At 50.5% G+C, this 140,868-nt stretch overlaps 5 protein-coding genes across 5 annotated transcripts; 1 reads left to right on the top strand and 4 right to left on the bottom strand.

The window, feature by feature from the left end:
• Nucleotides 1-34,365: 34,365 nt before the first annotated feature.
• CDK5R2 (cyclin dependent kinase 5 regulatory subunit 2) lies at nucleotides 34,366-36,887 on the top strand. The gene has a single exon (XM_043910610.1). It carries the CDS (start codon nucleotides 34,559-34,561, stop codon nucleotides 35,678-35,680), a length of 1,122 nt encoding a protein of 373 aa, XP_043766545.1. The 5' UTR covers nucleotides 34,366-34,558; the 3' UTR covers nucleotides 35,681-36,887.
• An 18,462-nt stretch (nucleotides 36,888-55,349) lies between these two features.
• On the bottom strand, nucleotides 55,350-59,125 carry FEV (FEV transcription factor, ETS family member). Its single transcript, XM_043910609.1, has 3 exons — nucleotides 59,059-59,125; nucleotides 58,242-58,316; nucleotides 55,350-55,936 (listed from the first exon to the last, which is right to left on the bottom strand). The coding sequence occupies exons 1-3, from the start codon at nucleotides 59,108-59,110 to the stop codon at nucleotides 55,350-55,352; spliced, it is 714 nt and encodes a 237-aa protein (XP_043766544.1). The 5' UTR covers nucleotides 59,111-59,125.
• A 4,848-nt stretch (nucleotides 59,126-63,973) lies between these two features.
• On the bottom strand, nucleotides 63,974-67,213 carry CRYBA2 (crystallin beta A2). The gene is made up of 5 exons (XM_043910608.1): nucleotides 67,179-67,213; nucleotides 66,839-67,003; nucleotides 65,896-66,037; nucleotides 64,658-64,800; nucleotides 63,974-64,178 (listed from the first exon to the last, which is right to left on the bottom strand). The coding sequence occupies exons 2-5, from the start codon at nucleotides 66,997-66,999 to the stop codon at nucleotides 64,031-64,033; spliced, it is 594 nt and encodes a 197-aa protein (XP_043766543.1). The 5' UTR covers nucleotides 67,000-67,003; nucleotides 67,179-67,213; the 3' UTR covers nucleotides 63,974-64,030.
• Nucleotides 67,214-77,525: 10,312 nt separating this feature from the next.
• On the bottom strand, nucleotides 77,526-113,893 carry CFAP65 (cilia and flagella associated protein 65). Its single transcript, XM_043910607.1, has 32 exons — nucleotides 113,701-113,893; nucleotides 111,301-111,485; nucleotides 105,519-105,621; nucleotides 104,847-105,013; nucleotides 104,445-104,644; nucleotides 104,010-104,155; nucleotides 103,327-103,549; nucleotides 102,625-102,890; nucleotides 102,019-102,219; nucleotides 101,427-101,786; nucleotides 99,090-99,227; nucleotides 97,185-97,430; nucleotides 96,378-96,602; nucleotides 95,322-95,480; nucleotides 94,941-95,091; nucleotides 94,370-94,498; nucleotides 92,743-92,956; nucleotides 92,321-92,449; nucleotides 87,822-87,998; nucleotides 87,465-87,531; nucleotides 87,207-87,317; nucleotides 84,817-85,008; nucleotides 84,554-84,712; nucleotides 83,264-83,407; nucleotides 82,609-82,722; nucleotides 82,294-82,401; nucleotides 80,643-80,687; nucleotides 80,206-80,408; nucleotides 79,607-79,735; nucleotides 78,590-79,087; nucleotides 77,774-77,911; nucleotides 77,526-77,660 (listed from the first exon to the last, which is right to left on the bottom strand). The coding sequence occupies exons 1-32, from the start codon at nucleotides 113,857-113,859 to the stop codon at nucleotides 77,528-77,530; spliced, it is 5,619 nt and encodes a 1,872-aa protein (XP_043766542.1). The 5' UTR covers nucleotides 113,860-113,893; the 3' UTR covers nucleotides 77,526-77,527.
• A 14,854-nt stretch (nucleotides 113,894-128,747) lies between these two features.
• On the bottom strand, nucleotides 128,748-135,068 carry IHH (Indian hedgehog signaling molecule). Its single transcript, XM_043910006.1, has 3 exons — nucleotides 134,504-135,068; nucleotides 131,900-132,161; nucleotides 128,748-130,178 (listed from the first exon to the last, which is right to left on the bottom strand). Exons 1-3 carry the CDS (start codon nucleotides 134,813-134,815, stop codon nucleotides 129,520-129,522), a joined length of 1,233 nt encoding a protein of 410 aa, XP_043765941.1. The 5' UTR covers nucleotides 134,816-135,068; the 3' UTR covers nucleotides 128,748-129,519.
• Between the last annotated feature and the right edge of the window lie 5,800 nt (nucleotides 135,069-140,868).

Below are 140,868 nucleotides of genomic sequence, written 5' to 3'. Positions count from 1 at the left end.
GTCCATCCGCAGATGTTGTTGGATTTCCTTCAGTTTATAGCTAGAGTTTGGACACATGTCACCTCCTCCATCATTACCATCATGGTGCAAGACACTATGGTCTCTTGCTTTGAATGACTGTGGTTATCTCTTAGTTGATCTTCTTGCTTCTGCCCTCACACATCCCCAGCATACTCTATACATAGCAGCCAGAGTGATCCTTTTAAAGCATAATATTAATCATGCAGTGCACATGCTCTGCTCAAAATTCTCCAGTCTTCCTATCTTACTCAGAACAACAGCCAAAGTACTTACAACCACTTACCTGGACAGCGTATTAAAGGCAGAGATATCACTTTGCCAAGAAAGTATAGTCAAAGCTATGGTTTTTCCAGTAGTCATGTACAGATGTGAGAGTTGGACCATAAAGAAGGCTGAGCACTGAAGAATTGATGCTTTCGAATTGTGGTGCTGCAGAAGACTCTTGAGAGTCCCTTGGACTGTAAGGAGATCAAACCAGTCAATCCTAAAGGAAATCAGACCTGACTATTCACTGGAAGGACTGATGCTGAAGCTAAAGCTCCAATACTTTGGCCACCTGATGTGAAGAGCCAACTCATTGGAAAAGACCCTGATACTGGGAAAGATTGAGGGCAGGAGGAGAAGCGGGTGACAGAGGATGAAATGGTTGATTGGCATCATTGACTCAATGGATGTGAGTTTGAGCAAACTCCAAGAGATAGTGAAGGACAGGGAAGCCTGGCATGCTGCAGACCATGGGGTCACAAAGAGTCAGACATGACTTAGCAGTTGAACAATATGGCAAAATGGTACTAAGTACATAGTAGGTGCTCAATAAGTGAATGAATGAATGTCTTTGGGAATGACCACCAATCTATCTTTAGGCCCAGCCTTCCTTTTTTTTTTTCTTTTTTATTAGTTGGAGGCTAATTACTTCACAACATTTCAGTGGGTTTTGTCATACATTGATATGAATCAGCCATAGAGTTACACGTATTCCCCATCCAGATCCCCCCTCCCACCTCCCTCTCCACCCGATTCCTCTGGGTCTTCCCAGTGCACCAGGCCCGAGCACTTGTCTCATGCCTCCCACTTGGGCTGGTGATCTGTTTCACCATAGATAATATAAATGCTGTTCTTTCGAAACATTGCACCCTCACCTTCTCCCACAGAGTTCAAAAGTCTGTTCTGTACTTCTGTGTCTCTTTTTCCGTTTTGCATATAGGGTTATTGTTACCATCTTTCTAAATTCCATATATATGTGTTAGTATGCTGTAATGTTCTTTATCTTTCTGGCTTACTTCACTCTGTATAAGGGGCTCCAGCTTCATCCATCTCATTAGAACTGATTCAAATGAATTCTTTTTAACGGCTGAGTAATATTCCATGGTGTATATGTACAACAGCTTCCTTATCCATTCATCTGCTGATGGGCATCTAGGTTGCTTCCATGTCCTGGCTATTATAAACAGTGCTGCAATGAACATTGGGGTGCACGTGTCTCTTTCAGATCTGGTTTCCTTGGTGTGTATGCCCAGAAGTGGGATTGCTGGGTCATATGGCAGTTCTATTTCCAGTTTTTTAAGAAATCTCCACACTGTTTTCCACAGTGGCTGTACTAGTTTGCATTCCCACCAACAGTGTAAGAGGGTTCCCTTTTCTCCACACCCTCTCCAGCGTTTATTGCTTGTAGACTTTTGGATAGCAGCCATCCTGACTGGCGTGTAATGGTACCTCATTGTGGTTTTGATTTGCATTTCTCTAATAATGAGTGATGTTGAGCATCTTTTCATGTGTTTGTTAGCCATCTGTATGTCTTCTTTGGAGAAATGTCTGTTTAGTTCTTTGGCCCATTTTTTGATTGGGTCATTTATTTTTCTGGAATTGAGCTGCAGGAGTTGCTTGTATATTTTTGAGATTAATCCTTTGTCTGTTTCTTCATTTGCTATTATTTTCTCCCAATCTGAGGGCTGTCTTTTCACCTTACTTATAGTTTCCTTTGTAGTGCAAAAGCTTTTAAGTTTCATTAGGTCCCATTTGTTTAGTTTTGCTTTTATTTCCAATATTCTGGGAGGTGGGTCATAGAGGATCTTGCTGTGATTTATGTCAGAGAGTGTTTTGCCGATGTTCTCCTCTAGGAGTTTTATAGTTTCTGGTCTTACATTTAGATCTTTAATCCATTTTGAGTTTATTTTTGTGTATGGTGTTAGAAAGTGTTCTAGTTTCATTCTTTTACAAGTGGTTGACCAGTTTTCCCAGCACCACTTGTTAAAGAGGTTGTCTTTTTTCCATTGTATATCCTTGCCTCCTTTGTCAAAGATAAGGTGTCCATAGGTTCGTGGATTTATCTCTGGGCTTTCTATTCTGTTCCATTGATCTATATTTCTGTCTTTGTGCCAGTACCATACTGTCTTGATGACTGTGGCTTTGTAGTAGAGTCTGAAGTCAGGCAGGTTGATTCCTCCAGTTCCATTCTTCTTTCTCAAGATTACTTTGGCTATTCGAGGTTTTTTTGTATTTCCATACAAATTGTGAAATTCTTTGGTCTAGTTCTGTGAAAAATACCGTTGGTAGCTTGATAGGGATTGCATTGAACCTATAGATTGCTTTGGGTAGAATAGCCATTTTGACAATATTGATTCTTCCAATCCATGAACACGGTATGTTTCTCCATCTGTTTGTGTCCTCTTTGATTTCTTTCATCAGTGTTTTATAGTTTTCTACCAGCCTTCCTTAATAGTATCCTTCTTGAAGTTCTGGCTGTCAGCTCAACATATTTTGCTATGTGTTTGTGGCACCACAAGCTGAAGCCTTATGAAGGCAGTTTCATGATATCATGCATGTATTTGTTAATACAAGGAATGAAATTTCACTTTATTCACTTAAAGTCAATCAGTTGTGTCCGACTCCTTGCAATGCCATGGACTATACAGCCCATGGAATTCTCTAGGCCTGAATATTGGAGTGGGTAGCCTTTCTCTTATCCAGGGAATCTTCCCAACCCAGGGATCAAACCCAGGTCTCCTGCATTGCAGGCGGGTTTTTTTTTTTTTTTTCTTCTTTTTTTACCAGCTGAGCCACAAAGGAAGCCCAAGAATACTGGAGTGGGTAGCCTATCCCTTCTCCAGGGGATCTTCCATACCCAGGAATCGAACCGGGGTCTCCTGCATTGCAGGCAAATTCTTTACCAACTGATCTATCACCTGAACAGGGACTTTGTTCACTGCTGACTTCTTAATGCCTAGAACAGTGCCTGGCGTAGAGCAGGCATTTAATGTTTGTTAACTGAATGAATGAATGATTTCCCTCTCAAATTAGTTCTCCCTCTCTTTGTAACATCATCATTTTTCTCATTACTAAGTTTCAAAACTCCTGTCAACTTGGACTTTCTCCTCTCCTTTCTTTTCCATATTCTATGACTGCCCAAAACCTGCCCATTCTCCCCCTTCATTGGCACTGTCAATATCATAGTTCATCACACACCTCCGATGTCACGACAGCCTCCCAACTAACCTCTTTGATTCATCTCTATCAGATTTTCCTATTTTTATCTTCCACAAAGTGCTCTGATCATGTCATTTCCTTTGGCTGAAGCTTTCAACTGGTCTTTGTACCAATTAGAGTACTTAATTGCAAATGGTAGGAATGGACTCTGGTTCACTTAAGTAGAAGTGGAATTTACTGTAATGATATCAGGCAGTTCACAGAACTGACAGGAAGCCTCAAGAAACAGGCTCTGGAAATAGTCAAGGACCAAGAGAAGTTAGGCAGCCAGAACCTCATTCAGGTCTTTCCCAGGATCAGCCTGGTTAGGGGGCTGCTTCCCCTGGGTTTCGGTCTCACATAGCCACCACCACCGTGAGAACCGACTGGTGCTGCCTCTAGGATGACTCATAAATAGTCATCTGCTTCTTTGGGTCATTTGCTGAAGACTCAGAGTCCTGAGTGGGATCATTGCTTTGGTTGTACACTGTTGAGGTCATAGTTCTGTGACCTTCCTGCTGGGGGTCAAGGGAGTGAGTATCTGACTTCTCACCAAGACATCCACTAAGGAGAATACTCCAGCATAGGAAAGAGGCTCAGATGCCAGTCTAAACACCCAGTGTGTACCCACATACACAGTTCCTGACTGCATCATTGAAGCCCTCCATTCTCTGCCACAAACCATCACCTCTAGTTTTTTCTCTCTTGCATACCATGTTCCACTGAAGCAGGACTACATGCCATCTCCTGAGTTGATCCTTCCTGCCTCAGCCCCTTGTTGCAACTGATCTCTAAAGATGGTCCCTATCGAAGCACACTTCCTAGATATTCACACCTAAGTATTGTCTTTTGTCCTTGAACCTTGGCTTGCCTGATGATTCATCTTCATGGATAGCAAGCTGTGGAAATGACACTACATGACTCCCAAAGACAGGGTATAAGAAGTCTTGCAGCTTCTGCCTCAGCCTTTTGGAATGTTAGGGGAAGCCAGTCACCATGTATGAAGTCTGTCTGCTCTGAGACAACCATGCTATGCGGAAGTCTAAGCAAGGCACAGGCAAAGGCCATGTGGCGAGAGAGAAATTCCTGGCTAGTCCCCATCTGTTTCATCTCATCTGAAATAATTCAGATGAGATGCCAGACATGTGATTGTAAAAAGCCATCTCTTGGATATCCAGCCCAGTTCAGTCTTCAGATGACTCCAGCTCCAACCTCCATCTGACCTCAACTGCAGAAAAGACCCCCAGTGACAACTGCCCAGCTAAGTGTCCTATTGGACTGTGAAGATAGTAATAAATTGTTGTTTTTAAGCCACTAAAATTGGAGGTGATTTGCTCCACAGTAATGGAGAATCAAATCAGCCCCTTTGTGGTTCATGTTTTGTTCTCTCTGGAATGTTCCTTCAGTCTCCTATCCTATCCATGTACCACTCATACTTGCAATTGTCAAAAACCTTCTGCTTAGTGTGGCTCAGGACACAGCAAAGAGCCAGGCTTTGGGAGTCGTCTATGGATGGGTTCAAAGGTGTTGAATCTTAGCTTAGTCTCACCATCCCTGTGACTTTAGGCAAAACAATTTCTCTGGACTTCAGTTTCTGCATCTGCCATATGGAAATAAAAACTCCTGTCTCCCGGAGTTCTTTCAAGTACTAGATAGAAACATATATAATACAACAATGCAACTGGTCCATTTTAGTCTCATTGAATAGAGGTCTTCAGAAGATACCCAGTGTTCTAGACCTGCATCAAATGGTACTCCCAAAGTCTAATTCTTGTCACTTACAAAATACATAGTTTTGGACAAATCCTTTAAACTTCTTTGAGCCTACCCTCCTCCTATGTAACCCAGGTTTGAGGATAGTAACTGTGTAATGGGGCTTCTTGACTGGGCTAAGGATTGGACTATCTCATGGTGTTAGGCAACACTGCCCCCTTGAGACGGAACACCCAGAATCCTTAACCCATGTCCATTAACCTATATGACATCAGGAATCCTTTGGAAGTGAACAAAACCATGCCCACAATTGCAGTTTGGGCATGAACAGACATACCTAGTGGGTCAGGGACTGCCAGACCACAGGAAATGACAGCAGGGGTTCTGAAAGCTCATCACCCTGAGTGAGAAAGGGGTTTCAGTGGAGGTGGGAAGGGGTGCATTGAACAGAGCAGAGGGAAGACTGTTATTTGGAATCATGTGGGGCTAGACACGACCATCTTATGGCTCAGTGCGTCTTCATCTCCTAATTTCCCAGGGCCTTCCTGGTAGAAAGGGAAAGATCTAGGGTATAATGGCAAAGACAAGGGCTACCAGAGACACATGTATCTTTATTAAGGGAACCCTTATGAGAAGCAGCAGCAGATGTTTTTCTACCTCAGAGAGAGAGAGGCATGCCAGGGGATTCCAGTTGCAACCCATGCAACAACAGGAAAGACATTTATGTTGTTGGAAGGCAGAATAGTGGTTACACCTGCAGGGGAAGGAGTGACTAGAAGGAAACATGAGGGGGTTTCTGGGAGCCGGTAATGTTGCTTCTTCATCAAGGGGCTGGTTACACCAGTATGTTCATTTTATAATACTTGAGTACACTTATGATTTGTATGCTTTTCTGTATCTTATTTCAATAACAAGTTCACACATACACACATACCCCTCCCTCTGTGGAAGATAACCAGTCATTTCCCACTTCAAGTCTTTTGAAGTGTAGTCACATCAGGTGAGGGGATAAAAGATTTGTGAGGTGGAGGCAAGGACCTCCTGGTATCAGCCCAGAGAGATTTCATTTCTCCCTCCAGTCATTCACTTTCACTTAGTTTATTGCTGCTGCTAAGTCACTTCAGTCGTGTCTGACTCTGTGCGACCCCATAGATGGCAGCCCACCCAGGCTCCCCCGTCCCTGGGATTCTCCAGGCAAGAATACTGGAGTGGGTTGCCATTTCCTTCTCCGATGCATGAAAGTGAAAAATGAAAGTGAAGTCGCTCAGTCGTGTCCGACTCTTAGCGACCCCATGGACTGTAGCCTACCAGGCTCCTCTGTCCATGGGATTTTCCAGGCAAGAGTACTGGAGTGGGGTGCCATTGCCTTCTCCTTAGTTTATTAAGTATCCCCTAAACATTGAAAACTGTAGCGTGATAATAGCAGTAGCTTCCACCTATTAAGCAGCTTATTTGGAGTAGGGTCTGAATATAGACAACTCACAATAATCCCATGTAGTATCATCCACATCTATTAGTGAAAGAGTCTCAGAAAGGTTAAGCAAATTGCTCAATGTCACACAACAAGAAAGTGTTTAGATTTTCATGAATCTGCGTGAACCCAAAACTTTTCACTGAGCTACACTCTCCTATAGGAGTCTAGGGGGAGGAGGATTGTTCACAAATCGTTCCATCGCAGTAACGATAAAGAGGCTTTAGAGCTGGAGTCAGGCTGTCTGGGTTCGAATTTTGGTCTCACTCTTTTTCTGTGACCTTAGGCGTTTCCGTCATCTTTGAGCCTCAGTTCCCCTATCTGTGTAATGAGGGTAAAAAAAAAAACACGTTCCAGTGAACGCCTAGAACAGGCAGTCATTAATATTTTTGCAAAACTCGACCAGGGCCACAGTCAGGCATGGGTACGGAGTGCAAGGCGGCGAGTCTCTGCCGCTCAGCTCCTGATCTAAACTATTTGGGCCTGGTGGACTTAAGTGAGCCGGTGAGCCTTCATAGCCCCGTTAGCGGTGGTAGAAAATGGGTCGGGCAAAGAGCCTGCGTGTCAAACGATACCCCAAAGGGTTAGCTCCTGCAGATTCCAGAGTGCGACTATCCCACCCCGCTCCGCAGGCTATAAGATGCAATATCGCGAGACCTGACGGGACCCAACGGGTTTCCAGGCCGGAAGTAGGGGGCGGGCCCGAGGGGGCGCGCTCCTTTTGAAACCTGCGGAAGGGGCGTGTGGGCTGGAGGTTGCTGTCCCTTCTGCGAATCGGTCGAGCAACGCAGGAGTGGGAAGCTGGGTCAGCGGAGACCTCGGTGTGGGGTTAGGCCGGGAGCGGTCACAGCTTCATTCATTGGGCAGCTACCAGGGCTTGCCACGCGCTGTGAGCCACTGTGTCGAAGCCCCTCCTTACCTCCCCAGAGCTTAGCTCTGTCCGCTCCGTACCAACCTCCAAGCGTAAATAAAGTTCCCTCCCTTTGGCTCAGCCTTTTAAGGAGCCTTTGTGATCGCGGAGGTGGTTTGCTCTGACACTAACCAAACTTCACCTTCTGGAGGGCCACTTGCCCAGGTCCCGTTTGTGGCCATGGTATGGATCTTAGCAACGTGTTCACACGATCATGTTTTTATAAACTTAGCAAAACTGCCGCTACCAGTATTTTAACCTACATCTGTTAAGAGAACTGCCTCTTTCTACTGGGACTTTCCGGTCTGGGAGCATTGAAGTAGCCAGGGCATCTTGGGGCGTTTTTAGGTAGGTCTTCTCTTGACTAGGGCTTTATTGTGTCTACTTGGGCTGCCTTTGGGTTCTGGGTTGTAGAGTCCCGAAGAGAGGCTCAGTAAAGATAAAAGGGAAACTTGTGTTTCTGAAGTGCCTCCAAATCTCGGATGGTGGCAGCCTCCTCCCTCCACCCCTCCCAGCTATGATAAAAGGCCAGCATGTGGTGAAAGAGAACCATCAGAACAACTGCAGCCATGGGTCCTCCCTCTGTGTCAGGGTAAGTGTGGAATCCTTGAACAGAAACAGAAGCTGGTGAACCGGCTGTGAGTGAATATGCATGCAAACATGTCTTTTATTGTTTCTCAAGCCAAGTATATTTTTGATCGGTTTCCCTGGAGACCGGAATAGGGAGAAGCTTTACTAAGTGGAGTATAATTTTGCCGACTCCATTTCCTTTCCAGTTCTCCAAGTTAGTCATCCTGTCTATTCACCTGAACTGGTTTTATCCAAGGTTACTTAATTTCTTTATTGCTAAATTTAACTTTTCTCCTAATCCTAACTGACTCTCCTTTGCTACTAGTGCTCTTTTCAAATGTAAGTCCTATCCACCTCTACTCAAAATCTTTCAGTGGCTCCCCTTTGCTTTTAGAATTAATACTCAAATCTCCAGCCAGCATGGTCAGACCCAGATCTCTCCAGATTCATTCCACTGATCTTTTACTTCAGTGGGCCATGCGTGTTTCCTGATACAAAGTTATTGCATGTTTTCCTTCATCCATTTTTATATATGCCTCAGTTTATCTGTTAACACCACAAAAACTGTGGGGCAATAAATTTTTGCTACTTACACACTCAGTTTATGACAATTTGTTACAGCAGCTCTAGAAAACTAATATACTCACCAACACTTGTTATTTTCCATTTTTAAAATGATCATTATAGCCATCTTTTTGGGTTTGAAGTGGCATCTCATAGTTTTGGATTGCATTTCTTTAATGCTGGTGATTTTAATTGGATTATTGGTCTTTTATTATTGAGTTTTAGAAGTTTTTTTAAATAAATCTAGAAAGAAGTCCTTTATCCTTTGTGTGTGTGTTAGACACTCAGTTGTGTCCAAACTCTTTGCGACCCATCTCCTCTGTCTATGGGATTTTCCAGGCAAGAATACTGGAGTGGGTTGCCATTCCCTTCTCCAGGGACTCTTCCTGACCTAGGGATCGAACCTGGGTCTCCTGCATTGCAGGCATATTCTTTACTGTCTGAGCCACCAGGGAAGCCCCTTTTATCCTTTATACATTTTGCAAACATTTTCTCCTCTGCTCAGGTGGTCTTTTCCCTTTCCTGATAGTGTTCTCTGAAGCATGGAAGTTTTTACTTTTGATGAAGTCCAATTTATCTGTTTTTTCTTTTGTTGCAGTGTTTTTGGTGTTTTATCTAGTGCCCTTCTAGCTTGACCTAGCTCAAATGTTCCTCCCACAAGGAAGACAGCATTCCTCTGATGTATGCTCTCACAAAACCATTTTTGTAATTACAGGTTTATTGGAGAGATTTATTCAGTTGTCTTTCCCTCTAGATGATAAAGTCCAGAAGAGTTTATCCATTGTGCCCCCAGCAGAGTGCCTGCTATGTAGCATGTGCTCAGAGTTGTTGAATGAATAAATGTGGACTTGACTCAATGGACCATTCTCTGTGTGAAACACTCTTCGTGTGGTCTTGATAACATTCACTCTCCTGCTTCTCCTACTTCCCGGCTGCTCCTCGGGCTGTTCCGCTGGTTCCTCCTCCTTTACTTATCCTGTGGTCATAGGCCCTTTTCTCTTCTCACTTTCCACACTCTCTTTGCCTCTGTTGCCAAGACTTTAATTGCATACTTAAAGCTAATGACACTCAACTGTTTCCTACCTAGATGGTTCTCCTCAACTGCAGACCACTGAAAAAACTGTGTATGTTTTTTGTTAAGTGGAATGTTCTATAAATGGCAATTAGGTCAAGTTGGTTGATAGTGTTGTTCTTGCCTTCTGTGTTCTTATTAATTTCTGTCAACACTTTTCTGTGAATTATTGACAAAGGAATATTGAAATATGAATATAATTGTTGATTACTCGTTGCAGTTTTATCAGTTTTTGCATTGTGAATCTTGGAGCTCTGTTTTTAGGAGCATAAACACTTTGGATTGTTATGCTCCTTTGTTGAATTAACCTTTTTATCATTATAAATTATCCTCTTTATTGTTGGTTATATATTTTCTCTGAGATCTACTTTGATATTATTATAGCCACTCTGGCTTTCTTTTAGTACTGGCATGGTATGTCTTTTTCTATCCTTTTAGTTTTACTTAGTTATGTCTTTATATTTAAAGTATATTTAAAAGAAATTATTTATTTGACTGAGCCATATCTTAGTTGTGGTACGCAGGATCTTCAATCTTCATTGCGGCATGTGGGGTCTTTTAGTTTTGACAGGCAAGTTCTTAGTTGCACATGGCATGCGAGATCTAGTTCCCTGATCAAGCCTGGGCCCAGTCTTTGGGACCATAGAGTCTTAGCCGCTGGACCACCAGGGAAGTTCCTAAAGTGCATTTATTTCACTTATCCTTATTCCTTCTCCAGTGTTCTTCCTTTCTTTATGGAGATCCATTTCCTTTTCTCTAAAGAACTTCTAACATTTCTTGCAAGGCAGATCTATTGGCAACAAATTCCTTCAGTTTTTTGTTTGTCTGAGGGAGTCTGTTTCTCCTCCACTTTTGAAGAATAATTTTGCAGGGTACAGAATTCTAGGTTGGTAGTTTTTTCTCTCAATACTTTAAATATTTCAGTCCACTTTCCTCTTGCTTGCATGGTATCTGAGAAGTTGGATGTAATTCTCATCTTTGCTCCTCTATAAGTAAGGTGTTTTCCCGTCTGGTTTCTTTCAGTATTTTTTCTTTATCATTGACTTCTATAGCTGTAAAATATTGGTAGTGTAGTGAATCTAGTCCCATATCTTCCACCTTCACAAAAATTAATTCAAAATGAATCACAGACTGTTTTTTGTTTCTTTTTATCTTTTTCTTGCCTTCTTTTAAGATGTATACTACAAATTGTAATATCACCATCTACATGTGGCAAGAAGGTCAGTATTTTATAAGAAACCAAGAACAGCTAATCCTTAGGTAACCTGGGACAAAACTTAAGAACTAGATGATTTAGGACCTTAAGTAAAATTTGTGACTAGGTCATGTTATCATGCCCACAATATCAGAAGTGCTTCAGTTCCCTGCCATCATGGGGACTCAGCTTGTTTCTTTCCTTGATTTTCCTACTCTTCCTGCTAGCAGTCAACCGCTTCAGTCTCTTCTCTGAATATCATTTGTTTGTTCATTGATATTGCTTACTCCTGGCTTCTGCTTCTTTGTGGCCTCAAAACCTCTGCAACCTGCCCCCTCTTTTTTGTGTTCACTCAGTTTCACAACATACTATCAGCTTCCAACTTCTGCATCTCAGTTTCAGCTCTGCAAGAGTGTGAATATGATTGATTCATTTCATTTCATTTCAGTTCAGTTCAGTTCAGTCGCTCAGTCGTGTCCAACTCTTTGCAACCCCATGGATCGCAGCATGCCAGGCCTCCCTGTCCATCACCAACTCCTGGAGTTTACTCAAACTCATGCCCATCAAATTGGTGATGCCATCCAGCCATCTCATCCTCTGTCATCCCCTTCTCCTTCTGCCCCCAGTCCCTCCCAGCATCAGGGTCTTTTCCAATGAGTCAACTCTTCGCATGAGGTGGCCAAAGTATTGGAGTTTCAGCTTCAGCATCAGTCCGTCCAGTGAACACCCAGGACTGATCTCCTTTAGGATGGACTGGTTGGATCTCCTTGGAGTCCAAGGGACTCTCAAGAGTCTTCTCCAACATCACAGTTCACAAGCATCAATTTTTCGGCGCTCAGCTTTCTTCACAGTCCAACTCTCACATCCATACATGACCACTGGGAAAACCATAGCCTTGACCAGACGGACCTTTGTTGGCAAAGTAATGTTTCTGCTTTTTAATATGCTATCTAGGTTGGTCATAACTTTCCTTTCAAGGAGTAAGCGTCTTTTAATTTCATGGCTGCAGTCACCATCTGCAGTGATTTTGGAGCCCCAAAAAATAAAGTCTGACACTGTTTCCACTGTCTCCCCATCTATTTCCCATGAGGTGATGGGACCAGATGCCATGATCTTAGTTTTCTGAATGTTAAGCTTTAAGCCAACTTTTTCACCCTCCTCTTTCACTTTCATCAAGAGGCTTTTTAGTTCCTCTTCACTCTCTGCCATAAGGGTGGTGTCATCTGCATATCTGAGGTTATTGATATTTCTCCCAGCAATCTTGATTCCAGCTTGTGCTTCTTCCAGCCCAGCGTTTCTCGTGATGTACTCTGCATATAAGTTAAATAAGCAGGGTGACAATATACAGCCTTGACGTACTCCTTTTCCTATTTGGAACCAGTCTGTTGTTCCATGTCCAGTTCTAACTGTTGCTTTCTGACCTGCATACAGGTTTCTCAAGAGGCAGGTCAGGTGGTCTGGTATTCCCATCTCTTTCAGAATTTTCCACAGTTTATTGTGATCCACACAGTCGAAGGCTTTGGCGTAGTCAATAAAGCAGAAATTGATTCATTTAGACAAGGTCAATTCTCTTGGCAACACTCTTGTGCCAGGTCACATCATGGTCATCATTCATTTATTTGCCTATTTAACAAATATGCAAAGGGCATTGGCTCACATTCAGGTAATCTATCATAAGGTAGGTGCCCAATCCTGGGCTAATAGCTGTGGTTGGAGTAGAGTGGAGGACGAGGTCATAAAGTGGTAACAGCATGGAGATTTACCAGTATATTTAAGAAACTGTCTTAGGAAGGGGTTATGGTCATACCAAGCATTCTCAGCCTTGACCCAGTTCAGGAAACAAATTCCAGCAAGACTTTTGGCAGAAATCATTGAAAGTACTTCAAAATTAAGACCCCTGGTGCCAGGTGTGGTGGCATTTGGTTATAGTCCCAGCTACTTGGGAGGCTGAGGCTAGAGGATTGTTTAAGCCCAGGAGTTCTGGGTTGTAGTGTACTATGCTGATCAGGTGTCTGTACTAAGTTTGGCATCAATATGGTGACCTCCCGGGAGTGCGGGATCAACAGGTTGCCTAAGGAGGGGTGACCAGCCCAAGTTCAGAACCCCCATGCTGAGAGAGTGGTATTTTAGATAACTGGTGAATAAAAGTGTCTTTTGAGATATAAGTACTGAAGGTGGCAGAGTTAATTTGGGGGATGGGAAGCAGAGGTCTCTTAATGTGAAACTGAAGAGTTGATTCATATTCTGGCCTGATGAATAGTTGTCCCATCTTTGCTACAGAAGCACTTTTAAGGTTAAGATTCCCTAAGAAATTCTGTACCCTAAAACCATGAGAGACATCTTGATCTGGAAGACTGTCTGAGGAAAGATGCTTAGAATGTTTGATTTTGAACATGGATTACCTGCACAGTTAAAAAATTTTAATAAACTGATCCACATAGTAACTGTTGAATTGATCCTCCTGGAATAATATCAGCCAAAAATGGGAATTTGACATTGGCACCTTCTTTCCTATTAACAGATTAGCTTCCTGCCTTCCTCCCCACTCTGTTCCTCCCTCTCTGTTTTCCTCCCTTCCTCTCTTCCTTCCTCTTTCAAAATGTTTTTCATTTTTCAAGCAGTTAAAAAGTACACCATATTATTAAGAAATTAAGAAATATATCAATCACTTAAATATATTACATGAATATGTATACTTAAAAGATTAATCATCCAATGAACTTTCATAAATGCACTATTTAGGTTAAGAAACAATATATTATGAGGGTTCCATAATGCTCCCTGTGGGCCCTTCCACAATTGTATCCCCCTCCCTCCTCCACCGGAGAAGGCAGTGGCAACCCACTCCATACTCTTGCCTGGAAAATCCCATGGACGGAGGAGCCTGGTAGGCTGCAGTCCATGGGGTCTCGAAGAGTCGGACATGATTGAGTGAGACTTCACTTTCACTTTTCACTTTCATGCATTGGAGAAGGAAATGGCAACCCACTCCAGTGTTCTTGCCTGGAGAATCCCAGGGACGGTAGAGCCTGGTGGGCTGCCGTTTATGGGATCGCACAGAGTCGGACACGACTGAAGCGACTTAGCAGCAGCAGCAGCCCTTCTCCACAGAGACAACCTCTGCCTGACTTCTATGTGAGTTATCTTCTAGTCTCTATAATTATCCTTACAATTCCTAATACTTCAGTATTCCTCTACCATACATTGTTTTGCTTCATAAAACAGTAACATGCACAAAACTAGTTGAGTAAGACAGTGTACAGTTCCTCTTTAGATGAAGGCCCCCGGGAGAAGGTGAAATAATGGTCTCTGGATCAGAGATAACCTCACGTTCCCTGAAAATTTACAAGGCAAAAGCACAAGTGAGTCTCTGGGAAATAGGGCTCATCAAAATTGGCCTAGTGAAATGGCAGAGTGAAGTGTCAGCCAAATACAGGACATCAGGCAGAGATGTGATCAGGAAGAGTGGATGGCTGAGTATTTTGTGATTTGAAGTTCCCTTGGCCTACTTCCAACTCCTGGGAATGGTTCAGAGCAAAACATTTTTGTGAGAGTGAAATAAATATCTTCACATAATGCAGACAGGAGGGCATTGAGGGAAGAGCAGGAACTTCATTCACACATGGTCAAGACAAGCTTTCTGGTGATGCTTCAAACACCAGAACCAGCTAAAGATTTATAGTCAACCAGAAGGGCTGTGGGAATGAGCCCCTCAAAAAGAAGAGATGATGTTGATGGTAATGATGGTAACTGAATGCTTACTGTGAGACCCACATGGTGCTAAGCAGTGTCCACAATTGTCTCATTTAATCTTCATAACAATCCAGAGAGGTAGATATTAATATAATGCTTGTTGTCCAGATGAAGAGATTGAGCCTCTGAGAGTTTCTTAATTAAAAAACTGGCCCAGCATCACACAGCTGGTAAATTGTTTCACATGTTTTCCAGGGATCAGGGCCACATTATCTGCTGGGAGAGAGATGAAGAGACTAGCACAGGTGGTGAGCTGATGGGAGCATGCTTGAACTTGTGGCAATAATAATAAAATTAGGAGAATTCCCTGGTGGCCCAGTATTTAGAATCTGCGCTTTCACTGTGAAGGGCCTGGGTTCAATCCCTGGTCAGGGAACTAAGATCCTACAAACCACACTGCCAAAGGAAAAAAAGGCTTAGTGCCTGACCCAGTGCTAAGCACGTTACATGCATTAATTTGAGGTGAAATAAAAGCCAAACACACAGAACTGGCACACAAGGGACCAAGCTTGAGGCTTTTGAAAGAGTTAGAAATACCCCTCTAGCCATATCAAACAGGCAAAAAAATAAATAAAATTCTAGCTGTATTGTAGATGTTTCTTCTGATCAGAGATATCCATTTATTCAAAATTTATTTATGAAGTACCTCTTGTCTCCCAGGTATTGTTTTAGGCACTGAGAATATAGCAGAGAACAGAACAGGCTCAAGGAGAAGAGGAAAGTTCAGAAACATAAATATTCAGAAGCATCTGTATTTTTGACCCTCTGATCAATGCCACCAGAAAAGGAAAAAAGAAAAAGACTGTTACATTTGCTACTGGTGCTACTAAATTGTGTCCTTGCCTAATTTCATTTCAGCAAGGCTTTACTGTGAACCATTAATGTGCCAGGCACCGTGTGTGGAGGCACTGGCCCAAAGATGAAGAAGATGAGGTTTCTCTCCTTGAGAAGTACAGTGTGGGAGACAGGTAAGCAGATAATTATATTACAGATGATTTGTGCTATGATTGGGGTATGAACAGAATTCCGTAGGAGCAGAGAAGAGTGACTAATCCTACCTGAAGGTGTCAGCTAATGTTTAACAGAAGAGAGGACATGTTAACTGGGTCTAAGGAAGGAAAGGAGATGGCCAGATGGAGATGGAGAAAAAAGACATCTAGGGAGGAGTCATTTGTAGATAGAATGACCAAGGGACTGGTGCTGAGTTCTGAAACATGGCCTGCACATGGACAGCCTGGATCTCTTAGACAGTGGTGGGATGGGTTAGTCCACAGGGCTAACGATTTATTGAAAGGAGGATTGAGGCTTGTTAAATGACTGAGTTGATAAGCAACCCACTGACTGTTTCTCTATGCAGAAACCATTCAGGCATCCATCATAGTTTCTCCACTCTATGTTTAAGTTGAAGTATCAAAAACACTTAAAGCGCTGCCATTCATATTTGGGGAGGGCAGTGTAAATTGGTATGGCCCACATGAAAAGCAGATTTGCACTATCTGTAAAATTACAAATGGTGTATATATCTTATGACCAAGCAGTTCCACTTCTAGGATATATCTTCAGATGCACTCACTCACACCTGGAATAACTTATGCATCATGTTGTTGTTTCAGTTCAGTTCAGTAACTCAGTCATGTCCGACTTTTTGCGACCCCATGGACTGCAGCACGCCAGGCTTCCCTGTCCATCACCAACTCCTGGAGCTTACTCAAACTCATGTCTGTTGAGTCGGTGATACCATCCAACCATCTCATCCTCTGTCGTCCCCTTCTCCTCCTGCCTTCAACCTTTCCCAGCATCAGGGTCTTTTAAATGAATCAGTTCTTTGCAGCAGGTGGTCAAAGTATTGGGAGTTTCAGCTGCAGCCTCAGTCTTTCCAATGACTATTCAGGACTGATTTCCTTTAGGATCCAAGGTTGGATCCCCTTGCTGTCCAAGGGACTCTCAAGAGTTTTCTCCAACATCGCAGTTCAAAAGCATCAATTCTTCGGTGCTCAGATTTCTTTATAGTCCAACTCTCACGTCCATACATGATGACTGGAAAAACCATAGCTTTGACTAGATGGACTTTTGTTGGCAAAGTAATGTCTCTGCTTTTTAATATGCTGTCTAGTTTGGTCATAACGTTTCTTCCAAGGAGCAAGCGTCTTTTAATTTCATGACTGCAGTCACCATCTGCAGTGACTTTGGAGCCCCCCAAAAAAGTCTGTCACTGTTTCCATTGTTTCCCCCATCTATTTCCCATGAAGTGATGGGACCAGATGCCATGATCTTAGTTTTCTGAATGTTGAGTTTTAAGCCCCTTTTTCACTCTCCTCTTTCACTTTCATCAAGAGGTTCTTTAGTTCTTCTTCACTTTTGGCATAAGGGTGGTGTCATCTGCATATCTGAGGTTATTGATATTTCTCCTGGCAATCTTGATTCCAGCTTGTGCTTCATCCAGCCCAACATTTCCCATGATGTACTCTGCATATAAGTTAAATAAGCGTTATTGTTTACTAAAGCAAAAGACTGGATACAAATTAAATGTTCATCAAGAGGGGATTGGTTAAATAAAGCATGGTATCCCTTTAAGATGGGTTACTATTTAGTTTAAAAAGAAAACAAAGCATGAGGTAGTTCTTTATAATCTTGTTTGGAATGATACATTGTTGAAGGAAAAAGAGAAAAAGCAGACCATTTGTATAAATTGGGGATGTAGAGAATTCAAGTCTTCCCTGGAATGTCCCAACAAAGAACCCTGGGCTGCATTGCCTCCAGGCTCCTTGTGATATGTAATAAGAAAGGTCAGCTGAGAAGGAGTCTCTTGTGACTTGTAGCCAAAAGCATCCAGTTACAACTCTGAGGTCTGCAGAGATCTTTATGTTTGGACCAGGAATAATGCAGAAGAGTGAAATCTTTGATTTGCAGAAATTCTCCAGTTGACTCCATTTTAACTCCAATGGGCGTTCCCAAGTGCTTTCTCCCTCTGGGTATGCTAAGCTCTGGATCTCTGGGCAGCCAGTCCTTCACATGATGCGGGTGTGAGGCTTCTGTACAGAGATGCAATCTGGCAGAATTCAACCTGCCTCCTTTTAAAAGACAACCTCATCAAACCAAAAATGCTAAAAGCCTGAAAGAACATGTGTGCAGTCAGGGGCAAGAGGGCAGTGCACTGGATGCTAAAATCAAACCTTATAATGTGGAATTCAGACAAGCCATTCTCTGCCTGCAGAGTTCAGTTCAATTGCTCAGTCGTGTCTGGCTCTTTGCGACCCCATGGACTACAGCACGCCAGGCCTCCCTGTCCATCACCAGCTCCTGGAGTTTACCCAGACTCATGTCCATTGAGTTGGTGGTGCCATCCAACCATTTTGCCTGCCGAAGGATCCAGATATTCCTGCCTTGCAACAGTGACGGTAGAGCTGAGAAGTCTCTGGATGAAGCCATGTGGTCTGAGAACTTGTCCACATAGCTGAAATTGTCCTGTCAGTGTCATTCAGACAATTTCAGGGACTCACTGTCACTCACTCATCTATTCTTTCAAGAAAATTATTTGTCCCCTGCACTCTATTAGGTGCTAGCGATACAACAGTGAGCAGAACTGAACTGGCCTTGCCTTTATTGACTTCCTGTCTGGAGGAGGAGATGGCCTTTAGTTGAATATTATCCAATAGGTATACAATGATAACTGAGCAAAGTATGGTAAAGGAAGTGTTCATGGTGGATAAGAGTGGTTAAGAAAGATACCTGTATTTGAATAGGATCAGGGAAGGCCTACCTGAGGAAATGATACTTGAGCTGACATCTGAAGAATGAGTGAGTTAATTAGGTGATGTGGGAGAAAAGTGTTACAGCAGAAGGAATAGTTCCTGCAAAGGCCCTGGGGTTGGGGGTAGAATAGAACACTCAAAGAATTGGAAGAAGGCTGGTGTGGTTAGAGGGTGGAGGTGGGGTGGGGGTTTCTGGGAGGCCAGACTAAAGCCTGGAAAGGCAAAACCAAGAGACGATATATTTTTGTAAGAGCCAAGGAATGCCATTTGTGGTATAGAGTGTTGGTTGTTCTTCAACATCCATTTCCCTAAACACTTTAGCGTTTAAATCCTAGAGTTTTGGCTACCCAGTTAAAAGATAACTTTCCATACTCACTTGCATATGGATTTGCCCATGTGACCAAGTTCTGATCAGTGGGTTGTGAGCAAAGGACAGGCTTCCATTTCCTCCTATTTCCTTCTCATTGGCTGAAATCTCGCTGGGCTGGAGGAGTCATCCTAGACCATGAGATAGAAGCCATATGTTAAGGATGGCAAAGCAGCAAGACAGAGGGAAACTAGATCCACATCATCATGGAGCATCCATGGCAGCCCCAGGCTGTTAAACTCAGACTATATGTGACATGTTGATAAATTTCTAACCTGTTTAAACTATATATATGTGTGTATATATATATATATAGTATATACATATATATAGTATATAGTATATATATAGTGTGTGTGTGTGTATATATATATATATAGTCTTTATCATGAAAGTTACACCTGTATTCTTAGTTACTGTTACAGACTGAATATTTGTGTCCCCTCAAAGTTCATATGGTGAAATCCTAACCCCAGTGGTATTAGAAGGCAGGGCCTTTGAGAGGTGATTAGGTCATGAGGGTGGAGCTCCCATGAATGGGATTAGCATCTTTATGGAAGAGGCTCCAGAGAGCCCTCTTGCCCCTCCTACCATGTGAGGACACAGTGAGAACACATCTGTGAGCCAGAAGGGGGGCTCTCACCAGAGCCTCTCACTGAACCTACCAGCACCTTGATCTTGGAATTCCCAACCTCCAGAACTGTGAGAAATAAATGTTTGTTAATCAAGCCACCAGCCTATGGGACTTTTGTTATGGCAGCCTGGAAGGACTAAGACAGTGACACACCACTGAAGTGTTCTCCGTGACAGAATCGGATTTCCGTCTTGAAATGATCACTCTGGCTGCTAAGTGGAAGGCAAAAGCAGAACTATTGGAGCCCCTGTCAAGGAGGACAGTGTCTTGGACCTGCAAAATAGCTATGAAGATTGTACTGGAGTCTGTTAGAACACCTTTCACCTGGTGTAGTGGAAAGAGCATAGACTCTGCCCTCAGGGATAGGTTCTGCTCCTGGATCTACTCCTTTGTCGCTGTGACCTTGGGCAAGTTACTTAGCATCTCTGAGTCTCATCTATAAGTACAAATTGAGGTTCTCTGTAGGGTAGGGGCTGTATGGTTAATTTTAAGGTGGCTTTCAGACTTGAATTGCAACATCAGCTCTTCCCTGGGTCTGCAGCCTGCTGTCTTACCTCCCAGAGACTTTGGACTTGCCAGCCTCCATAATAAATCTTTCCTTAAGATGAATGTGCCAATCCTTTAAGATAAATCCCCCCTCCGAACTGTCTGTCTATCTACACACCATATTTGTTTTGTTTCTCTGAAGAACTCTGACTAATAAAGGGTAAACTTTCTATCAATTTATAACATACATACAGCGTGTACACAATTATGAAGGGCACAGATTGCTGATTTTGTACAGAGAACACACTCAACCACCATCCACAAGAAGATATAAGACATTGGAATTCCGTGAAGGTAGCTATGTCAAAGGCAGTGTTTCACTCTAAATCCCTACATAAAAACAGACATAACAGTCAGCAAAACTACAATCCCATGGATAACATTTACAACAAAATTAGATGGCACGATATCCCCCACGAAACCCAAAATACAAGTGGGTGAGGACAAGGCACCAAGACCCAGAACTGGCGTATGTGCAGAAGCAAGCAGAGGAAGCAGTGAGCTTCTGATGAAACTGAGAATAGGAGGGACATGAAGATAACTGATAGGTGCTGGTGGATCAACTTGAGAACGTGGCAGAAACTGGGAAGGGTTTTACTTAATCCAGCAGGGAGTGAGTGCAAACAGTCTCCAGGAAGGTTTGATATAAATGAGACTCTAGCCCTAGTGAACTCTCAAGGTGGCTGGCCATCAGGGCTCTCTGCCAGGACAGGAGCCCACGCTAAGAAGAAAGTACTTGGAGAAGAATCAAAACTGGGCAGGATAGGTACAACAAAGATAAAGACAAAACAAGGCTCAGACAAGAATGGGGAGGGGAGCAGAGCCAAGAAACCTTAGAAAGCATGCTGCCACATTTTTTATTACTAGATGAGAATAGCAGAAAAGGGAACTCTGAACTTAGGAGACTCACTCTGACCCAGAGTTGGATACAACTGAGCTCACACACATACACACTGAGCACATTCTAGTATAGTCTTATGGTGAATATATATATTATATATATTTTTGTAGGTTATAAACCTAGGAGTTAAAATTCTGGATCACAGGATATACATATGTTCAGCTTTAGTAGGTACTGTAAAAGTGTTTTCCACAGTACTTCTATCAATTTGGGGGCTTCCCTGGTGGTTCAGTGATAATCAATTCACCTGCTAAGCAGGAGACATGGATTCAGTCCCTGGGTCGGGAAGATCCCCTGGAGAAAGAAACGGCAACCACTCCAGTGTTCTTGCCTGGGAATTCCTGTGGACAGAGGAACCTGGTGGGCTACAATCCATGGGGTCGTAGAGTCAGACATGACTTAGTGACTAAGCAACAACAGCCTGTCCGTGTATATTCATTACCAGTGTGTGACAGTTCTTGTTGCTCATATTCTTACCCGCACATGCTCTTTTCTGTCTGTTTTCATTTTAGCCATTTTGATGGACTGTAGTGAAATCTCACTGTGGTTTTAATTTACATTTTTCCTGGTGTCTAATGAGGTTTAGCATTTTTTCAAAAGCTTAATGGCAGTTTAGAGTTCCCATTTATAAAACACCTGTTCAAGTCTTTTACCCATTTAAAAAATTGAGTTGTCTGGCTTTTCCTGATTGATTTGTTCTTTTTTATGATTCTGAGATTCATCTTATATTCTATAACCAGTCCTTTGGCAGATATATATTGGTTTAGCCAAAGAGTTTGTTTGGGTTTCCCATAGATACTATGGATATTATGGAAAACCCAAACAAACTTTTTGGCTAACCCAATATTTCTTCTCCCATTCTCTGGGTTTCCTTTTTTATTCTCTCAATGATGACTTTTGATAAATAGAAGTTCTCAATTTTAGTGTAGTCCGGTTTATCAATCTTTTTCATTTGGTTAGTTATTTTACATTTTATGTCCTGTTTATAAAATCTTTGCCTACTCCAAGTCATGGAAATATTTTCTTAAGTTATCATCAAGAAGCTATATTCAGTCTATGATCCATTTAGAATTGATTTTTGTGTATGGTGTGAGGTAGAGATTAATTGTCTGGCACTTTTTATTGGGGAAAAAAATCATCCTTTCCCCCAGGTATTAGAACTTTATCATAAATCAAGTGACCATAAATTTAGGGGTCTGTTCATGGAGTTTTCTCCATTTGTCTATCCAATATCATGGTGTTAGACATTATAGATTTATAATAAGTTGGGATATCTGGATATTGGGTAGATAAGCCTTCCAACTTCTTTTTCTTCAATACTGTCTTTACTCTTTTGGCTCTTTGATTTTCATATAAATTTTAGAGTCAGCCTATCAATTTCCATTGAAACATCTACTGGGGATTTGATTGGGATTGCATTTAATCTTTTGACAAATCTGGGGGAAGTAGACACACTATTGAGTTTTACAATCCATTAGTATATATTTTTTCTGTTTATTTAGGTTTTCTTTAATATTTTTTACTACTGTTTCCTAATTTTGCATGTAGAATCTTCAATATTTTTCCTTAGATTTATTTCTTGGTATTTGATGCTTTTTTGATGTATGATAAATGACATCACTTTAAAAATTTCAATTCTAATTGTTATTGCTTATATATAGAAATATAATTGATTTTAAACTATTGACCCTTATATCTGGTGACATTGATGAACTCTTTTGTTAATTTCATACATTCTTCTTTTTTCGTCATGTACAGTCTTGTAGTCTCTAAATAAGAAAGTTTTCTTTCCATCTGTTTAGCTTTTATTCCTTTTCAGCTTAAATCTCCAGTATAATGTTGAATAGAAGTAATAATAGAGACATTCTTGTCTTGGTCTTAGTATCAGGAGGAAATCTTTTAGTATTTCACTAGTAATTATATCTGATGTGGTGGGGGCCCTGCACAGGTGTGTGATCCTTTGAGGAGGACGTCTCCGTAGGGAGAATGACCTGGCCTGGGGCGTTGGAGCCTGAATGGGGTGAGGAGGACCTTGCAGTAGAAGGGTGGTACAGTACGGGCTTCAGGGCCCAGGAAGACTAGGGAGGGCATGTTAGGCAGCCTGGTGTGGTGTGTTGGTACCCCAGTAGGAGGAGGCAAAGGTCTATATGTGTTAGACCCCATTAGACCCCAGAAGGGTAAGGAGAGCTTTTACATAAGGGATGGCCTGGCACAGGGTATCAGAACCCTAGTTCAGATAGAAAGACATTTACGGAAGATTTGCAGAGGAAGGGAAGTGAAGGTTATAGGAGATTGATAACATACAAAGGGTTGAATACAGTCAGGAAATATATTGAGGAAAATGGGAACCAGGTTTCCTACTGTTAGAGAAAGAAGTTATAAATACGAAAAGAGGTACACCTAGAATGAATGCTATAGCTGTACATAAAAATGCCTGCAGATTACAAAACTACACCTCACTATATGGGTTGAATGGCTCCCCACCTCTGCCTCCCCCTCCCCAAAGTTATATCCATGTTCTAACCTATAGAACCTACAAATATGACCTTATTTGATAAAAAGGGCCTTTGTGAATATAATTAAGTTATGGATCTCAAGATGAAATCATCCTGTGTTTTGAATAGGCCTTAAATCCAATGGCAGGAGTCCTTCTAAGAGAAAGGCAGCAGCTCCTGCATTATAGGCAGACTTGAGAGACACAGAGGAGCAGGTGATGTGAAGATAGAGGCAAAGACTGGAGTGATATGTCCAATTGACATATCACACATGATTGACACAGTCATCAGAAGCTTAGGAGAAAGGCATGGGATGGATTCTGCCTCAGAGCCTTCAAAAGGAACAAAACCTGCCAACACCTGGATTCTGGACTATGAGAGAAATTCTTAATTGTTTCAAGCCACCACATTTGTCGTAATTTGTTATAGTGACACCAGAAAACTAATATAGCCACTAAGTCCAAATGAAATATTATCCCAATTTTATCTTGACCCCAGGAAGTGTCATAGAATTTCAACACCCTCTGCATAAGGAAGCAGGTTAAAAAAAAAAGGGGGGGGGAGTTGGAATGGAAACAGCATCTTAACCAATTTTGGTTAAAACACCAATTCTTCAAATTTTGGAAAAATCAGAAAACTCTGAATACATGAATAGGGCCCCTCCCAGGACATTGGAAGGGGTCTGGCCAAGTGAGAGTCCCTGAAGCTTACAAATGATACGTTTTACAGGATTGCTACCTCTGTGTAGGAGGCACAGTGTAGTGTTATAAAGCCAAGCACTACAGTCAGATGGCTTGGGTTCAAATTCTAGTTCAGAAGTACCTGGCTGTTGACTTCAAACAGGTTACTTAAACTTTCTGTGCCCCAATTTCTTCCTCTGTAAAATATAAATGATAAAAAACAATATGTACTTCATAGGGTTATTAACATGGTTAAGTGACATGATACATATAAGTTGCATAATACATGTAACACACATAGAACAGTACATACCCCATGGTAAGTACCCAATACACATTAGCCATTTTATGATTTGTGGGGCCAGCCAATGTTCTAGGCATTCGGGTGTAAAGACAAATGAGAAATGGTCCTTGCCTTCAAGAAGCTCACTTTAGACGGGAAATAGAATATAAAATGATCACAATACATTTGCTTAATTGGAATCTATATATGTAATAGGAGGATAAAGAAATATATGAAAAGATAAACACCAAATCTGGAACACTGGTTATTTCGTTGGGCAGTTAGTGATAGAGAAAAGAAGGCTATTGGGTAGAAGATGAGGAAATGAAACTGTAGGCAATATTTTATTATTTAAACCAGGTATGTTGTTTTGGCTTCTCTGGTGGCTCAGCAGTAAAAAATCTGCCTGCAGTGCAGGAGCTGCCGGAGACACGGGTTTGATCCATGGATCAAGAAGATCCCTTGGTTGCATGGCATCCCGACTCCAGTATTCTTGCCTGGAAAATCCCATGGACAGAGGAGCCTGGCAGACTATCGTCCATAGGGTCGCAAAGAGTCAGACAAGACTGAAGCAACATAGAACACATGCACACACATTTTGTTTTACTTCTTATAACTTTTTGTATTTTTCACATATTGCATAGCAATTTTAAAGATTCCCAACCCTCAGTCATAGCCTAGAAACAGTAGAGGTGCTAGACTTTGAGGGGCTCTTTGGGCTTGGACAACAAGTTCTCCCACAGGTCTGTGCTAGAGACCTTCTTCTGTTTTCTGGACATATTGTGCAACCTTTGGGAGGAGGATGGAGTCCCCATAACAACTGAGATTGAATTTTCCTCCACCCCAATAGAATCAGACTAGGAGTCAGATTTAATTCAACATCTCCCCTACAAAGGGGAAAAAAAAAAAGAAAATGTCTTGCTCATCAATTTGTGTTGAGTGAATGAATGGAAAGATGAATTCTAAATGGATGCTGAGGTAGTCACACAATCACTATCAAGATTGTGTATTTGGATCATAGAGTAGGATAGGAAAATATTGTCCTAATGCAGAATAATCCAGAAGCTACTTGAAAGTAAGCAGCCTCAGAGTTAAGAGAGAGAGAGAGATGAACCATGTTGTAACCCAAAATTGTGGCTTTGTTGGGGCCCCGGCCATCCTCCTGAGAGAGCTCCCCAAGGGCAAGCCAGACAGAAGTCCTGGAAGAGAATCCTGGGGCAGCTTAAAGCTCAAACCTACCCCTACCCTGCTCCTCAGAGACATTGTGCTAATGGCCCTGATGATAACAAATGGTTCTGTGTGGCCACAGCTGCCTCTTACACTGGTTGGGGGCAAACTTGATTCAGAAGCATGATGGAGGGTGAAGCATCAAGTTTCCTATTTAGCAGGAAGCTGATCTCCAAGGAATGCAACCTGGCAGCTGCCCAGAAAGAAGACTTGACAATTGTGCAGGCTGTGGGGAAATGGCTTTCTTGTCCCAAGGCTTTTACTTGAGGGTTACTGGGATCCAATGAACACCAATCACCAGCTACAGTTTGCACGAGGAGAATTGAGAAATTCAGCAGGAAATAAGCCTTGGGGTCAGGAGCCAGGTTGTGGTCTACAGTGTTTCATCCAGATTCAGTCCTTTGCTGACAACCAGATGCGAGAGACCACCCCCTTCAGTCATCAAGACCCAACATGTACTTCTCTGAAGTTAGCAACAAAAGGAAAATTTCCAGGCAGAAAGTTCTATTTATTGGAACTTTTTTCCTTTGCAAATATTAAATTTGCTACTCAAATTACTTTAAGATTAGGAAAAAAGGGGGAAGGAGGGGTATTTATTAGGTCATAGACTTGCATTAGGTCCAGCTGGATCCAGGGGCTAAAATTACATGAGGAATCTGTCCCTCCATATGTTGCCTCTGTTTTCATGGGTATTAGTTCAGATGACCTCTCTCCATGTGAGGGCAAGAGAGTCACCAACATCTCAATGCTTAGCAGCCTCAGAGGAAAAAAAAACATCTCATTCTCAATAGTTCTAGTAAAACGCTGAGAACAGCATCTTGTTAAGATTGGCTTTGGTTGTCAGCCCATCTCTGATCCATTGTGACTAGGGAGGTAGATGGTCAGATACATAACTATTAACGAGGGTGTTGGAAGTATCAGGTGAAATCTTGTCTAAGGATGTGCTTTATAAGCTGTAAAGCACAGTATTCAGTACAGGTGGTCCTGAGTCTGGCCATTAGGTACATGGAAAAGACACGCCCATTGCCCCGTGTAAACCACATGAATTGAGAGTGTGGGAGAAGTGATTTCCCTAAAGCAAGTTAGGGTATTCTTACTGCAGGGAGATTGGATACTCTTCTGGCAGCAGGAGCAGTGGTGTTTAACAGAAGAAACAGGTGGGACCCAGCCATCTCCCCAAGTTTTCCTCTTTCTCTTAAGACCACCCAAAGAATTATGATGCCATGGGTCTGAGATAGGTTTCAGAAATTGTATTTTTACAAAGTTCCTTCAGATGACTCTGCTAGGCAGAGTAGTTTAGAAGCTACCAATTAACCTAGCAGACTTTACATTTCTTTACACTTCCTTACACTTCTCCTCTGCCTTCTTGTTGTTCAACTGCTCAGTCATGTCCAACTCTGCAACCCCATGGACTATAGCCCACCAGGCTCCTCTGTCCATGGGATTCTCCAGGCAAGAATTCTGGAGTGGGTTGCCATTTTCCACTCCTCTACCCCAAATCAAAAGTGAGTATGGGACTTCCCTGGTGGTACAGTGGATAAGAATCCACCTGCCAATGCAGGGGACATAGATCCGATCCCTGGTCCAGGGAGATTCCACATGCCATGGATCATCTATACCCCTGCACCACAACTACTGAGCCCTCTGGCTGGAGTCCTTGAGCCACAACTCCTGAAGCCCATGAGCCTAGAGCCTGTGCTTTGCAATAAGAGATGCCACCACAATGAAGAGCCTGCGCGCTGCAAGTAGAGAACAACCCCCACTCCCTGCAACTAGAGAAAGCCCATGCACAGCAACAAAACCCCAGTGCAATCAAAAATAAATAATTATTTTTTAAAAAGTGAGTATGTGTGTGGCTCTAGGTGATAAAATCAGGATTGCTTTTTCACTTAAAGGAGATAAAAATAAAGGATTGATCTTATATTTTGAGACCACAGAGATGAAAGCGTAAATTAACGAGTCTATTACAAATCTATCTAAACCCCATCCCCTGTCAGCCCCTGACCCTGGACAAATAGGAAGTAAACAGAAGTGGCTCCTCTCCAGTGTTGGGCCATAAGCAGATCTACCAGGGCTCCTCCCACAAGCAGTTACTCACTAACCCTCATTGCTCAGAGGGTAGTGAGCAGGAGGTGGCTGAGGCCTGGCTCTGCCTTGGGAAAGGTGTTTAGCATTATCACAGCTTGAGGGCAGAGAGGAAAGGCCATGGACTGCAGAGGACACAATACCAGAGGAACAGGACCTCAGTTAAAAATTGATTTTACCCCCCTGCCAGTGGTTGCTTACCTGCAAGACTTCAGAATAAGCTGGAGTTAGATTAGCTGCAAAGGTAGAAGGTGGAGGGGGATGGGCAGGATTGGTCAAGTGGTCCAGTCCCACTCTCTGTAACTCACCAGAGGACACGGATCAACTTACTACTATTTATTATTATTTTTCATCTCTCTGTAATTTCTGTTTTATATTCTTTGAAGGCCAGAGGTCACCCCCGCCCCAATTCCATTTCCTATTCCCAGTCCCTAACCCAGTACTTTCTAGCGGACAGTTTCTCAAATAGTATTTGCTATCATGGATTTCATAATTTTGCAGAACATTTTCTCAAAATTCTTGAAAAGAAGATCTGACCCTCCATGGAGTCTCAGGAGCTTTGTAGAAACAGCAGGGTGTGAGATGAGTAGCCAGAGAACGCCCTCTGAAAAGTGCAGTCAGAATGCAGGGCCAGCATGGTGCCGGGCACATGGTAGGTACACACAGCTTCACAAAATTAATGAGGCCCACAGTGAACTGGAGAAGGGGGCCAGTGCCTGATATGCTGGCAGGTCTTTGTGACCTCAGGAATCAAATCAAACAACCCCCCACCCAGGGACAGTCTGAGTAGCAATAGCTGCCAGAATAATGGCCCAGAAGAAAGGATAGCTCTAAATTCAGGTCTCAAAAGCCAAACAAAAAGAAATGATAGTACAACCCCTGCCCTTTAATGAAGAATGTTCTAATGAGAGAGAAAAAAAAATGCTAATGGTACAGGTCAGACAAACTGTTCCTGCCCTGTAAAAATAATGACAGTGTAATTTTGTAGTAACTCACATTTTGTAACACCAAGCACCATGCACATATAATATACAAGCATTGTGTTTCATTGTGAAATTAAATAAAATCTTACAGCAACCCTATGATGGTCCACCTTTACAGGCCTCAGAAGAATTAAGAAACTTGCCCAAGGTCCCTCAGCTCATAAGTGGGGGGGCTAGGCTTGAATTCAGACCTGCATGACTCTAGAACTCATATATGAACCACCACAGTCTTTTTTTTTTTTTTTAAGGTGACAAATATTTTCAGTGCTATTTGTGAATGAATCAGATATCTTCCTGGCCCCTCCTTCTGCTAACAAAGGAGTCTGGGACAGTGAGCTCCTTGTTCAGTCCCAAAGAAGCACTGTAACCCAGGGCTCAGCCTCTCTCAGGAGGCAGCCCCCGAACTCCAGGTTGAATTTAAGTCAAGATTAGAAAGGCTCTCATGATCATGAGTTTAGGGATCTGAACATCCCTAGAGTTTAGGGATCAAGTTCCATGCAGGGGGTGACAGAGGATGAGATGGTCAGATGGCATCATAGACTCAGTGGACATGAATTTGAGCAAACTCTGAGAGATAGTGAAGGACAGGAAGCCTGGCAGTCCATGTGGCCACAGAGAGTCAGATACGACTGAGCAACTGAACAACAACAGGGATTGTTGGGGCAGATGAAAGCAGGGCAGAGGCAAAGATTGTGTGGGAACCCAGGGAATATCTAGCTAGAGTTCTCAAAGCCTCTTTTCTTCCCCCAAGAGTCTCCAAGACAGGGTTTTTCAAACCTCCCTGGGCTCAAGCCAGGGCAGAGAGAACCCCTCTCCCATCCTAGGGTACCAAGATGGTAAGGTAGGACTCACAGGGTGGAATCAGGATAGAGGACAGAGACAGGGAAGGAGACAGACAGCTACACGAAGACCCAGTCACAGCGGCAGCTTTCCTGCAGCCACCTGCCTGGTTGAGATGGAAACGCTGATTCCAGCTCCAGCCCCCAGACAGGCTAAGAATATCCCAGAAAAGCAACAGCCACCACCCCCACCCTTCTTGATCTGCTCCTGCATCTGGAGTGCTATGCTGGGCTCCAGCAGGGCAGGGAAGAGACAGAGATGCTTGTGGCTGGGGTTGGGGGGTGAAAGAGAGGAGGCAAAAAATGGGCTTGGTGGAGGCAGGAGAAGATGAACTGAGAAATAAAGCTATTGGAGAGTATATATATACATACATATATATATATGTGGCTGGGAGGACTGGGTAGAGAGAACTGTTTTTAGGGGGCAACAAAGGGAGATGAAAGCAGGAGCCAGAGAGCCGGGGAGAGAAGGTCCAAGTATGAAGAGGTATGAGGATGTGGGAGGGCTGGCATCAGGAACCTAGAGCGTAGACCAAGGCTTTATTAAGGGAGCAGAGCTCAGGGCAAGGAAAAGGAGCCCCAGCCTCGCCCTTGTCCTCCCCTGACCCTTAATCCTGGGCCTTCCAGCTTCTCAGCCTTGGTCTCTTCTCTCCCTCTCCCGGAGCACCACTTCCACAACTGTGCTTATCAACCCTATTTTCTTTTCTATAAAGCCTTTATTTGGGCTCCTCAATTAAGTCTGCCTAGCACAGGGTCTGCTGGAAAGTGAAAGGCATGAGAACATGGGGTTTCCCTCTTGGCAGCTAGCAGCACCTCCTTTGTCAAGTCCATCTCTTCTCTCTGCTTGCTTTCTTTTTTTTTTGGGGGGGGGGCCATGCGAGGCATGTGGGATCTTAGTTCCTGACCAAGGATCGAACCCCTGCACCCTGCACTGGAAGTGCAGAGTCTTAACCACTGGGCCACCAGGGAAGTCCCTCTCTGCTTTCTTTCTACACTCCCCATTGTTGCCTGGGGGGAAGCGGGGTTCCTACTCCCTCCACTGCCTCCCCACCCCAGCTCCCCTGGGGTAAGGTCCTCCATAGAGGAAGGGAGGGCTGGTGCATATGCTCTCCCTTTGCACACCTCAGGAGCCAAGGCCTTCGGGTGGGAGTACTGAATCAGGGTAGGAGGCAGCCAGATCCAGGCATTCAGATGCCCAGGCTGAGTCTCTTCTCTGGCTGTTTTAAGAACCTACATTGTCATCAGCCCCTTTGTAGGGGCCTCTTGGAGACATGAGAGGCAATGACCTTGAGTTCCAGGGCCTCCTGCCTTGATGTTTACTGGAGAGACCCTGGAACTTGGCCATCTTGGCATCCTGTCCTTTGTTGCACCATCTTTCAGGCTTCCCTCCCCTAAAGCTTGGAGGCACCTAGGAACGTTTACATTGCTGAGAGCCTGAGCACCCCTCCCCTCCGTCTCCTGGGGAGAACCGCAGGAGGGCGGGCCTCACACAGATGCTGTGCATACGAGCCTGAGCCCGTCAGGCAGAAACAGGGAGAACCAGGCAGGACTGGGGCTAGAGAGTGAAACAGAGTCACAGGGCAGGTTTTATTTAGAAACAGATTCGTACAGCTAGAAGAGGCTTTAAGAACCATTTTTAAGTTTAATCCCAAGATATTATCTTCCTCCTTCAGTATTTTTTTTTTTTTTTTTGCCTAATAATAAAAATATGTAGAATTCCTGCATTGTAATGTGAAGAGAGAGCTGAACTGACTTCCCCAAGTCATACAATTAATAAGCTGTGGACTAAAACTCCTGACAGAGGATGAGATGGTTGGATGGTATCACCGACCTGATGAACATGAGTTTGAGCAAGCTCTGGGAGTTGGTGATCGACAGGGAAGCCTGGTGTGCAGTCCATGGAGTCACAGAGTCGGACACGACTGAGCTGAACTGAACTGAAAACTCCTGCCTCCTAGACCATGACTTATCAGATAAAAAGATAAAAAGCAGCCAAAGGGCAGAAGAGTTTGAGCAGCATTGCCATTGGATGTTCCGTTAAAGATGGGGCTCATTTGGGAGTCCCTGGTGGTCCACTGTCCTTCCATAAAGCCCACCTTCTCAGGATGCCTTTCCAGTTTCACTGTGCTTATCCTCCTTGGCCTCCACCCTGTAGAGACATAACTCCCTCTCTCCTGCCTTAATACTGCAAGCTTTTTTGGTAACGGGAATGCCATAACTCTTTATAGATTTGCTTTTATTATTTTGTCTTCTTGTCCTTTAAAATTCCATCCATATTCTTCTTGCACATCTTGGACTGAGAACTCAGAGCCCAGCCCTTAACCGAGTTGTTATGTAGCAGCTGCTGCTGGCAGGGGAAGAGGTTAGAAAGACTGATGTCAGGAAGGGCGTCAGGTCCCTCTCAGTCAGTCCATAAAAGCTTCTTGAAGGAGATGGAATTTCAAGAGTTTGACAAAGGCAGATTGGTGGTCTGAGGGAGGGTCCTGGCCCAGTGATAGGAGCTCCGAGATTCAAGAGGGATGACCAGACTAGGAGAGTGGTGATCATGTGAGCCCAAGAGAGGGGGTCTGAGGCAGGGCAAGATGAAGATGAGAAGGGGAAATAAGATCTTTTAAGTCACCTGAAGCAGAGGAGGGAACTCTCAATTCTAAAAGGACAGCAGGTCACCGCTGGGCTTGTAATGGGGACCCCATAGTGGTGACATCTGTAGGGGCTGCATAGACTCTTGTCCTGAGTGACACCAGCAGTAGGCCTTACGTCAGTGAGGGACTCCTGGGAGCGAGGATCCACGTGCCATTCAAATCCACGTGCCTGGTGTTTCTGCCAGTGCAACTCAGTCTCTATGGGGCCTGTCCTTAACTACTGGTGAACCGACTGTTCCTTGGGTGTCAGATAAAGGCTGACTCAGAAAGCCTTGTAGGAGGAAGTAGGACCAATTACAGAAACTGAAAAGAGGGAACATTTTTCAGTAACTATGGGGAGAATGAGAGGTTGGGCAGGTCAGCTTGAACTGTGAGAGAACAAAGATCAGATCTAAGGGAACAGGAGAGACCCCACTGAGAAAGTACAATTGAGTGCTGAGTCAGGGAAGGGTACAAGTTGGCCTGTGTAAGGTGGTGTATGGTAGGGAATCAATACAGCTAGACCACAGGCCCCCAGAGGGGTGGGGTGGGGTGGGGGCGGGCCTGTGGGACAGCTGAGAAAGCTGGTGCCTCTGTTGGCAGCCCCCGGGGATTCTGAAATAGCCTCTCTGGAATGAACTAGGTACACACGTGCATACACACACGCCCTGACAGCAGTGGATCCTTGGAGCTGGGTTGGTGGTCTCTGAGGAGCATAGAGGTGACTCCAGGGCCAAGTCAGAATTCTGCTGAATCCATGTGTATGTTAGTCGTTCAGTTGTGTCAGACTCTTTGTACCCCCATCAACTGTAGCCCACCAGGCTCTCTGTCCATGGGATTCTCCAGGCAAGAATACTGGAGTGGGTAGACATTTCCTTCTCCAGGGGATCTTACTGACCCAGGGATCCTGCACTGCAGGCGTGTTCTTTACCATCTGACCCACCAGGGATAGGCGAAGGCTTCTGTCCTCCATGAAACCCATACCTACCTCCAAAGTCCACTTAAGAAGCCAGAAGATTCCTGTGCTGGGGAGCCAGAGAGCAGGCCAGGAGAAGGGTGGACACAGTCCTTCAAGGCAGATAGAACAGCCCAAAACCAGCTGGGCTCCAGACCTGCAGGTAAGGCCTAGAGAATACCAAATACAGGACAAGGGCCTTATGGGTGCCGAGGAGAGAACAGACAGACCCAGAGAGAAATGGGCAGGACCCAGCCTAATAGCCTGGAGCTGGGAATGGGGTCAGTTAGGACCTGAATAGCAGGGAGCATGTGACAATGAAAACCCATCTCAGCCTGGACCCAGGACTGGCCATGGGTGGGACCAACCCTCCCGGGCCTCACTCTGCACAGAAGGCCCGCCTGCTATCTGCGGCTGGACAGACCAATTTCCAGACTTTCCCCAGGGACCAATCACCCATCATCCACCCAAGTGTGAAATCAGGGGATTGGAGGGGAGAGGGGCAAAGAGCACAAGAGCTCAGGGCCTCTTATCACAGACTCATCAGCAGAGAATCAGGTCGGCAAACCGTGGCCTCAGCGACAAATCTGAGCGTCTTACCACCCCCAGAGTAAAGGCCTCTAAGGAGGCGGGTTGCGACCTTCAGGCAGACCAGGGCCCAGCCAACACCTCATCACAGGCAGAGCAAGAATACCCCTGCTGCAGTCTTCCCTGGTGGCCACATGGGGGAAGGGAGGGGAGGAGAGTTAAGAGGGAATCCACCGACTGCTAGATTGGAGGAGCTGGTGCAGTGCGACCCAAATGGGGCCTGGGCGCCTTGATGAAAGCACTCGCCTCAGTGAAGCAGCTGCCCACGCTGCGCCCCCACCCCCACCCCCGCCCCAGCACATAATCAAAAGGGGAGGAAGGCTGTTCCCATGGCATCTCTGCTATCGCGATCCAGTGCATCAAAACAAGTTGACTCAGGGCCCTAGGACCTGTAGGGGTAGGTGGGAGCAGCCTCCCACACCCACCCACCCACCGGCTCTGACCCTGACGAGGTCCTCGAACCAGCCACCTCCTCCTCCTTTCGCCTTTCTGGTGAAGGGACTGGACCAGAGACCAAGGCATGGGGATGGGCGGAACTTGAGGTTGGCATGAGAGATTCTATTGGTCAGCGCAGCTGCCGGTTAGGAGGACAGCTTGGGCAAGGATTGGCTGCGTGAGACGGGGCGTGGCACGGCGAAGACTGGGCCCAAGGGGTGGGGCTGACGCTGCAGCTGGCGCAGCTCAGACTCGGAGCAGCCGGCGCAGAACATCCAAAGCAGCCGCGTTCTACTGCCCGTTCCCGCGCCCGGGCCGGGGCTGGGCCCCCACCGCCGGGTCCCCGGGGGCTGCAGCAGAGGCGGCGGCGGCGCGGCGGGCAGGGGCGCCGCCCGCGGTTCCCGCCGGGGCCCGGGCGCCGGCCCCGCTCTGCAGGATGGGCACGGTGCTGTCTCTTTCCCCCGCCTCCTCGGCCAAGGGCCGGAGGCCCGGCGGTCTGCCCGAGGAGAAGAAGAAGGCGCCGCCCGCGGGAGACGAGGCTCTGGGGGGCTACGGGGCGCCGCCAGCGGGCAAGGGCGGCAAAGGCGAGAGCCGGCTCAAACGGCCGTCCGTGCTCATCTCCGCGCTCACCTGGAAGCGCCTTGTGGCCGCGTCCGCCAAGAAGAAGAAAGGCAGCAAGAAGGTGACGCCCAAGCCAGCGTCCACCGGCCCCGACCCCCTGGTCCAGCAACGCAACCGCGAGAACCTTCTCCGCAAAGGTCGGGATCCCCCCGACGGCGGCGGCGCCGCCAAGCCCCTGGCGGTGCCCGTGCCCACCGTGCCCGCGGCCGCCGCCACCTGCGAGCCGCCGTCGGGGGGCAGCGCCGGCGCTCCGCCGCCAGGCTCGGGCGGAGGGAAGCCGCCGCCGCCGCCGCCCCCAGCCCCGCAGGCGGCGCCGCCGGTCCCTGGTGGTTCGCCGCGGCGGGTCATCGTGCAGGCTTCTACCGGCGAGCTGCTGCGCTGCCTGGGCGACTTCGTGTGCCGGCGCTGCTACCGTCTCAAGGAGCTGAGCCCAGGCGAGCTGGTGGGCTGGTTCCGCGGAGTGGATCGCTCGCTGCTGCTGCAGGGCTGGCAAGACCAGGCCTTCATTACGCCCGCCAACCTGGTGTTCGTGTACCTGCTGTGCCGCGAGTCGCTGCGCGGGGACGAGCTGGCGTCGGCCGCCGAGCTGCAGGCCGCCTTCCTCACCTGCCTCTACCTCGCCTACTCCTACATGGGCAACGAGATCTCCTACCCGCTCAAGCCCTTCCTCGTGGAGCCCGACAAGGAGCGCTTCTGGCAACGCTGCCTGCGCCTCATCCAGCGGCTCAGCCCGCAGATGCTGAGGCTCAATGCCGACCCCCACTTCTTCACGCAGGTCTTCCAAGACCTCAAGAACGAGGGCGAGGCCTCCGCCAGCGCCGGGGGTCCACCCAACGGGGGCGCGCCAGCGGCTCCCTCCACCTCCTCCTCCTCCTCGGCCGCCAGGGACAGCTGCGCGACTGGAGCCAAGCACTGGACTATGAACCTGGACCGCTAGGGATAACCCAGGGCCGCGCCCGCCCCCCGCCCCAGCCCCTAACACACACTCGGAGCCCCCAGGACCATCAAGCTGCCGCCGCTGCTACCGCCGCTCCGCGCCGTGGCCGGAGGAGGAGCCGCCCCTGCCCCGCAGGGGAAGGTGGAGGCCAGGATGCCAGAGGCCTCGGCGTTTGGATTTGCTGGGCGCAGGGTGGGGGTGGGGGATGAGCGCGGGAGAGGAACCCCCAACCTCACCCTTTCTATCTGTCTGCGCTCTCATCTCTCCAATTCTGCCCGGGTCTTCCCCTTCCCTTCTCTGTGTAAGTCCGTCTCCCTCGGACTTGTCCATTTCTTCATCTCCTTCCTGTATCTTCACCTTCCCTCCTTCCTTCATCTTTTGCCCTCCCACCTTCCTCCTCGCAGTTCCACTTTTCATTCCTTGCGTGTGTGTTTCCGTCTCCATCTTACCCACTACCTGACTCGCTCTCGTTGCCCCGTTTCTCTTTCCGCACCTCTGTCCCCATTTCCCCTTCTTCTCTTTTCCTCGCTCCTGGCATGTGTCACCATCTTCCCCCTCCCGTCTGCCTTCCCCCCTCTCCGCCTGTGTTAACTTGCATTTCTCCCTCCGACTGCGACCCCGTATTCTCCTCCCCAGACCGAAGGGAACATGAGTTCTTGATTGGGATCGGCTGAGGTACAGCAGAAACTGCAACCCTGGGAGCCCAAACAACCACCAGGATGGTCCTTCGCCCCATCCCCACCACTTCTCCCCACCTTTTCCAACGTGTTGCATGCCGGGAGTTGGGGGGAGGGGGATGCCACCTTCAGGAGGCTGAGGTTTGGGAGCAAAAATCAACCTAGAAGGTCACCCCGGCGGTGGCGGCGGCGCCTCAGCAGAAGGGTGGGAGGAGACAGAATACTCTTCTTACTCTGAGGGAGGAGCACCCCTCTTCCTTGCCCTTAGGTGTTTTTGTCCCCCCCACCCACCCCCACTTTTAATTTATTTGGTTGTTTCCGGAGGGAGGGGGGAGGGGTGGGGGGGGGCCCGGAACTGTCTGAGGTGCTGATCTGAGGCCGGACCAGAATTCTCCTGGGAGGGTACCAGGGACTGGGGTGGGCCTGGTGCCGTGTCCAAGGTGCCAATGATGCGGGCCGACGGTGCGGGCCGCATTGTCTGTCTGTCCGTCTGTCCGGGAGAGAACTATAAAGCGCTGGAAGCGCCTGCAGATTTTTTTGCGCCAGCCTTTTTTTGGGCCTTGGGAGGGAGGGAGCGGGAGCGAAACTATCGCAGGCAGGGCCCTCTGGCCCCCGCGGGCCTAGTGGGGGGGGAGGTCGAGTCCCTGAGAACGGCTACTGTTTCCGTCACCCCTCCCCCCACTGACTTCCATCTTACAGAGAGCAAAGTGAGGGAGCCAGAGGATGAGGCCTGGTGGTAAGGCTGAATTCCTGCCCCACCCCGTCCCCCCACCCCCCACCCCCCGCCACCCCTGCCTTCATCTTTTCTGACTACCTGCGCATTAACACCCAGGCCATTTAGGGGATAAGTGATGAGGACAGCAGAAGTTGTTCCCCTTTTACAGAGTGGCTCATTGAGGCAGCATCAGCTAGTTATTGTTATTTTTTCTCTTTCGTCCACCTCTCTCTGCCATTCATTCTGTCAAGAGTTCAGTCAGGCCTGGCTAAGTCTGTCTTCACCACTCTCAGGTGGGGCCTGAATGCTATACTTAGACCCATACTCTTTCCCCTACCCATGGGGCTGCTTCAAGGCTGTTTCAGCCACATGCCTACCCAGGGAAGCTTTGGGAGGTCCATCCCTGCTTGAGATTCAGACCTAGCCCTTAATCGCCAGGGAGGCTAGTACACAGGCAGCCTGAAAGACTCAGGAGCCATTCTTTGGGGTTGAAGAAAGAAAAGTAAGCTATTTAGCCTGAGATTCCTCTTTGGTCCCCATTGCCTTCTTAACCACTTAACTAAGCGCCCCATTCAGTTTTTCATTGGCCCGAGGAGGCCCTGGCTGCAGTGGAGCGCTGGCGTCTGTGACCCTGGTCTCCACGGAGACCTCCGGAGCATTCGGAGAGAAGGGGGAGAAGCCCACCTAGAAAGGCCCTGTTTCGCTGTCCGTGGTACTGACGGGGCGCACTCGAAAAGGGTGAGGGAGGGCATGCAGGAGTAGGAGGAGCTGCAGACAGCCTCAGGTTTTCCGGATAATTTGGGAGTAGATGTGATCCTTTCTGGTGGTAAGTTACAGGAGTCTGGCCCAAGAACCCAGGAAGACTGTCCTCCTAGGAAGACAGATCTCAACTCTTCCCCGGACTCTGCCCAGCGCCCTCTCAACCGGCCAGTAGCCGGAAATCCCCAGTCCAGATTTGTGAATCGAGTTCCCCGGGGGGAGGTGGGGAGAGCTGGTGGAAGGAAAGGCGGGAGCAGTCGCCCATTGGCTGGAATTTGGCGCAGTCAGCGCGGTGCCGTCATCTCTCTAGGTATGGAAGGAGAGAGGGAGGAGCACTTGGGTCACCCCGCGGCTGTCGCCATAGTAACCAGACTGAACAGGCGGGGCGGGGCGGGGGAGGAGGGAGCACTTTCCACTCTCTCACCTCTGGCGGGGAGGTTGCAGAGAACAATCTTGGTCCCTCTTATTTGGAACTAGTTATCGAGACTATTTGAGTGGGATTTCTGTGTTAGAAGAGCCCAACGGGGATGGGAAAGAGACTCGAGAGCCTACAGAGACCCTCAAACATCCTTGGGGAAGGGTCTCTAAATTCTGCCCCTGAACGCATAGACACAGCACCCTTCTATTACTACACTCCTATGCTCTCTCGGACACACACACATACAGGTGGGCGACAGCGCGCTTGCCTCCAAGAACCTGTGGTCTGGCATTTGGAGACCTAGAATGAGAAAAAAGCCTCAGTGCCCAGTGGCAAATTAAATCTCACCTTCCTTGCCACGCCCCAGGCATGAGACATTGCCATAATCCGATTAAGTAGTGAGGGACCGGAGGAGGATCAGCACGAATACGTGGAAGAATTAGCCTCCTGGGTCAAACTTGGTCAGATTCCTGTTTTCTCAGGGAGAAGGTGGTCATTAAGAGAAGGACTCGGAGCAGTCTTTTGAGAAGGCAAAGTGGAAGGGAGTAAATGCAGAAACAGAGTGACCTGCCGTCTCTTGACTGCCCAGAAGTGAACCTCTGGGAAAAGGAGTCCAGGCTTAGGACAGAGGTGGTGAAGAGGGCCCAGAGAGTCCAGCAGGAATGAGGGAGGGGTGGGCTGAGGAAAGATTGGAGATGGAGGATAGGAGAAAGAAACCCAGCTGGAGTCATGACTCAGCACTTTTGCTCAGCAAAGGTTGGAGGGCTGGGTGATTCTTACAGCACAGGGGCAACAGAGAGGGAGGGGAGTAGGAAACAAATGGGCAGATAAACTGTGATCGGACCATTTGCATGATACATGCTGATACATGCATTGATATACAACACATTTGAACACAGAAGCAGGTACATAGGCATTTACACTGATGAAGTCTCATTTAATCATAACATATACACATCTCCACTTTCCTTCCCTGCCCTGCTTCCGGGAGCAGAGGACGTTCTGTTCTGAGAGCTATGCCTGCCTGTCCCTGGAATACCTTGATACTTAATGGGAAAGGAGAAACACAAAAAATCACAGGGGTGTGTGTGTATGTGTGTGTGTGTGTGTGTGTGTGTGGTTGTCATGGTAACTGCTTTGCCTGCCAGGCAGGGTGCTCAGCAACCAGAGCATCTGGCAGTATCCAAGGGGACATCCTGTGGCCAGGACTCTGCCACGGGCACCCAGATGGGCATCTCCAGAAGATTTCTACTACAGAGGCTGCCAAAGCAGTCCCTCTGACCATGCCACCATGACCAGGGACATCTGGCAGCCAGGTTTGGAGGCCTGGCCTTCTTCATGTGCCCCAATTTAAGTGCAACTCCTGACCCCTTTATACACCATAAACAGCACTTGCCATGAGTGGCCTCAAGACAACAGAGGTTAAACTTTAAAGACCTTTATTAAGACCATTACTGGGACTTTCCTGGTGGTCCAGTGGCTAAGACTTCAAGCTCCCAGGGCAGTTGGCCCAGGGTTCGATCCCTGGTCAGGGAACTAGATCCCACATGCCACAACTAAGACCTGGCACAGTCAAATAAATAAATTATATATATATATATAATTTTATATATAACTTTATATATAACTATATATATATATATATAAAGACCATTACCTTCCCTTTCAGCATCTTGTCAGACAGCCAAGAAGAAGATCATCTATGCTCACACAGGTTAGGTGTATAAATGAGGCATACAAAAAGTGTTTTAGTTCAGTGTGATTAAAGATTGAGTATAAGACAGATAAACTGCAGAGCACAGTCGCAGGATTCAAGTTCCTTTGATCTGAGTTTAATATTCTGATAAGGCTTTTAGAAGCAATCTCTCTTTTACACTTGCAGACTGGCTGTCTGGCTTTGTACTCTAGCACCCCACTTTCCTTTTTTTCCTAGGCATTCAGGTTTAACCTCTTAGTTTCTGGCTTAAAATTCTCCCAACTCATTTTGGGCTTCCAGGGGATTTCTTTTCCCCTGGATTCTAATTCTTTAGCAGATAGCTGCTCCCAAGATCTCTACTTGGTGACATTGCCCACCATAGTTACTCCCCTTTTACAACTTTCCCCTGCCCCATTGCTTCACCTCCCCCTGTGACTGATATTTGGCTTCAAGACAATACATCATAAAATTAGTCTCTCTGCATGCATTTTTATGTATGACAATCTAAAAGGAAGGAGGGGTGATGATAAATAATGTAAATATGAAAAGGGATATTTCTTTATAACCTTTATACATTTTACTCCTTTTTAAAAAGCTTACATATTACCCCAGAAAAATGCAGGACATCAAGAAAAGCATAAGAAATAAGAGTAATGCTGGAAGGCTTGCCCTACCATATACTAAAATTTACTAAAGAGCTAAGGTCGCTAAAGCATAAGGCACTGATGTAGGAACAGATGTATCAGTAGAACAGGACAGATAATCCCAAACTAAACTCCAGCATAGGTGGGAATTTAATAGATGATAAAGGCACCATTTCAGATCCATTGGGAAAAAAGGTAGATTAGTCAGTAAATGCTTTTGGTATAACTGGATAGTCATTTATATGAAGAAAAAAGATCAATCCTTCCTCATTCTTAGCCCCCAAATAAGTTCCAAATTGATGAAAAAATTAAAAAAAAATTATACAAGCCTTAGAAGAGAGAACAATTTGAAAGTATCTATTAGAAATTCAACTGCATATATTTTCTACCCTGGAATTCCAATTTCTAGTATTGACCCTAGAGAAATACTTAAATGTACAAAGAGACATGATAAAGATTTGTTTATTGTATTACTGTTTAGAGAGAGAGAAATTGAACTCAGCCTAAATATCCACCAGTAGGTTAGAAATTAAAAATGCTTTGATATAATATTCAGTTTAAAAGGATGGACTGGACTGTACATACCAAAGTGAAAGATCTCCAAAACACATAGTATCATTAAAAGTTGCATAGCAATATACATAGTACCATATCATTTATGCAAAAGCAAAACAAATCAAACTGTAATTTCTGTGTGTTTGTGTGTGTATAATAGAAGCTTAAGAAAGATACAGATCACTCTTATTAAGTGACTTCTGGGAAGGAACTGGGATTGATGTTGTCTAGGGGACTTTTGCCTTATCTATGGAGTTTAATTTTTGCAACAATGTATTAATATTATTTGCATAATTAGAAAATAGTAATTAATATGTGATAGTAATCTAATATTAAACAAAATACTTGAATAAAACATGTGTTTATAATATTATTATTGCATCTTGGGTTGGGTCAGTTCAGTTCACTTCACTCGCTCTGTCGTGTCCGACTCTTTGCAACCCCATGGACTGCAGCACGCCAAATCTCCCTGTCCATCACCAACTCCCGGAGTTTACCCAAACTCATGTCCATTGAGTCGGTGATGCCATCCAACCATCTCATCCTCTGTCGTCCCCTTCTCCTCCTGCCTTCAATGTTTCCCAGCATCAGGGTCTTTACAAATGAGTCAGCTCTTCACATCAGGTGGCCAAAATATTGGAGTTTCAGCTTTAACATCAGTCCTTCCAATGAACACCCAGAACTGATTTCCTTTAGGATGGACTGGTTGGATCTCCTTGCAGTCCAAGGGACTCTCAAGAGTCTTCTCCAACACCACAGTTCAAAAGCATCAATTCCTTGGCGCTCAGCTTTCTTTATGGTCCAACTCTCACACCCATACTTGACTACTGGAAAAACCATAGCCTTGACTAGACAGACCTTTGTTGACAAAGTAATGTCTCTGCTTTTTAATATGCTGTCTAGGTTGGTCATAATTTTCCTTCCAAGGAGTAAGCATCTTTTAATTTCATGGCTGCAATCACCATCTGCAGTGATTTTGGAGCCCCCCAAAATAAAGTCAGCCACTGTTTCCCCATTTATTTCCCATGAAGTGATGGGACCAGATGCCATGATCTTAGTTTTCTGAATGTTGAGCTTTAAGTCCACTTTTTCACTCTCGTCTTTCACTTTCATCAAGAGGCTTTTTAGTTCTTCTTCACTTTCTCATAAGAGTGGTGTCATCTGCATATCTGAGGTTATTGATATTTCTCCCAGCAATCTTGATTCCAGCTTGTGCTTCTTCCAGCCCCGCATTTCTCATGATTGGGTTGGGTAGAGAACATCTTTTTAGACGTGGAGAAATCTTAAAGAAAAAGATTGATTCCACTTAAGTTGAATGTTAGAGACACAGAGAAAAAGAATGGCCATAAACAAGATTGAGAAACAAGTGACAATCTGAGAGAACATAATTGTAACACAATATATTTTCAATAGAAAAATAGTTAAAACTGTGAAGAGGTAATTCACACAAAATATAGATAATCAATAAGCACAAAAAAGATACTTGACTTCACTATTAACTAAAGAAACTCAAGTCAAAACAGTAGTGGGATATTGCATCACTGACAAAGATCATAAAAATAGAAAATCCCAACCATGATTTTAAAAAAAATGGGGAAATGTGCACTTCCTTGCACTATTGTTGCCATATACATTAGTCCAGTATTTTTGGAGAGCTACTTGACTGTGGATCAAAATGTGAAAGGCAGTATACTTATTGTCCCAACTACTGCATTTCCAGAAATTTGCCCTAAGGTGATAAGTGGAAAAAGACATGATACAAGGATACTTATCATAACATTGTTTATAAAAATAAAAAATTGGTTGCATCAGTAGGAGACGAAGTAAACTGTGACAAATCAATATTCATTGGGATATTATGAACCATTAAAAATAGTACATTAATCTATATTAAAAATGACCATGACAAAGTGAAAATAGCGGGTTGAAAACAATGTGGTCCCATTTGTGTGAGAGAGAGAGAGATCTTTAAATAGCTGTCCTTTTCCTGTCATTCAGATCCTCCACTTAACAGCTACCTCTTCCTGATGAATTCATTTCAATCTGCCCCATAGTCACCCCTCATCACATACCTCAGATTGATTTCTTCATGACATTTTTCCTGCCTGATAATTTTTTGTTACTTATTTTGTATCCTGTCAATAAATGGTCTATCTTGTTCACTGCTAGATTCCCGGCACCTGGCAGTAGGCAATCAATTGTTATTGTTCAGTCTCTCAGCGTGTCTGACTCTTTGTGACCCCATGGACCGCAGCACGCCAGGCTTCCCTGTCTTTCACCATCTCCCAGAGTTTGCTCAAACTCATGTCCGTTGAGTCGGTGATGCCACCCAACCATCTCATCCTCTGCTGCCCCCTTCTCTTCCTGCCCTTAATCAACAGATATATACTGAATCTGTGTGTATGTGTATGTGCAGCAATGCCAAGTTTTAGGATGTTTTTGTCTGTTTAGTCACTCAGTTGTGTCCGACTCTTTGAGACCCTGTCCATGGGATTCTCCAGGCAGGAATATTGAAGTGGGTTGCCATTTCCTCCTCCAGGGGATCTTCCTGACCCAGGGATTGAACCTATGTCTCCTACATTACAGGTGGATTCTTTACTCACTGAGTCATCGGGGAAGCCTAAAATTTTAATAGTTGTTCTCACTAAGTGGGAGGATTTTAAAAGACCAGTTTTACTTTCTTCTTTATACTTTTCTGAGCTTTTTAGTTAATTACAACAAACTAAACTATTGTTATTACCTAAAAAAAGAAGAAAAATTGTAAAGAAAAAGAGATAGAAGACAAATAAAAGGAAAGAAGGAAATGGGAAAAAGTGACACTCCTTTTCCAGTGTCTGGAAAAGGAGAAGCACACATCTACAGCCCTGCCCTCCTCCTCTTTCACATGTCTCCAAAGTCACTTCACTCCCTTCCTCCTCTTCAAGCTATTTCCAGATCCCTAGGATTTAAGAATGTCCCTTGCTGGACAAGAGAAGTGAGACCCCTTTCTATCCCAGCAGGCATGGATGTGTGTACATGCACAACACATGTGTAATACAAGCACACACAGAGAGCATGGGCATGCACACGTACACACTCTTACAAGGATCCATCTAAGGCCATTTAAAGAACATTTCTCTATCTTTCACATAAGTGCTGAGGAACACCCATTGATACTTATACAAACAATAAAGCTAGGGAAAATATTCCACTTCACATTAGCTTCTTCATATCTTTTCTTTAAACAATGAGAATTAGCGCAGCACCTGAAGAGTAGATCATTACTAGCAAAGTAATGCTCAAAATTCTCCTAGCCAGGCTTCAACAGTACATGAACCGAGAACTTCCAGATGTTCAAGCTGGATTCAGATAAGGCAGAGGAACCAGAGATCAAATTGCCAACATCTGTTGAATCATAGAAAAAGCAAGCGAACTCCAGAAAAACATCTAATTCTGCTTCATTGACTACGCTAAAGCCTTTGACTGTGTGAATCACAACAAACTGTGGAAAATTCTTCAAGAGATGGGAATATCAGGCCACCTGACCTGCCTCCTGAGAAATCTGTATGCAGGTCAAGAAGCAACAGTTAGAACAGGACGTGGAAAAACGGACTGGTTCCAAAATGGGAAAGGAGTACCTCAAAGCTGTATACTGTCACCCTGCTTATTTAACTTATATGCAGAGAACATCATGTGAGATGTTGGACTGGATGAAGCACAAGCTGGAATCAAGATTGCCTGGAGAAATATCAATAACCTCAGATATGAAGATGACGCCACCCTTATGGTAGAAAGTGAAGAGGAACTAAAGATCCTCTTGATGACAGTGAAAGAGGAGAGTGAAAAAGTGGGCTTAAAGCTCAACATTCAGAAAACTAAGATCATGGCATCTCGTCCTATCATTCATGGCAAATAGATGGGGAAACAATGACAGACTTAATTTTCTTGAGCTCCCAAATCACTGCAGATGGTGACTGAAACCATGAAATTAAAAGACACTCACTCCTTGGAAGAAAAGCTATGACCAACCTAGACAGCATATTAAAAAGCAGAGACATTACTTTGCCAACAAAGGTCCATCTAGTCAAGGCTATGGTTTTTCCAGTAGTCATGTATGGATGTGAGAGTTGGACTATAAAGAAAACTGAGCACTGAAGAATGATGCTTTTGAACTGTGGTGTTGGAAAAGACTCTTGGAGAGTCCCTTGGACTGCAAGGAGATCCAACCAGTCCATCCTAAAGGAGATCAGTCCTGGGTGTTCATTGGAAGGACTGATGTTGAAGCTGAAACTCCAACACTTTGGCCACCTGATGCGAAGATCTGACTCATAGGAAAAGACCCTGATACTGGGAAGGATTGAAGGCAGAAGGAGAAGGGGATGACAGAGGATGCAATGGATGGATGGCATCACTGACTCGATGGATATGAGTCTGAGAAGCTGCTGGAGTTGGTGATAGACAGGAAAGCCTGGCATGCTGCAGTCCATGGGATTGCAGAGTCAGACACAACTGAGCGACTGAACTGAAATGAACTGACAGTAGATCTCAATAAATGAAAAATGGGTAAATGAACCAAAGTAGTGACAGTTTCCATGTTTTGCTTTGGTTGTCAACAAGTATACAATTAAATATATATCTTTAGGACACAACTGTGGTAACTAACTCCTCCCAGATATTTGATATTCCTCTTCTCTTTTTGAATGTTCTTGTTTTATGCTGGATTTGGAGATTAGGATTTGTTCTGTTTTTGAATTTTATTCTGGTATTTTTATAGTATGTTTAATAGTGTCTTTATTTCATTAATTTATTTTGGAATTTTTTTTTGTATGTAGTGAGAAGGAGAGAGAGAACTATTTTCCCCAAATGAATGACAGGTTGCACCATCTTTTGAACAGTCTTCCTTTTCTTCCAGTGTATTCCATCTCTATCTTTTATGAAATTTTCACATGTCCATGGGTCTGTTTTCAAGGCTCTCCTGGGTTCCACTGGTCTATGTGACTCCTGCTGTGCTAAACCACACCTCTGATAAAATGACTGTAGTTTTGTGGTATGCTCCTTGTTCTTTTGCTAAGACTTTCGTGGCTATTCTTTTTTTTTTTTTTAATATTTATTTATTTTTGGCTATGCCAGGTCTTTGTTGCATCCTGCAGGCTTCTTTCTAACTATGTCTCATGGGCTTTCTAGTTGAGGCACTGCACACAGTAGCTACAGCGTGCAGGCCTCCTTAACCCGAAGAATGTGGCATCATAGTTCCCCAGCCAGGGGTTGAACCCACATTCCCTGCTTTGGAAGGCAGATTCTTAACCACCACCGGACCAGCAGGGAAGTCCCCCAAATACATCATCCAGAAGAACTTTAGAGCCAAGCCTGTCAGTTTCCATAAAATCCCTTTGGAGAAAAAATCTTGGGACTTTGATTGAGACTTAAGAGTTTATAGATGAATTTGGACAGATCTGACATTTTATAATAATGAATCATTCCACCCAGAAGCATGCTAAGTATTCTATGTATTCGGGTCTTCTTTTATATTCCTTAGTGAATATTTATAGTTTTATTTTTCCATTTAGATATTTCCCATGTATTCCATTAGGTTCACCTGGGAATGTATTTTTACTGCTCTTGTAAATCTGTCATTCCCAATTCTTTTCCTTATTTCTACACAGTATGGAAAAAGCAGAAGTTTTTGTGTACTAACCTTGTATCTTACTGGATATACTATTTTCATTAGTTCTAATTGATTTCCAGTCAAGTCTCTTAGATTTTCTAGGGAAGCAATCATATTGTCTGCAAACTAGGACATTTTGAAATCTTCCTACCTAATATTTGCATATAGCAGATAACTTTTCTTGTCTTATTGTGTTGTCTAGGACTTCCATTAGAATGTTCAGTAGTAGCAATGATGACAAGGTTAGAAGGGGTAAAAAAGACACCACTGCCTTGTCCGACTTATGGGAATGTTTCTCATATTGCAAAACTTGCTTTTTTGTCTTTTAAAGCTGAATATTCTGTTTTATGTATACTGCTATATAGTACAGAGAAGGCGATGGCACCCCACTCCAGTACTCTCGCCTGGAAAATCCCATGGACAGAGGAGCCTGGTAGGCTGCAGTCCATGGGGTCACAAAGAGTCAGACACAACTGAGCGACTTCACTTTCACTTTTCACTTTCAGGCATTGGAGAAGGAAATGGCAACCCACTCCAGTGTTCTTGCCTGGAGAATCCCAGGGATGGCAGAGCCTGGTGGGCTGCCGTCTACGGGGTTGCACAGAGTCAGACACGACTGAAGCGACTTAGCAGCAGCAGCAGTGGCTATATAGTAAGTCTTCTCAAATCATTTTTTGGAAGTTGATAAAGCTTTAATCAAAATAATTTTTCAAATTGCCGTTCCTTGTGGAACACCAACTGAGCCATGATCCTGGGCAGGTACAAGTTGGGGACAGAGGATAAAGTGGCTGAATGCTCCTCTGGGACTCCTTTTTCCCTCCTGACATTTGAAAGCAGTGTTATATGATGTACAGAACAAAAGACTAGGAGCCAGAGGTATGAGTGCCTACTCTACATTTACTAAAAGTTGATCTAAGACAGTTATTCAACGTCTCTGAATGTCAGTTTTCTCATCTATCAGATGGAAACAAGAAACTCAGATTTGTGATGTCTTAGCAAATGGCTATAATAAGAATGACAATATTACTGTTTTTGGAGTAACAACCATTGCTATGGTAGTCAGCACTATTAATATATTTTGACAGAGGGATCAAGGGACCAACACAGGGTCCAGAAGGGGACCTTAAGCTGCTCTGACCAGCTCTGCTGGCCCCCAAGGCAGTAGGGAGCCCTAGAGGCCTGGGCCTCCCATGAGCAATCTGTGACCTGGGTGATATGTGTTTACTCCTTACTGCCAGGCCTCGGCCCCAGTGGGACCCACGTGCCTCTCTCTGGAATGCCAGCCAGGGGACTTGCTACAGCTGCTGGTGAGTTAGATGCCTGTGCCAGCCTGGCCCAGCCCAGCAGTATTCCTGAGTCTAGGCATTTGGGCCAGGAGACCAGGCCTCTCGTGGGACTCTCCACTCCAAGGATGCCCCCTGACCCAGCAGTGAAGAACAGCTGGGCCTGCCTCCTCCACTCACCTGCTTTGTGATGAAGGGTGGGGAAGGATGCTCACTGGGGGCACCTCAGGACTCTCGGCATGAAGAATCCTCAAACTGTGAGAACACGAAACAGCAGGCACAACAGTGGGCCGATGCTGTACTAACATCCATGCTGCAATATGTAGTGGAAACGTGCTGAGATTTGCAGCAAATCTGGGCCCTGTCGTTTCCTCACGGGGGGACCTTCAGACTTTTTCCCCTCATCTGTCATATGGGAATTGAAGAGGCTATTGTATCTGATGAAATCATACATATGGATGTGCTTTGCTAACTGTAAAGCACAGTACACATATAAAGGGGTCCCAAATCTAGCCCTTTTGGCACATGGTTACAGACACGGCCAGTGGACACACGCGTGTAGAGGATGGACCCTAGAACTTGTCTCTCTGTCTGCTTGTCAACGGTAGAAAACCAAGAGGAATGAACTGAAGAACTGGAAAGGTGATCATAGAAAAGGAGAATGAAGTCTAGAGGTTATCAGAGCCTGGGACCCTTCCCGATTTCCCCATTCACCTCCCCATCTAATGTCGCCCCAGATTCTCTATGTTGCAGAATAGAAAAAGATAGCCCTGTCTGGAGCCTCCGTGATAACTTCCTGCTGTGTTGCTAAGCAACCTGGCCTCCTCTACCAGAAAATGGAACCCAGGATCCGGCCTTCCAGCCTCCCTCAGCTACTTCCTCCTCCCCCAACCTCACAGAAGAATCTTCTCTGACTCATAGAAGAAGTTGGGTGCAGTGCTGGGGGGATTAGACTGGGGAAGGTGGTGTGAGCCCCCAGAGCAGGGGGCTGTTCTGGGCTGGTCAGTGCTGGGGGATGGTAGTTATGGAATGGTCCTCAGTGCTGGGATCTATGGGCATATGCTCTGCCCATGGCAGCAAACCAACAAGGTGGATATAACCAGTGTTTCCATTTTACAGATGAGGACAGTGAGGCTCAGAGAGAGCAAGTAGCCCTCTCTTTCCCACAGGAGATAGGCAGAGGTTGCGCCTGAATCCATGTCCTTCTGGACTCCCTCTACTCCATCATGCCATCTGAGATAAATGCAGGGGTCACACTGGCCACAGATTCTAAAATGTATTTCTCAGAGACCCACAGACTTAGAAAATGAACTCATGGTTTCTGGGGGGAAGGGATATTTAAGGACCTTGGCAAGGTCAGGTACACATGACTATTTTTAAAATGGATAACCAGCAAAAACTTACTGTATGGCACATGGAACCCTGCTCAATGTTATGTGCCAGCCTGGATGGGAGGGGGGTTCAGGGGAGAATGGATACATGTGTATGTGTGGCTGAGTCCCTTCACTGTTCACCTGAAACCATCACAACTTTGTTAATCGACTACACTTACCCCAATACAAAATGTTTTTGGTGTTAAAAAATAAAACAAAAATAAAATGTATTTCTCACTCTGTAATTTGTCTGGAATCAAGGTGAGTACTGAAATTGGGAACCTAGCCTAGGATTGGGCTGAGATTTGGGAAAATTATCCTGCCACTCCCTGGGCTTCTCAGAATCTCAGAATCTGCTCGGTTTTCCATGAGAAAGGATCAAGGGAATAAGGGATGGGGAAGGAAGTGAAAACTGGGCTGCTTGGGCTTGAATCACCTTGCTGCCATTTAGCAGCACTGTGACTGCAAGCAATTTATTTAATATTTTTGCGTCTCGACTTTTCCTCATCTATAGAATGGGAATAATACTAAACCCAACTCCAAAGGGTTGTGAGGACTGAATGAATGTAAAGCTCCTTAAATAATGCCTGACATGCAGATGTTCAATAAGTATTAGTTTTATTATTATTACTTCTAGGACACCTTAGCATATAAAGCTTTCACATCCCTAGTGGTTAAGAGAACTCATAGCCTCTGAAATCAGACTGGGATCAGATTCTGCTCTGCCCTTTCTCACCATGTGACTTCAGACTTAACCCCTCAGTGGGTTGCAGGTCACCTCCACACAAGGAGGAGGCTTTCCAGGAAGGCCCCAGTGAGAGAGGAGCTGGTGTGATGGGTGAGGACTTGAGCTATGGGGTCGCAGGTTGAGCCAGGCAGTCAACTTCTCAAAGCCTCAGTTTCCTCACCTGAAAGTGGAGATAACCATCCCCACCTGGCAAGGTGTGGCCAGGGCAAAGAAAGACCACAGGTAAAGTATTAGCATGGGGCAGAGCACGGCACAGAGTCAGGTTCAATGAATGGCAGGCAAATATTTTATTATCAGCAGTTCTACTTGCTGTGAATTATAGAAAAGGTTAAGGAACAGGTTGAAGTGAACTGCATGTAAAAGATACTTTAAAGGGAATATGAAGGAATGAAGGCTAGAAAAGTACATCACAGCAACCCATTTTGGTGTCTGCCTGTGGTCACATGGGCTGATGTACGAGCAGGTGATCTGTAGGCCTCAGTGCCCTGGGTGGCATCACTGCTCTGTGGCTGCGCAGGTCTAGAGCATGTGGCTATGGATGTCCTCACACGGCATGCTAGTTGGACTTCTGATTCCATCTGCCAAGTGAAGGCAAGTGGAGCTTGGTCTCAAGGAGCACACATTAGTGGAGAAGACACGGGTCTGTGTGATCCTGGGAGGATGGGGGAGTGATCCTATAAACACGGTGACCAAGGCCACCTCGGACTATGGAGAAACCACTCAGAGCACTGGGAGAAGGCCTGGTGAGGAACCTGGTCCTGGGACAAGCCCTGAGACTTTGGCCAAGTTTCGTAACATCTTGGGCTTTGGTTTACTTATCCTCCGAGTGGATAAAGCCATCTAGGCCCCTCTGTCTTCCTCCCTGACCCTGGACAGGATCAATAGATCAATGGATGTGAAGGTGCTTTGTAAACTCTGTCATGCAAGTGCATGGCAGGGGGTGGGGTGGTGAGTGAGCCATATCTTTGCCAGTGACATGAATGAAGAAAGAGAGAAAAGGCTCAGACCTTCAGGGAATGAAAGAGGGGCTGTACCCTGGACTGGGAGAGAGTAGCAATGGTGGGATCAATACCTTGGAGAGCCAAAGACCAAGGGGTTAAGGGTCAGTAAGGACAGGCCTGGGTCATCAGGAAGCTGAGTGTGGTAAGAGTGTGGCTCCATCAGGGCTTGGGTGGAATGGAATCAATCCAAGACGACAGTAAATGGAATCCCAGAAGAATTATCTGAGGGTTAAATAGTAAGTCAGTTGTCAATCTACGACCAGAACTCAGGTTTTCTAATGCCCCATCCTATAAGCTTCCCAAACTGGCTTGTGTGAAGGAAAGAATAGAGGGCAGGGTGAGCTCTAAAGATGTGATGTCATAGGTAAGAAAAAGTGACAGTGAAAGTCACTCAGTTGTGTCCAACTCTTTGTGACCCCACGGGCTGTAGCCCACCCAGGCTCCTCTGTCCATGGGATTCTCCAGGCCAGAATACTGGAGTGGGTAACCGTTCCTTCTCCAGGGGATCTTCCCACCCAGGGATCAAACCCAGGTCTCTCGCATTGCAGGCAGATTCTTTACCATCGGAGCCACCCAGGAAGCCCATAGGTAAGAAAACCGTCTAATCTAACACTTCCCCTGGCTTCCCAATGATGCCCAAATCCCTCCTTTACCAACTCACTCGCAGGACTTTGAATCTCAAAGTAAGCTAACCCACCTCCCCTCTCAACCTTCCAAGGAAGGTTAGTAGTCCAGTGACAAAGCACTCCTCGTCAAGGTCCATGGCAGAAGGTTCTTCATGAGATCAAGTTGACATATCTGCCTCACTGTAGCTTTCTACCATGTGTCCCAGTACACACGTCTGGGTGCTCTGCCACAAGAAAGCTCTCTGAATAATTGAGGACAGCTTCTGTGTCTCATTCCCTACTGTGATTTCCCAGACCACATTTCCCATGGTTGGTTTTCCAGCATTCTTCCTTCTTCACTTGGTGGGTCCACTATTCTATCTGTTCTCCATTTGATCTTCTCCTGAAGGTGTTATCTATTAATAACACCGTGTACTACATGCTGGGGGCACAATCATTTTTTTAAATTTATTTTTTTGCGCTGAATCTTAGTTGCTGCATGTGGGCTTTCTCTAGTTGCAGCGCACAGCGGCTACTCTCTAGGTGTGGTGTATGAGCTGCTCATTGCAGTGGTTTCTCTTGTTGTGGAGCACAGGCTCTGTGGCACGTGGGCTTCAGTAGTTGTGGCTTGTGGGCTCTAGAGCACAGGTTCAGTAGTTGTGATGCAGGGTCTCAGCTGTTCCTTGGCAAGTGGAATCTTCCTGGACCGGGGATGCAACCCATGTCCCTTGCATTGGCAGGTGGATTCTTAACCACTGGAACATCGGGGAAGTCCTAGGGGCACAATCACTACAGCAAGTGGATCATTTCCTTCATTCCAGGGTGGCCATAGCTGCATCAATGCATCCTCAGAACACAATGGTTTTTCTGCATTTAGCTTTCAGTCTCCCATGTAATATTGTAACTAAGACACCGCTAAGTGTTGTAACTAAAACACTCATACTCCTTGCCAGGAAATTTCACCTTTTTACCTTCAACCCACAATTCTTAGCAGCCCAGATATTTCTGGAACCTGGTTCTGTCTCCCTTGTGTATTCTTTCTTTCCCCTCAGCTTCTACTCTCTGCAGAGAGGCCCTCTGCCTCTCCCTTCGAGTCACTGAGTTCCTCACCAGGATAGACTCCTCCCCTGGCCATCTGCTGCCTGAAATGCATGATCCCACCCGTCCACCTCATGAGGTCTACAGAGCATAGCAACATGGAACGTGCTGATGCCAGAATGTTAAGGGACTAGGCGTGTGCTAGTTGTTCAGTCATGTCCGACTCTTCGCAACCCCATGGATTGTAGCCCGCCAGGCTCCTCTATCCATGGAACTCTCCAGGCAAGAATACTGGAGTGAGTTGCCATTTCCTTCTCCAGAAAGGGACTAAAGCAGGCACCATTTAATTCCACAGGGCGTAGAGAAAAGGAAGGTGATTATGACAAAGGGTTATAAACAGTGACCTCTGTGTAATGAGATGGTAGGTGACTTCTCCCCATGTTTCATTACATATTTCATTCAACTGGTATTTAATGGAGGCCTTGTCTATTTTTCAAATTTTCTATGCTGAGTGTGTTATTTAGAAAACCAGAAAAAAATTAAGTGAAGATGAAAAGAAATACTCTTTCCCTAGATGGACCTCAATGATTTCATTCCCTTTGGGAAGGAGCATTCAGGCTCTCCCTGCACTTATTAATAATTGACCTGCCTTCCCCCTGCATTTCCTGCCCACGGGGCACAGGGAAATCTCCTTGACTGCCTCAGGCAGTCTCCAGGCAACAAGTGAGGAACCTTCGGTCCAGGAGGGATATGGCCCCGGGGAAAGAAACACGAGGACCACGGAGAAGGCCTGCCCTCTGTGTTGTTTCCGTCTAAGGGAACGAGTTTAAGGCAGTTTTCCTGCCTACAGGTTTTGTAAGAGGCGTGAAGAAAGCATAAGAGCTGTGGCCCCGGGTGGGCACAGTACTCAGAAAAGCCTCAGGTGGTGAAGAAAATGGCTCAGCCAGGAGGACCATCAATTGATCCACTTCTCAGGTTTCGCGAGGTGGGACCTGGGGTGCAGGGCTAGGGTTCCTCCCTTTGCCCTCCTCTCTGAAAGCTAAACTTGGCCTGAAGGCTTCCCAGGTGGCGCTAGTGGTAAAGAACCTGCCTGCCATTGCAGGAGTCATAAAGGACGAGGGTTCGATCCCTGGGTCGGGAAGACCCCCTGGAGGAGGGTATGGGAACCCACTTCAGTATTGCTGCCTGGAGAATCCCCTGGACAGAGGAGCCGGGCGGGCTACAGTCCAGAGGGTCGCAAAGAGTCGACACGACTGAAGCGGCTGAGCACGCTCACACGTCGGATCCTCAGCTTAGCTGCAGAACCCGGCTCTGGCTTATCTTCCTCAGACCAGCAGAGGGCGCGCGCCACCCGCGAGAAGGAGGTTTGCAGCCGCAAGCCCGGAGGGGAGAGAGGCAAGCGCAGAAGGGGAGGTTACCCTCTGAAAATGAGAACGCAGATCCAAAGAAAAGAGAACGTTGGAAATGCTGCGGGCGGGCGGGCGGGCGTTGGTGAGTGGGAGTGAGAAAACAAGTCTGAGTGAGGGTAGGATAGGGAGGAGAGGGGCGGTGGGGAAGGGGATGAAATGGTGACTGAGGGATATGATGATGTGAAGATGAGAAGATAAGTTGGGGTGGAGTTTGGGATGAGGGAAGGAACTTGTGGAAGGATGGGTGCGATGAGGGTAGGTGGGATGCCAGGGCGCGTTGGGAGAAGTCAGGATGGGGTAAGGTGAGAAGGGGCAAGCGGAAGGCCCAGCAAGGCAGGCGGAGAAGGGGTCGGTTGCGAGGTAGGAGGGGGCTGCAGCTGGAACCCACTCACTAGGAGCTCTGCGCTCCCCTCCAGTAGAACCTAAGCCTGCCTGCCCTCGTTCTCTGGAGCTTTTCCTTGACAGGCCTTTCTGCGCACGCCTGAGCTGGGCGTCTGGTTACCTTCCTGCCCCTACCCCCGCCCCGACCGCCCCCCCCTCAAGTTTCTGGGGCAGCTAAGAACAGAGAGAGGAAGCAGCGGGGAGCTTGGGAGCTTTAATAGGTCTGGAAGGGAATAGAAACACACTGCAGTCCTGCAGGAGGGTTGGGGGTGGGAAGGAAGGGGGCCTGGAAGCTACCTAGAAATGTGTGAGGTGCCGGGAGAGGAGAAGGTGGACTGAGCGGGGGGGGCCAGGAGGGGAATAATGAGAAAAGACTTGGAATTCGAGAGAGGGGTCATATCAGAGGGGCTTCCAGGAGCCAGAGGGAAACACAGATGGAGGGGAGGGAAAATCAGGAGAGATGGAGGGACCTGGGGTCTAGAAGATTAGAAGTGGGGGCACAGTCACCCTCCCTCGGGGGCTGCGGGACGAGGCGGGGGCAAATCCAGTGGTAAAGAAAGACTGAGGCGACGTCAGTCCCTTCCCGCCCGGGGCTGGGTGCAGCGGGTGGAATCAAATCTGAGCTGGAAAGAACGGAGGGGGAGGCCCCGGCCTCCTCTCCCGTATATGGGTGGGATTGAGCGAGGCTCCCGGCGGCTGGGAGAGGCCCCCGGGGCACCCGGTCTAGTGGTAATGACCCCCCAGATGCGACGCCGCGGCCACCGCGCCGAAAGGCCCGGGCGGCGGCTGCAAGCCCGGGCTGGGGTAGAGCGCAGCGGTGGCGGCCGCCGTGGCGGCGGGGCCCGGGCCTGGCCAGTAGGAGAAGCCGGCGGGCGCGACGCCGGCCGAGGCGGCCATGAGGTTGAGTTTGGAGAGGCCGGGGAAGGGCAGCGGGGCCAGGCCGGCCGGCAGCTTGTAGAGCGCGCCGTCCTGCGCGGCGGCGGCCGCGGCGGCGGCTGCGGCGGCGGCGTGGGCGTGCGCGGGGGGCGGCTGGCAGGCCTGCGCCAGGCCCTGGAAGTCGAAGCGGTAGGCGTAGCGCTTGCCGTGCACCTTGCTCATGATGTTCTTGTCGTAGTAATAGCGCAGCGCGCGGCTCAGCTTATCGTAGTTCATGTTGGGCTTGCTCTTGCGCTCGCCCCAGCGCCGCGCCACCTCGTCCGGGTCGGTGAGTTTGAACTCGCCGTGGCCGCCCTCCCAGGCGATGCAGCCGGCGTTGGCGCGGTCAGCCAGCAGCTCCAGCAGAAACTGCCATAACTGGATCTGGCCGCTGCCTGTGGGGAAGGGGGCGGTCAGCCACAGGCGGGATGAGGGAGGCGAGCGGCGGGGAAGAGGTGGGGTGCGAGAACCCACCACTCCCCCGGCCGAAGTCGGATGTGGGGGCCGGTGTCAGGGAGGAAAGGGGCACGTCCAGCTGAGTAACGGCACAGCTGGAGCGGCTGGCCAGGGAGGAGATGATCAGCAAAACCGTCCCTAGGCAGTACCACGCTTTCGCACAATGGAAACGCAACCCCACGGGCGCACAGCTTTGCAAGAAGTAGGGAGCGAAGGGAAAGCATCACTTCTTCCGTGTGGGGGCAGCGGTACTCCAAGGCACAGGGCTCTGGGAGGTAAGCGAAGGCGGGATATCACCCCTCGGCCTGAGAGCCCTTACCGGGTGCAGAGCCTGCATAACCGCTCGGGGTAGCCTACATAGGTGGTTAGCTAGCCACATCCCAGCTGGACAATGTCCAGAAATCCAGAGGGAAGAAGTCGGCCTGCAGCGGGATCACTCGGCCCACGGGACAAGGCATACACTTGAAACCTCTGCCTGAGGTGGAGAGAGTTGATGTATGGCTTCCTTGCGATACCATGTCAGACTGGGATGGGGACAGTGGTTCCCTAAGTGTGAGAGGAACGGCAGCCTCTGAAGTCTCCCACCCTTGCCAGCGTCTGGTGCTGGGGCTACTCCAGTTCAGCCTTTTTTTTTTTTTTTTTTTTCGGAACAGGCGGGATTCCCAGGGTACCAAGGTGTCGCAGTTCCCAGGGGACACGATACACAGCTCTGAGGAGAGGAGACCCAGATGCTTCTGTGCTTGGCTCCCTGCCTCCGCCCATCTTTGGCCAAACTCCAGGCCCTTCTGCCCTGTCCAGATTTTCAGGGTTGCTAGAAAGGGCCAGGAGGTTTTCCCAGATAAGTGGGTAGTGAGAACTTCTGTTTCTCTGTCTTGGAGCCTCAGTCAGACAAGTGGAGAAAAATCTTGACAGAACTAATCCCACCACCCCCCCTACCCCCACAACACCCCCACCCCATCCCAGTCCTCACACCTACCAGCATGTATACACACACTCTTTTAGAATAAAATGGATTTTCTTCGAAGTTGTCTGATTATTGTTTTAAATTGAGCCTGGTGAAGCTCTCTTCTTTTTTCAGTGATTTCCTCAGAACCCAGATGCTGCCCTCCACCATAATTTTGACCCCAATCCTTTCACACCAGCTCTGGGAGGGGCTCCCTGGCTCCAGGTCAGGAACACTGCATTTTAGGGTCAGAAGCACAGCAAGGGGTGGGGGAAATGTGCATCTGGTACTGAGAGATGTAGAGGCTTGGAAACTCATTCCTGTTGGGTGTTGTGCTCCCTTTTAGATAAAGCAGTTGCTGGCCTTGTTTTCCTGGTCATGGTAATTATCGGTCACTTGATGAGATCTAGGGTACCAACTGTGGGGCTTCGCCCCCCCCCCCCCCGCCCCCCGGTAAACAATCTGCCTGCAATGCAGGAAACACAGGAGATTCACATTCAATCTCTGGTTCGGGAAGATCTCTTGGAGAAGAAAATGGCAACCCACTCCACTAATTCTTGCCTGGAAAATCCCATGGACAGACGAGCCTGGCGGGCTACAGTCCAAAGGGTCACAAAGAGTCAGACATGACTGAGTGACGACGCACAGGGTACCAACTGAGCAGGGACCAGTGGGGAGGCTTTCCCTGGTAGGTCAGCCAGGTCCCGCTGCCAGCATGGCAAAGCCAAGGGTAATTTAGCGACCAGCCAAAGGCAAGTGACACCTGAAGTGGCCTAGAGGACTTGGCTCACGGAGCCGGGCTGGCCAGGCCAGTGAGGCAGGTGGGCGCTGGCCCTGGTGCTGATGGTGACTCAGCCTGGAGTGGCCTGAAAGCACTTCTCCGGGGTCACCTTGCTGGGTGGTGTCCAAGCTTTGTGCTCCTGCTGCCAGTAGGGAAAGAATACCAAGCACCAGAGCAGGAGAAAAACATTCCCAGCTGAAAAGGGGCGGGCCGGGCCGGGCCGGGGTGGGGTGGGGTGGGGGCGGCAGGGTCTTCTCAGCCTGCCCTGGCCTGCAGGATCAACACTGGGTCTCAGAAGGTACCAGAGCCAAAGGCCAAATGAATGTTTCCCACCCCCCACCCCCCAGCCTCCCCACAATCAGGCCCGGACCCGCCGTTTCCCAAAGCCCAGCATTCCACATCGCCGTTGGGGTGGGAGCGCCCACCCGCCGTTGGGGTGACAGTGGCGCCTGTCGGTATGCGGCGGGTGCCCCGGGACCCCATCCTCGACTCCGCCCGTACACTCCGGCGGCCAGCTCACCTTTCTGTACCGCGGGGCTCAGCGGTCCCCAGCCCGGGCTCTTTCCTTCTTTGAAGAGACCGTCTCCGACGGGATCTGTGGCAGCGAGAGAAAACAGTCAAGCGGATCCAGGCGGAGGTTGCCAACTTGACCGAAAGCCCCCCAGGCCAAGGCTCAAGGGGGAAGAGGGGGGTGCCATGGTTCCCGGGCGAGAGGCTGGGGGCCCTATTCGTCCGGCTCCTCCTCCCGGAGCCTGGCCCGGGCGCGCGCCGCGCGGAGCCCCTCCATAACGCCCAAGTCAGGAAACGCGTCCAGGAAAAAGGAAATCCGCTTTCCGAACGGGCCGGCGGGAGCCTTATAAAGCAGAGCGGGGTTTGCGCCAGCCGAGCTGGAGCGCGCAGAGCCCACCGGAGAGGAGGGGACGCCTGGAAGGCTGGGCTGGTGGGAACGCTCGGAGCACGGAGGTGAGGAGCCACGAGGGCGCCCGGGCCACGCCCGGCTGACCACAGCCCCCCAACACTGCACGCGCGCTCAGTCCCTTGCAACACTGAAGACCCCTGCTCCCTTACCAGGCTCTTTCAGCCCCCGAGCCGGCGCTCCTGGCTTCCCAGGCTCTCACTGTGCTCACTTCAAGTCCTCTAGACCTCACACTTAAAGCTCAAAGCGCTCCATCTGCTTTTAAGGTTTCCTGATGCCCTAGCTGGCTCAGTTCTGCCAGCGATCCGAGTCTCTGGACCGCGCCCCCTTCCCTTGGACCCCAGCATCCCTGTCCCAAGCCCTAACCCAGATTTCCCGCCCCGGGTCCCGGTGCCTCCAGCCCCCAGCTGGTCCCTGGTACCTGGCAGGTACATGTTGATCAGCAGGGGCTGGGAGGCGCCGCTCTGTCTCATCGCCGCCAGGGACTGGGTGGTGGGAGGTGGGGGGGGGTGGGAGAGGGGGGGATCGCGTCAGGCGTTGAGCTCCGGGGCACAGATCCCCGCCCGAGGCGACCGAGGTGACAGGGAGAAGAAGGCGGCGCTGGGTCCAGCAGGGCCTGGCAGGAGGGGGCTGCCCGAGTGCGGCGGGGGATTTGGGGTGGGGGGGTCCTGGAGCGACGCTCCCAGCTACCAGGCTGTTCGGAACCCTCCGGCCCCCAGCGCGGGCAGGGGCCGCAATTTCCGTTTTAATTAAGGAGCTGCCGCCTCGGCCTCCCGGACCCCGCCCCCGCCCCTCTTATCGCCCCATCGCAATAAAGTCTCCAACGTGCCGCGCGGCAGCCAAGCGCGCCAGGCAGCCCCCCGCACCCCGCAACCCGGGAGACGCGCGGGGGATGGGCCTGGGCCTGGCGCTCTGACGGGGGTCAGGAGCCCATTTCTTTTCCGCCTCCCTGACTCTGAGCAAACAGCAACGGGGTGGACTACCCCGGCCCCACCTCGGACCCCCGGGGCCACAACGCGGGGAGGGGGAGGCTCGCTCCTTTTCATCCATTCCCCCCACCTCACTGCTCCACTCTCCTCCCCTTCCTCCCCCCACCCCTACCCGGGTTCCCGTCTCCTGGCTGCGTTATCTGCATCTTCACTTTTAAATTTCCGCTTCCCTCCCTCTCGCCTGTCGCCGCGCTCCGGGTCGGCAGCCGTTGCTCTCTTTATCTGCCCCCCTCCATCCTCGCTACTTTTCCCTCCTCCTCCTCTGCTCTCTGCTCTTCCCTAGAGACCCGATCTCCTTCACTGTCTCCCTCTTGTTTCCCCGGGTTTCCTGTCTTTCCAGGGTTCCCAGGCCTCCCTTACAACTTTTAGTGGGTTGCCCTTCTTTTCCCTTTTTAGGTCTCTCCTTCTTTCATCTAGTCCTCCTCCCTCCTCCTCCTATCTCCCCTTCTGTCTCCTCTCTACCTCTCCATCCTGTCTCTCTCTTTCTCTTCCTTTTCTCATTGATTTGTTCCCACTGATTTGTGGCATATGATCTTCCTTCCATTCCCACCCACCACAACCACTTCTCTCCTATCTTTCCCCATCTCTTGTCATCCCAGCTTAACCATCTACCCTCACAACTACTCCTGATTATCCCTGAACTAGGCTGCAATTGGCACCTTGCTCTAGCAGAAGAGGAGTTAAATTAGATGTACTGTACAAGGCCCCCAACCCAGGGAAAGTGGAAGTAAATCCACTCTGGGAAAGGGACAAAGGCGGGTATGTGGTTCCCAAGTGGTGGCCTGGAGTCTCTGGATACAGGTGAGGCTTCCTGGCTCTGGAGAAGTGCATCTGGAGGGATGCTGGCTGAAAATGAGGCCCTGGGCCCGGAGCACCACCTGCAGCCATACAGCATCTGGTGACTCCAGGCAGAACTGATAAACTCAAAGCCTTTCTTTCCCACTGCTTGACTCGAGGAGACAGGAGGCCTGGACTTCAGGGCACTTGGATTGGAGTAAGCAGGTTACCTGTAAGATCCCTGGTCCTGGGATGCCTGACTGAGAATGGCTGGGAAGTCCAGCTCGAGGTGGGGACCCTGTGCATTCTTCACTTGGTGTGACTGCTGGGTTGTTCCTCATTCCTGGTGGAGGATACAAAAATCAGAAGGGGCCAAGGAGGAGTGTGGGAGGAAATGGGGGGAATCCCAGGACCCTAGATGATCCTCAAGGGATACAGATAGACGCTTCAGGATGTGGAGGTGGAATCTGGTGGGGAAAAGATGAGCAGTTGGGATGCTGGCTGGGGACAAAATTCAGGGCTTCAAAGGAGCAGAGCATCTTGAGGGTGGGGCCAAGGTCCTACTCCCTCTCCTTCAAGCCTTCCGTCACTTCCCCAGAGAGAAAATGAGAAGGAGGAGACCAGCGTTGCAAGAGTGGGGAGGCAGAAAGTTTCACTCACTTAATGGTCTCAGCAGAAGGCTGAGGGAGAAGGGAGAGGCACTTAGAGTGGGGGTCTGTCCAGACATCCCAGCTCTGAGCTGGTGAAGGACAAACAGCTCAGGCTCTGCCTCACCTCAGTGAGGACTGGCGGCTGAAGGAGGGGGTGGACTATCGGAAGAGCTTGTGAGGGAGTGAGGGGTGGGCTCCGATCTCATGTGGATCTTGGCTGCATCCCCAGAAATGAGATGATTTCCTCCATCCACTTTGGCCTTTGGCTGAGTGCAACCAATGAGCAGGTCTAGGCAGCTTCCACCGTCTCCTCCCACCTGACTGGGTGGGTGTGGGTCCCACAGGGTTCTGCATACCCCATCAGCCTGACCAGAATAGGACAATGGAAAGGCGCTTCCCTGATGGCTAGTGGGAAAAAACTCTGCCTGCAATGCAAGAGACACAGGAGACATGGATCCCTGGGAGATGCAAGTTCAATCCTTAGATCAGGAAGATCCCTAGAGGATAAATGGCAATCCACTCCACTCTTTTTGCCTGGAAAATTCCATAGATAGAGGAGCTTGGCAGGCTGCAGTCCAAAGGGTCTCAAAGAGTTGGACGCGACTGAACGACTAAGCACGCAAGGTGAAAACACCCAGGCCCAGCCTGGCATCTGTGCCTCCTTCTCTTTAGTTGCTGGTGTGGAGAGCAGAGTTGGACCCCAGGGTCTAAGAAAACCTAGAAGGTCCATTTATGCTGGCAAAGACTGCAACAAATATTAGCTCTCCCAACTCCTTCTTTGTACAGGCAGGGACACTGAGACCTAGACACAGGGTGCGCCCTGATCAGCGTCACACTGCAAGTTCCCGAAGGCATCTTGCTGGGTGTTTTTGGTAGTCATGGGCCTTCCTGGAGGGAAGGCAGCTCAGCTGATGGAGTACACCAAATCTCCCTTTGCCCATTGCCTGCCCCAAAGCAGGTGGTGGGGAGATGACTTGCTGGGGTCTGAGGCCAGTTCACCTGGGTCTGGGCTCAACTCCCTCATTTTCTAGTTTGTGTGGTTTTGGAGAAAATTACATCACCTCTATACCTTAGTCTCTTCATCTGTTAGATAAGGATTAGAATACCAACTATACAGAATTATTAGGCTTATATAACATGCTGAGTGCTCAGATAAAGTTGCATATATGTAGCTGTTAATATTACCAACCCCCAAGGGCACAGTTAAGAGCCTGTGACCATGCAGGAACCCCATACTCCTTTGGAGGACACAGAGGTTTGGGGCTCTGCTGAGGCCCGAGGCTTTTGACCACAGCTCAGATCAGCCTCCACTTGACAGTCTGGATTTGGGGTCAGAAGCCCTGTGTTCAGGTACTGGCTTTGTCACCAATTGAATGGATAACCTCATCCATTTAAGGCTTCTCCCTCTCTGAGGAGCTCATTTCTTCATTGGTGAAACTGGTGAAGAATGGAAGCTGTTAGGAGGATTAAATGCAACAGGGGCCATGGACTCTCGAACCCATCCAGGCATAAAGCAAAATTCACACTCCATCTAGAACTCTGTCCTTGGTCCTCTGACCCAACCTTGAGATCCATGGGGGAAGGCAGGGCCTATGGTAACTGTCCTAGTGCTTTTCTGAATCACAAGCATTTTCAGGGGGTCCTTCTTGAATCCTCACAATCCTTGCCCTGTGAGAGAGACAAGGCAGGAGTCTGGAGCTCCAGTTTCCACGTGAGGGAATTGAGACTCAGGGATGTTATGTGGCTGGGTCCCAGGTGTTCTGACTTCTGGTTTGGGAGGGTCTTCCCAAGGGAGCAGATGCCTAATTTTCCCCAGCTGGGCCCCTGGAACTGCCCAGGTCCAAGTCTGAGTTTTCTTCAACATTGCCTTGACTCCCCCAGACAGAGGCAATGATCTGGGCCAACCCTCCCTGTGGCTAGATCCACCAGTGGCTTGAAAACTCAAGCATCCCTGAGGGACAGGATGAAGGGCATCCCAAGGGTCTTGAATGTCCTGCCTATGTGGGGCTGAGATGATAGTAAACTGGGTCAAAGATGGAACTAGGAAGAAGCTATACTGGTGCCATGGACTCTAATGGCTGCTACCACACTCAGCCCCAAAAACATGGCTATGGGCTTCTACCACCTACCCCGGAACACAAGCCCGCTGTGGTCAGTGACTCGGGGGTGGTCTCTCCAGCTCACTGGTCTTCTGAAGAGTTGGTAGGAAGAATGAGGAGGGAGTTGTTTGAGACAGCCGAGAGGCAAGGAATGAAGATGTTTTGTAAAACTCTGGAGCTCACTACCACATGAAGGATTGCTATTCAAAGGGTTTGGGGCTCAGCTTAGAGACAGGATGTCTCCCCTAGAAAGCAGTGGGACCTCCCACTAATTACCCCTCTCACACCCTTGCTCCTCTGCCAGGCGGAGATTCCACATAACTGGGAAATGGGTGCAAGTTGCCCTTAGGCTGTATAGGGAGCCAGGATGAAGAGAAAGGCTGGAAATGCCTGTGAGGGGTTAGAGAGGGGCCCAAAGGGGCTCCTGCACAGAGTTAAGGACATCCTGCCCTGTATGATGGTGCCTGGCCCAGGGGGGCTGTGTGAAGGTTGAAATTAAGCTACGAGCCCTGCCATGGCATTGTGTGCACTCAAACCAGAGGATGGCAAAGGCTCTATCTGGGCTAGCAGGACCCCCTGGTCCAAGCTGAGAGGTCTCTATCATGGAGAGGTGTGGGGCTGGCTGCATTTAACAAGTTCCTGAGGATGGTTAGCAGCAGTTTCATCTCAGCCCCATCTCAGCCACTTACATCCTAAGCCAGTGTATGCTCCATAGTCAAGGATCCTGGGGCCCAGGGGAATGGTCAGGTTGGCAGAGGACTCTCAGAAAGATGAAGGTGAAGGTCACAAAAGAAGACACTGAGAAGGAGGCAAGAGGGGCAGGCAGGTTCAGGAGACTTTATTGAGGGTCCTCAGGGGAGGCACTGGGGCTGTGAGACTTAGTGCTGGACTCTCCGGATGGACTGCAGCTGCCCGGTGTGGGCCTGTGTGCCGAATTCACTGTAGTTACGGAACTCCCCACTGTGGCGGTCCCGCTCCAACACATACTGGTAGCCCCGGTAGCCCGGATACTGGTAGGCCACCCACCTAGGTGAGTGAAGGCACAGAAGTGGTAAGTCGGCTCTGCCCCCACCCCCAGTGATGTCTGCTGATTGCCGGTCCTCCTTTCTCAGCTCCCAATTCCCACCTCCAAAATAATGGCTTCAGTTTTCCCTACATGGTCTCTCCCTGCCCTGTCTACTGCTCCGGGTCTTCCTAACACCTTCCTCATCTCATCTCCTATTCCCACCCTCCATTGCCTCCTCACTCAGGTTTTCAACTCCTTCCTCTACCCCACATTGCTCCCCTGACTCATATTCTCCTATTACCTGCCCCCCTCCCTCCCCATCTTCTCCACCATCTCACTTCCCCTTGCCTCTAAGTCTCCCACGACCTCACTCCTCCAATCCCCCACCCCCCAGTGCGTGTGTTCATTGTGTCTCTTAGCACTGTCGCCTTTCCTCACCCTCCTCCCTGGGCCCCATTGCCTCCCTGCTCTAGTCCCCTGTTGCAGTCCCAGGACTCACGCTCCAGAGCTGACTTTGAGGGAACCCACATCCTTGCTGGCCCAGCCCATGGAAGGCAGGGATGGGTAGTCATCATTGAGTTCAAACTTGCAGCCCTGGAAGTTTTCCCCCTCAAACAGTGTCACACGACTGTCACTGTGGTTCTGAGGAATGAGAAGGGGAAGTGGACAGGTCAGACCCTCCAAAGAGGTGCTAATGGATACATTCTCAGCCCCACTCCCCCAATCCTCCTGCCCAACACAAGCAGTGAAGACAGGGTTTATAAGCACACCCAGAGTTCACTCCATCAGCTCCATATCAGTCTGGGAAGCTGGGGTGCTCAGAGGTCCCCAGTCTGGTCCTTTCTGTGGCTTTGGATTGGGGTGGTGAGACTAGAAGGGGGATTTCCAGAGACTCTTCCAGGTCAAAAATAAAGAATCTTGTGACATGGACCTGTTTTGCAGGAGGAAAATTAGAGGTCCTAAGAGAAATCTGGTCCACTATGCAAGACAGTTTCCCCAAGGTCTCATTGACTATCCACTCCCCTGCCGAGGACTCTGGGCATGGCTACTCATAGGGTAGGACCCAGTGAAGGGTGATGGCAGAATCATCAGTGTTTGTTAAGTCTGGGCTCCCCTTGTCCCAGGACCTTCTCCCTGCAGAACTCCTTGGCCTCCTGGAATGGAGAACCTGGCCTGAGGCAGTACCTGCTCTCTGCCCTCCACCCCACAGCCCCAGATCCTCCCCTCCAGTGTATTTGATTCATTAACAACCCTTTCCCCTGCTCCCTGAAACATACACACCCAGACCATCCCTTTCTCAACCTTGATCCCTGATTGAGTTCTAGTCTCATCTTCATGTTAAGCTTTGTGAGCAGAGGCAAACCACTTTTCCCTTCGAGCCGCATTTCCACACCTATGTATAAGGTTAACAACAGTTACCCCAGCCTCACAGGGCTGCGTGAAAACAAAAGCGCTCGCTGACCAGTGCTGACGACTGAAAGTGGGAAATGGAGCGCAAGACTGGCACGGTTGTGGTGCTGTCCGTGGTGCTGATTTCTGACGCCTGGTTTAGGCCCACGGTCTAAACTCTTGGAGAACTCTCTGGTTCTGAGAAGTAATGCCACTACTACCCGTCTAGGAGTTGTGTTTACACACCCCTGTACAGTGAGTGGACAGTCTTTCCCAGGTGCTGTGATGGGGCCAGGACCTGGAGCTAGGAGCTAGGCTGCAGCGGAGGAGGGGGAGGGCTGTGCTTACCGCGCAGAGCACTGGCCGGAAGGACAGCAGCTGGTCGCTGTGGTGGCCGGCACTGCCGCTCCAGGCACTCCACCGAGGGTAGTCACCCTTCTCCAGAATGAACTGCTGTCCTTGGAAGTCAGGGTACTCGAAGGCCACCCAACTGGGGGAAGATAAGGGAACCTGGGAGGCCTCTGCCCTAGCCTCATTCATTCCTCTCCCCCCCACACCCCCAGCCTCACATCCCCTTGCTTGCTAGGAAAACCAATCTTTTCCTCCACCCCAGGCCCTTCCCCTGACACTCTCATCCCAAGGCAACCCTGTCCCTCTAGAGGCTAGAAACCCAAAGCCTACTGCTATCTGGGGTTGGAGGGGTTCAGGCTTCCAGATCAGGGCTCCCAGGCTGGAAAGAATTTCCCAGTCTATGAGAATCACCCGAATAAGCACTTCTACCTCAAGGATAGGTCCCTGTAAAGGTAGGTGTAGGAAGCCCCCTAACCTGTGGTAGCAACCTGTGATAGCAATAAACTGCAATAGCTTTGGGGCCCCGGCTTTCCCGAGGGCCCCAGTCTCTAGGAAGCCAGGGTGGGGGGAGTGGAAGCGACTTGGCTTTTGTTGTTGAAAAAAGCTTAGAGTCATCCAACTTTGGAGAGGACAAAACTATGCTGTGAACTAACCCCTTTAGGACTCAAGCTGGCCTCACGGAATCCTGCCAAGGGTCGCTTCTTGCCTTTATCCCTTTGGCTCGCAGGAGGATACAATCTCTCTCATGATTTGTCTTGGGGCTGGTGGGGAGTTTTGAGGACGCCTAGGGTTTTTCCATCTTGGTGGGTCTCTCTCAGGCAGGGTTTCTCTACAGTCTGGGGAATGGAGGACTGGGAGCCAAGGTCCCAGTTTCGGAGCTTGGGCCAGGGGAGCCTGGCGCCTCTCCACCCAGCCCAGCCACGCCGGGTGCATCACTCACGCGCCATTTTCCACCTTGACCGAGCGCACCCGGCGCAGGCCTCCGCGCTCGCCGATGTTGGCGCAGTCACTCAGCAGCCGGCAGCGGCGGCCCTGGAAGTCCTCCTCATCCCAGAGCGTGAGGCTGGCGGGCGCGGGGCCCTGCGCGGGGGCGCTGCTCATGGCGCTGTGGACAAGGACAGGACCAGGTGCTCAGCGTCCCCAGAGCCCCGTCTCGGCCCAGGCCCGCCCGATCCCGGTGGGAGGTGAAGGACCCGAGGGTTGGACCCGAGCTGCTAGCAGCTCTTTCCCTTCTCGCCCTCCCCGCCCTAAGAGACCCCGCCCCAGCTCCGAATATTCACCAGGTGGGTGGGTGAGCGCGGTACCGACGGAAATGGAGAGGCTGCGCGCGGGCTGGGCGTGCGGGGCTTTATACCAGGCCTCGCCCCCTCCCCGGACCCTCTCCCGCCCGGGTGGGGGGAGCTGAGTCAGCGGGCAGGCTGCGGTCAGCTCTGGTGTCCCCGGGGGTGGGGGTGGGGCCGAGGCCTTTCCCGCAGCCGCTGACCTGGCCCCAGCCCTCGGGGATGACAATAGAAAGTGCTGAGACACACGTCCGGCGCCCGCCACAGCCGAGGCTGACTCCGCTTTTTCTTTTTGGGGGGCCTGAGCCAAGCAAGGCGCACCCTCACTGGCCCAGACCCTCAGGGATAGAGGTGCCAGGCCACCCTGTGGCCATCCCGCTAAAACCGCGCTACCCCGACTCGAGATGCTGAAGCTCTTCCCAGCGTCTAAACACCTTTTCTTCAGCACTAGGTCGAGGCTTCTCTTTTGGGCGACGCTAAGGAGGAAGTAGACAAGGCTCCTCACAAGCGACCTTCCTACGAGCTCAGCCCTCTTTTCCCTGGAAGGTGGGCCACCGCGGCCCGGCTCCTCCCAAGCTCGAGTTCCCAGACTCCGAGCCAGAGCTCCCAGAGTTTTCTTTCGGGAAGGTGCTGAGACGAGGCGATGACCAAGACTCGCCGCAAGACGGCGCTGAGCGCAGAGAATGAAGCGCCCGAGGGAAGGCACGGATTTACAAAGCGTTTAGGGAGTGATGGTCGACTAAACATTCTTTGGCATTACCTTTCTTTGAGATTGGAAGGCAAACTGACCTTTTGCAGTTCTGTGGCCACTGTTGAGTTTTCCAAATTTGCTGGCATATTGAGTGCAGCACTTTAACAGCATCATCTTTTAGTAAAGATTTGAAATAGCTCAGCTGGAATTCCATCACCTCCACTAGTTTTGTTCCTAGTGATGCTTCCTGCTTAGTGATGCGCGGCAGTAGGTAGGTAAAAGCGCTTTCGACTGATATGCGGCTGGAACTGCGACGCGGCTGGCCACCAGACAGAGCTCCTGGGTCTGGGACCCCCGGTCCCAACTTCAGCCTGAGAGCTAGCAGCTGATTATTGAGCGCCTAGGTCGGATCACACCCTCCGCTCAGCTCAGATCTCAAGTAATTCTTGCATCGATATGTTGAGGCAGGCGCTGCTGTTGCCTGGCGTTTCACAGAAGATCCTGCGGCCCAGAGGGTAACACCGGGATGCAGTCCAGGAGGTGTCACAACTGAGAAGTGGCCCAGCTGAGGTGTGACCCTGGGGTTTCCGTTTTGACTATAGGTCCAAGGCTCTTGGTTTCCCACGTGGCGCAGTGTTAAAGAATCCACCGGCCAATGCAGGAGACACAGGAGAGGGGGGTAGGATCCCTAAGAAGGGAGGATCGCCTGGAGTAGGAAATAGCAACTCACTCCAGTATTCTTGCCTGGAGAATCCCATGGACAGAGGAACCTGGTGGGCTACAGTCTGAGGGGTCACAAAGAGTCCAACTCCAGGGAGTAGGCACGACTGGGCCTCCTAGGCTCTTAACCCCAAACTCACTGCCTTGTGTGTGGGGCGGGGGAGGGGAAAGGTAGGGTCTGGGGAGGGAGAAATTTAAGGGGAAAGGCTTGGAGCCCCAAGGCAAGTTCCAGGAAAGAAATTTCCTTACAACTTGCAGCAGAATTTCCTAGCCATCATGGCTGTCAATGAGCCGCAAAAGTTTCTGGCAAAATTGTGTTTTCCTTAATGAAGGGGGTATGCCAGAAAGAAGTGCAGGGGTGAGAAAGAAGGGAACTAATACTTCGTTTTCCTCATGAACCAAGTGCTTCCCTTATAGGCTCAACAGTCCAACATGGTAAGGTTGGATGAACTTACCATGTGGAAGTGTGGAAGAGGCTGCCAGAGGTACAGAGCCTTTTCCAAATCCACACAGCTAGCCAGTGTCAGAGCATGATTAGACTGGAGTGCTTTGCCACACAACTTCTGGTGACTAAAGGGGCTCACAGGCCAGATTCCGATGCTACAGATCCAGACGCCTAACCACGCTGTCTTCCACGCTTTCTCAAAACTGCCAACCTCACTCCAGCCTCAGAGCCTCTGCACTGGTGGTTCCTGTTACCTGGAGTGTCTTAGTCACAAGGTCTTGGCGTGCTGACCAAGGTCTTGGCGTGCTGGCCTTTTTCATCACCTGGGTGATGCTGTTCCTGACATTCACTGTCCTTCACATCACCCTATTTTCTTTATAGCATTTACTATTCTGTAAAGTTGTCTTTTTTATCTTTTGTGTATGGCTGTACGTAGTGTTTCCGTTTGTACTAGAGTGTAAACTCCTTTTAAAGGGGCAGGGGCTGTGTCACTCTTGCTTTCAGTTGTTTTTCTCCATCCTAGCACAGTGCAAGACACATAGAAGTTGCTCAATAAAATGTCTCAAATGAGTGGACAGGGTGGTCAGGTTGGGCCAAAGGTCCCTAGGGAAAGTTGTGTAGAGGAAATGCTGCCGTGAATAGGGGGTGATGGTTTGCCCATCCTGCCAACCTCCCCAGCCTTGAAATTCTGGCATGCTGAGAGCCAGCACGGGGATATTGGGGTCTCCCTTGAGTCTCTCTCTTCACTGTTGAGAAACTGCTGTCCAGGATCCTGATGTGTGTGAAGGTGAAGGCCAAAAGTACGAGGCCCTAAAACACAGGGAGTAAAGTCCAGCTTGGAAATTTTGGAATCAGAGCAGGACAACCCCAATTTGATTGCAGGTGGGGTCAGAAGCATGACCAGTGCCCTGACTCCCTGTGCTAGAGGGGATGTGGTCAAATAGGGTATACTTTTTCGAAGCCAAGAAAAGGGGAAACGCAAAGTATCGAAGGAGGCAAGAAACAGTCCTAGACTCTTCGTGTCCAAGCACTTGGTCTCGGTTTCACAAGTGGGGCTGTGGCAGCGGTGACACGTGAGGGATTGAAAGAATCTCTCTTCTACATTCTCTGTTCCTCCCCGGTCTCTATCCAGCAACTCTGGACTCGGCCACCAGGGGGGGCGCGCGGGCCGTGCCGGGTGGAACGCCAGCGCAAAGGCGGGAGCAGCGCGGGCAATGGAAGTGGGAGTTGATGGGAGGCTGAGGCCTGGAGGCGCTGCAGGCGCCGGAGACGAGTGCGTCAGGCTGTGCGTCTGCGCTGGTCAGTGACGCGGCTGGTGAGTGCTAGTCCCGAGGCTGCGGGGGTGTTTGTCCGAGGCCAGTCATTGTGTTTTCCGAAGCTGGGGCTGGGAGGGCAATTTCCAGTCCAGGTGTCGGTGGGATCACCATATTCCACAGGAGATGGGTGGTGTGTGTGTGTGTGTGTGTGTGTGTGTGTTTTCAAAGACTTGGGGGGAGAGAACACAGTTGAGACCCAAGTTGGGATCACCATATTCCACAGGAGATGGGTGTGTGTGTGTATTCAAATGTGTGTGTGTGTGTGTGTTTTCAAAGGCTTGGGGGGAGATAACACAGTTGAGATCCAAGTTAGAATTCCAGCTGGAATTTGAGATGGAGACCTGTGTGTGAGAATCGTCATGGCTTCTCTCCGAGTCCTAAAATCTGATCTTGGCTCTGCACTAAAGCGGCTGTGAGGCTGAGGCACTCTTCCTTCCTCTGCCTCAGTGGGTCCCACCACCCATATACTATAGTCAGTGGCTTTTAGTTCTACCTGTCCTCACTGGCTTTCTCAGAAACGGGCACAGCTACCAACACCACCCATAGCCATTTGCCAGGATCTCTAGACCTCTCTCAGGCTCCTCACGTCCCTCCAGACCCCTCTCTGGTTCTGGTGGTCCTCATAATCATCAAGAAAGAGAAGAATGAGCCCCTGAGGAAAAGGGGTTGTCAGGCAGCCCTGCCCAGTGTGCTAGAATGGGGCTCTGGGATCCCTGTCCCTTTCTGGTACTGGGGACCCCCTTCCTGCTTCCTTTCTCCACCAGATGATCCACCTCCAGCCTCCCGAGCCTCCTCCACCCACTCCCCTCCTAGCCCCCTACCGCCCACCCCCCCCCCTCAGCAGCTGGTCCTGTTTGTTTTCCCAGATCAGTTGTGCTCAGGGCTTCCTGAAGGATGGATGCACAGGTGGCTTTGTTTGCCAGATCAGCACCATCACCCCTACCTCCTCCACATCCACAGCCTCTCACGGGAAGGGGTGGGGGAGGGAGTTAGGCGGACAAAAAAAAAAGTGTCCTCAGGGCTACACATCCAGGAGACCTCAAGATCTCATTGGGATCTCATTACCCAAAGAGAACTTGCCACCCTATCCAGTGCTTCATCTCATATAGGGACCTTTGGTCCCACAGAGAAATCCTCAGGATTCCTCCTCCCCATGATTCTACTAAAGCACTCATCTCAGAAGCACCCTGATCCCACAGAGAAGCCCTAAGACTCAGTCCTGTATCCTCAGTGAGGCCCTGGATCCCACTCAGATGCCCATCCCATACGGGGAAATCTCGATCTGATGAAGAAACCCTCAAATGCACCCCTGGACTCTCACGAAGGTCTCCTTCCCAGAAGTGACGCCCTCCTCACGTAGGGCCCCATCCCTGGAACAGCCCAACTTCACAGTACTCTGGGTGGCTTAGAGGGCCCCTGCCCGATGGCCAATGTCCTCGCATCTGCCGGCTCCTACCCCTTTCCTTCATTTCACTGGCAAATCAGCCAGGGCTTTGGTGACTGCAGATGCAAATTCTGTGAAGGGTGCCTTCCCCCACCCTGTCCTGTCGCCAGCCCCTCCTTTGCAGCCCTGCTCTTCCACTCCCCACCCCTACCCAAGATCGGGAGGGAGCGGGGAACAGGCAGTGAGCACCTTCCCCGGGGCTGTGAGGGCTAGTCTCCTGGGAGACAGAGATAACAAGGGTGAGAGACTAGCGCAGCTCAGGCTGGGTCTGACAGCTGGGCCTGAAAGAGGTGGGTCTGGAAGGGGTGAGAGCCCCGCCCTCACAGACTCCTCGTCCGGTCCCTTTATCAGCAGAGTGCCTCTTCTCTGCCCCTCGGAGGGATGGGAGAACTGGCCCCATCCAGGGAGGTGGGAAGCAGCTTTCACCGCCACCCACTCACCCAGAAGCAGGACTGCGGGACTTGAAGGGAGAGGGCACACACGTGCTCACATTCACACAGACGGATCCCACATGCGTCCCATGTGAACAGTCTCTCCTAGGCTCAACAAACACCTCAACAGTCATGTTCATTTACGGGCAGATGTTTGTTCGCTCCTTTATTCCTTAACTATTTAGTCAAATGTACCGTGTTTCAGCCACTGTGCTGGGTGCCTCGTGGACCTTCATTGTGCACACCACCCACTCCACGGTCATCAGAGTCACCCAGTCACGATCATACAGACACTGAAGGGTTAAGTGTGTGGGCTGCGTCTTGGGTTCAAATCCAAGCTCCCCTGCTAATAGGCTGGATGAACTTGTACTTCTCAAATTTTCCCTTTAAAATTGTTGTGAAGATTTAAATGCATGTAAAACCCAGCACTGACCTGTATCAAATAAATGTTCACTGTTACTGTTGTGGTGGCTGTGGTTACCACTGGCTTTGCTGTCCTCCTATGGCTCCCCATCCGTGCCCCCTGCTCCTGGGGCTGGGCTGGGTTGTGGGGAGGAGTCAGGGCATCGAGTCTAGCTGCATCCCCCCTCCCCATCCCATATATGCCCCCCCCCATCCAATACATGCCCTGTGGAAAGCAGCCTGGCTCTCAGAATGGGGAGCCTTCCTGCTTCACCCCATTAGAACCACTCTAATGAAGAGCTCAGTGGCGGGGGGGGGGGAGGGTATCCCTATTTCTTTTGTTTTGCTCAGTCCTCTGCTCTCCAGATGGAACCAGAGACCTGACTTGTGGTCCCAGTGTTTTTCCTGGCTCCGTATGTGGTCTTGGGCAGGTCATTCCCCTTTTGGGGGCCACAGGTTTGTACCTGAAAACTAAGCTAAATGCTGACCCTGGAGGGGCCACCCAACCCTTACTCCTGTGATCCTGTGATGCCTCAGGAAGACTCCCTTCCCTCCTCCCCTAGCCTCTGCCTGCCCCCCCATCCCCCACCCTTTACACACACACCTGGCCTAGCCAGAATGAGGGGGCGAGTTGCCACTGTTGTCATGGGGACTAATCTCCGAGAAGGTCAGTGAGGCTCTGGTTCTGCCTTGGCCCGATTGGGGATTAGCGCTTGTGTACAACACCACCCTCCCCAACCCAGTGCCTCCACTCCCCGGTCCCCACACTTCACACAGACCCTGGGTGGCCTCCACAGCCAGAAGTTCCAAGGCTGGGTAGAATCCACACGTGGGCAGTGGGGCCAGGGGCAGCTGCTGCAGCTGTCTATCCAGCAGTGGCTGAGAGAGAAAGGGGAAGAGATGAAGTCAGATCCACACCCCTCACTCCTCACTGTGGCCTGAGCTTTGCCCTTCTTCACCTTCTGCCCTTTACTGGGGCATTACGGGTGTCCAGGAGATAGGAGTGTCACCTCCCCTTCCAATCCTGGATCACAGTTGCAGCTCAGGTAGAAGCCACCTCTTTCTCCTTTGCTGTGGGTAGCATTTCCCCATCCCGATGATGTGGCTTGGGATGGAGGCTGTTTTCATACAGCTCCCCTTCCTACACACACACACACACACACACACACACACACACACACAGTAGCTTCCATCCCTGGTTACCCTGACCTCTGACCCAACATCTTCAAATACCTCCATCTCTCTGGAGTGTACATCCCTTGTTATCTCACATTGCCTCTTTGTGTCTCTGGCCTCTCTCCAGCTCTCACTTTCACAAGTCTGGGGTTGGGGGTGGTGGTGGATACAGCCTCTCTGGACTCTGAAATCTTCCATGCCCGCTGGGCTGCACCCACGGTCTGTCCCTCGGTGCTCCTGCTTGGATTCCCCCATCTCTTCTTGCACATCCTTCTCTCCTCTCCCTTTCTAATCAGTGATTTCCCTGTTCCCCCTACAGCCGCACTCCAAGTGCTCTTTCCTTTTTTCCACTTCCTCCATTACCTGTCCCTTCCCCCGCCCAGGGTGCTGACAGGGATGACAGGAAGCAGGCTCCGGCTTTGCGCAGGAAGGGGGAGGGGGTGCCCCCCCCTGCTTCGAACACCAGCTGCTAAGCACCCCCCTCCCCAAGCCCAGCACCTGCAGGCCTGCCTGGCGCCTGGAGACTCCACCCCTGGGTCGGCAGGGGAGGAGGGACCGGGAGGAGAGGCCAGATCCCGGCCACATCCAGGAAATGCGGGTCTTGGAGGGATAGGGAGGTGGAAGTCTGCGGACACCGTCCCCCCTCCCTGGAAGCAGGGGAAGAGACAGTGGCTCTCTGTCACAGGGGCAGACCCCAGTCCACTGGTGAAACACTGTAAGTTGGGGGGGGGCGGGGTTCATTCCAAGGGGAGACCTTTCTGTCTTGCAGCCCTAGGGTCTGGAATCCCAGGGAGGGGGGCAGTGCTCTGAGCCACTTCCATGATTGGGGGAGGGGAGAGGATGCCCACAAAGACAGGGAAGATGTGCCAGGGCCAGACCAGGCCCCTGACAGGCAGATCAATCAATGCCAGGCAAGGAGCAGAGGGCTGGGCCCAGGACAGAAGCCTGGTCAGGGAGGCCAGGATGGGAGCTGCACACACCCAGCCCAGGACCCATGCATGGGCCTCCCCCCACCCTCTTGCCCAAGGGTTGCTGCACGTAGATCCAGCCTGCAGTCCGCCCTCTCCCCAGCCCTGCCTGGGATCTGTCAGAGCCATCTCATCCCCTTCCCCCTCCCCCTCCCTTTCTCTGTGCCAAGACTCAGCAGATCCTGTGGAACCTGCGGGTAGCTGGGTGAGGGGTGGCAGTGAAGTGGAGGGAAGGTAGAAGGGGAAAGCCAGCACCCCCAGGAACCACCAAATTGGAGTGGGAAGGGACCAGCGACTCCTGACCCTCATTCCCATCCCCCTGGGGGCTTCCTGGGCCTAGATGTGTGGGGGTACAGTCCCTCCTCATGATGTCTCCTCACCCTTAGGAGAAACTGGGGAGCTCCTTACTGTTGTCCAAGGAACCTTCCTTCCACCCCTGACCTACAACTAGCCCCTCTCTCTGGGGCTGACTTGGCATCGACATCAGTTCTGGGGGAATGGAACGGAAGACACTGGGAAACAAGGACAGGGACTCAACTGACCCCAGGCCTGAGTTCTAGGTTCTCCAAGCAGGGGGTGGGGGGTTTAGCGCAATCTTTCTCTCTCCAGTCAGATCTTAACACTCTTAGTCACTGAAAAGGGGGCGGCCTGTCCTAGGTTTGGGTTGTAGCTAATGACCCATGAACTCCCACCTAATCTGAGGGCCACTTAGACCCACCCCACCCTCAGCTGACTGAAACAAGAGACCTTGGGATTATGAAGTCTGGGAGAGGCGGTCAACTGCAGGGCCTGGCACCCGCAGCAGGCAAGGGCTACCAGACCCTGTGTTTGTCCTTCTCAGGCAATCTGTTCAGAGATGGGGAGACTGCAAGATGGGCCAAGGAGATGGCAGGGAGTGAACCCTCAGGATGTCAGCACCAAAGAGATGAGGAGGAACTGAACTTGATCCAATGTGACTCTAGCTCCCCAGACCCAGATTTTCCACACCTCATAGCTGTTGCTCCAACCCCTGCGAGCCTCCAACTTCGCAGGCCAAGGGGCTCAAAATCATTGCTAAAAGCCCAGAAACCAGAAAATGGGGACTGGTGGGCCCCACACGAGAGGCCAGACTAACCTCCCTCTCCTTGTGCAAGTGGGAAAATCCGAGGAGAAGCCGGGAAATGACTTGCCCAAGACTACAGAAGTCGCTGGGACAGAGCCAGACTAGAAACCCGGGTTTCCACCTCCGAAGAACGCCTAACCTGGCCCCCGGACCCCCTACGCCACCCGGCGGAGCTGGCTCGGCCCGCCCGCGTTATCCGGAATCGAAGCGGGCAGCCCTTGAGCCGCGGGCAGGACAGGGCAGGGCGGGCGGGGCCGGATGGGAGCCGGATGTCCCCGGGGAGCGGCGCACAGCCTCTCCGACCCGTACGGCGGCGGCGGCGACAGGTGCCTGCGTGGCGATCGGCCCGGGTCCCCGGGCGGGTGCTGAGAGGCCGCCCCTGCCTCACGCGAGCCGAACGAACAAAACGCTCAGGTCCGGTTTGTGCGAGGGGCTCGTCGCGGGGCGGGAGCGGGGCGTCCGGGGCCTGGCTGTGGCCCTCGGCGGTCTCCTGGTCCTGGTCTTCGGCTAGCGCCGGGCTGTCCCGCGCTCGATGGCCGCCGCCCTCACCTGCGCGCATCTGCGGCTGACACGTCGGCGGCCGCGGCGGCCACTGCAGGTGCGCACCTGGCCCGCCCCTCCCTTCCTGGCCACCCTCCACCCGGCCCGGCCCAGCTTGGCTTGGTCCCCAGCGCACGCCGCGGAGCTTGTGCGGGAGCCCCGGCTCAGCGCGCTTTATACGGCCTACCCAGTCCCCGCCCCTAGAGACACACACGCGCGCGCGCGCGCACACACACACACACACACACACACACACACACACTCACACCTGTCCGGGCGCCCGTTTGCTCGGGGCAAATATTGACTCAGAGGAGGCGGAGCGCCCCCTCACCCCTCTCCCCGCCCCCGCCTAGGCTTCGGGGCTGGAGCTCCTCCGAGGCCTTGGCGGTGGGGGTGGAGGGGGGTGTCGGGGACCTGGGCGCCTCTGGAACAACACCAGATGTCACTTTTCCACCCACCTGCCTCGGGGAGGGTGTGGGGAGGAGCCGAGGACAGAGGCTACCAGGCGGAGGTTAGGGGGAGCGGGAGGTTGGGTGTCCTAGGGAAACTGGGGCATCCCCTGGCCTGGGGGATTCGGATTCACATTTAATAGGGTCTGTGGCCCGCGGCCTAGCGATGCGCTCCGTCCCCGTCCCAGCGTCAAATTCTTGACCTTCCTCGACGTGCCTCGATTTCCCTTCCTGTCAACCTCCGCAGAGTCCCGGGAGTCCGGCAGATGCTGAGTAAAAGCTAGCAGTGGAAGGGCCGAACCTCGGAGCAGGTGCGGCAGGGAAAGGGAAGGGATGGCCCCTTTTGCTCCGCGGCCACCTGCTCTGCAGACCAGGCCACCCGGCTCTGCTGGGGTAAAAGCCGGCCAGAAACCACCCGGAGCGCCCTCCACTGGCCAGACCGCAGAAGTCTCGCCCAGCTGCCGAGTGGAAAGGAGAGACTCAACCTCCCAGCTCCGAGTCAGTGCGGTCCACCTTGGCCGCTTCCACCGTCTGTGCCTCTCAGACTGCGCGCGAGTTCTTGTCGCTCACGAGGAAATAAAGTGAAGGCAGATGTGTGTGTGGGGGGGGGGGGCGGGGAGCTAGCTGCTTTACTGAGGGGTGATGGAGAAAAGGCCGGGAGGAATCTACAGATGCAAGTCGGAGGGGGTGGGCGCTTGCGTCTGCAAACAGTCGGTGGGGGGCGGTTCAAACGAGCCGGGCATCTCCGCTTGCTGCGGCCCCGGGGCCGCTGCCGGCAGCGATTCGGGACTCAGAATCCTGGAAGACAGAAAGCCCCAGGTAGGGGGAGTGGAGGAGAAGCTTCCTGGCGCCCTCGTCCTCCCCTGCCGCCCCTCGGGCCCTCCAGCGGCCGCTGGCCCCGGCGCCCCCACCTGGGAACGCTGAGCGGCGGCAGGGCGATGATGCGTGGTCGCGAGGTGAGCACCACCTCCCCGCGGCTTGCCTCCACCAGGATGTTCTGGATCATGTTCTCCAGCAGCGCCTCCTGCAGGATAGCGAAAGCCGGGAGCCTGCGCGGAGGGAGGCGGGTGCGCCGGGGTCAGGGCCGCCACCGACTTGGGTTGGGCTTCTCCGCTGGCCTCCTCTGTGCCGTACCGTTTGCCCCGAGCTTTAGGTGGATTCTCACTTAACTCCCCGCCCTCCCAACACTATGAAACATTCTTGTCCCAGTTTTACAGACGTTCAAACCATGACTCAAAGAGACCAAGGTGCTAAATGTCATGCTGTTGGTACCGGAGAGGGATTCCAACTCAGACAATCCGGGTTCCCATCCCAGGACCAGGGCTGGGGAAAGGTTCTGAGCCATGAGACCGCACAGAAGGAGCTCCTAGGGAATCACACCGTGGACAGAAAGCCACAGAGCAGCCCCAGGAAACGGCAGTGCAAGACGACGTGGTACTTTGCTCCTGGCTCTAGAAAGTCACTTAAGTGACTTTGAAGACTATAATCACCCTGCTGCAAGTGGTGTGATGGTAGATGTTAATAGTCTGCTCTCGGAGAAGAAAAATTAAAGCTCAGATCGCCATTCTGTACATAGCGCCCCTGAGGCCTTAAGCTTCCAGCAGCGCTGTCAATGAACGCGGAGTTGGAAAGAGAAGCTGACACAGAGACCCAGCACACCACTGCCTCCTAGGACCCTTCTGCACTCAGCCCTCCCTCCAAACCCTCTCCTGGGCCTGGCTGCTCACCGGCTGATGGCCTCCTTCCCATCCTGCTCTTGCCTCTCCTTCAGTAAGGCCTTCATCTGCTGCTGCCACTGCCATTTCAGGGACTCCTGGGATGTGGGCTGCAGCAAGGGCTTCATCTCTGTCCAGGGCAGCTTCTCCCCCTTGTCTTCCCCCTCCTGCTCCCGTAGCTCCTCCTCGCCCATCTCCTCCTCCTCTTCCGTCTCCTCCTCCTCCTCCTCTTCCTCCTCCTCCAGCTCCTCCTCTTCTTCTTCCTCCTTCTCCTCCTCTTCTTCCCCCTCCTTACTCCCCAGCCTCCGTTTGTCCTCCTCCTCCTCCTCTTCGTCTTTGCTGAACTCCGAGCTCTTGGAGGACTGAGACAAGGCTGGTACCACATGCAGGCTGCTGTTGTGGGCCATGAACCTGGCCGACTGCTCATTCCAGAACTGGCAGAAGTAAGGCATTTGTTCCACCAGGTTTTGGCCCACAGCCTCATGGAAGAGCTTGTCTTCCAGCAAGCCCCTGGGTGGGCAGAGGAGGAGAAGGTCCTCACTGAGAGGCCTTGCAGCCCTCTGTGGGGGATTCTGGTTTCAGGGTTCCCCGAGGGGTGGTTCTTGACTACTGTGGCCACAAACAGGTGCTGGTGGGGGGCTGATCAGTTGCTCTTCCCGCCGTTCCTTCTTTAGAAAAGGACATCTCTGGTCCCCCTCCCCCTCGGATTCTTAAAGGCAATCATTATATGATAGTGGAAGAGCCAGGAGGTCAGAGGTACCCAGATGAGGGTAGGAGCCTTGGAAAACAGTGACCTAGCTCCAGACCCCATCTACCAGCTGCATCCCTGAGTACCTTGGGACCCAGCCCTGAGGATCCCTCCAGCCAGGTCACCCTCCAGGAGAGCCTGGAGCACCCCGTGGAAGGATCTTGTGAAGTTCTATCTTTTAGGAAAGGAAGGGCTGGGACATGTGGGGCTTTGGGTGGACCCAGAGTTGGCTGAACTCACAAGGGAGACAGAGGGGTGAGGGTTTGGGGGAGGGTGCTCACCTGATGATGGCGCAGAGGCAGTCAATCAGAAGCTGCTTCTCCTGCTTGGAGACAGAGGCCCAGTTGTCAGGGGATTCTTCCTCACCAACCTCCGATGCCACCTTGGGGCACATCCTCTTTGGCAGCTCCCTGGGGGGCAGGCCATAGCATTCTGAGTGGCCTGGGCAAGCCACCATGCTGGGGTCAGGGGCATGAGCAGTGATGGTGGCTACCCGGTCATGAGGACATATGTGAGCTTGCAGCAGCCTCTAGTCTTAACCCAAAGATAGTGCTGCTGCGTTTTGGGAATTAAGTTCAACTCTCAGTCAGCACAGGACTTGGAGACGCTCCAAGGTGGAAAGGGAAGGGAGGAGGGGAGGCAGGGAGGCCTAGGTGTGTTCCCCCGGGGGCTCTGGCTCTCTGCCCCTCCTTGTAAGGGCCTGACAGTAATGGGGGCATCTTGGGCCCAGCAGGGCACCAGTAGTCCTGCTGATGGCTGCATGTGCTCCAAGCCCTCAGCAAGGGTTAGATCTGGGTAGCCCCTGTTCTGGTGTGTGTGGGGGAGGGGCGATGCAGAGAGTAGAGAAAGGAGACCCCTCCCTTCCTCCCTGAGAGTTCACCAGTGCAAGAAGTGGCGGGGGAAGTCGGAGAAGTAGCTGGCCAGGAAGTCATCGGTGGCATGGGCATGGGCAGTGAGGCCTAGGCAGAGCATGCCTGGTGAAGGCGGCTGGGGGCATGGCCAGCATGTCTCCTCCTTCACCATCTTGAGGTTCCAGCTGGTCGGCCGGTTGAGATCCTGCTGGTTCTTGATGGGGGGCAGCGTCTTTGGGAAAGAGGAGGCACGGATAATAGGAGCTGGGGACTGTACTCCCATCACTGATGGGTGCTTAGTCCCCCAACCAGGCCTTTGGCGACACCTCTGGCATTTCATCCCCACCCATCGCTACTTTCATCCCTCCCTTCCAGGAGGCTGGACTGGGGATTGGAGGTATCTCTGGGGAGCAAGCAAGGATCCTTTCAAGACATCCCAAGAAGATGGGCCTGGGTTTGTCCTCACCTTGTATTTTCTCGCAGGCTCACAAGCTGTACAATATGCCCTTTTCTGTGGAAGCAAAAAGACCCTTGCTTAGGATGCAAGAGGCCTAGAGGGATTCCCCTAGTCCTACCCTTCCTGCCGACCCACAGAGGGCCTAAAGTCAGCGCCACCACCTGCTGCCCTCTTGGTCCTGCACGACTCCCAGCCACACCCTCTTCCAGAACATTCCCCAGGGAAGTGCGGCCTACAGACAATGAAAATCTGGCTACCTCGCTAAAGGGAAGGAAAGGAGATGCCACCAAACAGTGCAGGCTGCTCCAACATCACTTGTCCCTGGTGCCCAGGAACGCTCTGGTTTAGTGGGATGAGGAAACAGCCTCCCATATTAAGCCTTAATTCAGAAATCCCTTCTCCCATAGCCCTCAAAACATGATTTGCCTTCAGAGCTGGGCCAGAGCCTCAGAGGGGAGCAGTGCCTCCCTGAGGGTTCAGTGTGGAAGACACAGGGGCGATCAAGGTGCAAGAGTGCCACCATGGGGAGGAGGAAGCAAGGTGGACATGTTGACTCATTTATTCCCAGTCCCCCTGCATAAATACTAATATTAGGCCATATTGAGTGAAGCCTTTCTGGGTACCAGGCACTGTTGTAGGTAATCTACAAGCATCGACTCATTTAATCCTCCCAACAATGCCACAAAGTGGATTATTTTTGTGTTTTAAAAGTTTTAAAACTTTTCTTTTTAACCTTTTCTGTTTGTTTGTTTTTGGCCACCCTGCACAAAGGATCTCACTGGTTGGGGGATCTCACTTCCCCAACCAGGGACTGAACCTGGCCCATGGCAGCGAAAGCCTAGAATCCTAACCACGTGTCCACCAGGGAATTCCTTTTTTAAACCTTCTTAACATGGAAAATTTCAAAGGTACACATAAATGGACTTTCCTGGTGGTCCAGTGACTAAGACTTCATGCTCTCAATGTAGAGGGCCCGGGTTCAATACCTGGTCTGGGAACTAGACCCCAAATGCCACAAGTAAATATCCCACGTGCCACAAGGGAGATCAAAGATCTCGTGTGCCAGAACTAAGACCAGGTGCAGCCCAATAAATAAATAAAAATACATATTATTAAAAAGTATACAGAAGTGCTGAGAATGCTACAAAGAGTTCTCCATTACCGCCAACCCAGCTTCAACAATTAGCAGTTCATGGCAGTCTTCTCATCTAGACTATCTTGAAGCCAATCTCAGATGTCATATGACTCCCATTATATAGTTGAGAGAACTAAAGAGGTTAAATAACTTGGCTAAGATCCATCAAAGCTGGAAAATTAAGCCAGACACTTGTTTCCAGAGCCTCCACCTGAAAACACTATGCCACCTTCCCTTCCACCAGAAGGCAAGCTCTGCCTGTTTCCCCCTGGATCCCCAGTGGCCAGCACCCAGTAGCCACTCATTAAATAGTCTACACGAAGCAGGGAATGGTCAACCAGCTTTCTGTATCCACAGTTTCTTGGGAGGGGCTATGCTTAGTCTAATAAAAGAAATCTAATCTTTTATGTCAAGCTGGTCAGCTTTTAGGACCACCTTCGATCACCACCTCTGTCCCCTCTGGCAAGGCTAACCAGAAGGCTCTGTGGTCTTCAGAGCCCACTCTGCCCTCCTCACCCTCCTCACCTTCACTTTCCTATCTGTGATGGTGAACTCCACTTCCTGCCGCAGTTTCTCGTCCTTCCACTCCTGCAGTTCCTTACGGTACTGCCTCAGGTGTTCCTGTTGGTACACCTGTGGCTCAGGAAAAGGAGAGAGAAGACCAGGTCTGGAGGGCCTTGGCCTGGGCCTGTGCTGTGGGCCCCCCACTTTTCCAGAGGTTGGCCCTTGGAAGAGAGGCCTTGGGGCGGATCTGGGGATCTCAGAGACCACTGCACCGCCCCCCCTACCCAAGATTGGGAGCTGTGTGCCATCCCAGCTTCTCTCTGAGAGTGGTCCTACCTTGCATACCAGGTCCATGCTATAGAAGCTGGCATGCACTGAGGCCTTCAGGGTCACCATGAATGGGATTGTCTCTTCGGGAGCCACCTTTCCTTTCATAGGACTCACAGACACCTATTTATATTTGGGGAAGGAGTCTCTCTGGAGCCTCATAGGGATGGAATGGGACAAGATGGGATAGCACAGGATGGGATGGGGTGGGATGAAGTGGGGTGGGATGAAGTGGGATGGGATGGAGTGGAGTGGGGTGTGAGGGGATGGAGTAGGGATGGGATGGAGTAGGATGGAGTGGAATGAGATGGAATGGGATGGAGGGGGATGGGATGGGGTGAGATGAAGTAGGATGGAATAGAGTGGAATGGGGTGGGATGGGATGGCATGGAATGGGGTGGGATGGGATAGAGTGGGGTGGAATGGGACGGAGTGGAGTGGGATGGGATGGAGTGGGGTGGGATGGAGTGAGATGAAGTGGGATGGAATAGAGTGGAATGGCGTGGGATGGGATGGCATGGAATGGGGTGGGATGGGATAGAGTGGGGTGGAATGGGACAGAGTGGAGTGGGATGGGATGGAGTGGGGTGGGATGGGATGGAATGGGATAAGTCTAAAGGCCCTCTGAAGGTTCTGGTTCCCTGCAAACACAGGGAACTCTCACCTCCCCAAAGTCTAGAGGCTTCAGCTGCCAGGCAAAGATAATTGTCTCATTCTTGGAGATGTTGTTAAGGAATAGCAGACGGCTGCACTTGCTCTGCACAGGAATGTTTCCCAGGGAGATATGTGACTGGGACAGGAAGACATTCTGTTGGTGGAGACAACACAACAGCAACTTTGGGAGGTGAAGAAGTACTAAGCCTAGCCATCAGTACCAGTCACAAGTGCTTCCAACAGGCCAGGTACCCTTGTAGGCAACTGACATGCATTTAATTCTCACAGTGGCCCAAGGATATAGGCACCACTATTGTCCCCACTTTACAGATGTTCAGAGAGTATAAATAATTTTCCAAAGGTCTCTAGGATAAACCCAGACAGTATTACTCTAAAGCCTATGGTTTTGACCATTAAAAATAGGCTTGAAAGGGCTGAGAAATCAGAATTTGCTTAGAAAAAGCAGAAGCAAGGCCAATATAATTTGAGCCTCTGAAGGGTAGTTGTGAACTAATAGGTGGTCAGCTGTTGGCATCTTCACCAGGCACAGAGCAGGAGTTGTGTGGTAGGGGTTTCTGGAAAGACAGGCCATGGAAGGGGCATTTTCTTGGTCTAGACCCTGAGTGCCTCCAGAGCTGAGACTCTGTCTGGCACTTTTCTGTGTCCCCAAAACTGTGTCCTCCATGGTATTCATCCTTCAGTAAGAGTCCAAATAGGGGAGAAGGGGAAGAGTAGACAGGCAGATGTATTGGTGGATAGTAACTGGATGAGTGCATGGATGGTTGGATGGATGGATGGGTGAGTAAATGGGCATGTGGGTCAGTGGGGAAATACATGGATGGTGGATGGATGAATGTGGCAGGCCTCGAAACAGTGAGAGAAGTGTGTGAACTAAAGGTAGTGTTACTGACCCTAGGCAACTTTCAGCAAAATCCATCTAGATCCAAGGGAGAGGCTGTTCTGTATGAAGATAATATCTCAGAGCCCTAGAATAGCTCCTTTCTACCCCTTCCAGTGCCCCCCCAAAGGCCCGGCGGCGAGGGTGGATGGGGGCCCCCGCAGCAGGTGGAGAGCCTTGAGCAGGAACACCTGTGGGCGCTAGGTGCCAGGGTAAGCCTCTCATGGAGCTGGTGCTGCATCCTAAACATGGAGGAGGATCGGTTCCAGACTTCACCTCCGTCTCCCTCTCCTTTTTCAACTCTGTGTCATTTCCTTCTGCCTCCTCATCCCGCTGCGCCAGCCACCCTGGGCCCTCAGGCTCCTCCTAGGCCTCAGGCCTTCCCAGCTCCCTTTGCCTTACCTGCCCAGGAACCATCAGCCTTGAGTGGATGGCGCTGTTGTCCCACAAGGAGAGGCTGTGGGACGGGGCCGCGTCCCCCAGGACTTGGGGGTCGTAGCCCACTCCCTGGAAGCGGATGACGGCCGAGTTCCACCCCAGGATGTGTATGGGCACATCGACCTGGGAGGTTAGGAAGGTGGCTGCAGGCCCTGGTCAGAGCAAGGCCTGCTGGGGGGCGGCCGCCTCCAAACCCCCACCCTGTGTGAGCCGGGGCTTCTGCTCACCGTGTAGGTCTTGGCCTCAATAGGCGAGAAGATCCAGAAGACCCGGGCAGTTGTGCCCGGCTGGATCTCCCCTTTGGGGTTGAGGCAGGAGAAGATGGGGTGATCAAAGTTTTTTTCCTGAACCTGTGACAGGATGTTGGTCTGGATCTCATATGTTACGGGCACCGAGCCACCGTTATACAACTCATAAATCTGCAGGGGGAGGAATAGAGGAATCTTCACACCTGCTCAAGGCCACCACGCAGGGAGCCTGGGATTCTGTGTTCACTGTGGCAGTGTGGGTTGATCTCCATGACGTCACCCTTACAGTCCCAGAGTTCCCCTAAAAACTTCTGATTTTCCTTCTGGCTGGATCACCCATGAAGTATACAACTGTATTTTCAGCCTGTAACATTTTAGTATAATATGTAATCTTTATATTATTTGCTCTCAACTTACCTAAGTCAAGTGTAAGGGGACCCTAATGCTTGTGTCCATAGTGTTGGAATTTAGGGAAACGTCCATGCACTCATCATCCGGACCCTTCATGGTTTTCTAGGCTCTCACTCTAATTACCTGGGAGGCTGCCACTTTCCCCCTCTGCCATTAGAGGCAGTTATGCTTAAAGACAGAAAAGGGAGCAGAAGGAAGGTATGAGGTCCCCCAAGACTAACCCTGAAGTTGGGGAGTCACAGAACGTCCTGCCTGAAACCAGAGGTCTTCTGGTCCAAGGCTCCATGTTAGAGATAAGAGAAAGAAGACAGTGAGAATAAAGAGCTTATCTGGATTTAGGTTCAGCCCCCTCATCTTTCTCAGCACCCACTCCTGAATGTACATTTTTTCCTGTAGCTTGGACCGCTGTCTGAGCTTCAGACCCGGTATCCAACTTCTATTTGATGACTCCTCCTTGTTGTTTCATAGGCATCTTACATTTGGCCAAGACCAAATTCTTTACAACCTATTCCTCCCCCTCATGTATCTTACTTCAGCGAATGGCACCTACATATTCCCAGTAGTTCAAAGTAAGAATCCAATACATTTTCCCCCATTCCCTTCTCTTACATTCCAGATCTAATCCCCAGCAAGTCCCAGTGATTCTGTCTTCAAAATGTAGATTAAATCTGTTCATTCCCTCTGTTTCTGCTGCCTTCTTGCAGGTCCCAGCCATCATCTGTCATCATCTTATGAATGAAAGGAGTTGTGGAGTTTGGTTGGAGGTACAAGTTGGTCTTCTCCTTTGCCCATTTTCCACTGTCTGTGTTCAGGGTCACAGGAGAGTGTTCTGGTCTCTCTGGAAAGCTCTCCAGGAAGCATATGAGTCTTTGCTTGTCTTTTTGAGGGCCTGGGCTTCTGGGTGAGGCTTCTGGGAAGCCAGTGGGTAGAGGGGTTGTGTAAGGAAGTGAGCAGAGCCCGGGGCCATGAGACCCTGTCTCAGGTCTAGGAAGCCCTTTTATTTTGCTCCAGGCTGAGTGGCTGGAGGTCCCTGCCCAGAAACACAAGGGCATCTGAATGATTAGAAATTTCAGAGCTGTGAAATGTTTGGAAAAATTCTACATCTCCCTCTGGGAGATTGCCAGTATACATTTTCAGAACGAAGGAACCTGGTTCCCTCCAATTAATAAAGACAATTCTGATGGTGAAACAGATCACCAGCCCAGGTGGGATGCATAAGACAAGTGCTCGGGCCTGGTGCACTGGGAAGACCCAGAGGAATCGGGTGGAGAGGGAGGTGGTGGGGGGGGGGGATTGGGATGGAGAATACGTGTAAATCTATGGCTGATTCATATCAATGTATGACAAAACCCACTGGAAAAAAAAATAAATAAATAAAGGGGAAAAAAAGGTAAAAAAAAAAAAAAGACAATTCTGTAGCTCCATGAGGATTAACTTTCTAGCATTTCAGCCTCTGGAAAGATGCCCTTTTTGGAGCAGTGATTTTCAAGATGTGACCGACAACCATTAGTAAGCAGGTGTACTGAAACCAGTTTATCAGGTCACGTTTGGCATTTAAAAAGTGGAACAGAATAAAAAAGAAAACATCAGAGCACTCAGCATGTAGTGGTGTACATATTGATTTGCGATACTTTTGTTTCAGTTGGATGTGTATGTATGAACTGCGTTTTCCAAAATATACTACGGTTCATGGTCAAGTTTGAAAAACCCTGTGTTAGAGGAAGGAACCCCCCTGCTTTTACATGAGAATAGGGCCTGGCAAAGGGCTTAGCACCAGTGCCTAGAAGCTGAAACCTCTCGCCTTGGGTCTCTCCCAGTTGCCCAATCTGGAGGTTCAACCTGCAACCCCACCTCTTTGAGCGAGGACAGGGGCCTTGTCATCCTGTCATGGGCTGATGCAGACACACAGAGAACAACACTTAAGCATCCGGGTGACCAGGACAACGTAGACCACTGACCTGCCTTGGGGGCAATGTGTCGCCGATGGGGACAGGGATGAACTGATGGCTGGTGGAGGTGAAGTGCACATACTTCTGCTCCAGCTTCACCGTCACACCTATGAAATTGAGCTGGAAGTAGAAAGCCCATGAGTAGCATCCTTCCCTGGGAGGAACTGAAGTACCCAGTGGAGAGATGGGGACCCCAGTTCCCCGGGGAATGGTGCTCCCTGTGTTGCTCTCTAGGCTTTCCAGGACAGGACAAGGGCAGGACCTCACCAGGATCTCCCGGCCATGGGACACCTTGAAGAGCACCGGGAGGCGATCAGTGCCGATGAACAGATGGCTGGAAGGGAGGAGACAGTCCAGGATGACTTACTGAACCTTGGCGTAGGTGGAAGAACAAAGGGTCATGGCACACTTGTGGCTTTGGGCTGGCTACGTGGAAATCCCTGAGCTGGGATGGGGCAAGAGGAAAATTAAACCTCCCTTGCAGGTGGGAAGGCAACACCTTCTCAGGGAGGTGGCCACTCAGGGTACCCTGGAGTCACACAGTGGAAGGCCAGGCTCCTCCAAGAGTTGGGGGAATGGAGGTCTTCAGGACTGGAAGGGCGGGGTGAGCGGAGGGGGCAGCACCTGTATTTGAGCTCTACCATCTGCTCTTGCCCGGGACTCAGGCTCCCAGCCTTGGGGCTGATGGAGAAGATGCAGTTGTCTTGCACGCGCATCTGGTGCAGCTCTGTGCGGTCAAACTCGGCCTGCTCTGCCCAAAGCTCCAGGTCGATCTGCTGGTCACTCGGGAAGAGGAAGGCCCTGGGGGAGGGGTGCAAAGCAGAAGGGTGGAGGAGCCTCTCAGTCAGACCAGAGGCAGGAGCTCTGAGCCCCAGCTGGGATGCATGGAGGCCTCCTCTATTATCTCCCCCTCTTCTCCCCCACTAGGCAAGTTGTCCCATGCAAGGCTGAGCAAACACTGAGGTTGTGGATTCTCATTTCGTAATGGCCCCCAAACCTAGGAACAGAAGAAGTGACTAAATGCAGAATGGAAATTGGGGCTCCGATTGTGGGTACCAGGGGTCAAGGGGCTGCTTGTGTATGTGGCCACTCTGAGCCTGGCAGTGACCCTGGAGGGGTCTGTGTGACAAAGCACTTAGGAAGGGCCATTTGAGGCACCTAGGAATGTGAGCAGCACCAACTAGGGGGTCCCAAGAAGACTGGCACTTTTGAGTCCAAAGCAAGGCTGGGCATAGAATCAGTGCCCCTGTGATGCCGGGTGCTCCAGTAAAGCAGATATTGCATTCTAAAAGGTGCCCAAATAAGTGATAAAGGGGTCCCAAGATCACAATCTGAAAAGAAGGCTCCATCCACTCTCAGAGGGATGAACTGGCCTCAAACTGGGCAGAGTATATGAACAGGGAATAGCCAGAAGTGGGGAAAAATGGGCATCGCACCTGAAAAGACTCAAGGAGAGTCTCAGGAAAATGCATATCAAAATTCCCTCAAATAATCTTAAGTATTTTCACACCTGAATCGTGAAAAATGGTTACATTTGATGCTGGTAAGTTTAGGAAGGACAGACATCCTCAAACACAGGGAGAGAAGGAATTGCTCCCATCTTTTGTTGCAGGAATTTTGATAGCATCTTTTAGAATAGAAAGTGCATAGAATAGAAAATGCTCTTTGATTCAGAAATTCTATTTGGGGGAATTAACTTGCAGGGATAAAAATGTAAGCACGCATGCAGGCAGGCACACACACACACACACACACACAAGGATGTTTATTACAACTTTGTTAGTGATGGTAAAAAAACATTAAAAAGCACTGGGAACAACTAGCGTCATCTGAAAGGAGTGGTTTAAAAATGTAAAGGCTTCCCCGACAGTCCAGTGGCTAAGACTCCACACTTCCAGTGCAAGGGACATGGGTTCAATCCTGGGTCGAGGAGCTAAGATCCCACATGCCATATGGCATGGTCAAACAGTTAAAAAAAATTTTAATACCAAGAATTAAAAAATTAACAAAACAAAATAGACATAAGGTCCTTTCATATTACGGGATATTATGCAACTATTAAAATGAATGAGTTACATCTCTATATACTGACCTTTATTGATCTAAAAATGAATATTTCTGACATAAGGGTGGGTGACAATGTTATTGTTATAATGCTGAATAGAGTAATACATGTAACATCATGCCATTATCGTAATAAAACATGGAAGAGTAACTGTGTCCGTGTGTCGGTGCCTTGTACCAGTGCTGAGAGTGGAAGCACATGCCAAGCCCACCAGGGCCGACTGGAGAGGGAGCTGGGGGGGGTGGTTCTTACTTTTCTTCCATCACCCTTGGGTCGTTGGACTTGTTACCGTTACCTGTTACTTGCTTCTGTCGTTTTATCTGCAGGATATTGATCCACAGCAAAACTGGAGACCTTGCTACTTTGTCCGCAGTTTCCCTCTTGGCTCTCACCCCAACTCCGTCCAAATAATCCCTGCCAGTCCTCTAGTGTGGGCCCCCAGATTGGGACTGTGGAAACCTGCCAGCCTGTCCCCCTGCCTCGAACCGCTCATCCTCCTCAGAAGGAGAAGAATTACACGCCCAGCGGAGGACTCCAAGGCCCTGCCCACGTCCCTATCAACGTTACAGTCACACTGTGCCTTTTCCTCTTACCCGTGTCTGCACCAGGCCCTCTGTCTAAAAGGCTCTCTGAAGGCTCTCTGCCTCTGCTCCCTGGCCTACAGGTCTCACTTTCTCCAGGAAGCGTTTCTGAGGTGTGCACACCCTTCCACCACTTCTAAATCCGAGGGAAGGAGCTCTCGACGCTGCATAAGGGTCTTTCACAGCATGTCACTCACCACGCACCACAAGGCCGGTCTGCCCACCAGGAGGGCAGGGCCTAGGCAAGTCCGCTTTTCTCTTCTGAGCTCTGGGCCTGGGGCCTGCACCTAGGAAGCCCCAGTCCACGTTTGGCCAGTGGCTTAGTGAATGAATGAGGGAACAGATGACGTTAACCTGTGCACCTGACACCTGAGAGGGATCGCCCTTTAAACGCACGGCCCAACATCTCCCCGGGCCAAGCTCAGAGGCAGCAGAGGAGGCTTGGTGGGGGCGCGGCAGCAGCATGGCTCCCAGCTTCCCCCTCCCTGACGCTCCCCCCAAACCCACTTGGGGTTCTCTGTCCTGCCTGCTGCTGCCTCCAGGCCAAGCCCACACTCCCCATTTCTTACTGATCTTGGCAGGAATAAAACCTTCGGTCTGTTCCTTATGAGTTTAGCAGAGACTCGGCTAGAATTTTTAAAAATAGCCTTCTAAGAAACTGAAAGGAAACACAACACCACAAAAAAGCCGAGGAGAGTCAAGTGTTCCTAGGAAGGTTCCCTGTGTTTGAAATCTAGGAAGAAGCACGAACTGCCTTCCTGAACCTCAGACGATCTCCCGATGGACGGGCCCGGCTCAGTGGGCTCTCTGCCTGGCTTTCCTCCTGCCCGATTTCCAGCCACCTGGACCCTCTCCACTGAGAGTGAGAGCTGGCGTGCTTCTGCACAAACACACATGCACACACAGTCCACCAAAATACACTGCTCCACACCAGGACACCGGCCAACGCCGCTTCTCCTGCCCCCACTCCCGAGCCCTGCAGGGCCTTGGCTCCTGGCCATTCAAACAGCTCAGTGAATGGCTGACGCAGCGATCCAGGCAGGCCCCGGGCCTTCCCCACCAGGCCACAGCCTGCCAAGCTTCCCAGTCACTCAGGGCCAGAAGCGCTTAGTTACTCACAGTCCCAGCCCTTCTCAGACAGAAGCTGTTTAATGAACCAGCTCCCCGTCCTCCAACACAGGGAGGGACAGGAAAACCCAGAGAGTAAGGGGCGGCCACTGCACGGGGTACAATACAGTGCCCCCGTCTTACCCACATGCACCCCAAGGCTCTTGAGATCACAGATGCCTATGTCCACTCTCATCCACCCACTGCCACGCCCAGGCTGGGCCCCTGGCTCTCTTCCCACCGCCCCGCCCCCAAGCCTGACCCAGATGGGGACACTTCTTTCTCACCTCTGTCTAGCCAAGCAAAGTTGGAAGTCATCAAAAGGAAGTTTCCTGGGAAATGAAGGTGCGTGGCAGAGGCAGGGAGGAAAGAAAGAAACGGCGCTGGCACGGAGAAAGGATGCTAACTGGGCACCAGTTCGGGGCCCCCGTGGGAGTTAAGCCAAGCACAGAAGGGGCCCAGCGTGGCAGACTCAGGTCCCCAGGCCTGGGCCCCGTATGACCGGGAAGCGCAGCGGCTCCGTGTCCAGCCCCGACTCTTCCTGCAGCCCCACGTGGCTTTGCTCAGCTCGGTCATTTCCCTGACACTGGCGCTGCGGCGGCAGAGCCTACCAGAGACCCTTAACTCGCCCCATGCAGGCCCGGCCCCCGCTGGCCTGGGGCTCTGTCGGGGCTGCCCCAGCATCTAGCTCAGTGCTCAGGGCACCCTGTAGCTTCTTGCTGACTAACCTGTGTAAGTGGGGGCTCTGGTTTCGGACAGATCTGGGTGGGAACTGGCTCTGCCTCTAACGGCTGAGAGCTCTTGCCTGAGTCCTTAGCCTCCCATCTGTGAGACTGTCAGCGGAGGAGGACTTTTTCACAGGGTTGGTGTGAAGCTTGGAGAAGAGGGTCCTAGTGGCCAGCTGTGGCACATGCATGGTGGCTACTTCTCACTCGCTAAGCTATGACGTTGCCCCTGCCAGTCTCAGCAGTAAAGAATCTGCCTGCCAATGCAGAAGATGGGGGTTCAGTCCCTGGGTGGGGAAGATGTCCTGGAGAAGGAAATGGCAACTCACTCTAGAATGCTGGTCTGGGAAATCCCATGGACAGAGGAACCTGGCGGGCTATAGGCCACGGGATTGCAAAGCAGTCGGACACGACTTAGTGACTAAACAACTACCAGTCTCCATCAGGGTGAGTCTACCACTTCTGAGCCTATGGACGTGACTCAGCCAGATCTGATGTCCCGTTGGGTGACCCTAGTCCTACCTTGGCGTCTACATCCAATCAATGTGCGGGGTCAGGGGCACACTTCATGGACACCAGGTGGCCAGGGCTACAACGAACCAGAGAACACCTCCAGCCCCTGTCCCCCAGTACCCCACTCCATACCAGTCCAGGGGCACCATGCCGCTGTTCTTCAGGGCCAGGAGCACCACGGAGGGCGGGGCATCTATCGGTGCCACCCCAAAATTGAAATTTAGCTTCAGAGTGGTGAAGACAGGGGGGATCTGGCTGGTACTGTGTGGAGCAGAGAAATGGTCTGCTACAGGGTTGGGGACAGGCTGGAGTCCTTCCAGGGGTGGCTGGGGGAACTGGAGAATCTGGGACTCAGGCACAGGGGTGGGTCAGCATTTGAGACCTCAAGTGAATCTCAGCCTTCTCCAGGCCCCACCAGAGATGGGCAGACATTGGTGGTGGGCGGGAGATAGGGAGCCCCTTCTTGGACAGGGCCTGGTGCTGGGGGCACGAGTGGAATATTGCTCCAAGAACATTCCCAGACGGGCTCTGCCTCTCCCCCAGGCCCACCTCACCTGTGCCGGGTGGGCACCTTGTAGGTGAGTTCCCAGGGGGTGGGGTCACGCTCCAAGTAACTGTTGAGCAGGTCCAGGGAGAAGAGGTGCCACAGGTGCTTCCGGGTGATGCCCTCGGCGCTGCCCATGGAGCAGATATCCAGGATGGAGAGGAGGGGGTACACGGCCGTCAGGGACACGTGACATAGCTCCTGCTTCTCCCCAGCCTTGTCATCTGTAGGGGTATGGGAGAGAGGGGTGGGCTCACCTGCCAGCTCCCCTGGGGAGTGGAGTACACACTGTGGGCGCAGGGGTCCCGGGCAACCTGCCCCGGGACCCTAGTCAGGAGCAGACTCCAGGGACACTTCCAACAACAGCCAAACCTTATCTGATACTTTCTATGTGAACCAAGCACTGTCCTAAGTGCTTGGCAAACACCACTCTATTTAATGTGCATTGTTATTCATTTTCAAACTCACTAATGGCTTTATTGAGATATAATCTATATACCATAAAATTAACCATTTAAAAACATTTTTGCGGGGGGACTTCCCTGGCAGTCCAGTGGTTAAGGCTCTGTGCTTCCACTGCAGGGGGCGCTAGTTCGATTCCTGGTCAGGGAAATAGGAATTTACATGCCATGCAGTGCAGCCAAAAAAATTAGAAAGAAAGAATTTTTTGGTTGCATCATGTGGCATGTGGGATCTTAGTTCCCCGACCAGGGATTGAACCGGGTGCCCCCTGCAGTGGAAGTGCAAAGCTTTAACCACTGGACCGCCAGGGAAGTCCCCAAAATTAACCCTTTCAACACACACAATGCAATGATTTTTTTCGTATATTCACAGAGTTGCACAAGCGTCATCACTGACTGTAGAACATTTTCAGGCCTCCCCAAACAAACCCAGTACTAAGTAGCTGTCACTCTCCATTCACCCCTCTCCCCACCCCTGGCAACCACTAATCTACTTTCTGTCTCTAGACTTTCCTATTTTGGGTATTTCACATAAACAGAATCATACAATGTGTGGCTTTTAGTGACTGGCTTCTTTCACTTGGCATAATGTTTTCAAGGTTTGCCCATGTGGTAACATGTATCTGCACTTTTTTTTTTTTTTTTTTGGCCAGTGGACCATTATTATCCCCATTTTACTGATGTGGAAACTGAGGCAAAGGGAAGTTAAACAACTTTGCTGAGGTTACAGGGCTAATAAGTGCTGGGGCCAGGATCCAATTCCAGGGAGCCCACACTCTCAGCCACTCACTCTCCTGTGCTCCCCTGACTGTGCTGTCCTGGACTCCCACCAGGTGGCCCCGGGGCAGGCTGGCAACAACCTGGTTTTATGAGGGAGGAAGCTGAGACCCAAGGCAGCTGAGGAGTTACCTGAGATCCCTCAGTAGGTAAACACAGTGCCCAACTCTTCACACCAACTCCTCCACAGCTCAGGCACGCATATGTGGACATCCACACTGACAGATGTGGTTCGTATGAGGCATGCACACTAGACACCCAAAAGCACATCCTAGCACGTTCACATCCATCCTGCCAGCTCTGTCTGGACTCTTGGCATCCTCCCACCCCAGGTCCTGCTCACACAGCCCTCTGCCTTTCCTCCCTGGCCCTGACAACCCTGCCAGATGGCCCAGGTACCTCTGTGGGAGACGAGAGCATAACTGATGGTCCAGGAGTACTGGGACCGGTGTTTGGGACAGGCAGTCAGGCAGATGGTGTCCTGGGACCGGGGCGGCATGCTCCCCTCTGTGCGGTCCAGCTGCAGAGCTGCTCAGGGGCGGCCGGGTGGGGTCAGGGGCGGCCGGGTGGGGTCAGAGGCAGAGGGCCCCAGCGCAGCCCAGAGGGGCCCGGCCTTTCCTCTCACCAGTCCCCGCCACTCTTCCCTGGGCCAGCAGAGCTCTGATTAGAGAGCAGGCTCTGAGCCAGGAAATGGGGAGCAGAGAGCTTCCTCCAGGCCAAGACAGTGGGGACCAGTCTTGGGGTCACTGGCACCTGCTAAGCACTTTGCTCCACCCAGCTGCCCTGGGAGGTAGACACCACCAGTAGCCCCATTTTACAGATGAGGGAACTGAGGCTCAGAGAGGACAATCACCCTCCAACCCCACACATCTAGCAAGTGGAAGCACCAAGTTTCAAGCCCTGTCCCCAGACCATGGTCCGGTTAACCAGTGTGAACCCGTGCCCCTCACTCCCGCCCAGGCCTAAGTACCGAGGGGCCCGTTCCCGACAGCCTCGGGGTGGCTCTGCTGCAGGAAGAGGCGGTAGTGGAGGGTGCAGTTGCCGTCGTTCAGGAGCACCAGCATCCTGGTCTGCCTGCCATTCACCAGCATGTTCCCAAAGTCCAGCTCCTTCTCCTGTGCCTGAGGGCCAGAGTCTGCCATCCCGGGGTGGGGGACCCCCCCAGGCCCCCCCCCACTGTTGCCCCCCACTCCAGCCTCAGAGGGTCCCCAAAGAGCGGATCCAGCAGGGAGAGCCAGGAGGCCAGAAGACTGCCTTCGTGGGGTCAGGCACTCTGGGGCCTTCCCTCCCACCTGGGCCCTGCCCCTCCTCCCCTTCCCCTCCCCGCACCCGTCGGGCTCCTCCCACTCACAGACAGGCTGCTGGTGATGCCCGTGCCCGCCAGCCGGAGCATGTAGTGGGTGGTGGCGGAGGGCTTGGTGTTTGGGGGCAGGCCGGCTTCCCAGACCCACATCCCCACTCGGAACAGGTACTTGGTCTCCTCCAGAGGGCTGAAGGTCCAGGTCAGCGTCTGGGGTCACAGACATTATCCCTATGGGGGGGGTCTCTGGGAACCCCCGCCCAGCTCTTGGATGTCTGAGGTCCCACTGCAGAACATCAAGCTATGGAAAACCTTTCCGAGTGTTTCCCTGAGCCAGGCACTTATACACACTGTGTACTCTGTCATCTCCCTCGGGCCTTCAGTCACTTATCCCCAGAGGTAAGTGGTACTATTTTAGTGTCTCATTGTCTGATGAGAAACTGGAGATGCAGAGAAGCAGGGTAACTCTCCCAAGGTCACACAGCTGACGAGGGCACGTGGTGGGAGCTGGGGATGTGAACTCTTGAGGCTGGACTCCAGAGTCTGTGTGGTCTCTTGCCTTACAGAGTACTACCTCTGGGCTCTAACAGATAGCGTGTGTTGGTGGTTCTCAGCTCAAGCTTGGCCTCCTTGACTAGGAGACCCTAAACCAGGGCTGGGGCTCTGCGGCTTTGGGTCTCACCTGTGCCCCCGCACAAGGACCTACCGCTTTGACCTCCAGAAGCTCCCTTCCTCACTCCTTAATGACAGCCACCCATTAGCCCCAAATCCAGGTGCTCCGCACAACCTCCCAGCTTTGGGGGACCGAGGATGGAGGATGGACTTGCCCCTGGGCACTGACAGCAGAAACCCGGGTTTAAGTCCCAGCTCTGCGCCTCTTAATTCACAGTCTTAGTAAATGGTTTCCTCCCAACCCAAGTCTCAATTTTTCTTCGTAAAATGGGGGTGAAGATGATGGTAACAGTCATACCTATGCATAAGGCTGGAAGAAATGACTGTGGCTTGGATGGAGGGGTGAGCCTGGCCCCAGAGAGACATGAGTAAGAGATGATGGTAAAGGTGAGGATGATGGGTATCCTTCCCTCCCGCTCTTGGCAAGGCACTCACAAGGCTCTCATTGGGCTGGATAATCCCTCTGGCGGGCTGGACAGACAGCATCTTTCGGTGCTGCTGGGAGACCCTCCACTCAAATTCCAGGGGCAGACGGGAGGGGTTTCGGAAGGTGAAGAGGCTGGTGGAGGAGCAGCCCACCCAGGTGGGCTTGAAAAAGACGCTTTTATGGGTGTCCAGCTTCAGCTGCAGCGGCTCCTCGCGGCTCTGCATGGTCACCTCCTGGGGCCAGTGAAAGGAGGACAGTGCCCTGACATCACCCTGTGGCCCTGGCTTCCCCAAAGATCATGGGTGGGCAGCTTTTCTCCCTCGGAGAGAGCAGCAAAAGGTGCCCCACCCTGGGCCCTGGGTACGGGCAGGTTCTGTCAAAGGCAGAGTACGTACGTAGTGACTGAACAGGAGATGGTTCCTGAAAAGAAGTCAGGGACCGAAAAAGGATGTACAGGCCATTTCATTGGCCAGACGTGAGTCTAAAAACCTCGGACCCTTTCCCTGGCCCAGCCCCAAACACCTTCTACCATCTGTAGTCATGAGTCTTGGGTTGCCCTTACTCCTTCCTTGGGGATCTTTGCACCCCTTTTTCTTGCTCCGGATCCTATAAGTGGACAGGCAGCGTCCTGGGGAGAGCCGTTCCCAGACATGGCCCAGGGATCCTCTCCCTGCTGTTTCACTGCCTGGACGGGGAGCAGCCCCTGAGCTAGTTTAGGGGAGCTTTAAAGGCCAGTCCCAGAATGTGGCTTTGAAAAGGGAAGCCCCAGACTCTGGTCCCCTCCGAAGGATCCAGTCCCTACTCCCACCACCTACCTTAAGGTACTGGGGGCAGGAATTGAACTGCAGGTAGAAAATGTGCTGCTTCCAGGAGTTGCCCTTAGGGTAGGTGTAGGTGAGGAGGATCTTGTGGGCCCCAGGGCCCAGGAGGCCCGAGCGGGGCCGCAGGGAGATGTCCAAGCTGCTTTTGGGGGCCAGGCTGTAGGTGAGCAGCATGGAGCCTTTGTTGATGAGGAGCAGGCTGCGGTAGGAGGGTTCACTGGGGGACACTGCAGGAAAGAGCTGGGGTGTGAGAGAGGAGGGGTCCAGGCTCAGATCTGCACGCCCTCCCCAGCCCCACCCCACACGCACACTCCAGGTGGTCTGTGTGGGCATGGGTGAAGCCATCTCCCAGGAGGCCCAAGATGCCCTCGCACAACCCGGTCAGTGCCCTGGGGCAGGGAATGGAGGGACACAGCTCGGCCCCCCCAAAATGCTTCTAATCTCCACAGACATCCAGACAAGGAGATGGAGCAGCCGTAGGGACTGGCTCCAGGAAATTCAGGACCCCAGGACCCCACCACCACAAGTTTTTTTCATCTTGTTGTTCAGTTGCTCAGGTGTGTCCGACTCTTTGGGACCCCATAGACTGTAGCCCTCCAGGCTCTTCTGTCCAGGGGATTTCCCAGGCAAGAATACTGGAGTGGGTTGCCATTTCCTCTTCCAGGGGATCTTCCTGACCCAGGGATCGAAACCATATCTTCTGTGTCTCCTGCACTGGCAGGCGGATTCTTTACTGCCTGAGCCACTGGGGCTCTTAAAGTGCCCACAAATCATCTTTTGGAGATGCAGGTGCAGAAGCTCTGGGGTAAGCAGCCCCTTCTAGGTAATTCTCAGGCAGGCAGCCTTGGTGGGGGGAAGGGGGGAGCCCCACTCTGGGAAAGGGAAAGCCCCAGCAGTCCCAAACATCCCTCAGGCATCTAGGGTGTGGCCAGCACGAGGCAAAGAGCTGGGTTGGCTACCAAATGTACAGCTGAAATTGCTGGCCCGGGTGCCCCCTTCAGCTGGGACAAAGAACATAGGTGCATGAGGTGGGGGCGAGGGGTACGTGGGCAACATGGGTGCAAAATTCTGCTAGATTTCAGTAAAGGCCACAACTGCTGTAAGGAACTGGCCAAGGGAAAGGGGCGGGGGCCGGGGCGGGGGGGTCAGTGAGGAGACCCCAGGGAAGTCAGGAGGGCTGTGGGAAGGGGTGCCCTTGAGCAGCACTGTAACAGTTAGGGGGCACTGTAACAGTTAGGGGGCAAGATCACCCCCAAACATACAGTGCAAAAGTAACGTCTTTCCAGCAAGTGTGAGACAGGAGAGTGGAGCAGCTGGATGAAAAGACTGATGGTGGCAATAGAAGCTGGGAAGAGGCATCCAAGGGGGAACCAGAACTGGCACTTGGCCATCTGGCTCCAGAGTCTGTGTTTCTCAACTTTATGTCATCCTGGGGCTCAGGTCAGACAGGGCCTCCAAGACAGGAGAGGCCTGGGAATGATGACTCCCTCAGGACAGGGTTAAGCTAAAGGGCCAGCCTTGAGACACTTGCTGGGCTGGATGATCCCTGAGGGCAGGGGCTCATGGCCTGGGAGGTCCTATTCCTAGCCAGCACTCAATTAACATGCAATCAGAGGAGCTGGAGACTTTAAAGCTGAGCGTGAGAGGGCCAGGGAACTATTTCAGATGGAGCAGGCCAGTGGTTCAAGCCCCAGACTCTTCCCAGTCCCACTGCAGTGGTCCAGGAGACAGTCCTTCAAGATGGGTGCAGAGCCCCAGGGGCTGGTGGTGGGGAGGTTGGGATGGCCAGGGAGAGCACTGGACTTGCTTCTGAGACCACCAGAGATGGGAGGGATCTGCAGGCCACGGCAGAGCCAAGCCCCTTGTCCCACCTCCCACTGCGGCTGGGGCCACGCTCACCTTGGGGGTGTCCAGGGTGTATTGGGGGATGTGGTGCTCCAAGCCAGGGCAATAGCTGTGGCCTTGCGCCCGGAGCGTCAAGCACCAGGATGGGCACACCGTGCAGTCCTCTTCGATGTTGTTGTAGCTTCGCAGGACCTGTGGGACGACCACACCCACGACCGCGGTGTCTGACCTGGTGGGGCACCCCAGCCTGCCCCCTGAGCTGCAGGAACCCTACATGGGGTGCAGGGGGAGGGGCCCCCTGGGAAGACAGTGGGGGAACCACAGCCATAGCAGCCCCTCCCGCTGTGCGCCAGGCCCCGCATTGGACACGCAGCACCAAGCAGTCAGCAAACACGCTCTCTAATCCTCCAGCAGGACGAGGGTGGGGCTGGGATGTGAAAGCAGCATTCATCCTGCAGGAATGTGCCCAGAGAGCACTGGCCAATAGAAACAGAATGCAAGCCGCAAGTGCGAGCCGCAAACATCATTTTAAATGTTCTAGTAGCCACATCGACAAGGTAAAACACATAAAATTTATTTCAACAATATATTTTATTTAACTGAGTAGATCCAAAATCATATTGTTTCGACGTTATACCTACATATACATATACGTGTGTGCATGCTTAGTCGCTCAGTTGAGTCTGACTCTTTGAGACCCCAGGACTGTAGCCCACCAGGCTCCTTTGTCCATGGGGTTTTTCAGGCAAGAATACTAGAGTGGGTTGCCATTTCCTCCTTCAGGGCAATCTTTCTGACCCAGGGATTGAACCCACCTCTCTACGTCTCGTACATTGGCAGGCAGGTTCTTTACCACTAGCACCACTTTGGAAGCCTGTATATATCTGTGTGTGTATGTATTATTGTTGTTCAGTTGCCCAGTCATGTCTGACTTTTTTCGACCCCATGGACTGTAGCACTCTAGGTCTTCCTGTCCCTTACCATCTCCCAAAGTTTGCCCAAGTTCATTGCATTGGTGATGCCATCACATACATATATATATACACATACATATACATATATCTATGTATATGATGCATATAGATGGTGGCATTGGGCTTCCCAAGTGGCTCAGTGTGTAAAGAATCCACCTGCAATGTAGGAGAAGCAGGCAGATGCGAGTTCAATCCCCGGGTCAGGAAGATCCCCTGGAGGAGAGCATGGCAACCCACCAGTATTCTTGCCTGGAGAATCCCATGGAGAAAGGAGCCTGGTGGACTACAGTCCATGGGGTTGGAAAGAGTCAGACACGACTGAAGTGACTGAGCTCGCACGCACGCACATGATGGCATCACCATACATGGGGCATATATATGTGAGGAAGGAGGCATTTTGCATACTTTTTGTGCAAAGTCCTAGAAATCAGCGTCTCTTCCCTTGACAGAGTGTCTGTTTGGACTAGACACAGTTCAAGAGCTCAGTGGCCACACGTGGCTGGTGGTTGGCATATCGGACAGCTTAGGACTGCAACCTGTAGCCTAAAAGTCTGACGAGCTCAGCCAAGCCAGACATCCACAGCCTCACTCCTACAAACTTCCGAGTTCCCACACAGCCAAGATATTAGAACAGAGGCAACTAAAGACTCAGCTTTGGAAAAACTTCTCCAAAGTTTGGATACGCTCCCAAGTTTATAGATGAAAAGACAGCTCAGGGGTCTATACACTAAGGGAGGAGCCCAAGGTCACAGAGCTGGTGAGGGACCCTGATCTGGACTGTGCAGCCCTGCTCTTCCCTCAGCCCCAGCACCCGGCCACTGGGCGAGAACAGCAAGGTGGGCAGAGCAGAGAAGGAGGGAAGGGGAGGACGGGCTGGAAATGAGAAGGGAGCGACGCGTCTGGGGCTGAGAGGCTGAACTGGCCACCTGGTCAGGGGAAGACGGATGAGAAGCCCCTTCCTACACGCACGTAATTACTGGGTGCCCCAGGCTCTGTCCCCCCAGGGCGGAGGTCCTGCCCTCGGCTCTTCCAGAAGGACCACTTCCTACCCCAAGGACTAGCGAGAGGTCAGGAGCCCCCCCCAGCCAGGAGGCCCAGGAAACTACGTGCACCAGAATTTTCCAAAGGGCTTGAGCCCCACTGAGCTCTCCCTCCAGAGAGGGTGGGAGGCACACGTGAGGGAGACATAATCAGCTGGGCCAAGAAGCCCCTCAGTCAAGGCAGGACATGAACCTGGGAGAAAGACAGACCACCAAGGCCAAAGTCCAGCCAAGGAGACAAGGAGAGGAGGGAGCAGAGCCCAGCACAGAGAGCACGGGTCCCACCTCACCCCACCCTCCCCTCCGACTCCACACCCTGCCGTTCAGGCTCCAGGGCAGAGAATCCACCTTCCCCTGTCCCGTGTGCCCCCACACACCTTATAGAAGGCAAAGGCTTCAAGCTCCACGGCATACAGGCCATTGGGGTGAGGTGGCTGGAAATGCAGGCGCAGGGCTGTGGACTTGAGAGGGGGCACATCGCAGGTGTTTGGGGTCACCCAGAAGGGGCAGTCAGCCCTGCGCGTCCAGGCCACGGTGATCTTGCCATTGGTATGGTTCATCAGGCACAGGGGGACGGGGCTGGGGTCCTTGGGCCTGGGGCAGGCACCAAAATCCACCTCGACAGGCTCAATGCTGACGGGCGGGGGAAAGATGGCCACGTCGTTGGTACCGTCGAAGAAGTACTCAGTCATTGGGGGGATGAGGGGATACTGCGGGGCCGGTATGTCCTCCAGGTCCTGCGTGGGGAGAGCCGGGTTGGTGGGGGCCAGTTCTCCAGCCGCTGCCCCTCATCTCTGTGCTCCTTTCTGGAAAAGGCTACAAGAGCTCCACACATGTCACACCCCCTGACTACGAACGATGCCCACGGCACTGCGGAGCGCGGGACTGCCCAAGGATTGCTAGAGAAGGGTGGGGTGTGAACCTGGGAGGGTGGACAGCCCCCCGAGGTCCCAGAGGGACACATCGAACCTCAATGGGGATCATCAGGGCACCGTTCTTATCCTGCTCCAGCTTCCTCTCCCTCAGCATGACGCCCAGGATGTCGGGCGGATAGAACGTCAGGCCCCGCGCCAGGTTTGTGCGGTACCATGTGAGATGCTGAGGCCGGAGGATGGCTGGCTTGGTGCTCTCCGAGTGGCATGTCCCAATCAGGTCCAGGAACAGTGGGTCCTACGACATTTTCTGTGTGAGCTTAGATTTCAGCCTCCACTCGCCACCCTGGCCAGAGACCGGCTTCATCAGGGCACAGCATGTACCACCTGGTCTGGGGGCCCGGGTGGGGGTTGTCATCTCAAGGCTCTCTGCCCTGCACGTGCTACGTGGGGTGAGGGCCAAAGTCCCAGCCTGGCAGCAGTGAGGGCAAGACTGGCCTGCCCACCTGGCTCGAAGCGAACCCCCGCCTGCCCCTAGCCAACCACTGGCTCTGAAAGCCAAGCCAGGGGCCCTGGAGGAGAAAGCCGTGCAAGTTCCAGAATACAGGTGACTGAGCACTGAGCCCTGTCCTCATGACTGGGCCTTGGATCGGCCTCTCCAGCACCTAGAGGAGCCCCTCCTCATCCCTCCCCGGCAGGTCACCTGGTGGTGGATGAGACAGGCCACCCGCCGGCAGTAGATGATGGGTTGAGTGGGCTGGAAGACACAGCAGAGGGTCATGCGGGCCTTGCCCACCAGGGTCCCAAAGGCAGGTGTGATGCTGAAGACACTCTCCTGACAGTCGATGTCAAAGTGGAAGTAGGCCGTGCAGTCCGACTTGTTCTCCATCCACAGGGACTGCTCTGAGCGGGTCCCGAGGTTGACCCAGCTGAAGTCGACGCAGTGATGCTGCAGTGACAGGTCAGGACCTGGGCAGAGGAGGCGGGGGGTGGGGTGGGGGGATGGGGGGGGGGGGGGGGGGGTGCGCTGTGAGTGGGCCTGGCCACCTGGCCACCTGGGGGGGTCTCCAAGGGTCCCACCGATGGGAGGTAGTGCTGCCTGGAGACAGTAAGATTGGGTTGGAAAGGCTTGGCACCCCAGTGGCCTGAGCAGATCGCCAGGTGACGGGGGTGGGGGGATGGGGGGTGGCGGTGGGGGGGGTTGGGAGGAGGGGGTGGGGGGTGAGTATGGGAACCGTATCTCCAGGTGACCTTAACTGATTCCTAGCTGAGCCCACCAGGGGGCAGCAGACACCCAGGCTAAGGGTAGGGAGGCCCCGGGCATCTGGGAGCAGATGGTTGTCAGTTGTAAGCAGGGGCTGCTCCAGTCTCTGGAGGCAGGGCGGTGACCTGGGACTGCCAGTACCTCTACAGAAACCAACGACTTTGAGCAGGGTCTGGGAGGCACAGCCAGAGGGCACGATGGACAAGTAGTCCATGGTCCTGGCGTCCAAGGTCTCCGGGTGGAAGAACACCGACACGAATCTCTTCTCTCCGGGGGGCACGATGCCGTGGGCTGTGGGGCACGAGAAGGCCTGGTCTTTGACCAGCATGTCTGGGGCCACTTCGATCCTGAAGGGGGTGCTCACCTGTGGGGCCAGGGAAGGTCCGGTTACAGGGTGGAGTGGTCTGTCATCACCAAGGTGCCCCGCTGAAGCCCTGCCTCTGCCTCGGTCATCAGCTTCGATTGTAGAGCAAGGCTGCCTCGGCCCACAGGAGGGAAGGGGCTGAGTCGTGTGCCCAGCGCTGGGACTGCCCAGAGCGGGTACCTCTGCCTTGTCCCAAAGGTACCACGAGGGCTAGCAGTGGTCCTGGAATCAGGACACCTGAGGGCTGCTCTTGGGGTTGTTCTGGGGGGGGGGGGTCACGGGATAGTCCAGCCCAGCCCCCAGTTGAGATGATGGGGGGACCCCTGTCGACACGAGCGTATCAACAGACGTAGGTATGCGAGGCTTGCAGCATGCGGTACAGGGGGTGGGTGTTAGGCGCACCCGGGCCTGTGGTCCCCGAGCCCCGCCCCCACGCCCCCCGCGTGCGTAGGACGCGTACTGCCGATGGGTTATAGAGCTTGATCTGCCTCTCGGCGGTGCAGCCCACGGCAACGGAGCCAAAGTGCAGCACTTTCTGGAAGCCCTCGGCATCCTGGTCCTCCGGGTGCCTCTGCTTTATGCTCACCAGCAGCTGGGCGCATTTGGCTGGGCAGAGAGAGTGGACAGCCTTGGGGAGAAACCCACCAGGGCCTCTGTGGCCCCAAACGGAATAGCCCCTTCGAGGAAGACACGGGTCACCAGGGAAACACTGGTCTGTGGCACCAAGGGAAGCAAAGAGATGACAGAGCCTGTGGGGCTCGGCGAAGGGCGGGAGGCTGATGGAGGTCCCTTGGGGGCCAGGCCAGGGAGGGGGTGGGGGGAAGCACACTGGAGGCTTTGTTTCCCAGGGAGGTGGGGCGGGGGCTCTGGGGACGGGTGAGAGGTCGGGCCTCACCCACAGCCTGCAGCTGGATGCTGCTCTTCTGCTTGCTGCCATCCCCATACCAGCACATGGCCTGAGCATCATAGATGACAGCCATTAGGGGCTGGAAGGTCACCTTGATCCGGCAGGCCTGGCCTGGTTCCAGCAGCCCCGAGGTCGGCAGCATCTGGAATGGGCTGGGGGACTCCCAGGTGAAGAAGGTAGACAGGTCCCTGGGGGTGGGACCCGGTGGGGGAGATGCGGATCAGAGCCACTTTGCCCCCTCTGACCACTGCCCCTGCTTTAGAAAGGTAGAGATGCCCCCTTTACTCCCACACCCCATTCCACACCCCACACACCGGTCTCTCCTGCTCCCAGGAATCCTCCTCCCAGTTGTCGCACTTCCCACCTCCAAGCCTCAGCCTCTGCCCTCACCCCGCATTTTCCAGGCAGAACCAGGCCTCGGCCATGTCCCCCATGGCGCACATGGGCAACTGCAGGGACGGTGGGCAGATCAGATTGTGGCAGGGCAGGGTGGCTCTCAAGTCCACACAGAACATCCCCTCCGCTTTCTCAAGCCACAGCTGGTCCACGTACTCCTTCTGCGGTGTGTGGGGGCGGGGGGGAGAGGCAGAGGCAGTGACTGATCAGTGTACCCGGGTGGTACCCACCTCCCCCTGGCCCTGGCCATCCCCCCAACATAACCGTGGAGGGCTGGGCCAGGCCATGGCCCTCCTCCATCTCAGTCTCTGAAGACAAGGTCAGTTACTTGAGCTGTAGCGCCATCTTGGTCTCAGAGATATGGGGCCTCTTTGTGAGGGACAAAGTTTTGGGAGAATATTTTGAGAGCAGGAAGAAGCCAAGGAATACAGGGCTTTCTGATGGCCAACAGAGTAGCGCAGCCTTCCCTGCTGCCCCCACCGCCCCGCCACCCCACACATCCAACCGGAAGCCCCTTCTGTCTAATGAGTTCTGGCTCCAAGTGGTAGGATGTGGGTGTGGTGGTTGGGTTCAGGGGGGCTCCTCACTGCTCTGCCCTGGCCCCCTGCTCCGAGGTCACTGTGCCCATGTCCCTCCCTGTCCTCCACTCGCCACGGCAGGCCTTACCTTCTCCAGAGGGCGGAAGATGACGGGGAGTGAGAGGGCTAGGCCTGGGCTCAGGAAGATGGGCTGGGGGACAACCGTGAAGAAGAACTTGGTCTTGGGGGGCCTGTGGGAGGGAGCCAAGGAATACACACTTTGGGATCAGAAAACTAGAAGAGGCAGAAAGATTAGGGGAGACCCTGGAAAGCTAAGCAGCTGGTGGGACTGTGGAAGGGGAAACACAGGGGTTATTTCCCAGTAGCAATTGCCTCTCGCGTGCCACCATTTTTATCTCAAACCTTCACTCCAGGACGGAGAGCTGAAGGGAAAGATACAGGAGCGGACTTCCCTGGTGGTCCAGTGGTTAAGGGTCCACCTGCTAACGCAGGGGACGCGGGTTCCATCCCTGGCTTGGGGAGATCCCACATGCTGTGGGGCAACTAAGGCCGTGCCCCCACAGCTACCGAGGCCACGCTCTGCAGCGAGAGGGGCCGCTGCAAGGGGCCGCCCGCGCACCGCAACTAGAGAGTGACGCCTGCTCGCCGCAAGTGGAGAGGAGCCCACGCAGCAGCGAAGACCCAGCACAGCCGAGAGTGAATGAATAAATAGACAAAATTACTAAAAAAAAAAAAAATACTGCCAAAAACTCTATACCAGTAGGTCAGATAAAATAAACACATTTCTAGGAATGTATAATTGACCAAAAGTTACTCAAGAATTATACATTTTGCGGCCACCCTAACCTAAAATTATCCAAAAAATTGAATAAATAGTCAAAGAACCATCCCACAAAGAAAAGACCAGGCCAGATGGCTTTGCAGCAAGCAGCATGGAGCACTTGATAATTCTAGCCTTGTCTTCCCAACAACAGAAAACAAGGAAACCCTCCCCAAAATACTCTGTGAGTCTATCATAATGTTGTTATCAAAACCTGACAGTTATGAGAAGAAAGGAAAATTACAGGCCAGTACCAGCCATAAACAAAATATTGGCAAAAACAATTTAGCAATGTGTATAGAAAGAATACTCAATCATGAACAAGCTGGGTTTATTCTAAGAATACACCACTGGTTTAACATTGGGGAAAAAAAAAAACTGTGGGGATGGATTTTCCTGATGATCCAGTGGTTGGGAATCCTCCTGCCAATGCAGGGGACGTGGGTTCAATCCCTGGTTTGGGAAGATTCCACATGCCTCAGGGCAACTAAGCCTGTGGGCCACAATTACTGAACCCTGTGCGCCCCAGAGCCTACGCGCTGCAACAAGAGAAGCCCCCCCCCCGCTCACAGAAAGTGTATGTACAGCAACAAAGACACAGCACAGCCAAAAAATAATTAATTTTTTTAAAAATCAGGGGATTTCTCTGGCAGTTCAGTGGTTAAGACTCCAAATTTCCATTGCAGGGGGTGCAGGTTAGATCCCACATGCCCTGTGGTGCAGCCAAAAAAAAGAAAATTAAAAATCATTTAATGTAATTCACCGTATTGACAAATCAAGAGAGAAAAAAACAAATGACCATCTCAATAAAGAAAAACATTAAATAAACTTCAACATATGTTTATGACAAAAACTCTCAGCAACCTGGGAATAGAAGGGAACTTCCTTAACCTGATAAAGTCTAAAAAAAGAAGAAAAAAAAACAACTACAGGAAACATGCAAATTAATGGTGAAACACTGGAATCTTTCACGTTGAGATCATGAGCAAAACAAGGATGTCTTCTATAACCACTTCTGTTCAGCACTTTCCTTTTCAATAGTGCAGGAAGGAAAGACAAAGAAAGAAAAGATATGGGATTGGAAAGGAAGGGAAAAAAATGCCATTTTCATTTAAGATATGAACATGTACATGGAAGACAGAATTAACAAACACATCATTAGAATTAACGAGAGAATTTGCCAAGGTTGCTGGGCACAAGGGTGTGGACAAAGCATCTATATTTTTAAAAAATGACTTTCTAAAAAACCAGCAACAAGCAGAAAAATAAAACAACTTTAAAAGATATACTCAACATCACTAAAAATTTAAAACACTTAGGTATAATTCTAACTAAAGATGTGTAAGACATCTATGGAGAAAATTTTACATTTTACTGAAAGACATGAAAGAAGACCTAAAGAAATATAGAGAGGCACCATGTTCATGACTCAATTTGTAATGATGTCAATTCTCCCCAAATTGATCTATGTGTGTATGCCTGTGTGCTCAGTCACTTCAGTCATGTCCAACTCTTCAATCCTATAGACTGTAGGCTCCTCTTGTCCATGGGATTCTCCAGGCAAGAATACTGGAGTGGGTTGCCAATGCCCTCCTTCAGGGGATCTTTCTGACCCAAGAATCAAACCCGTGTCTCCTGCGTCTCCTGAATTGCAGGCGGACTCTTTACCCCACTGAACCACCTGGAAAGCCTAAATTGATCTATATGTTCAACTAAATCCTAAACAAAATCTTAAAAGGTTGTCTACGTGCATCTATTTAAGTTGATTTGAAGACATTTATGAAAGTTAAAAGGTCCAATGAGAGCCAAGACAATCTTAAGAAAGAATGAAGTTGGAGGACTTAAACTACAAGATAATCAAGACTTATTATAAGCTTATTATAGAACTTATTATAAGCTTTAATAATCAATTCAGGATGATATTTATTGGCCCAGGGAGAGACAAATAGAGCAAGGGAACAAAACAGGATTCAGAAATGGTTCCTACATGTATGGACACTTGATAAACATCAGTGGTAGGGAGATCATAAGGCAAAGTATAAAATTTTCAATAAATGGTGCTGGGACAACTGGAAATTGATTTGAGAGGAAAAAAAGTCACTGAATCCCTACTTCAAACCATTCACAAAAATCAATTCCATGTAGATAAAAGACAAATATGAAAGGCAAAATTATAATGTCTTTAGAAGATACTATAGGAGAAAATCTTCATGAACTAGATAAGGGTAGAGAAGAACTTGCAGGTATCAACCATAAAAGAAAAAATATTGGTACATTTGATTCCTTTGAAATTAAGAATGCCTTTTCTTCAAAATACATGATAGAAGAAAAGACAAATCACAAGGTGGGAGAAGATATTCACAACACATAACTGACAAAGAATTAGTATCTTCAATAAGAACATCTATTAAAAAAAGACAGTCTACAAAGAACATGTAAAGATAGCTAGCAGGTACATGAAAAGATGCTCAACATTGCTAATTATTAGAGAAATGCAAATCATAACAACAAGATATCACCTTGCACTATTATCAAGAAGTCTACAAATAACAAACGTTGGCAAGGATGTGGAGAAAAGGGGACCCTTGTATACTAATGGTAGGAATGTTAACTGGTCTGCCATCCTGGAAAACAGTATGGAGGTTCTAAAAACACTAAAAATAGGACTACCATATGATCTAGCGATTCCACTCCTCTGCATATATCCAGGAAAAAAAAAAACAAGAAAAATACTAATTGGAAAAGATACATGTACCCCAATGTTCACAGCAACACTGCTTACAATAGCCAAGATACTGGAGCACCCCAAGCAGCCATCAGCAGACAAATAGGTCAAGAAGATGTGGCATACACACACACACACATGCACATACACACTCACAATGGAATATTACCCAGCCACAAAAAAATAATGAAATCCAGCAACATGGGTGGACCTAGAGAATATTATGGTTAGTGAAGTAAGTCAGACAAAGACAAATACTACATGATATCACTTGTATGTGAAATCTAAAAACTAAAACAAACCAATGTCCATAGCAAAGCAGAAACAGACTCAAAGACACAGAAAACAAAGTAGTTGTTACCAGTGGGGAGAGGGAAGTGGGAAGGGGCAAGATCAAGATAGGCGTATGGGGTTAAGAGAAACAAACTACCAAATTTAAAATAGATAAGCAGGACTTCCCTGTTGACACAGTGGATAAGAATCTGCCTGCTAATGCAGGGGACACAGGTTCCATCCCTGCTCTGGAAAGATTCCTCATGCCGAGGAGCAACTAAGCCCTCATGCCACAACTACTGAGTTCACACTCTAGAATCCTCGAGCCGCAACTACTGAGCCCATGTGCCTACAGCCTGAGAAGCCACTGCAATGAGAATCCCAAGCACTGCAGTGAAGAGTGCACCCCGCCTGACGCAATGAAAGAAAGCCCATGCAAAGCAACAAAGACCCAGCACAGCCAAAAATAGAATAAGTAAATAAACCTAAACTTAAAATAATAAAATAAAAGTTAGGCAACAAGGATATCCTGCATAGCACAGGAAATGATAGCCATTATCTTGTAATAACTTTTAAGGGAGTATATAATCTATAGAAGTACTCAATCATTATGCTATACAGATGAAATTCATATAATATTGCAAATCAGCTACATTTTAATTCTTTTTGAAAAATGAAAAAAGATAATCTAACAGAAAAATGGGCACAGACTTAAACAGGAATTTCACAAACGAAATGGCCAATAACATAGGAAAAAACACTTAATTGTAATAGAAATCAGAGAAATGCAAATTAAACCTACAACAAATTAGCATTATTGGCAACTAATTTAAGTCTAAAGAATATCAATTGTTGGTAAAGATAAAGAGGAATGGGAATACTCATATGTGGCTGGTGGGAATATAAATGGATATAAGTACTTTGGAAATGAGTTTGGCAAACATGTACAAACATCTGTAAGAAGCAAACATGTACATGTTCTAAGTCACAGTAGTTCTATTCCTTTGTGTCTACCCGAGAAAAACCTGAACTTGTGCAATAGCTGAACAATGTTGATAACAGTCTCAAACTTCAAACAACCAAAATGTTCCTCAGCAGAAGAATGCACAAACACATAGAAGCATACATTGAACTATTACTCTGTGATTAAAAAGGATAAACTATGTATGCATGTGGATGAGTCTTATGAATATAACTGAGCTATGACCAACCTAGACAGCATATTAAAAAGCAGAGACATTACTTTGCCAACAAAGCTCCATATAGTCAAAGCCATGGATTTTTCAGTAGTCATGCATGGATGTGAGAGATGGACCATAAAGAAGGCTGAGCGCCGAAGAACTGATGCTTCTGAATTGTGGTGCTGGAGAAAACTCTTGACAGTCCCTTGGACAGCAAGATCAAACCACTTAATCTTAAAGAATTCAATCCCGAATATTGGAAGGACTGATGTTAAAGCTGAAGCTCCAGTACTTTGGTCACCTGATGTGAAGAGCTGAATCACTGGAAAAGACCCTGATGGTGGGAAAGGTTGAAGACAGGAGGAGAAGGGGGAGACAGAGAATGAGGTGGTTGGAAGGCATCATCAACTCAATGGACATGAGTTTGAGCATTTGTGAGATAGTGAAGGACAGGGAAGCCTGGCATGCTGCAGTCCATGGGGTTGCAAAGAATCAGATATGACTTAGTGACTGAACAACAACAACAAAAGTATATCATGTTATCCCACTTACATAAAGTTCATAAGAAAAGAAGGTAAACAAACTATATCATTTAGGGATGCAAACATAAGTGGCAAACCCTTTTGAGAAAAACAAGAAAATCATTATCATGAAAGTCAGAACAGTGGTTACCTTTACCAGTAGGGAAGGTGTTCCAATGCTGGGGGGACACATGATGAGAGAAGGTGAGCTTCAGACACTGTTATTACCCCATTAATTAACCTGGTCACATGGGTTCCACTTTCAACAACTGTTCAAACTATACATGTTCTATACACTCTTTTGGTTTTGTATGACTTTTGTTTTAAAAGTGGCTGCCTTGGGGGTTTGAGGGCTCAGGGACTTAGTCTCTGATCCCTCATATTGGTACCTGTATTTTATCTTCTGGATTTTCAAGGAGAGATTTTTCAGAACCAGGTTTTTGGTGATCTCCTTCCCCAACACCCAGCCTTTCCATTGTAGCTCCTCAGCCACCTCAATGTCCCAGACGACCCTCTTCTTCACTTTCTCCTGCTTCTTTGGGAAGCACATCTGAGTATCCATGGAGCTGGCAGGCTGTCCGGTTGGCAGGGAGAAAGGAGAGAAGACTTCAAAGACCCAGAGAATGGGCTAAGATCGCCCCAGCTCTAGAAGGTAATGAATTACACCACTCCTTGTCCCATGGGGGATGGTCTGGAGAGAGAAGGTGAGAGGCAGGGAGGCCCTGGAGTCTGATATTACCTCTTCTGAGGTCACTGGAATGGCTTTCCAACTAGATTCCCTGAGACACTGCCCCTGAAGCCTTCCCCAGACCACTCTGTCGGCCACTTAACCCAGCACACTCAGCAGCCTTAGCTGGCCTGTTCTGTTCCCCAGTGGGCCCTCAGACACCGCTCGGTTCAGATGCTGCCTTCTCCTCCTCATCCTCCCCATCCTACCCCTTCTCTGCAGAAGCCTGTAGAGAACTTCTCTAAGATGTCCCTCATTGGAACTTCTCCAGGGCACAGGGATATTCCACCATTTCCTCTCCCATCCCTCACCTGGCTGGTGGAACAGAGGACAGAGCCAACTTGCCTGGGGCCAACCCACACCCGATGCCTTGGCTTTGAGGTCACTCCAAGCACTTCTCCTAAGGATGCTAGAGGTTCTCTGTACCAACACTCCCTGTCTGTAACAGCAAATCCTTTCACAGGCTGATCCCTAACCCTTAACTATCTGAGGAGGGAGGGGAATGGAAAACTTCTGGGGCAGCAAGATGGCAGGAGGAACCAGGTGCCTCTTCCTACCATTCATGGCAGTGAATGTAAATTCACTGCCATTTTCCTTTAACTTTGACCAAGTATTGTTTTTACATCACTATATAAGGGAGGCCCAGCATGCTGCAGTCCGTGGGGACACAACTTAGCAGCTGAGCAACAACAAAGGGTAAATGTATGTGTTTAACAGGTATGTGCTTCACTACCTATGATGCACCAGACACTGTAGAGGTTAGTGCCAGGCCTATAATAGTGAACAAGACCATCAAATCCTTTCTCTCTTGGAGCTTACATCTTGGTTTCAAAATATACAGAGTGTCAGATGGCCTGAACTGCCCACGGAGGAAAGGTGACATGGGTGACCGAGGGTCATTTATTATAAACATCAGCTGATGCATCAATCAGTCCAACCAGAAAAACAGAAGCCCCTCTGGGTGTTTAAAATAAGGAGTTCAATGCACAACCAGTGGCTAGTGAAGTAACCTCAAAGTTAACAACATCAAGAAGCTGCCACCAGGGATGTCCCCGGTGGTCCGGTGGTTGAGAATCAGCCTGCCAAAGCAGGGGACATGGGTTTGCTCCCTGGTCTACGAAGATTCCACATGTCGAGGAGCAACTAAGCCCATGTGCCACAACTACTAAGCCCGTGCACCTAGAACATGGGCTCCACAATAAGAGAAACTACTGCAATGAAAAGCCCATGCACCACAACGAAGAGCAGCCCCCTGCTCACTGCAACTAGAGAAAGCCCATGTGCAGCAACAAAGACCCAACACAGCCAAAAAGAAATAAACAAATTAATTTAATATAATTTTAAAAAGAAGATGCCACTGTACACAAGTGAGGGGAAGAGGTGGGGTTCTCAGAACCCAGAGCACTGTCTGGTGCCGATGGGAGTCACAGAGAGATGCCGACCGAGACGCTGTCAAAAGCAGAGATTCTCCCCTCCTCCCACGTTCTAGTCTCCAGCCAGCTCAGAGCAGAGTGGGGAAGGGCAGTGAATGAATCTGTGTGCAAACTGGCCTGGAACGGCACAGATGCAGGGGAGAGATGGCCATGGTCCACAGGGAGGCAGATGCAACCAGCATCACATCTAAGTCAACCCAAGAGCTCCCACATGATACAGACACATGCTGCACAAAACGCAGTCGGACCCCTATGTTACCTCCCTAGACGAGCACCGGCCACCCTGACCCAGTGCTGTCACACAGAGAGAGCCCTGAGAGCTGCAAAAAAGCAAACAACATGCACCCATTGGACAAAGGCAAAGCCCTAGGCATCAGAAGACCTTTGTGAAGGAAGAGAGAACTACGGGCTACTCTTATCAGCCGCAAACTCCCATCTCGCCGACATTCTTCTCTCCACCATCATGCTCACAGCTGCCACCGCTCCAGTTGGCCTGGGGCTCCGTGTGTTACTATCCCTCTGTCTAGTAATGGGGTTGGGACAGGAGAGAGGGGCCCTCCCAGATTCCGACCCCTGGCGCCCTGCTGCCCATCCACCCCGCTCGGCCCCACAGGCGTCCTCACAAAGGCACTGGCGTTGCTGCTGCCGTAGGCACTCATGGCCATGCTGCTGCCAGTGATGGTGGGAAAGGCCACCGTGCTGGCACTCAGGCACGATCCGGAGTTCATGGTGCAGTCCCCGCTGTCCCTAGTCCTCATGAGGAGGCTGAGGGCTGCTTCAATGAGCATCAGGTGCCGGGAACACAAGTCCGAAGGAAGCTCTCTGGCTAAGCCAAGAGTTCCTGCCAGTCGGGAGCTGGAAAGAGACCAGAGAGGAGACAGGAGGGGCATGAGAAAGAGACGTCAATGGAGAAGACTCACCATGGGCACCGTGATCATGGAGGAGGTGCCTGCTCCTGAGCTCTGGCAACAGGTGTGAAGTGGCACGTGAGGAACGAGCCTGAATACAAGACCCAGGGCTTTGCCTGGGAGCCTAGAGGCTCACCATTCAGGAAAGGCCATTTGGAAAAGGGAACTGGGGATGAGGCCCACGCAGCACTGCTCTCCACAGCCACACGTGGCATTTCTCAGTAAGTCCCCAGTGAGTGTCACTGAAGCATATGCATTGCTTTTACCTGGCTTTTACTCTCTACGTGTTGCCTCTGAACATGGCTGGCCTCCTCTGAGAAGAGAAATAAAGGACAAAGGAAAGGCAAATGAGACTGAAGGCTTCTTGGGCTTCTGAGTTTTTTCCATCAGTACACAACCTGTTCAGTTCAGTCACTCAGTCGTGTCCGACTCTTTGTGACCCCATGAACTGCAGCACGCCAGGCTTCCCTGTCCATCACCAACTTCCAGAGTCTACCCAAACCCATGTCCACTGAGTTGGTGATGCCATCCAACCATCTCATCCTCTGTCGTCCCCTTCTCCTCCTGCCCTCAATCTTTCCCAGCATCAGGGTCTTTTCCAATGAGTCAGCTCTTTGCATCAGGTGGCCAAAGTATTGGAGTTTCAGCTTCAACATCAGTCCTTCCAATGAACACCCAGGACTGATCTCCTTTAGGATGAACTGGTTGGATCTCCTGGCAGTCCAAGGGACTCTCAAGAGTCTTCTCCAACACCACAGTTCAAAAGCATCAATTCTTTGGCACTCAGCTTTCTTTATAGTCCAACTCTCACATCCATACATAACTACTGGAAAAACCATAGCCTTGACTAGATGGACCTTTGTTGACAAAGTAATGTCTCTGCTTTTAATCCAGGTTTAAAGGAAGCCTTCACTGAAACGATGATTCAATCTAAGGATAAATGAATCAACCTCTAAAGCAGAGGGATCCACTGATACGCTGTGTCTGGAAATTATATGCAAATGTTATAGGCAAATTATATGCAAATTTCATGGGTATGGGCATATGCTCTTTTCCAGGGAGAGTGTCCACAGCTTTCAACAAATGCTCAAAAGGGTGCTTGGCCCTGCTTTGGACACACAAGGGTCCCAAACTGGCTCTGGCTCCATCTCAAGTTCCCCTTCCTTCTGCATATACACCCAGGTGTGGCTACCATATTTGACAGCATCAATGTACTCCTTTTTCGAACGTATGTGCATTTTAAAGATTACTCAGTATCTTCCCCCACCTCTTTGAATAACAATTTCAAAAATAATAACAACTTCTAAGAATGTCTATTGAGAACTTATCATGTGCCAAGCAGTGTTGTAAGTCTTTCACATGTATTTTAATCCTTACAACAATTTATGATTAGATGTGAGTCATCTTTTATTTGGCCTGAAATTATTTATTTTCCAGTCTGGGGTTCAACCCCTTATTATAACATATTATGCTTTAGGAAACAGTTTTATGGTCGCCCTTTAGAAATTTCCACACTTCCATCAGACACTCTCCCATACCCTCCTCACCATTCATCCAGACCAAAAGATTCTGTTGATGTACTTTTTTCCTAATTGGCAACAAGTCCAAACCATCTAGGGGCTTCCCTGGTGGCTCAGTGGTGAAGAATCTGCCTGCCAAGAAGGAGATGTGGGTTCAATCCCTGGGTTGGGAAGAACCCCTGGAAAAGGAAATGGCAACCCACTCCAGTATTCTTGCCTGAGAAATCTCATGGACAGAGGAGCCTGGTGGGCTACAGTCCATGGGGTCACAAAAGAGTCAGACATAACAGAGCAACTAAACAATAGCAACCAAACCCTCCGAAGGGGACTATCTTACATTCACTCATTCATTCATTCATTCATTCATAAGGCATTTACTGAATGCCTGCTATGTACCAGTGCTAGGCACCAGACAGGACAGGCAAAGCTCCTACCTTCAATTGGAAGTGAACATTCAGATGGAATCAAAGAGATGCAAGCTGGCGAGACAGGGAGGAAGGCCCTGTTACCTTTCTGCTGTTGGATGGCTTTTTAGTACTTACCTGGCTCAGTAATGCCTGTAACTGTAGGGGATTCTACAAACAGCCTCTGCCTCTGGGGAAAAAAAAAAAAAATCTCTGATCAGCATTTGTAGGAAAAAAAAGAGAGATAACAGGGTAGAAAGCTGGTCCAGACCAGGGCTTAGGGCTTAGGGAAGTGAGCACTGGTCCTGGAGCAAGAAAAGTTGGGTCCCAGCATCTGCTCCGATTCATTTGAGATGGGCAAGTTTCTCCATCTCCTCAAGCCTCAGTCTCCTCACCTGTAAAATGAAGGTTATCCTATTTCACAAAACTGACTTTAATTGTGAAAGAAACAGAATTTGAAAAAGCCCTAGGCAAACCTATGTTACTATAATTAACAATGATAACTTCCACACTAGCATGTGCTACTCTTCCAAAGACTGCAATCATTGCGAGGACACAGGGCAAGGGAGGTGGTGTTTTTCGTATCTTTTTTATATCTTGAGAACCTTAAAAAAAAAAAAACCAGCTTCCTTTATTTGCCTAATTTCCAACCTAAAAATTCCTAAGATGACCAGTGTAAAAAGTGGCGGGTTGCCAAGAAGAAATAAAATATACTTAGAGCGGTTTCACTATCCTCTAAGACATCTCCAGGCTGATCTCGCCCAAGTCTTAGTCCCTCGGGGCTCTCCGAGGGACACTGAGGGGACCCCGTCACGACTTCCCAAAGGAGACGGTCTCCTAAGACAGATACCTTCCTGGCCACTCGCGCGGCTCGCCTGGTCGCTGGGACCAACGCTCAGAACTCACACCGCCGCCATGCTGTCGTTTCTATAGATACGAGACGCACGAGCCACGGCGTCTCCTGGTATCCCAGGGCAACGACGGCTACCCGCTGGAGTCACGGATCAGAGAAAGCGAAGACTCCGCCCAACTTCAACGTTCACCGGTATTTTTTATTCTCCAACTTTCCCTGCTGGTTGTAACTGTCTTCTACCAGTTGCAACACAGTTGTTGGGACGTCCCCGAAATCTTGGCTTTAGTTGACGACCAAATTCGAAGGAGGCTAATCCAAGGACTTGTCAGAGCAGTGGGAGTCGTTTCTGTTCTTTTGTGATACCCTTTGGTGATAGAGTCAGAATCTCACCCGGAACTTCATTCTGTGATTGCAATTGTTAACTTAAAAGCAGTAGTTATAAAAAAAAAAAAAAAAAAAAAGCAGTAGTTATTTCTTACCTGCCTGTTGCATTGCAAATGAATTCTTTTTTGCAGGTGGAAGGGAATGTCTCCTAGGCATTTTCTCCTGGCATTTCCTCCAGCCCAGCACAAAGGTAACTCTTTTGAAGGGATCTGAAGGTGGATGTTTGAAGAAGGCATTATTACACATAATATGGATTTTTGGAAGCCCACTGGTTCATTTGTTCCTATGTCCTTTGCAGGGAAGAGTCTCATTTGGTGAAGACTCCTTAGGTGATTGAAGCTGAAAATCTGAGTTCATTCATGGGCAATTAAAGATGCTTCACTACCCGGGACAATGATGGAGGGTGGATGTTAGAGGGAGAGACTCTGCAGATAAACCCAGAAAATAAACTCTCATTTTGGGAAAGTTGGAGTTTAAAGGTAAAAGATACACTTAGATGACAGTGCTGCCTTAATTGGCCTGGGAGATCACATGGCCAGAGGCTGAAATGAAGGGTCAGGCCAGAGGCCCATTACGTTATGCCAGCACAATTAGGTCTGGAGTTTTCTTGGGATCAAGGAATGTGGAACTTGGTGAGCTTTTCACTGGTTTTAACATTATTCTCAGAATAGGAAACCTGCACTTTGGACATTACCACTTCTATGTTGTTTGTGGTTTCTGTAATGATTTCCTTTTTGTTTTCCTTTAAGCTCTTTTTGAAATGGTCAGCCTGACTCAGCTGAACCTGAGGAACAGGGAAAAGGACCTGTTTGTCTATTCTTAGGCCACGAAAAAGTAAGGGGCAGTAACTCTGGAGGCACGGCTCAGTGGTAGCCTCAGAAATCCCAGTGAGAAAACCCTAAGGAGATTAGAGCTAGAAAGCTTATTCCAGGAGCCACACACCCTTGTGCCTCTTCACTGAAGGAGCATCCCTCCAGAGCTGGTCTGTCCAGTCAGTGGTGGCTTCTGGGCTTGGGACCGTGAGAGGGAATTCTTGGTTGGTCCCTTGCAGGCTCTACTTCGACAGGGTTCTGCCTGCCTCCTGGGAGCTCTGCTGATGAGTGACCTTGACCAGCATGGTGTACTCCCAGGGAGAGGCCCAAGCTGGACTTAGCCCCAGGAAGCAAACAGCATGGAAAGGAGTGTGGCAGTGGATGAACCTGGGGAGGGGAGAGGAAGCTGGGCTTGTCTCAGAAGTCCCTCATTTCAGGATCCCAGAACCTGTGGGGAACAATGGGTGCTGGGTCCTGGGGACCATCTCCTTTGTGGGCTCAAGAAAGACAACAGGGTGGGCACTGTTTTGTTCAAGGCTGTGAATGAGGGTAGGTGATGATTCAGTACCTGGATAAAGACCAGATGTAGAAGAAAGGGAAGAAGGAGGATGGGTAGGACTCCAGTCCTCCTGGCTGGAAGCCAATGGTGATAAAGACAAAGCACATTCAGTGATTTGGGCTTCAGCACACACAAAAATATCTTTTCTAAGCTTTTTTCCCCCGATATCCCTCCCGTGAAATACAGAAGACTTTGGGCTGGGAAATCAGACAGATCTGACGTTAATTCATCAGGGAGACCTGACTGCCACTTACTGGCTGTGTTACCCTGGGCAGGTCCCATGACCTCTCTGAGCCTCTTCTTTTACCCTGGGGATAATTATCAAAAGGCCTACATAGGGACTGAGTGGTCAGTTATGTAAAGTATTTGATGCATGCTTTGTCAACAAAGACAGACACACACACACACATACACACGCACACTGGAAGGTCACTTGCTAAATGGGTGTGTGCTCAGTTGCTCAGTTGTGCCCGACTCTTTGCAACCCCATGGACTGTATCCCACCAGGCTCTCTGTCCGTGGAATTCTCCAGGCAACAATACTGGAATGGGTTGCCATTTCCTCCTCCACGGATCTTCCCAACCCAGGGGTCGAACCTGCATCTCCTGTGTTTCCTGCATTGGCAGACAGGTTTTTTTTACCACTGAGCAACTACGGCTTCCGAAGGTCCCTATAATTTGGCTACTCAGCTTTCTGTGCATCCTCACCTCCTCCCATCTCCCCGTCTCTCTACTGCACACAGGAGAGGTAGAAAGTGTCTCTCCTCTCCACATCCTCCTCTTTTGTTTCTCCAAGAAGGAGGCTGCCTGTGGCTCTAGGATGGAGAAAGACAAAACGACAAGCCAGGATGATCTGCTGTCCAGTTGGCAAGGCACCCAGCTCCAGTACTTGAAGACCCCTCTCCCACTTTTCTTCACCTGCAACTGTGACTCAGTTTCCAGCGTTGCTTCTGAAATCAGAAGATGTACTTAAGTTTGGGGAAGGAAATGAAGTGGTAGGTCCTCCCACAGAAGTGCCTGAGCTCCAAAATTAGTAAGGTAAATTGTATAAGCCCAGCCTGAGAGGTGAAAAGAAGACTGTAGATAAGAGGGCATCTAGGAGCAGGCATGGAGCATTCTCTGCATTAAGCTGCCATGGCCCCCTAAAGTTGCTGGGTGTGGAGAGAGTGTCAAGAGATTGATGACACCTCCAGCCTGAAAGGGCTTCTGGGATACAAATTGTCAGGGGCCAGGAAAGACTGCCATATGGCAATACAATTCAAAGGAAAGAGTTCCATTCTGCCTGGGACCCTTATAGGGTTTTCTAACTCTCCTGTGCCAACCCAAAGAACCTGTTCAACTTGCTCCCTCATTGTCCACACCAAGTGGTGAACAAGTACAAGGCCAGCAGTAGGGGAGACGGAGGGAGAAGGACATGAGGCTCAATCCTAGAAGACTAAGTTCAAGTCCTGATTCTACCATTTAAGAACTGAACAATTTGAGGCAAATGGTTAAACAAGTCAGAGCCTCACTTTCCCCATCTGTAAAATGGGGCAAACAGGGGCAGTATTCAAAATACAATTGGTACAGTATGCGTACTGACCTATGAGAATGGATCGGGGAGACTTAGAGCCAGAGCTGGGTCCTGAGAGCCCATACTGTGCCAGCCTGAACCTTTTAGGTGTTAGGTTGTGAGGTATGGAGAGCAGCCATACCTCACAGAGAGCAGAGTGGAGAACTCTGTCAGTGACTATCTGCTAACTAGTAACAAAGTGAGTCTCTCCCAGGTGGCTCAGAGGTAAAGAATCTGCCTGCCAATGCAGGAGCCTCAGGAGACTTGGGTTCGATCCCTGGGTTGGGAAGATCCCCTGGAGAAGGAAATGGCAACCCAGTCTAGTATTCTCACCTGGAGAATCCCAGGGACAGAGGAGCCTGGTGGGCTACAGTCCATGGGGTGACAAAGAGTTGGATATGACGGAGGGCACCCACTAACAGTACTTCCAGATTTTAACAACCAGTAGAGCTATACAGGATAATACTGGTGTACTGACTGCAAATGAGACCTGAGGATAAATCATACCTTACCAGCTACTGTAGATGTGGTTATTTATTTTAAGTCAAAGCGTGAAGTTTTTCTCTCTCTCTCATTCCTTCTTATTGGTACCTACCACCATGTCTGACTGCTCTTTCCCTCTAGTCTGAGCAGGCTCCTTCTCTGTACTAGCTCTCCTAGCTGTCTTCCTCATCACCATCTCCTACAGGCTCCCCAGCTCCACGTCCTTCTGGCCAGAACCATGGACAGCTCCAGCTGACCAGCCCATCCTAGGCCATCCCCTTCCTCCTGCCTCCTCTCTCCTCTTCCCCCACCCACACCAGTGCAGAACCCTGAGGCATGAATTGAATGCAGGTCACAGCTAAGAAGACAGTACAGTGGAGTGGTTCAGAGCAAGCTCTGGAGTAAATCAGACTGGATTTAAACCCCAACTCCATCAGCCCTCAGCTGTCGGATCTTATTCCTCCATTTCTGTAAGAACTTCTAACAGATGGCTCAAAAGTCATGAGGTTTAAGCAGGATAAAAGGTTTACAGAACTCAGCACAGAGCCTGACTCATTATATATTTTGAATAAATGAAGAACACCATTATTCTGTGCCTTCCACCCTATTTAATTCCTCAAACCCTTTTCCAATCCCTATCTGACTAGAGCCCTCTCTCAAGTAGAGATGTTATAACATGACCACCAGTTTAGTGTAACTGGCTTCCTTTGGTTGTGGAAGTTGACTTGGACTTAGAGATGGTAAGGAAGCCTACCTTTTTTGGTCCATGAGATTCTCTTTTTATTAGATTTTCTTTTTTAATTTTAAAAGTTTTGAGTTAATTTTTGATGTGCACAAGAATAGTACAGGTGGTTCTCTAAAAACTTTCATCCAGCTTCCTCCTAGGTTAACCTCTTACATGACCATAGGACACTTATAAAAAAGAAGAAATTAACATTGGTATAATAATGCTGTTAAGAAAAGCATAGAATTTATTTGGGTTTCACAAGCTCATCCACTAATGTCCTTTTCCTGTTTCAGTATGCAATCCAGGATCCCACTTTCAGCATTTCCTGAATCTTTCCTTGTCTTTCATGATCTTGATTCTTTTGAAGAGTAGAGTCAATTATTTTGTAGAATATTCCTCAATCTGGGTTTGTTCCTTGTGATTAGAGTATGATGTGCATTATTGGGAAGCATAACAGAGTTATAGGCCCTTCTCAGTGCAAAATATCAGAGGGTACATCTTGTTGATATGTATTACCAGTGATGAGGTTGATCACTTGACTAGAGTGGTGTCTGCTAGGATTCTCTACCATAAACTGCACTTTCCTCCTCTTTATTAGATGCCGAACCCACCTATCTTTTGCTTCTCTAGAATTAAGCATTCAGAACCAAGAAACCTACCCATCTATACTCTTCCAACCACTCCACGGAGAAATACCATTCCCTATGACCTGCCTGGTCACCTTTCTCTGAGTTTTACACACACACACACACACACACACACACACACACACACACACACTCCTTTACTTACTTATTTATCTTTGGCAATGCCATGCAGCTTGTGGAATCTTAGTACCCTGACCAGGGATGGAACCCAGCCCTCAACAGTGAAAGGGCAGAGTTCTAACCACCTAAAATGCAGAGACCACCAGGGAATGCCAAGAGTAGCTTTCTGATGTTGGGCATTCAGAGGCATATGTTAAAAACTAGATGCAGACACAGGGGGAGTTCATGAGGGTAACAGTGCACTTCTCAGTTCATTTTCATGGACCTTCTTGTCAAGGCCCGGTAAGTGTCCAACCATCCATGGGAATGTCCAGCCCCCCTCTCAGGTCTGGCCCCAAACTTTGAGCACTTTCTTCAGCATCCAACATTTGGGTTTTTAAAAACCTCTAGTAGCCTTCCTTATTGGCTGTGTATAACTCCTTGCTACCCACTAGCCCACATGCAGAAACTCCTTTCCTTCCAGAGGCTCTCCACTCCTCCAAGTTTGCTGTCACCAGAGACCCTGCTACCAGAGTAGGTAAGGAGCATCCTTTCAATCAGTTGAGTGTGGAGATGAGCTTATCCAGCCCTTCCCTTTGTCTCTGTCTGCTCCGAGTTTATCCCATCACTGTGTCTTCTCACGCTGCCCCTTTAGAAGATGAAGAAGCACCACCCCTCTCCCAGCCTCATGCACACTTCATTTTTTAAAAAAATTTTCATGCAAAAGTGTATTAAAGGCTTCTGGAAAGCCTCCAAAATTGTCCTCAACAAACCCCATCTCTTCTTTGCATTTTGTTCTGGTTACCATTGCTGTGTAAGAAAGTACACCAAGATTCCAAACAACCGTTTTATTTTGCTTGTGATATTGTGGGTTGGGAATTCAGGACAGGCTTAGCCAGGCAGTTCTCAACTGGACTCTCTCATGCCGTTGCAGTCAGGTGTTGGCCAGGGCTGCAGCCTCCTGAAGTCTCCACTGGACTGGACATCCAAGATGGTGCATTCACACAGCTAACAATTGATGCTGGCTATTGGCTGGGAGCTCAGCTAGGTTAGGGCTGGGAACACCTATCCATAGCCTTTCCAGCTTGGCAAGCTCAGGGTAGAACCAGACAGAAGCTATATGTCTTTCCTAACTTAGTCTCAGGCCAGATTCAAGGGGAGAGGAGTGTCAAGTAATTCATGGACATATTTTAAACATTGCCACTTGCATCAAAATGAGATCCTCTCCATGGGGTTGCAAAGAGTTGGACATGACTGAACAACTAATACACACACACACACACACACACACACACACACACAGTATCTAGAGTGTTGTTTTTCCAGGACCACCTTCCTGGAGATTCTTGGCCACCCCAGCCCCATTAGATCTTTTAGGTGAAGGCTGGGAGTGCATTTCTCCCTTCTGGGGTGGGTAACTTGTCAGTTCCTATCTCCCTCAGTTTGCTGCTGCAGGGGACCTGAATTCTGCTCTGGAATGTGCTGTGTGACCTTAGGAAAGTAACTTCACCTCTCTGGGCTTTTGTTTCTTCTCTGCCAAAAAAGAACTGAGAATAACCTAACTTCACACGATGTTAGGGTTTTAAAAGATAATATAAAGAGCAGAGGCTTCCCTAGTGGCCCAGAGGGTAAAGAGACTGCCTGCAATGCGGGAGATCCAGGTTCGATCCCTGCATTGGTTGGCAACCCACTCCAGTATTCTTGCCTTGACAATCCCATGGACAGGGGAGCCTGGCGGGCTACAGTCCATGGGGTCGCAAAGAGTTGGACATGACTGAGCAACTTTACTTTCACTTTTGTAAAGAGCAGAGCTAGCAATTGATACTCCTGATTGTGGAAGAAATAACTGCGGACAAGTTATTTTCCCTCTGGGACACTTCATTTATTTCTCTCTGAAATGGGAGGTAATTCCCTTATCCTGCTTACCCATGCATATGAGAGGGGTCTTGAGTGGACTGCAGGAGGGGGCCAGCCCAGAGGTTGAGGCTCCCCAGCTCTGGTGTGGGTGGGAAGGTCCCTGCATCTAGGCCCTTCTGGGGCAGAAGAGATGTGCGTGCATGTGTGCGTGCATGTGTGCGTGCGAGGCAGCCTGGGTGTGGCTTGAGGCTTGCAGGGTGGGGCCGCTATCTGTCCTACCATGGCCTTATCAGATCTGGGCTGGCCGAAGCTTGGCCCAGTGGAACAAAGAGGCTTTGAGAACTAGGCTGGGGTGTGGGATGTGGGCCCAAACTCCGGGAGGCTTGCTCCACCCAGGGGGCAGAGGGCATGGGTTGGAAGAGCTGCTGCCACCAACCCCTGCCAAAAAGTTTTCCTGCTGCAGGGACACCCTCTCAGGGGGGCAGCAGAGCCTGTGCTCCCCACCGAGGGCCTCCATCCCTTCTTTGGGGGTGTTTTCTGCTTCAGCACTTCTCACCAGGCCTTCACCTCTGCCCTTTCATGGGGTTCAGCGTTTCTCCTCCCCTACTTCCATTTCCCCTCCTGGCGCCTTTGAGCCCCAGTCACACTGGCTCCTAATCCTTGAGCATGCCCTACGCTTCTCCTCCACACACCTGCTCCCAATGATCCATCCACCTCCTCTTGCCCAAGTCATTTATGCCAAGCCCCAAACCACTTCCAGGAAGTCTCCAGACATTGCAGATCCCATCCTCACCCCTGTTTATTTCTCCCCAGCCCCTCTTGTGTGATGCTGCAGGAACTTCTCTCCAAATTGTCACCACTGGCAGAATCTGTCTGAGCCTGGCAGAGACCCAGACCAGTTGGGGCCAGAGTTGAAGTCTGTACAAGTTGTACACTGCACAAGGGCTGGTCAGACACGGGGGCGGGGCCTGAAATCCACAACTTCTGTGAGCTCCGTGCCCTTGGTGTGAGGCTTTCTCCTAAACAGACTTCCTGGTGCCAGGCCAGGAGTGCTGCCTTTTCTAGTTGGATCTCCTGAAGGGGCATTTTACTAAGATTTTTCATGGTGGCTCAGACAATAAAGAATCTGCCTGCAATGCAGGAGACCCAGGTTTGATCCCTGAGTTGGGAAGATCCCCTGGAGAAAGGAATGGCTCCCCACTCCAGTATTCTTGTCTGGAGAATTCCATGGACAGAGGAGTGTGGCAGGCAACACTCCATGGGTTGCAAATAGTCAGACACGACTAACACTTCACTTTTTCACTCACTTATTTCCACTTCCCATCCTGGGGCTGCAAGTGCTAACAGCAGGCCTGGTTGCCTAAAGGATTGTTGCATTGGCTCAGCCTTTTCCTACACACCGCTGCTCACTGTCAGAAGCCATTCCCCAGGCAGCCCCCTGCAGGCAAAAGTTGCGGGAGAGCAATGACCACTGTGGATGTAACAGCCTTCAGGGCTGAGCTTAGGCCCATGAAGAACAGCACGCATGGGAGCAGTAGCTCTCTGGGTCTGGGTGGTATGGCTGACCTTCCTCTGGACCTCGGCATCTTAAGGAGGATAAGCAAGCTGGTTCTGGTGGGAGGAACTGGACTATAGCACTGCAGAGGTGAAGGATAACTTTCTAGGCTGACTCTACTTGTCCAGCTGGTACATCACCACAGTTCTGGGTCAGGATTCCCCGAAAAACTGAGGGGCCTCACCTCTATCCCAAGGTTGGTCTTTCCAGGGTCTGGATTCAAAATGCTTTTCTGAATCTCTGCAGCCATCTCTGAAGATAAGTGTATTTCCTGAGGAAGCTCTTTTAGAACAGAAGGTCTAGGGACACCAAATGGCTCTGTGTCTACAGGACAAAGAGTCCCCAGTCCCCATAAGAGGGGAAGGTAGGCCCCCCATAAGGGAGAGCCTCAATCTCTCTTTCACTCTCTCCCCCACCCCATGCAAAATTTCTGTAAAAGACAGAATGTGCAAATGAATGGACCAGAGCCTCCTGACCTTGACCTTTTGTTTCTCATTGCAAAGGCGTTCATAGATGTTCTGGTCCCTATGAACCTGGTCTGTGAGTGTCTTCCACAAGGCGATGTGTAGTCCACTCCAGGTGGCATGACAAAGCAGATTTCCAGTCCTGAAATGCTGAGCATGCCTTCTGGAAAAGACCCAAGTTTACCAAAGGAAAAGCCTCTGGACCTGCGAGCCAGATCAGTTCAGTCGCTCAGTCGTGTCTGACTCTTCTCGACCCCATGAACTGCAGCACGCCAGGCCTCCCTGTCCATCACCAACTCCCAGAGTTTATTCAAACTCATGTCCACTGAGTCGGTGATACCATCCAACCATCTCATCCTCTGTCGTCCGCTTCTCCTCCCGCCTTCAATCTTTCCCAGCATCAGGGTCTTTTATAATGAGTCAGTTCTTTGCATCAGGAGGCCAAAGTACTGGAGTTTCAGCTTCAGCATCAGTCCTTCCAGTGAATATTCAGGACTGATTTCCTTTAGGATGGACTGGTTAGATCTCTTTGCAGTCCAAGGGACTCTCAAGAGTCTTCTCCAACACCACAGTTCAAAAGCATCAATTCTTTGGTGCTCAACTTTCTCTATAGTCTAACTCTCACATCCATACGTGACTACTGGAAAAACCATAGCTTTGACTAGATGGACCTTTGTTGGCAAAGTAATGTCTCTGCTTTTTATTATGCTGTCGACGTTGGTCATAACTTTTCTTCCAAGAAGGGAATGGCAAATCACTTCAGTATTCTTGCCTTGAGAACCCCATGAACAGTATGAAAAGGCAAGCCAGATGCATGGGGTCAAATCCTGCTTCTGTCACTTGTTGCATCATCCTGGGCAAGTTACTTAACCTCGCTGTACCTCTGTGTTCTCATCTGGAAAATGGTAAGAATATAGTATATACTGTGCTTCCCAGGTGGTGATAGTTGTAAAGAACTCTTCTGCCAGTGCAGGAGACATAACAGATGTGGGTTCAATCCCTGGGTCGGGAAGATCCCCTGGAGGAGGGCATGGCAACCCACTCCAGTATTCCTGCCTGGAGAATCCCATGGACAAAAATTACTGTATCCCTGGTGGGCTACAGTTCATAGGTCACAAAGAGTTAGACATGACTAAAGCTATTTAGCATGCATGCATAATATATACCACATAGGGTTGTTACGAAAATGAAGTGGGTGCTACATGTAGACCACTTAGAACAATGTTTGGAAATGGTTCAGTTCAGTTCAGTCGGTCAGTCGTGTCCGACTCTTTGCGACCCCATGAACCGCAGCATGCCAGGCCTCCCTGTCCATCACCAACTCCCAGAGTTTACTCAAACCCATGTCCATCAAGTCAGTGATGCCATCCAGCCATCTCCTCCTCTGTCGTCCCCTTCTCCTCCTGCCCCCAAATCCTTCCCAGCATCAGGGTCTTTTCTAATGAGTCAATGCTTGGCATGAGGTGGCCAAAGTATTGGAGTTTCAACTTCAGCATCAGTCCTTCCAATGAACACCCAGGACTGATCTCCTTTAGGATGGACTGGTTGGATCTAGTCTTCATTAAATGATAGCAGTTGTCATTACAGCCTGTGGAAGCCTCTTCCTCCCAGATGACAGTCTCCAGAGCAATGAAGTTTTCTCTAGAGCATTCCTCCATGGAAGTGGGGATGGTAAAGGAAGAGTCAGGGCAGTCCTCCCCCCGCCACTTTCTGACAGAAATGTCTATCAGAGGCTAGAACCTGGGCAGGGGTGTGCTTTCACAACTAGCTCTCCACAGTCAAGGGAGCCCTAATTGATAGCATATGCCAATATGGTGTAAATATTCCCACTATGGCCTATTTCAACTGCTTCAGAGTATTCCTGAATATTTAACAATTTTATCAATGGATCTGGGACTCTCAGCTGGTCTATAATGAGTACGGTAAAACTTGCTGTGGATGCAGAGACCAAGAGAAAATGAAGACAGGGGTCATCCTGTTTTGGCAATAAACTGGTGTCCTTCCGACTAAGCAATGTTTCTCAAAGTGTAATCTATGGACTACCTGCCATGTTTGGAGTATTTGTAAAAATCAGTTCCTAGGCCTCAACCTGGATCTTCTTTTTTTTCTTGCCAAGCTGGGTCTTCGTTGCGGCACACAGGCGTCCTCAAGTTTGGGGTGCAGGCTTCTCGCCATGGTGGCTTCTCTTGTTGCAGAGCATGGGCTCTAGAAGCTCCGGGTTCAGTAACTGTGGCTCACAGGCTTAGTCACCCTGAGGCATCTGGAATCTTCCTGAATTAGGGATCAAACCCGTGTGCCCTGCATTGGCAGGCAGATTCTTAATCTACTGGACCACAAGGGTCATCCTGATCTAGATCTGTTAAAGAAGAATCCTAGAAGTGGGACCAAGAATCAGGATTTGGACCCTGAGAGAGACCAGAATAAGCAGGGGAGGCACCTTAACTTGGGCCAGGCAAGGCCTCTGCATGCTGACCCCAAAGTTTGCCTAACACAGACTAGAGAAAGAACTGATCTAAAAATTCCATGATCACTTTACTTATCTAGAAACATCTCCTTGTTTCCAAGTAAAGGGGCTTCCCCTACTTATTCTGGTCTTTCTTGGGGCATGAGTCTCTGACTTTTCACTGTGGATCATGAAGAGATTCTGTAGAATTCACATCTGCCTTGTGGCCCATTCTGAATTGCCCTCTGTTGTGACTTGGCAGACCTACTGGATGAGAAAGGCCCTGCAAAGAGGGTGGGAGCTCTGAAGGTTTTGTCTTTGGAGGAAGGTGCACAGAGCCCTGGACGGCCCCACCCATGGTTCTAGGCTAGCAGTGTATCAGCCCTACTTGGTGTTCTGGACTCCAGGGCTCTAACAACTTAAATAATTTTTATTACAAAAGGAAGAAAAGACCAAAACATCCCCAAATTTTCCCATGGGCTTCCCCCTCGGTGCCAATAAATAAGGTGGGGGAGACTGACCGGAGGAGGGGTTGGGGGTCATGGTTCAGCAGAAATGGGAATGTATAGCCTGGGCAGAGGGTGGGCAGGACATCTAGCCCACTGCCCCCGTCCTGGGCACTGTGATCACATTGGCTGGAACACACAGCTCTGTGTACTGACAGCAACAGTCTCTGGATGTGTCCCGAGGAGTGTGGCCAGAGAGGAAGGTCATGCCTCAGGATGGCCAGACTGGCTGTCCTACCCTGCAGCCTGCTCAGTTCTGGGCAGCATTGAGTCCAGCCAGCTCCCTGCTGGCTCCCAGGGAATCTAGCAGCATCAACTGAGGTGCAAGCCCACCCAAGAGGGGCCTAAGATCGACAGAATGGGCCCTCCCCATTGGGGGAGGCAGGAATGAAAAATCGTAGTGAGGGCTGGCTGGGTTGGGACCCACTGGTCTCTAGGATAGAAGGAGAGACCATGCCCCATCACCAGCTCAGCTTGCAGCTTTGTCACTACACCAAGATGGGGCTGGGGGGACGCTGGCATCACCCAGTACAAGTCTCAGTGATGTATCTTTGTGGTGGAGGAGATGGTGGGAACCAGTGTCCCCATTCAGGTCCCTTGCAAGGCCAATGCCCTCCTGGTGGGGAGGCCTTTGGACTCATGTGGGCAGTTCTGGGAGGGCAGTAGAAGGATCCTTTCAGCTCCCTGCCCCGGCCACGCCCAGCGAGTGGAAGCTGCCCTCTTCCAGCAAGAGACGTCCCAGGCGGTAGAGCAGCTGGGGGTACCAGTGCACACCCTCCCCTGGGGTCCAGCTGCTCCACGCCATGCTGTGAAACAGTCGCAGGGGCCAGAAGGCTAACTGAGCCAGGTGGTGGTCAGCCACGGCCGCAAAGCAAGAGGCCACCACATCCTCCACCACCAGTGTCCCATGCCTCGTTAACGGGGCATAGGCTCCCAGGGCCACATGCGTGGAGACAGCTGCCACTCGGGCAGGCTGCAGGCCTGGCACCCCAGCCACCAGCACATACTGGCCAGGCTGCACTTGGCTGGCAAACGTGGCTCGGAAGTGGGCAGCTGGCTCAGTGTGATTGTTGGCCGTGAAGAGGAGGTGGGCGGGTGTGAGTGCCAGGCGGCGCGGGGGATCCTGGGTCTCGATGACCTGGAAGGCCCTCAGCCTGTCCGGCTCACGGTCGAGGAAAATGAGCACATCGCTGAAGGTGGGGTTCCCATCCTCCCCCATGGCCAGCACTCGGTCTCCGGGCCTCACAGCTGACAAGGCCACACGTGCCCCGCTCTCCAGGCGCACCTGGGCTCCAGCAGGGAAGCAGCCGCCTGTCTTGGCTGCGGCTGAGTGCTCTGTGGGAAGAAGGGACATGAAGGCATTACTGGGTGGAGCTCGGATTCCCAGTCACTGCAATCCTCCCCAGCACAGCCAAAGGTGCCCCTTACTCCCAGGCTGTTTCCCCATCACCATGTCATGTTCCCTGCCCCCCACTTTCTCTGCAGCCTTGAACCCACCCCCAGCCCACAGTATGATCTGCCTTCCTCCCTAGCCTAATCCTTTGCTCATGAGAGGAGCATATTGAGGCTCCAAGCCCAGGGAGCATGAGGAAAAGGGTCCTCCAGAAGCCCAGGTGAAACCCCTCCCCCACCTGCTCCCAATCCTGATAAGACTGAAGCAGTCAGAGAGGCTGAGGGTCAGCTGGGCCAGGAAGGGGTCAGCTGTGACTTGACACCCCAAAGCTGCAGCCTCGAGGAGAAGGTAAGTCACTTCATGCCTCTGGGGTCTGGATGTCCCATTATTTCTCACCCATTTCTCAGATGCCCCCCCCGAAATTGTCCTCTTGGACTGACATCCCAAGTTCTATGCCAGAACTGGCCCTTGGCGTCTATATACCAAGCGAGAGGAGGGCCAGTCAGTGGCAAGAACACAGACTCCCGGGGAAGCTCAGAGTGAATGGCCAGGCCAGGGCGTGGCTCAGTGGCCAGGATGAAATCACCATCTTCAATTCATGTGCTGGGTCCTTGTGCGGGGACAGGACACAGTGGCATCAGTGGGTGGGATGCAAGATACTATTTGGAGGTCAGTAGTAATGCAGGGAAGTGGTCCCTCTGGGAACTGGCATCGGGCCTGTGTTTGTAAGTGAGGGGTCGATGTGACTTGAAGTAAATACAGTTGACAGGGAAGTACAGAGGGGAAAGGTCAGGATAGGGTCACCACTGTGAGCCCAGTGGGATGAGGAACAAAAGAGAGCCTGGTGCAGGTCTGTGAGTGTGATCGCTGCATGGGGCCAGCACAGAGGGCCGAGCCTGCAGTCAGGGGACTCTGCAGGCAGTCCACATAGGAGCCATGTGAAGCATCCATGATGGGGTTCAGTGCACGTGGCAGGGATGCAGACAAGATTTGAGGGAGGGGACGAGACCCCAGCGCCTGCCAATTCTGATCAACAAAGCGGCCAGTATGGGAAAATCCACTTTATTAAGTCCATTCTGTTTATTCTTGCCCTCACGGCTGTCCTTGCCCCCCAAAGTCCAGCTTCAGGGTCCCGGGGAAGAGGTTGGGGACGCCTGCGCCCCCTGAGAGGAGCAGACACAGTGCCTTAAAGGGCCTGACCTGCAGCCAGGCTGTGCGCTCTGAACCTCTGGGCTCCTAGCTCCCAGTCAGTCATGCGGATGTCTGGGCACAGCCTGGCCCCTGGCCCCACCCCCACCTCCCAGTTCTGCACCACTGTGTATGGGGAGGCCGTCTCTCTGTCAGCCTGGCTTTCTCCATCTGGCCAGCTTGCTCTGTCTTGCACCACTTGCAGCAGGCTCTGGACTGTGGACCGCCTGGTCAGCACCCAGCATCGCTGGGACAGGACCCTGTCTCCCTAGGCTCCTGCCATGACACTATCAGGCACGGGCCGAGCAGGTGGTCAAGGGCAGCAGTGGGGAGCGCCGCTGACGTCCTGGTCCCCGGGGTCCCCGCCTCCATCCCTGGGTGGGCCTCTTCACCTTCTTGGCTCCCGCGGGCCCAGCGCCGCCTGCCCACGCCCTGCGGCCCCGGCCCCGGGCCCAGTCCCCCGGCAGCGGCTCACCGGACTTGACGGAGCAATGCACGTGGGCCTTGGACTCGTAATACACCCAGTCGAAGCCGGCCTCCACTGCCAAGCGCGCCAGCAGTCCGTACTTATTGCGGTCGCGGTCCGACGTGGTGATGTCCACCGCGCGGCCTTCGTAATGCAGCGATTCCTCCGAGTGGTGACCGTCCTCGTCCCAGCCCTCGGTCACCCGTAGCTTCACCCCGGGCCACTGGTTCATCACCGAGATGGCCAGCGAGTTCAGGCGATCCTTGCAGCGCTGCGGGAGGGGAGGGAGCAGAGTTGGGGGAGGGGCTAGCCCGCGTGCAGGTGAGCGCGCAGCCCCGCCCCTTACTCTCCTACAGCACTCGCTGGAGCCTGGAAACCCGGGAGGGTGCTCCGTCCTTCTCTCTTAGAAACAGAGAGCCCTAAAGTGCTTCCTTCCATTCTAGCATCCCCTGACCCCACCGGGATCTGGACCGCGCGATGGCGCCACAAATCTGGAAGGCGCGTCCATCCGCTCACCCGTGGGGACCTGTCTCTAAGCTCTCTCTCTTGTTGGAGTTACGGCACCTTTTGAGCCCCGGGCCCTTCTGTCTCACCAGGGGACCAGCAGGGGACCGCCTGCTGCCTAGAGGGTAAAGGACGTACCGGAGCTGACTTGCCTGCGGCCGGCCTGCTAGGCGTGCAAGGCTAGAGGTGCCCAGTAGGTGTCACCGTAGCCCCAGGGCTGAGGCCCGAGAAGCGGCCGGGGTGCGGCAGGTGCGGAGCGCCTCGGCAGCTTGAGGGGTGTGTTGGAGGGGAATCCCAAGCCTGCCGGGATTCCTCGGCGCCATGAGGCATTCCCGCTGGGACCCTCACGATCCCAAACCGGCTACGCCCGCTCCGGGGAAGCGGCAGCCCGGGAACCAGAGCTGGTGATACGGCTAGCGTCTGACCCGGCCAGATGGAGGACCGCGCGGCTTGTCTCCCGATGCGAGGGGTGGGCTCCGGGTTGATAAACAGCCAAGTAGCGTTCTCCCTGAGTCAAGAGCACTCAGCACCCCCGCGCCGCCCCTATCTGGGAAAGGACCCGAGAAACGGAGCGTTTGACCTCGGGGTGCTCACTTCATGCTCCGCCTCCCATGAAGTGGGAGACGAGCCGCGCTGGGGGAAGGACTGTAGAGACCATCGTCTGCGCTGGCTCTCTTCGTACCTGGAACCCGAGGAACCCCGCAGCTGCCTTAGGAGAGGAGCCTGGGAAGAGGAGTCCTTCCACAGTCCTTCACACAGAGGTGCCAGGAGCTGCCAGATGTGGGCAGCCCACCTCTCAACCTACTCCACCCCTCAGAGCCGAGGGCCCCCACAGACCCTTGGACTCGGTCTCCCAGGAGCCAACAGAGGCTAAAACCCAAGACCCCGTCGGTCCTCCGAGGCTGCAATCTAGCTGGGGGGCGCTCACTGCCCCCAAAGGGAGCTCCGCGTGCTCCTGGCCGCCAGGCTTCTAGCCACCCACCTATGTCTGTCCCGCGGCCCCTGCTCCCCGCCCCTGTTTCCCCCCCCCACCCCTCCCCTACTCGGGTCCAGAGCCCGGGCACGCGCTGTCAATGATTGCCCAGTCCGTGGCCCGGATCCTTATCTGCATTCCTCGGCGCCCGGCCCGGCCCAGCCACCAGTCAACCTTCGCCCGACACCGCCGGCCAGCCCCGGCGCCTGGGCGCGTGCTGCGGGCCGTGGTCTAACTGCCCTTCCCAAAGCATTTAGAAAGCAGGCTGCCTGCCTCCAGTGGAAGCCCACCGAGGAAGGGGACCTAGGTCACTTTCCCTCGAACTCAGCCTCAAGGAAGAAAGTGTGCTCCCCGCCCCGCCGCCCCCACCCTTCCCCCAGGTACTTGGGTTGAGCGCGCCTCCTGTTCCGAGCACTTACGACTAGCTTAGCTCTGCTGTGGGGCTTCCCGGCACCCCAGCCCCTCTCTTTCAATCCATCCACAGTACCAAACCCAGGGATTCCCCCAAGTTCGGTCCCAGAGCCCGGCGGCCCGGCACCCCCACCCTTCAACTGCAGCTGCGCCGCTTGGCTCTGGGGATAGACACGTGGGCTCCCCGGCAAGATCCCTTCCCTACCTCCGCCTCTTGGCTCTACCATTGCCCGCTGTTCCTTTAACCTAGACCCCGGAGCGGGCCTCCCAGCGAACCGAGAGCGCGCGGGGAGGAAAGGTCAGTGGGACCCTCCACGCCCGGAGCTTCGCCTCTCGGGTTGCCGAATCGCCTCGACTTGAAAGGGGCGCAGCCGTGCGGAAGGTTAGGCCAGAGGGACTGGTGCATCTTGCAGGCGCGGGAGGCAGTCGGGCAGAGGTACCTCCAGGAGCCGCGTCTGACCTGAGCTGCCAGCACGCCAGGGCCGAAGGGGCCACCGCCAACCCGCTGGGCTGTGGCGCTTGGCAGAGGGGAGCTCTTCTCACAGCCTCCGGCGGGCTCGGGGATTGCCAGCACTCCGCCGGGACCCTAGCCGGCCCATCTCGGCGAGAGGGGCAGGTGCCAGGGGGCGTGCCAGCCAGTCAAGGAAAGGTGCCAGGGGGCGGGTAGGGCCGGGCAGGTGGCGGTGCTTCGGCGGCGGCGCCCTGCGAGGGCGGGTCGCGCTCACCTGGGTCATGAGGCGGTCGGCGCCGGTGTTCTCCTCGTCCTTGAAGATGATGTCTGGATTGTAGTTGGGGGTGAGCTCCTTGAAGCGCTCCGAGCTGCGCGCGATCTTGCCTTCATAGCGGCCGCTGGCGCCCAGGGTCTTCTCGGGCACGTTGGGGCTGAACTGTTTATACGCGAGCGGCACGAGCTTGCGCGGCGGCCGCCGCCGGCTGCCCACCACCCGGCCCGGCCCGCAGCCCCGCGCCGCCGGCACCAGCAGCAGCAGCAGGAGCAGGCAGAACCGCAGGCGGGGCCGGAGCCGGGCGGGAGACATGGCCAGGGAGCCCCGAGGAGCGGCGGGCGAGGACGCCTGGTGGGCTGGTGGGTGGGCGAGTCGACCGGAGCGCTGCGGGGGCTCAGGCGTCCGGGTGGCTTCTGGGGGCTCCAGGTGGGGGCGCCATGGGCTGCGCGGCGCGGCGCACGGCCGGCGGGATTCAGGTGCGGGGCGGGGGCCCGGGGCCCTGGCTGGTGGCGGCGCGCTGTCCCCCTCGGCGCCTCGACTCTGAGCTGCCCGGCTCGCCGGCCGCCAATAAATAGGCCGGCCCGTTTGTTTTGGCAACGCGGCGGCGGCGGGGGGCGGCGGGCGGCGGGGCTGCGGGCCGCCGGGCTGGGCTGGGCTGGCCGGGCCGGCCGGCTGGCGGGCCCCGCGGTTAGCACCCCGGCCCCGCGGTCAGGCGGCTGGGGCGGAGCGGGAGCTGCTGCCGTCTGCGGCGCAGCCCGGGGCCGAGTGAGAGGGGAAATGGAAGAGATCCGGGCTCGGGCCCCGCGCAGACCGCACCCTACCCATGTCCCTGCCTCCTGCGCGCTCGACAGCAAACCTGCGGCAAGGGCAGCGCAGCCTCCTCCCCCTCGGGCGGGCGGCCCCGGCACTAGCCAGCCCTCGTTCCTCTCGCTCCTCCGTCGCGCGTCCGCCCGCCCCTGCCCTCTGCGCCCCCCGCACTGCCTGAGTGTGCCCTCCCCGCCCGGACGCGCCCCACCCCGCCTTGGCCTCGCCTCTGGGCTCCCCGCGGCTCCGGGGTGCCCCGCCAGGCGCAAACCTCCAGTACAGGAGCTGCCGCCCCCACGGAGACCGCAACCCACGGCGCGGCCGGACGCGAGGGGTGGGGGGCAGTGGCCGGACCGCATAGCCGCCTACGGTGTCCCCTGCGGGGAACTAAACCCAAAAGGCAGGAGGCCGCTGGTAACCTGGTGCCCCACCCTGGCCCGGGGAGGCGCGCCCTCTCAGCTTGGTGGAGCTGAATTCTGTATCAACCGGGTGCGAAGCTGGGAGTGGGGCATCCAGCCTCATGACGAGTCAGATGGAGGACGAGGTGGACGTGGAAACATTGTTGAAACGAGCAAAGTGAAGTTCCGGAGGAATAGGCCAAGGTGTAGAGAAGAGCATCTAAATGGTGACATCAACGAATAAGGAATCCCGACTGGCTGCCGCCGGCACACGGGAGCTGCTAAATAATTACTCTCTCGGTTCTATTTCACAAATGAAAAAGAACAGAGAATGAGTGATGGCAGTTAGAGATGTAAGCATGGATGGTGTGTGTATCTGAATAGGATATTCAGGAAGGCTGAATGAATTAGGATTCATTCTGTTAAAACGAGAAAAGGCAAGTGTGTTAAAAAACAAACACCACTACAACAAATTACCTGATTTGGTTGCAATATTTTCTACAAATTTAATAGAGATAGAAATAAAAGGGTGAGAAAGGTTTAAAAATTCTCATTTCAAGAATATTAATACAATAGATACTGGTCATGTGCTTGATAGATGGAAGCTTTTAGATATTATTATACAAGCATTTTGCTTGCATTATCTAATTTAAACCTACAATTCCAAATGTGTTAGTATCCTCCCCATTTTACAAATGAAGATTTTGCAGTTCTAAGAAGAAAAGCAACTTGCTCCTGGCAGAAGGATTCAAACCCCAGTCCCATCCCAGCAGCACCTGCCACCAGCTGATCCCAGAGCCCCAGTGCCCACCCAGCAGGCTGGCTCTCTGGGCAGTGCTCACTCATCCAGTTCAGTCTGAGTTTGGGACATTGGTAGCTTTTCACAGATATACTCACATTTTCTCTGAGTCAGTTTTGTGAATACAAATTCAGAATTAGAAGGGACTCAAAAGAGAGTGTTTAATCCAAGCACTTCATAATATAGAAGAGGAAACTGAGGCCCACAGAAGGGGTACTTAGGATGGCTCCACCAGGGTGGAGGGGTGTCTGTCCCTTGGAAACAAAATGGATCATTTACTTGACTTCCCTTTGCTTGTGATTCCTCCCCACACCCTGTGTTCGTCCTTCTATTTGCATTCAGATTCCCTGTCACAGATTACTTGCCAGTTACAGATGACTCTAACGTTGCTTCTTTTCCTTGAAAGCTTTCAAGTGCTTTAAACTTATGTGTTCCCGGGTTCAAGAACCTAGGCCCCCCCCAAATCCTGTTCAGATTTCTGGGGTGCACTACTCAGCCAGGTCAGTACCTCTCCCAATCCAGACAAACAGGGGCTAATGCCATAGGCTTCCATGGTCGCCTATCCTAGATCACCTATCCTTGATCAAGCTACATTAGCACCGCGTAAATAATTCCTATTTGACACTGATCAGATCTTACCCAGAGATCTGTATTCAACAGGATCACAGCTTAAGAGAAGAAGTGAGAGGAAGAATGACAGCATTAATAAGTGGTTATAAGGTAGAACCTCTAAGAGAAGCTTAAAGAAACTGTTTTTCACTTGGAGAAAAGAAGACTGAAACTGAATTTAACAACTCTTCAAGACCATGCATATGGGATAATAAGCAGGATAATGGCCCTAATCTCTAAGGCCAGAAAACATTTAGGAAAGGAGTTGAATTTGCATTAGAGATGAAGGGAGAAAGATCGAGTTTAGGGCAAAACGTCTCTTAAAAATTGTTATAAAACACCTGATTCCTAGTACGCATCCACAGGAAATATATAAGAATGCTCATATATGTGTGCCCAAGACAGTGGTGGGGCTTAGGGCCACCCCATTAGGGAATCATCTACCCCATGCAAGCTGGTATAATAGGCCCAAAAGGACAGAAAAATGCAAACAGACAAATAGAAGAGACAGTTGTTATCCTCAAGGTATTTACTATTCAACCTCAAAGGTAAATCATGAAATTAAAAGGCAATCAAAGCCATGAATGCCACTCATAAACAAGTACAGAATAATGCATTCTAAATTAGATAGTTAATAGATGAACTTGATCTAGAAGAATATGGAATTAAGAAACAACTGGCCTAGGGTTAGACCTCTTGGAAGAAATCAGGTTTTTTTAAAAATCTAATTAATTAATTTATGGCTGTGATGGATCTTTGTTGCTAGCCCAGGCTTTCTCTAGTTGCAGCACTTGGGTTTCTCATTAGTTGCATTTCCAGGGCTCTAGGGCAAAAGCACATGGGCTTAGTTGCCCCTGCAGCATGTGGAATCTTCCTGGGCCAGGGATAGAACCCACATCCTCAGCACTAGCTGGTGGATTCTTAACCAGTGGACCAGCAGGGAAATCCAGAAATCAGTTTTGAAGGAGAGGAAGGAATGACTGAAAGGAATGAAGAGGACATTCAGGAAAGGGCAGTGGCACTTGTGATCATGAAGAGCCAAGTTGGATGACCTAGTAAAGGGGGGGGAGCCCTAATATTATCTGATGTGACCTCCTCACTCAAACCTTATGATGTATACACAACGCTCTTCATTTTATGAATGAGCAACTGAGGTTCAGAGCTTGTGAGGGAGTTGGAGGGGCAGGAGTTGGAATCCAGGCCTGCTTGCATGCGTGTGTGCATGCTCAGTCATGTCCGACTCTTTCCAACCCTGTGGGCTATAGCCCACCAGGCCCCTCTGTCCATGGGATTTTCCACAAGAATGCTGGAGCAGATTACCATTTTCTCCTCCAGCGGCTCTTCCTGACCCTGGGACCAAACCTCTGTCTCCTGCATTGCAGGTAGATTCTTTACCGCTGAGCCATCGGGGAAGACTCCATAATAATCCAGCTTCTTGGTGAGTAATTCCTAAGGCAAGCATGCTGGGCTGTTAACCTCTGTTCAAGTCACAGGTTTTTCTCTCTAAATCCAGGAGACTCTTATTATCTTCATCTTGGGCTTTTAAGCTTCATACTCTCTTTGACTAATCATTTCCCCAACTGGTTTGCATCAGCCTGACTCTTATGGTTGATTTTTTGAAGAGGTTAGGAACTCCACCAAATTTCACCCATATGCATGAAGGGAAGAAGCAGGTCTGTCTTTCAAGCTTCTGATCAGGGCAGGACACATTTGGAGATTCAATTAGAGCCACTCGAAACTAACAATGCTATGCATACTGGCTATTGATTAAAAATGGGAATGTCAAGTTACCTTTGCCCTAACAATAAGCTCATTACAAGGCACTTCAGAGAGATTCAAGCTCTAAAGACCTTGCTTTGACAGACTTTCACAGGGTAGGAAAAAGTAGCAGAATTAGTTACAAAGAGTATTTTCCCTTCAAGTCAGAGACTAAAGGCTGTGGGAAACTTTTATAGACAGAAAGACCTTTGCAGACAGAAAGACACACATATATATTTCTGAGTATGGATAATAACATGTTTACTGATTAATGAGCTTTATTTCCATCCCAATGTCTCTATTTGGAAGAAATTAGTTGCTTAAAGAGACTCTTGGAAGATACTAGTTCAGTGAATGTTCAATAAAGGCGGCAGGGTTCTACTCTTTTAATACTCAAGCAATGCTCCTGAGACACCTGTTAGCTTTCTGTATTAGTCCACCCACACTCAAGTCATCTCTCTTGGTCAAGATAGCACCCTAAGGATGCCTGATATATAGCCAAGGGTCAATAGCCAAAGAAAGCAAGAAGGTATACAGCCACTTGCATTTTAATAACTTGTATTCTTAGTTTCTGCAAAATGACAAATTCATTCTGTTATGGTTATAGCTAACAAAATGGTATTTAACTCCCGCTCTCACCTTATGACTGGGTTTCCTTGATGGGCTCAGAGGTAAAGAATCCACGTGCAATGAAGGAAACTCCAGAAGACTCGGGTTTGATCCCTGGGTTGGAAAGATTCCCCTGGAAGAAGATCCCCTGGTGGAGGAAATGGCAACCCACTCCAGTCTTCTTGCTTGCGGAATTTCATGGACAGAAGGTCCTGGTGGGCCTTGGGGTCAGTCCATGGGGTCAGAAAAAAGTCAGACACATCTGAGCATGCACGCCTATGCATACTTTTATTTAGTACACATTCAGTACTCATTTTCCAATTTCCTTGCCTTGGTTGCCCCAAACAAAAAAGATTACATTCATTTATATCCACAAATTTCTAAAACCACTTCAAGATACTGCTGGTGTGGAGGGGTGTGTGTATGTGTGGGAGGGATGGGTGAGTGTGATAATCCTTCATATATTGACTCAACAAGTGTTTCTGAGCACCTACTAAATGCCAGACACTGTGTCAAGTGCTCAAGATGTGAGAAAAAAAAAAAAAGATTCCTTCCCTTATGGAGCTTTATTCTAGTGGGGAGGCACCATGGGGACAAAAATAAATACAGAAATAAACAAAATATTACTATATATAAAATAAACAAACAACAAGGTCCTATTGCATAGCACCAAGATATTAAATATCTTGTAATAACCTATAGTGGAAAAGAATATGAAAAAAATCACTTTTCTGTACACCAGAAACTAACACAACATTATAAGCCAATTATATCTCAATAAAAATAAATAAAAGTTTAAAAAAAAACAAATATATAATGTGTTAGAAAGGAATAAGGACTATGAACACAAAGCCTGAAACAGGGTGAAAGGTTGAGGGTATAGCCAGCCTGTGGGCAGCCATCCAAGGTCAGGAGGCAGGTGACACTTAAACAGGGTAGTCAGTGGAGGACTCATTGAGAAGGTGTGATTTAAGCCCAGACCTGAAGAGGGTGAGGATTTCAAGCAGATACCTAAGGGAAGAGAGTTTCTGGCAGAGAGAAATGCAAAGAACTAAAGCCCTCGGGTGTTTGCATATTAGAGAAATAACAAGGGGACCAGTATGATCAAGGATGAAGCAAGCTAGTGAATTCCCCAGTGGTACAATATTTAGGACTCAGCGCTCTCACTGCTGAGGACTTGAGTTCCATCCTGGTCAAGGAACTAAGATCCCATAAGGCATGTGGCAAGCCCCCCCACCCCCAAAAAAAGAAGCAAGGGTGCAATGGAGTGAATTCTGATCACAAGGGTGTTTTCCAAGCATTTTATGAAGCTCAGAGTGAAGATAACTGATCCTTTAAAGGAATTTATGTATTGACATGTAACTACAGACACAAGACAGTTAAGTAAA

This window comes from Cervus elaphus, chromosome 8 (assembly GCF_910594005.1).
Source record: "Cervus elaphus chromosome 8, mCerEla1.1, whole genome shotgun sequence".
NCBI lineage: Eukaryota > Metazoa > Chordata > Mammalia > Artiodactyla > Cervidae > Cervus > Cervus elaphus.
The sequence above is the reverse complement of the archived record's forward strand: the minus strand, read 5'-3'. Positions and strand labels throughout refer to the sequence as shown.

Excerpts from the sequence above, each read along its gene's own strand:
- CDK5R2 (XM_043910610.1), top strand. The coding sequence starts at position 34,559 with ATGGGCACGGTGCTGTCTCTTTCCCCCGCCTCCTCGGCCAAGGGCCGG.
- FEV (XM_043910609.1), bottom strand. The coding sequence starts at position 59,110 with ATGAGACAGAGCGGCGCCTCCCAGCCCCTGCTGATCAACATGTACCTG. Across the intron at positions 58,317-59,058 it reads GATCAACATGTACCTGCCAG|ATCCCGTCGGAGACGGTCTC; the intron begins GTACCAGGGACC and ends TCGCTGCCACAG. Across the intron at positions 55,937-58,241 it reads GAGCCCCGCGGTACAGAAAG|GCAGCGGCCAGATCCAGTTA; the intron begins GTGAGCTGGCCG and ends CCTTCCCCACAG.
- CRYBA2 (XM_043910608.1), bottom strand. The coding sequence starts at position 66,999 with ATGAGCAGCGCCCCCGCGCAGGGCCCCGCGCCCGCCAGCCTCACGCTC. Across the intron at positions 66,038-66,838 it reads GTCAAGGTGGAAAATGGCGC|TTGGGTGGCCTTCGAGTACC; the intron begins GTGAGTGATGCA and ends ATCTTCCCCCAG. Across the intron at positions 64,179-64,657 it reads CTCAAAGTCAGCTCTGGAGC|GTGGGTGGCCTACCAGTATC; the intron begins GTGAGTCCTGGG and ends TCACTCACCTAG.
- CFAP65 (XM_043910607.1), bottom strand. The coding sequence starts at position 113,859 with ATGCTCATTGAAGCAGCCCTCAGCCTCCTCATGAGGACTAGGGACAGC. Across the intron at positions 105,622-111,300 it reads ATCCAGAAGATAAAATACAG|GCCCCCCAAGACCAAGTTCT; the intron begins GTACCAATATGA and ends TCCCTCCCACAG. Across the intron at positions 82,723-83,263 it reads AGCCTCTAGACTTTGGGGAG|GTGTCTGTGAGTCCTATGAA; the intron begins GTGAGAGTTCCC and ends AAATATAAATAG.
- IHH (XM_043910006.1), bottom strand. The coding sequence starts at position 134,815 with ATGTCTCCCGCCCGGCTCCGGCCCCGCCTGCGGTTCTGCCTGCTCCTG. Across the intron at positions 132,162-134,503 it reads CCGACCGCCTCATGACCCAG|CGCTGCAAGGATCGCCTGAA; the intron begins GTGAGCGCGACC and ends CCCCTCCCGCAG. Across the intron at positions 130,179-131,899 it reads GCATTGCTCCGTCAAGTCCG|AGCACTCAGCCGCAGCCAAG; the intron begins GTGAGCCGCTGC and ends TTCTTCCCACAG.